Raw genomic sequence first — 141,887 nt, forward strand, 5'->3', positions numbered from 1 at the left:
TGTAATAAAAAACGAATACATTTCGACAATTTTTTATCATTTAGATCTACAATTTTAATAGCAAGATTACAAACCAAATTTCAATGTAGTTGAATTTATGCATCATAGCTTTCACATACACTCAAATATGCATATCAACAGGCAGTCCACCAGTTGAAGAATTTGGCAAAAAATTTGATACAAATCTAAAAATAGGGTATCTAGTTCATTACATTTTTCAGTTATCATGTTCATCTGCACTTAAACAGACACACAACAGTTTCCCCAAAATGGATTTCATTAAAAAATTTGATAGAAATGTGCAAATTAGGCTTCAAGACTACACACCAAATTTTAATTTTTTTAAAACTCAAATCATTTTTGAATGACCTTGTTCACTGATAGACAAAGAGACTGATAAATAGGATTCTAAACATGTGTGCATTAAATTGAGAAATGTATGAAATGCGGAAATTCAGCAAAATCTGGAAGTTTAATTTTTTAACAATTACAATACTTTCCTCTTTGTATATTTCAAACATGGGAAAATTAAAAGGCACACAACTACAACAGCTTTTATTTTTCACAAGAAATTGTTAATTTTCGCCTATTTTTAAGATGACCAGCTGCGAGATTAGAAACGATTATAAAGAAACAAAACTGCAATTATTTTTATTCAATATTCATTTTTTCTAATTTTTCTCTCATATGATTTAAATAAAAATCTTTAACACAGCATTTTATTTATGTGTTAAGAATTTTAAAAAATAATTTAATGAGAATTATATAGTAATAGCAAAGAAATTAAAAAGACAGTTTTAATTTTGATAGAAATGTGCAAATTAGGCTTCAAGACTCTTATATTAAACTCTCTCAGATATTCGCCAAATTGTATGAATATAAAAGCTGGGAAGGTATGAACAATTTTTCATTAAAATTCTTTATTATAATGACTTTTATCATAGTATATATATTTTGAAGAAATTGTTTGTTTCTAAAAAATGTATAAGTTTGACATGAAAACCTTATGGGTGCTATTTTTATACAACAAAGGAACAAATTTAACTCAGTGTGACTCAGTACTTAAAATTTATCTATACTTATATAAAGCTCAATGCGTGTGTGTGTGTTGGCGCTCTACAGGCTAGGCCATTTGACCTACAGCTACCAAATTTGGTACATGTATACCTTAGAAGTCGGGAATGTGCACCTGGGGTCACTTTTTTTGAATTTTTAATTAGAATTTTAATTATTAATTAAAAACTAACTTTCGCGCCAAAAAATCTTTTCATTTTCCCCAACGCCAAATGAGTAAGGCTTCAGTTTTTTTTCCCAACAGTAATGAGGCTAGGGTTAACATTTTTCGGCCTATTATTTCAAACTATTCTGTTTATTTTCTTAATGTTTGATGCATTTAAAATTAAACATTGTTAATGAATCGATCTTTCAGATTCATTCTGAAGTACTTTTGAATTAAAATAACACAGAATAAAGGAAATTTAAAATGTCTAATCTGCATAGCGTTACGCCAACTGGCGTAGAAAAAATCACGTATTTGCGTTACGTAACTGGCGTTGAAAATTCACGCATGCGCATTGTGTTCTGAATTCCGCATTGTGTTGACAATTATTATCAACGGATGAAAAATTATTTTTAGGTTAGTTCCATGCTTTTGTAATTAAATTGCATTTATGTAAGTTATATATTTTTTGTATATGCTTATAGTTTTAAGTATATCGTTTTTTAAGAAGTTTATTTTAACCTGTTTTCGACCTATTATTTTAAACGATTCGTTTTATTTTCTTTGTGTTTGATGCATTTAAAATTAAACATTGTTAATGAATCGATCTGTTCATGATGAATCTGAGAAAATTTTGTTGACAAATTCTTGAGATATTACAAAAATTAAGAAAAATATTCTTTAGTGCCCATAAAGTTTAAACGCTGAGTGACTCTATTTTTAGTAATCAGATTATAAAAAAATGCTTTGTTTTAGTAAAAAATATTATTATATTAATTGAAGATAAATTCTTTCCACTTTAATTTAAAGCATAAATTCTACGGGAGCTAAGAGAAAATTAGAGAGATACATATTACGTTATGACTGAAGGCCTTTATAATATTATGAGTAAATTAGATGACTATCAAAATTTGAAGTTTTAAAATATTTTGATGAAGAATCTATTAAAGTAGGAATTGCGTAAAATATTTAATTATTAAAATTTAAACGAACATTAAGATTGGAGAACCAGCTGTTCGCCAAAGGTGGCTAGTTAGAAATAAATGTAAATTCGAGCTATGTTGTTATGAATATTAATTACAGCAAATTTAATAACACTTAAAACTACGCTCATTTTAACATATTTTTTAAATACTTATTTTAATAAATTAACTTCTTACCTCTCTAATTTTACTACAAAAATTTTCGCCTGCACGCGAGATCTTTTGTTTATAGTACAGAAATAAAACTGGACTGGAAAAGTTAAGTTCAGTGAATTACATTTAATCATGAAAACATCGTCATTCAAGAGATTTTGATGTATTATCCTCTAAAATATGACTTACTACTACTTGCATTATTCAAATACCAATTTGTTTCAAGAATTTTTAAGAACTTGTCATAATATTATGCTGCTAACAGGTACAACAAACTTTTCTTTAAATAAACTGGGAGCTTTCCTTTCTATTTGTCTCTATAAAAATTTTCTATTCCTTAAATTTCATATGCATTAAATATTAAAAAAAAAAGATATGTAAAAAAAAAAAGAAAAATATTCTTATTCTCAGTTTCATTAACATTTGTTTCTTATATGTAAAATGTCAGAATTTCTCTTACAAGATTTTGATAGCTATGATCTGAAACACTGAAATCAAATCATTGAAGTCATTTTTTTTCTATTCTACACAGGAAATATTTCGAATTGGATCTCTTGAAAATTTTGGCATTTTATTATTTTGAATTTGAATTATCTTGCATGAGTAGTTCTTGATGGCTATGAAGCCATATCAAGATTAAATATAAGCACTTATTTTGTAATCACAAAAATTCCCACTGAGTTTTTTTTAAAATTACAATATGGGGATGAGAAGCATTCGGCATAGCGGTTGGTTCTCGCTTGTTTTCTTAGTGAGTACAACAATGTTAGTATTACTTTTGGGGTCCTTCATCGGTAACAAGATATTCTTCTCTATAATCTGGCACATGAGCCAATGATAAGGAAACTACTTTGCGTCGATCACAGAACTGTTCAGCGAACCTAATTATTATCCATGAAATACTAATCACTAAACAATTAAAAAAGGTTAGTATCATAACTCTGGATCAGCACTATAATGCATATATGATTCAAATCATGTTTGTTTCAATTTCTCGATCATAGAAATCTTCCATTCCCAAAACCTAGCTAACAATAGCTGAAAATAATTTTGTTCTATTGAAAAGAGCGCTAATTTTATTTTTGTACTAAAAATGTGTTTTCTCATATTTTTCATGCATGAGTTCCGTTAGAGAAATGTTTCATCCCATACATATTTTATAAAACAAAATACATATAAGAACAATTATAAACAAATACAAAATATATACAATCATAAATAAATAGATTTGATTTTTAGCACTAGAATTTCCTAGCATAACTATTATTTTGTACTAGTTATAAGTATGAAAAATTATCCTCATAGTAATTTAAATGTAACTATATTGGTTTTTTTTCAAGATAATATCATGGTTAAAGATAGCTGTGGGCACTTTCCAAATGGTCCAATGATTTCCAATAGCTTTTAAAGAAATAACTTTAAAAATGACGTGCATATATTCAGTTGTATTTATTTGTAATGAAATTTAACTAAAAAATACAAAAAAAAAAAAAAAAGAATTAAGAATTAAAAAAAATATGTTCAAAAATTTCTTCATATATATATTTTTTATTTATTATTGTATTAAGTTGGAAATAAGATAAAGAGGAAAAGATGAGATTGATTAAAAGTAAGTATAGATTAGTAAATAATTAAACGATATAAAAAAAAGCAAAATTAAAAAAATATGTTCAAAAATTCCTTCACATTTTTTTTTTTTTGTTTTTGCATTTTTATTATTTATTAAATAAGATAAAGAGGAAAAGATGAGATTGATTAAAAGTAATTATAGATTAGTGAATAATTAAGCGATATAAAAAAAAGCAAAGTTAAAGTTGAAATTAAAAAGTTTCATCCAATAAGTAGTTAGGTATAAAATTATAATGCCTGAAACAATATTCTACAATATCAAGAAATTATATTGAACAACGTAACATTTTTTTTTACATTGTTTCAATATTGTAATAAAATATTATACTAATTTATCTTTTAAAAGTTTGCAATATTATAAAATAGTTTGTGCTGCTTGATTGTGAGAGGAAATTCCTAATTTATTATCCAGAAAATTCGAGCTGGCTATTTTTTTTTTTTTTTTTTTTTTCCCCTTCGGGACAGGAGAATCGGGGATTCGAATATAGATATTGAAAAATTTAGTTTCTAGATATTGCCTCTTCATGTCAAATTAATTTATAAAATGTAAGTTAAATTGGAATAGCTTTGTAAATCTGAACATATATGAGAAATGAATAACTTCTCATTTAAAATTATCACTTTTGAAATGTTATTCGTCCTGTTCCTATTTCATCACTCTATTTGATTTTGCAGAATCATGACCTCGTTTATGCTTTTCATCATAGACTTTCAGAGATATGATGTGATTTTGTTAAGTGAGATCAGCTTACTGTTTTGAGGTCATATTTAAAATCATGATCAGATGACGAGAGATGAGAGCAGCACTTAATAATGCCAAGATTATACGAGGCAATAGATTTAACGCTATATATAGAGTGAAAAAAGAAAACTGTAAAACTAGAATTACAAATTGGTATTTTTTGCATTATTTTAATGTAGATACACTAATCTTTTAACACCAAAATTGAAGAGGCATCAATCAAAACTGAATTTTCTCATTGGGTAATGGAAGGTTATTATTTTTAATATAAAAAAAGAGATGATCCATGGAGATCTGAAACGATCTTTTTAGATTCAAATTTTCAAAATGCCATATGTATAGTAAATATAACTTGTTGTTTCTATCTAAAACCGAAATTTTATTAAGATATTATTTATAAGACTTTCTTAGAAGACTTGCATTTCGAGCTGAGGTGTAGAATCTAATAGCCTGGTGGTCAATGACAAAGTTACGGTATTCACCACCAATGATATTATAGAATTGAATCATAGATTTTATAAAGACCAAGCTACTGCACGTGATGTGATATGACGTCGGGGGACTCTTGTTTACCTCTTTTTCCTTTGGTTTCCGAAGTACATCAGTGATAATGTCTCATTCATTTTAAAATTAACAATATGAATATTACTTTACGTTGAAATACGTTGACGAATAAAGCTTAAGAATGCTGAAACTGGTGAAAGGCTCTCCTTTTGAGGAGGATGTTGGTTAGAAACATTTTTATTTATGTTTTTTCTATCCTGTCATTTATAATTGCATTATTGGAATGCATCAGCCTATATTTTGTTACTTCTGATTTTTATTTAATTCCTACTATGTTTGCAAATATTGCTTGTTTTTTTTAAAATTTTTAGAGCATTAATTATTTTTATTTTAGAAAAGGCCACAAATGAAAACAATTTAAATGAAGATTGGTCTTTAATAATGCACATTTGTGACAATGTCATTAATTATCAAGATGGTGCGAAGTTTTGTTTAAAAGCTATTATGAAAAGATTGCATCATAATGTACCGAGGGTTGTGCTACAAACACTGACAGTGAGTATCTGGATTTCATATTTGAAACTATTATAATTATTATATTATGTTGATAATATTAATAATAATAAAACGATTCATAACTTTTGTTATGGATTTTTAAATTTAAAGCAGGATTTTCTAGCTTATATTCCATTATTGAAGAATAGTTAGTAGTATGTATCAAAATAAATCATTTCGGTTTCTACATATTTGATACAACTATTTTTGACATTATGCAAGTTTGATATGCGATTTGTTAAGAAGTTCTAAATCATTCAGAAGTGTAATTCTTTTTAATTGTGTTTTTATTTTATGTAGCACATTCAGACCATTCTCTCTTTTGTTGTATTTAATACACATTATTTTGAATGAAATTTAGATTTATGTTTTTCTCTTTTATATATATATATATATAAAGAGAGAGAGAGAGAGATAACTGTCATTGATGTTCAGCTAATTCATCATGCACATTAGTTGTGTTTAATTTCATTTAAATATCTAATGCATAACTTGATATTCAGGATTCTCTTAATACTCTATTTAAATTAAATTAAATTGTGATCAACATTTAAATTGCTCTTTTTTATTATCTTTGCTCAAGTTTTGTTTATAGTGTGCATGAACTTCCCTACTAAATAAAGCCAAATATTAGTTTAGATGTAAATATAATTACCTGCATATTGCAATATCTAATTACATAGTGTTTAAAATGGTGATTACTGCTTTATTTTCTTCAAAAAAAAAGTAACCGTAAATTTTAAGTTTTCAGGATGTATTCCAGAATATATTTAATATCTTTGGGGGTTTTATATTTATAAATTCCACAGATAATTTGATGAAATATAAAGAAGTAAAATTTATGCTTATTCTGCCGAATAATATGAAGAAAAAAAAAATTATTCCTTATCTTTAAACAATTGAAGACAAGCATGTAATTAAATATTTATTTTAATAATGAAAATGATTTGAATTTTATTACAGTAATAAAAAGTATCACTGAATGAAATATAAAATATTTTTAAAAATTTGTTAAAACTGTAGGGAAAAAAATTGAACTATAGATAAATTGGCATTAATATATGTAAAGTGTAAAAATGACTTGTATTAGATATATTTTTTAAAGTTTATGGTACATAGTTCAAAATTATGAGGTTCATCCTTAAATATTCCCTTTGATGTTTAACAACAAGGAAAAAATCTTAGCTAAATTTATCTTTTACAGATCTGAAGTTCTAAATAAATGACAGTCCTACTGCTATTATATATAAACATTGTCAACTGATCCAATAAAAACATATTTTTACTAAGTTGAGCCATTTGTCTTTAAATATTGTTTTAAAATTCTGTAGCTTAAATTTTCAGTCCTCAATTTAGCTGAAATATTAGTTTTATTTTGTATCTTTTGTTTTCTATCATTTATCACTTCTTTAATGCAATTGCAATACATTATAATGTCTACTTATCACTCATGTCTGTTTATCACCTGTCACTGTTATAAAATATTTACAATGCATTAAAATATCACTCTTTTGCAGTTTGAAGTATATTGTTCTTTGTTTTTTGCATTTAATAAAACAGATCTCCAGTAATTATTTTCTCATCTAAAAGAATTAAATCTATTTGCATATAAAATTGTACAATTTCTGAAAGTGAAAATGCTCTATATTGATTACTTCATAAAAAAATCAGTACCATTTTGCTATTATTAATAACAAAATAAATTAAAAGACTTTTAAATACTTAAACATCGTCTATAATTTATTGTATTGTTAATTCATATATTATATATAATATTCATATTTTTATTATACTTTTTCTATACTACAAGCATCATTTATAGGGAAATTATCTGCTTTTTATTTATTTTCTTTTAGCAGATGCTTTTATTTTCTTGTTATCTTTTGGATTTTTTAAAAATTCCTTTTCCAATTTATGAATGTGTGAACAGTTAGTAATGTCAGTGCATTCTAATGATAAACTTATCAGCTCTAAAACTGTTTTTGTTTTTGATTACAATTTAAACTTTATATTTCAAACAAAATACTTTTAAATTTAAGGAGAATTTTTTTACCTTTTCCATTATGTTTGACACTTTAGCATCAGCTTTTGATTCTAAAACATTTAAATTCTTGTGACTCAAGTTATGCCTTTTATTATATTTTTATTTTAGAGAAAATGGATGAAAAAATTTGAAGCATTTAATATTGCAGTTATTATTAAAATTTCTCCTTACTATTATAGAAAACGTTCAATACAGTTACTTTATTTGAAATTGCTCTATTTCAGCTTTTGGATGCATGTGTAAAAAACTGTGACCGGAGATTTCTATTACAAGTTGCATCCAGTGAATTCACAAATGAAGTACGGAAATTATTAGGAAAGGTAATTGATTTTTTTTTAAAGAAATAAACGTATGTTATCCTTATTTTGTGTTTTCAAAATTTTGTTTTATATATTTTGATATCTGTGGGAAACTAGAATCTAAAATTTAGCTGTGTGGAATATAGAGCTTGATATATATATTTTCCAAAAAAGATTTCTTAAGAACTAAAATGGCATTAATTTGTGAATATTGCAATTTCAGTAATAGGTAACTAACACAGCATTGATGCATATTAAGTACATTTAATCCCTACAGAGAAGAATCTTATTAAAGTATTAAAAATAAAATAACTGTCTTTTTTTTGGGGTGGGGGATTGATTATATTCTCTTATGCAATGAATATAAGTAATGACATAGGAAGCATCATATTGAACGCAGCATTCATAAAATGAGAACAAGGGGAATTGATAAAAACTGCTTCACGTTATTTCTTAGTACAAAATATTAATAAAAGTGTGCTAAAAAGCATATTTTATGGTTTATTACCATGCCAGTAAGTCTCTGTAGCTAGGGAATGCATTTGCATATTTTGTTGAATAGGCACAAGACCAGAATTTAAAAAGTTGCAACAAAAATAGATGATTCATTAATACCTGCTGATTGACCTTGAAGAACTTCCTGTAACTGAAGTGTTTGAGCAATAAAGAATTAAAAAAAAAAATCAGCTGACAAAGTTTTTAGTATAGAATTACTTATAAGAAAAACTGTGGGAAGGCTAGAAAAAAGTGAAAAGGGAGAAACATATTTTCTTTCTTGCAGTTATTGAGTTTCTAATATGCATATTATATAATATGCAACAAACTTTGCCGAGCATCGGAATTATATTATTAATAATATATGTGTACAGCAAAAACACTTCCGCTAAGTTAATATTCCATGGAAGATAAGAAATGAATTAAGTATAATTTAAATTAGGAAAGTAGAATTTAAACAAACCAATCGTATTATTTTAGATATTATTGCTGCTTAGTAAGTAGATACTCAATATAATTATTTTTAAAAAGCTGATGATTTTTTGCTCTTGGCAATAATTGAAGCATCTCTTAAAAAATTCTGAGGATCTCGATTCTTTCATCGACCCTTATTTTTTCCCTTTATTTAAATCTACCTTCATTGCAAAATCAGACTGTGAACTTTTTTAACGGTTTGATTGATTTCTTTGTAAATTAAAGGCATTTTGTCTTCTGTTTTATCACTGTGTTAGTTACAAAATCATCCAGTTCTTCATTCATTAATTCATTGACTTCACCTTCTATATGGCAATATAACTGATGTTTTGTAGTGCATTATTTATTAATGCTAAACGAATTAAATGGATGCAAAATATTTTGTGGGCAAAATTCTTTTCTAAAAATCCACATCTGGAAAGGATTAGTGCTTTGAAGGTTTTACTTTTTAATATGTAATTAAGTCTCAATATTTCTTATGTGTTTATACTTAATGATTATCAATTTTTATAATTAATATTAAATTATATTATTAAATTATATCTGACTATAAAATTATATCTGACTATATATTCTCCCAGTCTGTTTCAGACTTTCTTCTGCAGGTATAACTGATTTTGTAGATATTTTTTTGTAATGATGTAAATTCATTCCCATCTTTTGTTTTTATTTATTTTTTATTTTATTGTCTTCCCATTCAGAATTCTTACCATTATTGTAGTGTAATTTTTGTCCAATTCTTTCTGCATTCCTTATTTATCTTGTAACTACACTTTTTTGGTATTTTCCCTTTTAACATTATAACATTCAAGTTCAAAAATTTTGCTTACCCTCCAGCAAATCAACTTATCAAGTTAAAATATGCAAATAAAAAAACAATGTAAAAATTTTTTAATTTGGTTTTAAATTTTAATATTCTTGGGTTTTTTTTTTTTTTTTTTTTTTTTTTTCAATATATAATGTTAAATATCTCATTTTTAAATCACTATTACTAATAATAGTTGGCCTTCATGAAAAATTATGACTCATTAAAATAGTTTCTCAAACTTTTCTATCCATGATCCCTCTTTCATAAAAGAATTTTTTGACCCTGTGTTTGCAAAGTTAGAAATTAAAATAGGACGATTCACTAATGATAAATTAGCGGAAAATTAAATGTGCTTATTTAAAAAAGTTTAATGAGTTATTTCAAATCAAAATGATTTTCAGTTTTTTTTAAATTATTATTATTATTGAAAATTAAGTAGTTCTACTTTTCAGTGTTTCTTAGTTCCACATTCTATGTGGAGAACTAATAATTTTAGAAATTTTATCATTAAGACATAAATGTGATATTTTAAACTTGTTGTGATCTCAAAATTTATACCTTCAGTTGTACTTGATAGTTTCCACTCATTGGTGGTGTCATTTAGAGTGCCAAAATTTCAGTTATGTAAATTATTATTTTAAAACACAAAATTCTGATTGAATGTGAATGATTTTTGATGTGCATCTAAAGTTTCTTATAACTTTTATTTCTGAAAGCATCAGATTTAAATTCTGTTCTTTCATATTCTGATGATATTCAGCTTTTATCATAGAAATTGAATTATATTTTATAAAGTTATGAAAGACTATATTATGGTTTTCCAGAATTTAAACACATTTCAAATGCTATCTCTTTAAAGGAGTTAAATTGTAAAATTTATTTTTTACTAAATAATTTATATTTTAAGTCTGTTTAAATTAATTACAAATTTTCTAAATCAACGTTATTTTAATAAAGTGTTATATATTTGAATATCGTGTCTTTCAATAATTTTGATGTGAATTTATGGACATTTATTTCTTTTTTAATAACCTTTTCTCTTCCTATTGATATGCAGATGCATCCTGAAGCTGAGAAAAAATTAAAACTTCTTCTTCAAAGATGGGCTAACGAGGAATTCAAAGATGATCCAGAACTTGGGTAAATATGTTTCTTGTCATATTGAATGAATAAATTATGAAATTAAATCTAAGTTTCATGGTATTATTTACAAAGAATCAAAAAAGTATAATATAAATAAGAAATCTAAAGAAATGCCAATAAATGTAAATATTGTTTATATAATGCTAATTAAAATATTCCCTGCTATATAATTTTCATTATAATCTAATTTTTTACTTTTATTTATATACATTCTAAGTTTGATTTTCAAAATTTTTTAATTGGATTGTTTTTGTGTATTATTAGTAGTCATCTAATTTGAAGTGCTTAGTACTGATATTTTGAAATATTGTGGTTTACGTCATGTGATTTTAATAAACTTGAAATATGATATAATCAGTATTTAGCTGGTATATATATAACTAAGTATATAACTGTAACTAATAATTTATATAAATTAGATTTTTTTTAAAAATACAGTAGAACCTCATTTAATGATCATTTTCCATTCTCAAATCTTAATATAAAACATTAAATAAAACAATTTTTTTTTATAAAAATCCATTTAAAATAGGGCAATGCATTCCATTCCTAAAAAATATTCAAATTTATAAACTTTAACTTATAGTGCTGTTTTTTTTTTGTGCAGGAGTTGTCTAAATATATTTATTTTTGACTGTTTCAAAATTTCCGAAAAATGAAACATAAATGAATCTGTAGTGTACATAATTACTGTCTGTTTAGTGTGATGTATCTCAATATGTAATACAAAAATTCCCATGCTTTCAGTATCTTCTTCATTTTACTGGAAAACTGTAATTTTGCTGAGGCAATTATTTTTTTCTGTTGTGGCTGAATGTAATTCAAAATTTTTGCTCAAATGCAGAATGCCGTTCCATAAATTCTTTGATGGTTCTTTCACCACTTTATCATTGTCATTGCTATGGCCCTATAATTTTGGAAAGGGACACAATCTCATTGATTTAAGCTTTGTAGGCATTTACTCAAATCTTTGAAGTGACTGTTGACAACACTATCAGCTAAAATTTCTTCCATCCAGAATCAAGGATTCTCTTTGAAAGCAAGTGCTCAATACAAACTAATACCCGAGATAAATACCAATACTGCAAGTGATGTAATGATGTCTCATCTTCATCATTCCTTCTGAGAAACATCGCTCTTTAAACCAACAACAGTAGTCTACTGAAAACTTCCTTCCATACTTTCTAATAAAGTTTGCATAACAGAAAACACATTGCATGGCATTATTGTTCAATAGTTATGAAAAATTTGCTTTTTTCATTAATTTAGCATTTTTAATGAATCTATCGTACTTTTTTCGAAATTAATTCCTTGTTTATAGTATAGAAAATGTTTAAACACGTTTTTCTCAACTGATTGAAACAAAGATTTAATACAAAACTACACTTGTAGTTAAAAAGTCTTTTACCAAATTTGAAATATTTGTCATTTTTTTTTTGAATTATCACATTTACAAGTTTTTAAAAGTACAGGCTGACAGAGAATCGAGCAATTATTGGATTTGGATCAAAATTTGATAGGTGTCTACACTATAGATGTAAAATCTGTGTGCTGAATTTTATCTATCTAACTCTCTTCATTTTGTGATAATTGTGTTAACTTATATTTGAGCAACCAGATAAGCAGACTTTCCCAACACAGGTTTTACTCAAAATTTGCTAGAAATCCACAAATTCGGTGTAAAGAATGTATATTGAATTTCATCCATCTAGCTCAAATTGTTTTTCAGTTATTTTTGTCAGAGATAGACGTACAGACATTTCCCCAAAATGCGAGTTCAGAGAGGTCTGAAATGTGGGGAATCTCGAGTTCAAATTTTTTGACAATTACTATACTTTCTCTATACTACGCATACAAGAAAGTAAAAAGTAATTAATTTATATTTGTTTTGTTCTTTATCTGAGTCACTCATTATGGGAGGTGCTCATTAAATGAGGTATGTTTATAATAGTTTTGTTTCTAATTGCTAGCCTAATTTTTTTTTTTTTTTTTTTCCTAATTGCTTCTGAATTACTTAGTATAGAAATGTGAATTTGACGTTTTGATTTCGAAATTGTAACTTTTATGTGATCTTTTGCTTTATAATTTTGTCTACTTGAGCAGAGTTCCCAAAGTATGTTCCATATCCTCCCAGAAAAGTCCTGACCTCCTTACTAGGGAGCTATGTGATGCTTTATGTAATTTTCATAAATATGAAGGCTCAAATAATTTTAATCAATTTGTTGCTTTTTAGAGAGTATATGGTTACTTCATATTTTCAAAGTCTGTTGAATTCCATTGATTTATTGCAGTGGGTATACAGTGCAACATTCCAACATACTCAATAACAAAGATTGATGCTATGCAGATAAAAACACACAGGCAACAAAATAGTCAAAATGTCGCATGAACAGCACTTACAGAAAACAATAACACACATGAAGCAAATTAGTACTATACAACTATAACAGAAAAATTCACTCAAAGAATTCCATAGTAAAAGAGATTTCACTCAATTAATCATGTCCGTTGAACGTCTGTTATTCTCCATTATCTACCCACTTTAGCTGAACTTGACTGCCGACCTACTACTAACTTGACTATAAGACCGGCTTACTTGATACTGCCTCAAAACTTCATTATGAGACTCAGTGTATGACTTGTAACTAATTGCTTGAGCTCAGCTCAACTGATTTTTAGCTCTGTTTCTTGACTTTTTATAGCTCCCTCAACAGTTCAGATGGTTTTAGAAAGATCACAATAAGTCATGTCTTAACAGATCTGTCACCAGAGTTTCTAGAGATTCAGAATCTTCTATTTTGTTGTCAAATTCATTGTCCCAGAGGTCATTAATCCGGCATCCATTGAAGCTATCTGTAAAACTGCCTTCTTTACATTGGAGTTGATTGTACTGGGAAGCTACATTGTGAATCTGTAATATCAGTGTGTAAAGGGAAATGAAGGCAGCTATGTTTAGTTTTTATTCCACATTTAAAAAAAATATATAGTGCTTAATATGATCTTCATCGTACTTGTCTGCTTAATAAATTAAGTGGTCTAATTTTTTTTTTAACCCTAACTTACATAAAAAAAAGTACTAGTAGGATCAGTAGCAGATCTGGATATTTTATGTAACGCTAGGCTATACATATTATTAGACTTCTCGTTTATTAATTGTTGTTAAAAAAACTAAAGATCAATTTAGTTTCCCATTTCAAAGCATTTTTAACTTAAAAGTATTTTATTTAAATTATTGCTTTACTAACTTTCTGAAAATGCATAGATTAGTATTCATTAATTATGATTCATGGCTACATGGCAACTACATTTTTATACAATATTATTTAAGGTATTTATGAATACTATTATAATTAACCACATAATAACTTGCTGCTAATGGACATAATGAAACAGATAGGAAACTGACTATTTATGCTTATTAAAGCTTTAATAAGATTATTGCACTATTTTATAATTCATAGATTTGCATCTTTTATAAATTTGGCTATTAGGCAAATAATATCTTTTTAATCAACCTAAAAAAATGTGCAATACCCCCTTCAGTCATAAAGCTGTCCTTGGTGGGATTTGCATGGGAAAATTCTGCATTTTAACTAGAACACCATAAATAATAATAAATAGTTTGGGAACTATTGTGTTTAATTTAGTAAATGATTATGAAAAGTTAACTATTATTGTTATTTTGCAGTATCATACCTTCTTTGTATTACAAGCTTAAAAGTGAAGGTGTGGAATTCCCTTCTCCTGTAAGCATACCTTTTCATTTGCTTTTTCTATTTGTTAACTGTTATGTAATTAGAAATATTTTGGGAGAAAATATTAACTTTATGAAAAATATTTATTATTGTTACTGTGTATTTCCTAATTCCTTACTAGACTAATCTGAGCAATATAAAAATATAATAAATTGGTATCTTATGGTCGAAATTTCTGTCAATGCCCTGCAAGACAACTTTACACAAGATTCTGCTTTTGTTTAGATGGTCTTGCTTTCACACTTAAATATTTCTGATTAGGAACTGTTTACACCATAAAAAAAAATTTAGTGCTATATCATAATTATTGAAAATAAAAATGTTTTTCCCAGCTTGAAAAAGGAATTTGCAGCATAGAAGTTAAGAATATTATGTAACTAACTGGCTTTTTCTTTTATAGTCACTTCTATTTATCTGAACATTTCTATTGCTTTAAGAATTGGTGAAAGTTTTATCTTATTTAAACTCTTTCTTTTAAGAATAAAAATTCAAAAATTAATGCAAAAAATTTTGATTGCAATAGGTACATGTAATTTCTTGTGCAAATGATTTTGAATAGAATTATAGAATAATATATATATATATATAATATAAACAATTTACAGAACTTTTCCTTTCTATTGAAAATCCAAGGTTTTCATAAAAAAATTCTTTTATAAAAAGATTTTGAATATATTAAAGGCGATATATAAGTATTTCTCTTTAGTTAAAGAAAGGGGGGGGGATCAGAAATGGAAGAATCCATTCTGAAAAGTTGTGTTATTGGATAATGTTTCAACAATACCATAAAAAATGTTTCTGATCTGTGTGTTCTGTCAGGAACCAATATGAGATTCATATTTTTTTCTTGACTTTTCTTCAAAAGTTTGTAATTTATTTCAGGAAGCTGAGAAAAAGCCTGCTGCTCCAATTTGCACCGATCCTAATGTTGTAACTAGTCAAGAAGAAGAAAATGATATTATTAAAGGTAATTTTTCAATTTCAATTTTTTTATGTATATAAATTTATTTAACATGTAAAGCAATGCTGAACAAACATTTAAAAATCTAAATCTTGTTTAAAGGAAAAATGCAATGTTTTGTATGATTAATATAATATAAAGAATGTCTATGAACTCATTTGAATTTATATGTGTAGTTTAAATGTTCACAAATAAATTTATGTAGCTAAAAAGTTGCATGCATAAATTGTGCATTTACAATTTTTTTTTTATAATCATGTTCTATAAATTTTTATATAAACAAATTAAACATCTACTTGCTTGAAAACACAGCATGGTTTTATCGACTTATATACAATTTTATAAACAATATCCTTTTAAATTGCATTTTTCTTCTTAGAAAATAGATTAGTCGTTGGAAATCTGGCTTATTAATGAATTAGAATATATTTATTTTGTATATTTGGGGTTGTAGTGTGTATGCGAGTTTATATATGTATAGTTACCTATTATAATCTAAATTTAGAATTGAATAAACAGTGTTGAACAAATGAGAACTTTTTAATTGGCATAGCAGAAGCGTGAATTTAGTAAAGATCAAACTCGTAAAATGTTTATTTCAGCTTTTTTCCTTCTTTTCACAGCTATAGAAATATCTCTAAAGGATACTGGTAGATATGATGTCCCTTCAGAACATGGAACTTCTAATTATGGACCAGATTTTTCATCAAAACCTTTACCAGAACCTATTAAAGTTCGAGCTATGTATGATTTTGATGCTGCTGAGGACAATGAATTAACCATTAAGGCTGGGGAAATTGTCATGGTGTTAGATAATAGGTATATATATATATGTGTGTGTGTTCTTTAAATGTGTTAAGGATTTTTTTAATACTTGAAGCTTATTCTTTCTTTACAGATGGGACCCTTTGATGGGTTCCATCTCGAAGTAATTGGCTGACAATTCGATAAATTCTTCTACTACTATTTTAAACTGTCTTGTCCTTGTAAATGATATAAATCAATCTCCACTCAAAGTGGAAAGTGAATAAGTTTCACAAGGACAGAATTCATTTCATCAATAATATGTTTAATTCATTAATTAAACATATTGATTGTTGGTCCAGTTTATCTAACAGAAAGTGGGATATAACTGTTACTCGATTAAGATTAGATCAAACTCAACTTGTGCATAGCTATTTGCTCTTCAGTGTTCAATCTGCTAATGCACAATGTCAGTTCAACATATTCTAATTGATCAGTTGCAATTTATTTCTCAACACATTCATTGCTTTCAGTCTTTGTTTCTTCAGACATTTTTCACAAATTTAACTATGCACATCTTTTTACTTTCTTAATAGTGATTGGTTTTTACTGTTTGATCTAATTAAAAATCTGTTTTGAAGTTTTCTTATAACTTTTTATTGCATATCATAAAAGTTGACAAATCATGACAGTTGACAAGGTTTTATATAAATTTTAATTCATTCTATACATTTGATGTAACATAATCAAGAATGGTTTTTGAACCACTGAATCCAATCAATTCTTAATAGATACAAATATAAATGTCAATCATTTTGTACTCTATAACCACTTTGCTTGATTGGTTTTGTTTAATATTTATTGTATTGATTTATATTTCTTGATTTGTATTTTAACTGAGAGAAACTGTCTTGTTTTTGTTATTATCATTACTGTGAGACATTCTATTAGCTTTCGTTATTGTTCTTTTAAAATGATTTGATTTTACTTAACTTTCTGTGAATGATGCAATGTCATGTTTGATTTAAATGTTCTTTAAAAAAAATATTTGAATATTTTATTATTTTTATGCTGTAGCACATTTTTCTTTTTCATTCCTATAACTTCTCTGTTTTGATTTTTTTTTTCTATTGAAATATTTTAGAATAATTAAATGCTTATATTTTGAAAATACTATTCTTCAATGGAATTATACAGTTATCTCAATTTGTTTTTGATGTTTTGAAAATTTATTTCAAGTATTTATTTAATTTACCTTTGCTATATCAAACTGCCAAATTACTGTAAAAGAAAATCTTCTTAAATGTCATATTCAGTTATCATACCATTCCATTTTCTGTTACCTTTTTTTTTTTTTTTTTTTTTTTTTTTTGCAGAACTAATGTGAAAAAGAAATTTGATTCTGATTAGGAAAAACTTCAATGAAATGTTATATTCAATACATGAAATTGTCATTATATTGTTTGTATGATATCCAAGGAAATTATTGTGATTAAATGGACTGCATTATCTTTTTTCCAAAGAGATATCATTTACACGATTTAATTTCTTGAAAAGTTATATTAGATATAACATGAAAAACATTTTGATTACTTAAAAAAAACTTTATTGAATTACTAGAAAACACATGCAAATATAAATCAATATTAACTAAATTGTTTTTATCATGTAAATAGTTTGATTTGAAGATAATCTTATTGCCGAAAAATCTGAAATAGCCGCAAATCAACTTTCAATTGCCTACATGTTGAACAAATAAAAGTGATCTATTATATATAAAAAATTTTAATGTAAAGTTTGTGTTTTATTCGCTTTTTGATTGGTAGATAGCAAGTCATCTGACTGATGACATTTGAGATTTGTTTTGAAAGTATTTTTTGAAATATTTAATAGAAATTTTTATTACATCATAGTAAGTATTTATATTGCATTTTGATAACAATATGGTGTCAAATAAGGAAAAGTGAAACTTTAATTCTCATCAAATTAACAGCAAATGATTTTTAAAGCAATATTATTTGTTAATGCTACTTTTAGACACACCATTTGTGGCAACACTAATGAGTAGTTTTCTGATTTCTTTATGGTTTTTAAGGAACAGAAATTTTTTGTCTTGGCTATTAATCATCTGAATATCTAAGGAATATACGTTTTAAGACAATGCCCCCCCCCATCCCCTCAATATTAATGGGACTTCCAGTGATAAAAAATGCAAAGAAAGACTTGATGAATTTTAAAAAGTTTTTATTTGTGATTTTTTTAATTCTTTATTTTTGTCATAAAAGTTAAAATTATGGAGCAATTTCTTCTAATTTTTAACTAATGCAATTTTTTTTTTTTTTTTTTTTTTTAATTATTTGGAATTCGGCCTTTTTGTTTGTAACATTTTAAAAACATTTTGTTTACTTTTGATGTCCGGAGGGCAGGAATCAGTCGCTCAGGAAACATACTAATCTGCAGACATCTATGATTCCAGGACAACATTAGGGTTAGCTAGAGGAAGCGGGCAGGATGCAAAGTCCCTTAGTCTTTTATAATACAGTTCTTCTAGTTTTGTAACTATTATTTTTGCTAATTCATTTTCCATTTATATTAAATTTTTGTATTACAAATTTGGAAAGGATTGAAAAAAGGATTAATTTATTAATTCAGATAAATTACTTCTTTAAAAGTTATATTTTGAAATAAAATATTTAAAAAACATTCAATTTCTATTAGAAAAAAATATTATCTTTAAGACGTTTTAATAAATAAAAATTATAGAATTCTATACTATTTAAAAAAATATTCTGTACTATTTAAAAAAATTTTATAGATATAAATTTACTTTTTTACTGTGCTAGTTATTAATTCAGGTATTCATTTTTTAAATAGAAACTAAGTTTATTTTATTTTTATTTTATTTAGTAATAGCAGCTGGTGGAAAGGTTCTAATCACAGAGGAGAAGGTTTATTTCCAGCTAATTTTGTCACAGAAGACTTGGATTATAAACCAGAAGATACTCCCTGTAATTATTTAATATTTTGAAAATTTTTTGTTTTTATCCTGAACATTGTTATTTGCTCATAAGTTTGGTTTGAAATTTTGGAATCTTTAGCTAGGAAGAAAAGCTATTTTATTATTTTTGACAATATATATATATTATATACATATATATATGTGTGTGTGTGTGTGTGTGTGTTTTGTTCTAAATCTTGTTACTAGTTTATGTCCTAATCATGTTTTTCAATAATTACAAAATTCTCTTCTGAACTGTTGAACATGTTTTTCAATAATAATAATTTTTAAAAAAAGCTTTGCTTGTTTTGTTTTTTATGCGAGATTTAAAGTTAATATTTAAAATTTTTGTTTCATTTAATTACTACTTTTTGCAAAATGATGATTTTTTTTTAATGTTCATAATTTGTATCTCTTTATAATTTTCATAGTGAAATTATTAGTAAAATTCAATTGACAATTTTGATTAATAACTATTAATTTTTATTATAGCTGTAACAACAGAATTTGTTACTGACACAGCATTAGATGCTACTTTTGTTGGAGAAGTAAAAATAGATGAGGTATGCTATTTTTATTTTTGTAGATGTGAAATTATAGTTATGACTCGTAATTTTGTATTAAAAGTGTTTGTTGCACCATTAATTTGAATTATTATTTTATCTATTGTATGCATGCACTTTACATTTGTGGTTTTATTTTTTCTAAAACTTGTTTGATTTATCTTACAAATAGCTTATTGTCTTTAGATAAGATTCTAAGATTTTTAGATGAAAGCTAAGCATATAATTTAAATGTGCTTATTCTTAAATAATAAATTAAATTTATGCAAGAAGAAACTTAGTGAAGCTTGTCGGGCTTTTTGTAGAAAATTCTAGAATTTAAATTTTATGACTCAATCATTTAATGAAAATATTTTTCGAAATATTATATAATTGTCTTGAGTAATAATAAATTCAGGTAAACTTTACTTTTGGCAAAACCATATTTGATAAAATTGTAAAAGCACATTTAAGAAATCCTTAATTGTTTAGGAGCATAAGCTTTTTAATTCTGACATGATTCTGATTTTATGAATAGTATGGAATTTGCTTCATTTGGTGACATTTTCAGTTTTCATATTTTCATTTCATTGGAAATATCAAGAAAGCAAAAAGCAATTGAAATAGATGTAAGGACCTTACAATTTCATTTTTTTATGTTTAATTAACATTTTTATATTTTGAGGTATAAAAAATGAATAATATATTTTTAAAGATTTAATTTATTTCATTTTCTTATTGCATAAAAGCTTAGTTCTTATGTGAAATTTTCTTTCTTTCAGGCTAAAATAGAAACTTTAATAAATTGGCTGAATGAGACTGATCCAGCCAGTGAGGCTCCAGATTCTACAGAAATGCTGAAGCTGGAAGGTAATATTTTTTTAATGCTGTTTGTGATCAGAAAATCAAACATTTCTAATCTTTATAACAGTTATATGATTTTGTTTGTCAAATTAAATAATTTTTATATAATTTGTTAAAGTTGAATGAGTAATATATTCTTCAGAATTCAAAGTTTTAATTGTGTATCAAAATGTAATATATTTTTAAAAAATTATTTCTATTTAAAAAGATTAAAAGTAATTTAGACTATTTGAGGCTTATTGTTGATTGTAACTTCAAAATGTGAGCAATTTCAGAGATGTCAAAATTTTTACATTTTTTTTAAAAACTTATTAAGTTTGAGAAGCAAAAATTAAGAAAATATCATAAAGACTCATTGAATAATTTTGTGCTGTTTTGTTTATCATTGATTTTAATACTTCATTTTGCCAATTGCTTCCCATTTCTAAAGATAAAAAATATGCAACTTATAAATTTATATATTTTTTTTTTCCGTCTTTCCCAAAGATGTTTACAAATAGAAAAATTATTTGCCAATTCTGTGTTAGATATTCTATAGATGAAAGCAAGATTTTAATTGAACTCTTTTACAACATCTTCAGTTGTTTCATAACATTGCCTTCAGTTAAAATATTGTGTCATGGTTTTGTATTTTTTATAAGCATCCATTTATAAAACTCCATATCATAATTTAAAAAAAAAAAGAAACTGGATAATATCACCAAGCAAAGTAACATTTCATCATTTAACATAAACATTGACAAGATAAAAAATTTACCTTTTTTTTTTTTTTTTTTTTGTCAAGGTTTGTTTTTAATAATGTATGGCTATCATTAATAGTTTGAATTCTCATTGAAATGGTTCATATATTAAAATTAAAAACATTGAATGAATAACAGTTTCTCAATTTTATTTATTTTTTGTGTTTATAGAAATTTCAATTAACTTATTAACATAAAATGAACTTCTGTTTTGTATGTCATTTTACTAAATTATATTTGATACTAATGTTTTGAATGTTAATTTTTGTATGAAAATTTGTTTTATGATGTATGAGTATGTGCAATCTTACTTAAATTGTTTAATGTTTGGAGAAATTTTTGTTGCATGAGTTTCAAAATTTTCTTCTAGATTATAATAATGTAATTTAAACTCTCTTGCATGGTCATGTGTAAAAAACATTTTTATAGAAAAATGTTTGTATGAGAATATTTATTAGGTTTAAAATAAAAAGAATTTAAATGTAACATTTTTATGGTGGTCTGTTTTAAGTGACTCATTTGTATGAAAAGATTTTTAAAATGTACTTCTAATGATTTTTTTTTATTTGTGCCACTTGCAATCTAATAGCTGTAACTTTAACTACCTTAGATTGAATTTTCTCTACTGACCAATAAATAACACTTCTTTAGTGTTCATTTCAAAGTAGGGTACCTCTGTTCTAAGCTGATAAAACTTGTGGATGCATTTGTCATGCTCTATTTCTGCTTTGAAAGCTTCACCAGTTAATACTTGCAATGCATTATTCAAATTGATTTTGAGTTGGATAATTTATTATCTAAGAATTTCAAATTACTTGTTTGTCATTTCATATATTTGCTCCAATAAACAGATAAAATAAATTCCTTTTTATCGCAAGTGCATATAACACAGAATTTCCCAATCACTTTTCTGGATTAGTGCGAATAAGAATAAAATACTAATTACTATAAAAGCAAGTTACCATTTTTCAAAACAAAATATTTCCACTATAAAATGTAAGGATAAAGATGTTATAATGTTTTCAACAATACATAACTTGGAGTTTGCTGATACCAGAAACAAAACTACAAAACTGAAAAAATAAGGTAATAAATAAATAAAGCCTATAATTGTGTTGGAATACAGTAAAAATATGTGTAAAGTCATTGGAGGCAATCAAATTCTTAGCAGATTCAATGTTATTGGACAATTTCAGTGGATTTAAATACAAAAAAAAACATTTTTATTACCTTGACATGATCTCTTTTGAGCAGTTATGTTATTTTTAAAATTATTCACAAGGATAAATATTTCAGATCTTCAAGTAAAAATTAATAGAAGAAATAACTGAACAAAATAAAATAGAAATAAAGGAATCAACAACAGTAGAAATTAATACTATGGCCATCATAACCACTAGGATTTACTGACCATCATTTTCTAATGCTCTTTAAAACAGCTTCACCACAGTAAGCTTATAAGCATTGTATAGTTTGTTTATCACACACACACAAAAAAAGATTCATTTTGTCAGTGTAATAATTGCTTTATGTCTATTTATTCTGACCATTTCAAGTACAATCATTCTGTGTCAAAACAAAGTATAATTTCATTGAACTAAATAAATTTTTTTAGAAATTGTATGTGCCATTTTGTTTTCCATTTTTTAATATATATTTTGAAATCTTTCCATCTTTATATAATAAAAAAAATGATGATAGGGCTAATATTCCATTTTTTTTAATAATGTAAAAGGCAAATCAGTTAAAGTTATCATTTGAGTTAACAAACCATTTTTATTTTTAGATGAAGTTCATAAAATGGCACCTCTAATTGAAGATAATTTACAATCAGTTGATAAACGTATAGCTATGTTAAGTCTTGTAAATGAAAAAATTATGGCTGCTTTCGACTTGTTTCACAGTTTATCAGACAATTGGTCCACTTTACCTCCCAATATGAAATATGCTACTATGCCTGGTTCTCAACCACAGGTATGTTTGCTATTCTTTAAAATATATTATTAAATATTTAGAATTTAAGCATAATTGTCTAAATATTGAATGATCTTGGGTTTTTTTATTCTTTCAATCCAAATAGCTATTATTTTCTTACTTTAATATCTTATTTTAATGTGCATAATTGAATCATAATAATTTTAAATTGTTTCCATGAATCATTTTTTAAAGTATTTTTTCATTTAATATTCCAGTGAAAGTAGGGTTTATTTATTGAATTAAAAAATCCTGTTTTATTTAACTTAGCTTTTAAAAAAAGTGTGTCAATAAAATCTCTTCAAATTACAAGATTTTATTGAGAAACTAAATAAATAATTAAATCTTTAAAAATTATTAAAGAAAAGGAAATGCATACTGAATTTTTTTCTTTTTATTTAATATACCTCTTTATGGTCATATTTTAGTTGCATGAAGCACATCAAGATATTATTCAATTTTTTTGCCATAATTTCTGTGGCGCAGCTTTATTAATCATGGCAATGGTATCACCACACATTGTTTCAAGTTTTTAATAATCTACATCTTTGTTTGATACATGATACTTATGACATAAACCTATGAAAAAAATCTGGGAACATAATATTAGTGAATAAAATAGTTTGATTTTTCCATGTTAGCAAATTTGCAAATTCTGTACAGTGGCATGATGAATATTTCCAAAATAAAAAGTATAAAATACATAAAGCTATAAAAAAAATAAAAAAAAATATTGATTTACTTGCTCATTTTTTTGTGATAATGCTATCATTTAGTGAATTATCAATGATAAAATTTGAAATAAAATTGAATTAATAAGTAAAAATAAAGGTGCTCTAAAAAGACAATGAAGTTTTTAAAAAATTCATGAAATCCCCTTATTCATACATACCTGCTCACACTATGCCTCAAAAATTGAATTTTTATTTTTTTAAATTTTAATATTTATCATGAATATTTTAATTCCAACTTTTAGTGTACTTTAAAATTACTGTTTACTTATGTATTTCAATTAACATATAATAAATTGGAAATTATTATATAAGGTTTTTTGAATTAATACAATACTCTATTTCTGTTGATGTCTCAAATTGTTGTTTTAGTTCTGTCTGTCAATATAAATCAATCTGATTATCTGAATAAATATTTTTAATTTGTAAAATTTTGGAATACTTATTCAATAAAGGCTCTAATCCCTTCTGTCAACATAAATTCAAAATATTTTCTGAAAATTACTAATTTATTTTTTTATAAATTTATAATATATCAGAATAAGTGAGATAAATAATAATTTTCTTAAGTAGAATTCGTATTTCTAAGTCAGTCACAAATTAATATTTTGATCCTTTATGTCCTTGTAAATGCATCTTTTCTCAGAATCAGTCTTGGAGTAATGCCAGTGTTTTATAAATATAAGGGTATGTGTGTAACCTATCGCAGATACACTCAATCATTATTATTGAATTTATGAATTTTCTTTTTTATGGTAACTGCTGATGGGTTGATTTTAATTACTTAATTCATCCCCTCTCTCTACTGAAATGAAAGTGTACAACATTAAAGAAAATTTATATAATAAAAAATACTTTAAATGCTTAAAGCTGTCTGTAAAGCAGGAATTATTCATAGAAGAGTAAGAATTGTAGGATAACAACTTTAATTTGAGATTTCTGTAAGCTATTTCATTTTGTTTCGAGGATCCAGAAGACTGTTAATTTTATCAAACTTTTTTTTAAATTGATTTTTTTTTTTTTTGACTTGGTTAAAAAAGGCTTGGATAATCAAGATTCTGCTGAATATGAATGAATGTTACACATTTAAATAAAAATAAGATTATCTTGAATCTCGTATCTTGAAAGTCTCGTAGCATGTTATGTTGATGATCATAAAAAATAATGAAGCCTGTGATAAAATAAATCCTTTATTCACTTCTTTTCTGTTTGCAATTTTTTAAAAACTTAGGTTTCCATGACAACAATGCCATCAACAGCCTATCAAACTATGCAACCCTTCCCGAATCAGCCTATGATGTATGTTCCAGCACCATCTTCTGGTCCTCAATATGTCATGGCTGGTGATCAAACAGCAGCAAAGTCAGTTTCTGCTACTCATACCCTGCCTCATCCTCAACCTCCTCTTCCTTCTCAAGTGCAAGCACCTATGACAAATGCACCTCAACCTGTAGCAGCAGATAATTCTGGAGCTGAAAAAAGTGCAAATGGTACGAACTCTGTTCCAACTTCAGCAAGTCAAGTTGGCTACCCACCAGTGATGATGAATCCATATCATCCAAATCCAATGGGTGGCTTTTTTGTGCCACCAGGAATGCCAGTGCCATTTCAATATCCACCAAATCAACCTAATATGCAACCACAGGGTATGAAATCTTTTTTTTAAATTCATTTTGTTAAGTGAATAAAGGTGAATTATTATAAATTTTATGAATGTATTTGGTCTTAATTATTTAATATTTCTTATTGTTATAAAATTTTATGATTATTGTTATTTGAAGTGAGATATTAAAATGAGTCCCGTTAAAAATCAAGTTAAGCAGGATTTTGGAAATGAATTAGGTACAAATTTATTATTAAAAAAGTGTATATTTGAAGGATTTGGCATAAGAACCATTAGAAAAATCGTTCTTTTATCGATTTGCTTAATGAATCAATTAAGCAAATAAAAAAATTAAAATGTGATGAAATCCTGATGTGATTCACACATATAAATATTCTTTTAAATGTGTAAATCTTTTTTTTTCTTTTTTCTAATGATAATCTCCCTTTACAAATATTAAACTCTCTTCTAACTTTAAGTCAGTATTACTATCCTCCAGTGATTGTGAATTCATACTATTTTAATGCCATTCTTACTAAAATTATTTTGGCATCTAAGTACAATTTACTGAACATAGGAAATTTTATAACCTTTTGCCTTTAGGATTTTTAGCAGGACTTGCCATAATTTCTTTATCGGTATGTAAACAAAAAAAAAAAAAAAAAAAAAGCTTGTTATTTGTATTATGACCTAATCACAAACTGCAAGTTCAATGTTAATGTGTCTCAACTATTGTACATGGTGATTTGGTGCACACAAGTCAAACAGCCATGTTGTTGTGTTGTGATAATGTAAAGATCAGCATTCTAGACTTATCTAACCAGAGTTCTGGATTAAGTTTACTTCCCATCCCCTTTCAAATCTGCAATTTAATTCAGAATAGAATATTAAACTAATTTGATATAAGTCATTATCTAGTCTGTATTGACAATTGTGATAATTATATAAAATTAATTTATGATTTTTGATACATTCAAAAAGATTTTTTTAATGTATCAAAATTCACCTTTATCTTCCAAAAATTGATCATAACTAATTTTCATTTCAGTTTAAGGCTATTGTGATAAATTTAGTAGTAATTAATAATATTAAATAACATTTAATTAATGATTAATAATTTAATGATAATTTTAAATAAAGTTTAATAATGATTAAAATTATTGATGCCTCTTCATATTTTATAGCCTTGTATTTTTACTAAATATTATTTTTACTTAACACATTTTTTTTTTTTTTTTTGCTTTGTTTTAAGTAGATGAATGTAAAAATGATTTTAATTTTTGAAAATTATTAAATTTCCATAAGAAAGCTACAATGCAGAAGTTACTGTCATGACTCTGTAGGCTTTTTAATCAGGATTAACAGTTTTAAATCAGTAATTGAAGTTAACAAGTGTACATTAGATCTCTTAAAATATTGTCTTGAAATTTGATATTTATTTTATTACTATTATTGTTAATTACTATTTTTTGCTGTAAATGTGTATTCTCAAATATTTGGAAATACATATGCTTTGTATATGTATCAGTAATACACATGCAGGCATACATTTGATAATACAATATGCTTTCTCTCCTTATTTTGAAATGACTGATTCCTTTTAGAAAAATTGCATTGTTTGCATTTTTCTTTTCCATACCTTTTGTAAAACATAGAATGAATTTTTAGTAGCAGCATGTTTTCTTTCATGAAATTTGCCTTTTCACTTTACCATTAATCTTCATTCACTTCTTACCTCATTAGTCTTATTAATTAAATTTTTAGCATGTGCTTTTACCCATTCTTATATTAGCTGTATTAATTTTTCATAAAAAAATACATTATATGCAATTTTATTCTTTTATGATAAGCATATGACCCAAACATGGATTTTATGTCATTAAAATCTACCGATCTTGAAGAAAAACATGTTAATTTGTGCCCTTGATAATAATCTTAATAATGTATGTATGAACTTTTTTAATGTAGTATACAGTTATTTCATAAAATTTCTTTAAATTTCATGGAATGTTATCAAAATTAAAAGCATTTAAAAGGCTTAGAAAATTATTATTTCTATATTCTGACTGCTTTAATTTTTAAATTGATTTTAAATAGACATCTTTAAAATAAACAAATAAAAAAATATATTCTTTGTGAAAAGAACTATACTTTCATGTCATCCTTATTTAGCAAAATGTCGAACTATTCTTCCCCTCATTTTTCTTCATCTAGCTTTGTTCAGAGTAACTTAATATTTTAAATAGTTTATAATCTTGGAAGTGCTATTTTAATTGACTTATTTTATAATCCATTCTTTAAAATAAAATTCAAATAATATTTCTGAAATAATTATTTTTCAGATTTTTTTTAAATGATTTACTGAATTGTTATAAAAATATTTTAAAGTAGAAATTGATTTCTGTATTTTTTTTTTTTTTTTTTTCTGTTGCATGTTTAGATTTTTGAAAAGTGGAACATGGGGCAATTTTTTGCTTCAGCTGTGGAAGATTCCTCCTATTAGTTAATTAATGTTTAGTAAATTATTCTGATGTATCTCATAAACTTGTATTAAACAAAAAGTCTCAGTTTCACATTAAAGGTTTACTCTACTATTTTCTGTCTTTTCTACATTCAACACTCTTATTCATTCATTCTTCCTTTATTCAATGCCCTCTTAATTAATTAATCTAGTTTTCTATTTTAATCAACTCTGTGCACATTAATTAAAAAATTACATTATACATATATCTAGTAGAAAAATCATATCTTAAGTTTTGATCAATTATAGTATATGGGGAGGGGGGGGGCATACTGTGTTTTCAAAAAGTTTGCCTAAGTTGCTCATCATAAAATATAATTTTAAAAACTATTTTAAAATTTTTTAAAGCAAAACTGAAAGTTGAGTTTTCTGTTAATTTTATTATATATATAAATCATAAATGATTATAAATATAAAATAGAATAAAAATTGTATATACCATTAATATAAGAAAATCTTTTAAAATGTGAATGTTGTTGTTATGAATAGTTAAAGTTAAAAATGGGGTAGAACGAAGGAGTTTTTCAAACATATAATGTCTTTACTTTATGAAAGTAATAATCAATTTAAGAAAATCTCGTGGAAAATAATGCAATACAGTTTAATATTATTTATAAGCATTGCATAATTTTTATTAAAAAAATATTGAACTAAAATATAAGCATAAGCTAATATTATATAGGTTGTTTACTGAAGTAATTGAAACAAAAATTATAACCTCATTTTCAGAAACATATTAATACATTGCATTTATAATAAAAATTATACGATGATTACTGAATTCTTTCAGTTGCAAGAACTTAACTTTTGTTCTCTTATTTGTCTTAAAGCACAAATCTTGTTTTAACATTAAAATTAAACAAATTTCTTGCATAAAAGATATTTGTGTTTAAAAATATTAAATCTTATAAATGCTTAGATTTATGCATTTATAAACAATTTTGAAACTGTAATAAACATAATTTAAAACCGGGAATGATTTCCTTATTAGATGTAACAGAGAATTGCATGCTTTGTCATGTAAAATATCATGTGAATCATGTAAAAAATGATTAAATTTTATTTAAATAATAGTCTTTCTGATTTTGTGCTAAATATGTTTTAAAAAAAGTTTCATACCTTGGATTATAACAATTTCTTTTCTCTTTTTATTTCTTGCTTCTTATTTTTGAATGAGAAAATAACCCTCGTAGAATGATTCTTTTAAGTAATTCATGGCTAAAAGATTTTCTAATTGAAAGTATTTCAGATTCAAACTGAACAAACCTTGAATCTGTCTTACTTTCAAATCATTCAAACATAAAAGTGTATGTGGTAATTTAATAGCTGATCTTTTGGTCATTTCTGACATTAAATTAAATGTTTGTTGGTCAAGTTAAATATTATGCGCTTTTTCATTACTAACAATTTAAATACATTTTTATTTTACTAATAAATTTTATATTAAAAATGGAGTATTTCAAATAATAATTTATTATCACTGTCACGTTCAGCAAACTATAAATATTCTTAGGCTATTGATCAATATGTTCATTTTTTTTTCAGTCGTCTTAATAGAACTTCAATAATTTATTATTATGTAAATCTTGCAGAGATGTATATTGTCATGATATATTTATATTTTAAATCTGCAATTAGAATTATGTACTTGTTACTATACACATTACTTGATTATTTATGTAAGGAATAAAGAAACATATCTTGTATAAATATGAGTTTCAATAATTTTTTAAAATTTGCTCAAAAATAATTACTAGATACATTTTACTTGGAAAATATTTCATTGAACAAATTCCTTTATCAATATGTAGGTTTTATGCCTGCACCAGGTGTCACTCCTAGTGTTATGAATATTCCATACCCTGTGCAATCTATGGGGCCTTATATCCCTTTTCCGTATTATTATGTAAACAGGTATTTATATGATTTTATGTTAGTTCCTTTAAAAGCAATTTGTATTTTATAGTGATGTATTTCTTTTAAGCTAGGGATGTTAGAACACATATGCTGGGGTTTATATAGTTACACAGAAAGTAATCACTAATAGTAGACCAGTAGGAATGGTCAAAACTTTCCCTTTTTAATAAAAGTATTATTTTAGAAAATGCCATGCTTGGAATTAGCATTCAACAGTTACAAAATAACATTAATGTGAATTTAGCATTTTTCTAAATCTATCATGTGATCCTTAGCGAGTTTTTGGACGATTAATCACAGGCATGTGGTTAACAGTATCCGAAAATCAAATTTGTGTTTTAGATGCTTTTTCCTGAAACACAAATTGAAAAAAATTATTGAAACAAATTTGACAAAAAATTACACCTGTAGTTAGAAAAAACAAAAATTTAATGTATATTAAATTTTAATTAAAATATTTAATATAACACAAAATTTAATATATTTAAGTCATTACATTTACATGTTACTGAAAGTACAGACGAACAGACGGTCAAGCCCCCATTTGATTTGGCTTAAAATATGATAGGTGTCTACATTATACATATTAATTATATGTACCAAATTTTATCCATAGGTCTCTTTGTTTTGCTATCATTTAACTTATATTCGAATAGCTAAACAGAAAAAAAAGATTTTGCACAAAATTTGATAGAAATCTATAATTTTGGTGTGGAGACTTTATATTAAATTTTATCCATATAGCTCAAAGCAATTTTGAGTAATCTTTGTCACAAAACATACATTTTTCAAAAATGTTTCTCGAACTCTTTAAGGTCTAAAACATGCAGATTTGTCAAAATCTCTAGTTCAATTTTTTTAGACAATATACTTTCTCTGTATTATATACACGAGAAAGATACAATACTGTACTACATATACAAAAAAGTAAAAATGGTGAATATTTCACTTCCACTTTGCTGGAAAAGATTCAAATACCCATCTTTTATGAAAATATATATATATATATATATATCAAATCTGCAGTTTATACCCTGAATGTAATGCATCAAGTTTTAAAACAAATGATGAAATAGTGGTAAAATATGACTTATTTTTCATTAAATCATTTGAAGAGATTTTGAATGAATCATGAAGATCCAGAATATAACTGAGTGAAAGCTTTAATGGAGCATCTTGGCATTAACTTGGTAAGCTGACAAAGCCATTGCGTGTTTCTAGTCACACTGACATTGAGTCATTGCTAAAAACAAGTGTATTTTGATAAAATAATCAGAAGAAAAATATCTTGAATAAGCAAATAGCTTAGGAATCATGTTCCTCTATAAAATATACTTTTGTTTTGAAATTATATAGAAAATTTTAGTTTTCCTTTGTAAATTGCCACTCATTTTATATTGTGAGATGGAACATTTTAGTTATTAAAAAAATTATGAGTTTTCTTATTTATTTTTAAAGTATTTTGTGCAACTCAGATAAGAAGAAAATAATGTTTCTCTTTAATGAAATATAATCATTCTGCTTGAAAACTTCTTTGTAAGAAAATTTGTTTAGTTAAAATTTCCACTTATCCTAAATTACCCAGAAGTTTGTAATCTGATTTTATACATATTAAAAAAAAAAAAAAAAATTGCACTTTTATAAAAGTTAAAAACGTCTGTAAAATTTCTAGAAAACCTGTTTCTTATTTTATTAAATGTTGTTGTCTTTACTTCGTGTAAAGATTTTTTAGTAACTGTTATCTTCATCAGTTGTTGTAGTATCTTTGTTACTATTCATGAAACTTTGATTTTTCAGTATCTCCATACTGACTATTTCACTGAACATGACATATTTTTAAATAAATGTCTTCATAAATATGGAGAAAATTATGACTCAAAAAAAGTTATATAGAAATTTTTTTAATAATATGGAGAGTGAATAACATGTTATTCATTCTCAAAATCAACATTTCTGTACTAATTATTTTTGCTATAAAGTTTTTCTGTTTTATAGCAACCCAGCTGTAACTCAAAACAACATTCCTACTTCTGTGTCTCAAACTCCTGATCAAGAAAGTGTTAAAATACCTTCAACTACAATAGCATCTACAGATTCAAGTGTAGCTACATCAGCTTCTTCCTTTCCCAGTTATTCTAGTGATTTACAAACTATGAATTTTACTACTGTCCCTAGTAGTAAAGAACAAAATGGAATACTGACAGACTCGAGTGCTCTTTCATCCATTGATTCAAATGCTCATCCTGAGCCTATCCAAGGTTCAAAATAGATAGTTGCAATTTATTTTGTTATATGTAATCAAATTTCATTATAAAATTGGTTTTAATGAGGGAAAAAATTCAGGTATAACATTTTTTTTTAGTATTAGTATGAGTGTATGCCTTGTACTGATTTTTTTTTCCCTGTGCCTATTTATCTATTAACATCCAAATTAATATTAAACATAGATTACAGGAAATTTCATTTAAATTAAGTTTAAAAATACCACTTTAACAGTTGTAAAGTAAAATTTTAAAAAAATGATAGAAAATAGTTTTAAAAAATTTTTTTGAAGTACATAATAGAATTTTAAAATATAGTAAAATGTCAAAAAAAAAAAAGGGATTAATTTCGAATTCATCACAATACCTAAAATAAAATCAAAGAAGAAAAGTAAAAATTTCAAGGTTATAACATTTAAATTCCAAGATCTGACTAATGATTGACTACATGCCAGTTGAAAAAAATATTATGTATTATAATTGATATATTGGTTTATAAATTTTTGTTAGGGAAATATATATTGATATGTTAGAACAAAGTTAAGAAAAAATAATGGAATGTATTCATTTCAGCCATGAATGTAAAATATGACTATCTTATAAATGTCGTCAGAGCATTAATAAATTAAATAAAAAAATTTTAAAAAACCCTCAGTAATGTTTTTTTAAAGTAAGTTTTTTCAGTAATATTTCTTACTGGATTTTCATTTTAGAATAATTTTTTTTAAATAGTTAAACCTTTTTGATATAGTAGAATTTTTATGTAGTTGTAAAATTTCTGTATGTAATTGTGATTTAACAATCTTTTGTTCAGAATTATTTGTTTCTGTTCTTGACTTATTGAAATACTTCATGCTAACAATTTTTTTAATTGTGAAAGATTGAAATTTCAGAATGTTTTACCAACAAAATTTCCATTGACTTGAATATTTAAGTTTGTAATTTGATGTTTTTTTGCAAATATTAAATTTTTATATTTCAAATGTTTCACATTATTCTTGTGCAGCTATGAAAATGACATTCATGTTTATTTTTTTAAGAGAAATATACTATATGTTTACTTTTCAAATTGTGATATTAAAAAAAGTTGGTGTGTCTTAAGTATAAAAGTATGCAAGACTTACAATAAGAGATTTTTATTTAAGTATTCCATCAGGGAACTGCTTATTTTTCAACTTTATATGACATCTGTTATTTTTTCATTGCAATTTCTATGAATCACTTTATAAAAATTGCTATGTTCAGACACTTCTGTGCAATTGTATGTTATTTATTATATAATTCTAAAACATATTATTTTATAAATGCAAAATTAATAGTGTATAAACATTTTTTTTTTAAATCCTTATAGTATTTACTTAGACGTCATTTTTTTTTTTAAAAAAAAAGAGGGAATAGGCTTATTGAAAGAATAATATTTACAAGAATATTTAGATTTTTTATTAAGGACTTTCAAATTATCATATTTTACAATATAAGTGTGTAATGAGTTTTGTTTATACCTTTAAATTCATTGTTAATCCCATAAATTGATTGTGCCTAACTTTTATATTGACTTTAATTTGTACAGATTTGTAAATATTGTATAAAAATGTTATTATGTAATTTTCATAACAGTACTAAATGTTTTAAATTTAAATAATAGTACTAAATGTTCAAATTTTACATATGTTATCAATTGTTAGAATACATCTTTAAATTAAAAAAAATTGTTAAATTATTGTCACACATTTTCTTCAAACTGATGTACAATTTGATCTTATCTTTTTTTAAGGGCATAGTTTGATTGTTATTTTTAAAAACATCTTTCCGAAAAATGGTGGCCGGTTTCTTGTTAAGCCTTAGGTTTTATTTAAATTTTGAATGCTTGTTTTCAAAATGCACACTGTTAATATTAAATAATTAAGAATTTTATGAAAAATTGTTCAATTATATTTTTTTTTCAGTTTTCTGTTAACTTTTGGTCACATAGTATTATCATTGTTGAAAATTGTATTAATAAAATAAAATTTAATATGTTTGTATTTCCTTTTTTAATTGTTATTATTTTAAATTATCTTAAATTTAATTACATTTAAAAGTTAATTCAGTGACTTATTGATAAAAAAATGAATTGAAACAGTGGAATGGAATGTACAAAAATATCAAATATTGTCAAGTGCTCTTGTATAAATATTTTTAGAAAATTGCTCAAGGTATTGTTTCATTTTGTTCAGAATATTATTTATTAAAATTTCATTTTATCATAATATGTTTTTGTTATTGAAAGTAAAACCACTTAGAATTTTTTCCCCCACCCTTACTAAAGTTCTATTTAAAATTTATGTTGAATGCTCACATGGTATTCAAAAATTTTCACTATCTTTTAATGAGATGTTGATTTCATATATATATTATGAAAGCCAATATTCATAAATATTTAAAAGTCATAATTTAATAGCTAAAATGCCAGTTCATTTAAAAGAATATCATTTTATGTAGTGCATTTTTCTTATATCTATAATTATGAAACTTAATATAATAATTTAATACCTCTAAATGATAAGATTTTTTGTTTGAATAAGAAAAATGATTAAAATAATAAATGCAAAATTTTGAAATTCAATATTATAAATTCAAGAAATGATATAAAATTATTTTACTTTGTTCACACAGTTATTATATGCAAAGAATTTTTTATATTTATAATTTTTTTCATGTGTTTTTAAAGCATACAAACTGCTTTAAAAAATGGGAAAGATGAAAAACTTATAACATGGTACATAATTCATTTTTTTATAATCATTATTATTTACTGATATACAAGAATAGTATATACAAGTCATGAAGCGATTTAATGCTTCTTTTTTTACTGTTTATTACTTTCAAGCTTGATCAATTTTCATTGTATATTTTTCATGAAATAACCCTCCTCCCCCCTCCCACACACACCTGAAAGATTTGTTCTTCATGCTTTGTAATTGTATAATACCATAATGTGTATTGTTACTTTTGCATGAATTAATACTCTAAATATGTCTGATAATTCAAATATGTGTTCAGTCATCAAATGAGAGTTAATAGTGTTGCATATAAGTTGGTATCAAAAATTTATTTATTCATTTTTTAATTACTCATAAAAATCAGAAATTGAAAAGATCAGCTCGGATTAAAATAATTTAGCCTCTTCCTTCTGTAATAAGAATAGTTTTTAAACCGTATTAGAAAATGTTTATGTGAATACCACTTGCATATCAGGGACAAGTGGCACTGTGGGCCTAATATAATTATTTCACATCTCATAAATTTTGAAAGGTTAAATGGCAGCAAAAACATTTATTTTCTTACTTGATTAGGTTGGGTTTAAAAAATTGACATAAAAGCACTAATGTATTGCTTCCATAAAACTCAGGAGAATGCATACCCTTACCTCCCAGTTAAGTAATTTCAAATTTAGATATTTTTGATATATATAAATTTATTACAAAACAAATGTAGACGTAAAAGTAAATTCATGTACTTTATGCAATTGAAGATTTTTATGATTTTATAGTATAATTTCTGAATATATCCTTAATATATAATTTCAAGTGTCTGACTTAAAATATTCATTTTTTTTTTTTATCCATCTATATTTCTTCTAATAAAGATAAATGTGTGTGTATGTTGGCATTCTATAGGCCAGACTGTTTAAGCTACAGCTACCAAATTTGGCATATGTATACCTTAAAAAAAAAAATATGACCTTTTTTTTTTTTTTTTTTTTTTTTTGGTTAATTGAAAATTTAGCTGAATTTTGACATTTTTCACGATAACTTCCAAAAATATTATTGCTCAAAAATGAATGTTACTTCACTTTAAAATTTAAAAAATTCTCTTTAGTGATGCCTATTTAATATCACTGAAATTTTTGCTGAATTTGGCAACTTTTAAAAAATATTTTTTGCTTGATTTCTAACAATAGATGCAAGTTGCTCTGAGACTCAAACTGTTTTCATTGTTTCATCAAATATTTAACGACATGGTTTTCTACTATTATGGAAAGCTAAGGAAGAAGGATTCTGTTTAAAATCTATGTAATTTATGAGACAGATAAAAGTGAAGTTACAATATATGGAAAATTAACTTGTTATCCGGGTATGACGAAATATTTCAATGCGAAATGAGTTGATTTTAAGTTAATTCCCCAGTAAAAATTAGGTTAACTCGATATTTAAGTTTTTAATATTGCTATAATATTATGAGATTATCTCAATTGGAAAGGTTGGTGTACACAATAGACAGAACTTATGACAATCTAAATAACACGATTTTAACTTCAAACTATTTGGCAAATCATGAGCATGAAGTTATAAAAAGACAATTTATATGAAATCAAATATGACTAGTATTCCCAATGAACCAACTAATCGCCCTAGGCGATTAGTTAAAAATGCATTGTCTTTTGAAAATAAGCAATCAGAAATATCAACTGTAGAAAATGATATCCTAAGCAAATAATTTCGTGAAAAGTCGTTAACATTGTGTGGCAAAACAACTAATCTGTTATAAAAGACTGTCTTTAAGTTTAGTTTTTTAAAGCAAAAATACATATTTCTATGCTGACAAATTGCCTTTCCTTATATTCTGTAATTCAAATTTTAAAAAATATCCATATCTAAAAAGCATGCACTACCGAGGGTATTCCAAATTTGGAAGTAAGATTCCACTTCTCTCATCTTTTGGGGTATAGTAATGATGTGGAGTCGAGTTCACTCCTATGCTCGATTTCCAGTGATGGAATGTACTTCCTAAGGGAACCGGCATCCTGGCATAGGGGTAGCGCGTCTTCCCCGTGATCTGGGCGTCCCGGTTTGGGCATGGTTGTTCTTCCGTTGTTCTATCTGTGAGATGTGTGAATGTGCTCTCCTATAAAGCTGTGCAAGCGAATGAGTGATGCGTGAGTAGCAAAGTCGTACTCTTGGCGCTACTAAACAAACGAGACGCTCCCCCACCGGCTTAAATCGCTGTCTTCGTAACAGTGGGCTTGTCCATGGCAAGTGCCATAAGAAACAACAACTTCCTAAGGGAGAAATTATGCCATTAGATGGTAACCATGGTTAGTACCATTTCATTGCTGTCGAGAAGATGGTCATTCAGTTTAGCCCTGATTGTCTTCGAGTAAGAGTAATTCCAATGCGGTTGTATTATAAGTATCCCTCAATGGAGACAACCTAGAAATGTGGAGGAGTAGCTTTCGGTTCAGTTGTTTGTTCTCACTTTCCTGATATGCAGGACATATAAATATTAAAAGGTTGAGCTACCCTTTTTCTAATGACGGGAAATAGTGTCATTATTAGCACAAGGTATTATGCGATATCTCCGCTATTTTCTTTATTTCGGGTGGCGTAGCAATATTTTTGCCCATTTTGCACTAAAAGGATTGGCCGGTGATATTCTTTAGTACTCAACTTTAGTTCCTGCTTTCAGGTTACCGTGACTACAGTCCTTCAATTACAGATACTTAGGCAGGATGGGGTGGAGCTCAGCTCAGTGATTATTTGTTATATATGGTTATCTCAAATATTTCTTATTTTTTTCACAAGTTTATTTTGGAAATATAAATCAAGATTCAAGACATTTTCATTTTAATCACCAACAAAAACATTATTTTAATCTGAATTTTTACGTCATTTTGAAAATGTTGGTAAAATCTTAAAAAGGACAAATAATAGTTGTCAGGAACAATGCGGAGATTCAAGCTTTAAGTCAGTCGTGTGAATTTTATATCTATGCTGATCCTAACGTGCTTATTATTTGTCTGTGTTAAAATTTTACATTCATTTCTAAACGAAGAAATCTTAAAGTGGAATTTACAGTGGTATCTTAACAGTTCAGGGGCGATTCCGTGATCACAATATGGTATAATTGCCCCGGCCAGACAATTATTTGTCCCATTAGGATGACGTGATCTTTCTGAGGTAGGCATGATCATCTATTGCGACCAATAATTAACCCGGGACTGGGGACACGAATTTCCTCCCGGGGCCAAAGACATGGAGTCAAAAAGACTCCATTGTTATTTTTCTTTCTTGTCGTTTGTGAACAGCATTGGAATTTATTTTGGAAACAGAATACACTCTAGAAATCGCATAATTACCAAAAATATTAATATTAAAGATGCTAAATATTATAATATTAAATGTTAGAAAGATGTTAAAAGAAAAACCCAAACAATCTTTTAATAAGTATTTACCTTGTTTAGATATTACGGAATTACGATAATGTTAATAACTATTAGAATTTAACAACAAAAATAAAGAGTACAATATTTTAAAACATTATTATAATAATTTTTCTTTATTCTTTTTGCATTATTCAAATTTAAAAGCAGCAATGTAAAACAGTGGACCCATAAAAATGTGTCATTCTACTATATCCTAATCATGCAAATCTGTCTTCTCATCTTCTATATTTTTGCCTATTTGCAGTAAATTTAAGATTTGTATATTTTACAATCATAAGCAACATGTTGGGCGAGAAAGTGTAAGTCCAGGCTTCATTTTCAGTCAGATAGCCTTGAAAATTAGGACGAATTTGATTGCTGATGATGTATAAAATTCATTGATCTATATCTAATGCCAACATTTACATTTTACGTTTAAAAAAATATTCACATTTGGATGAATTTCTATTTCTATAGGTATCTATGATGGGAAATTTATTAGTGGCAATTTATTTAAAATATCACTTTTATTTTTAAAAGGATTTAAAAATAAATGATACATCTGTTTAAAAAATTGGACATTCTTTGGCGGCAAGGGAATTCTCAGATTAACTGTGCACAGACAATTTAATAATGCGAATATCAAATCATTTGTCATGGAAAAATATTAAATATATGACAGTAATTATGGCTTTGTATCCGTTTAAGGGATATCGCATATGGATACATCACATACTTGCAGCATTGAATGTCTGCAGAAACCTCTTAAATAAATAAATATTTCATCTGGAAGTCTGACTGCGAAAGAAATCTGATTTATACTCAATAAGCAACTCATTTCTGCCAGCAATAGACATTATCAGGCATGGTTAAAGAGAGTTTCCGTTCCTTCACTTATATAGTCGTAAATCTGCCATCTCACCCATTATAAGATCATTCTCACCTGGGGACGTCGATTTAGATCTTTCCATATGTTGTCGGTAAAATGAACAGACATCAAAGACGCCCGGACAGACATAAGTGAGGGGAAAGAGGGCTCCAGAATGAAGGTGCGCACGTTACTCTTTGTGTAATGAGAAACTCTCTGCTTGTGACCAGTAAGTCCCGCAACAGCTGGAGGGGGCGGGGGCCCTTTTCCTGGAACTTGCATTAGTGTGTAAAAGACTTTGCCTATGCATGTCTGAATTCTCATTCCTTAGCATTAATTGGGCAAATCGTATCCATTCTTACTTTCTAACCTGATCCAGGACCTGTAATCAAAATATCTCCAGTAAAATCATATCGGGATTTGAATTAAACCTCTCTTGTATTTGTGACTAACCGTTTGTAAAATATACGTCATTCCTAATTCCAGATCGTATTTGTATATCAATAACAGTTATCTGAAATAATTATGAGTGACTCGACTATTAAGGCCTTGTCAAGAAACAAGCGGTGAATGAACTCTTAACTGTAACTGCTTTGCTACGAAAACCGAATCTGCAAATTCATTTCTGAAAACTAATAAAAGCTCCATTGGTATTGTCAGTCATTGTTTTCTTAGTGTATTCAAAGTACGTTGTTGATTTCTTATTTATTTTGGAAATTAATATTTCTATATTGTCTTAGTTAGTGTTTTTCGTATCAGCCTTTTAGATATTGCGAATTAATTGCTGACATAGAAATAATATTGTTATGAAACTGTTTTTGTTATAGTTATGGATCGCCTCTTAAGACTTGGTGGTGGTTTGGCCAGCCTTGGACAGGTATGTTTATATTTCATTAACAAAAATTGACATTTTGTTTAATAGAATTTTGTTTGTGCATATGAAAATCTTGTTTTATAAATATATATCTGTGTAAAGAGTGCAATGTTTGTCGTTAAAAAAGATAGTTCCTAAATTTATTTCATGAATATTTATAATAGAATAATTGTGATATATTCAATGTTTGTGGCCATAACTTGAATCTCTAATGTATAGTTCCAAAATTTATTTCTTGAATATTTATAATAGAATAATTGTGATGTATTTAATGTTTGTGGCCTTAACTTGAATCTCTAATGTATCTTGTATTCCATGTTTTGAGCATTTGTATTAGTGTATGCTCACTAATTTTTAAATTAGTTTTCAAGCTGTGTACTAATCAAATGTATAGAAAAAGTTGCATATTCCATTTGTTTTCATTTAATAAGTCTTTACTGTACTGGCAGACATTTAAATGCAAAGTAAACAGTAATTTAAAATATTTCAATGAAAAAAATCTTTTGTATTCTAAAGAATTGAATTTTAATTAGAAAGTAGTCAGTTTATATAAATTGAATGGTATCTTTACAGAAGTGACCATGTTGTTTCTTTTTTGCATTTTTTAAATTATAAATGTACAGCCAAAATACACAGGATATACCAAAATTTAATATTAAAATTCAAAATAAAATCATTAAAAAAATTAATGTAGATTGCTCAAAAATCCAGTAAAAGTAAAGAACATTGCACAGATTTTTTGTCAAATCATGGCAAACAGTACAAAACATCTTAAATAATGACTGAAAAATTCTGTTATTTTATCATATTTTGGTAAGTTATTACCTTTAAATAAATACAGTTTGATTATTGTGTCATATTCTTTAATTTAGTTAAAAAAAATTTTTAGTATAATTTTTTTAACAAACAGAAATAAGTAACTTGAAAATGTTTTACATATTGCATAGTGTGTTGTTCTTTAAAATCAGTATAAAAATTCAAATTAATTGGTTACAGAGAATACACTTTTCAATATATGTGTCTTGCAGCACAAAACTCACCCAACTGATTCTCAAAATTTCACATATTTGGTATAATTCATTGAGAAAGACTTGATGGCATGAAAAAGTCATGTTTAATCTGAAAAATCCTGAAAACTTTATAAATAAATCATGCAAACAAACAATGATATCCAAGATGATTTTTTTTTTTATTTCTCTTATTAAAGGTACAGCATGATTTATAGTTAGAATCAATAACCATATGCTTTTGCTCATATAAAAAAACAAGAATTTTGATGCAGACTTTGCAATATTAATATATTGTTAATGCAATATTGTTAAATGAATTTGTAGAATGCATAACTATTACTTTTATCATGCTAATGCTTCTCAACATACGATGCAATAATTCTCCCTAATTTCAGCATCTTCCTTATTTCACTGGAAGATTGTGGTTCTGTTGCATCTATTACTTCTTCTCCTAGCTAAATCTTCTGCTGTTTTTGCTACAGTACAGATTACAACTCTATTAGCTTGTTGGTAGTTCTGGCTATGTTCTTCCACTCGCTCATCAATGTTATTGCTAAGCACCTCTTGTCCCATAATCGTAGAGTCAAAATCTCGTCAATTAAGGCTCCACAGAACTTACTCTTAACTCAAATTCCTTGTAATCATGTTTTTTAAAAATGGCACTGGCCGGAACTTTTTCCATTTAGATATACGAGTTTTCTTCAAACATGCACTTAATGCAGATTGATACAAGCCAATCCAGCATATGTCTCAATATCTTCTTGCTTGTGCCATAAAACCTTGCTTGTTACTCAAGATGCTCATGAAATGAAGTTTGTTTGATTTGAAACTTTACTGAGAAGTTAAACTTTCTTTTATATATAATGTATCAAAAATAAGTTATGCATGAAACAGACATTTGCTTCTATTTTTATCTAGGCTCCTCCTCCGACAGATGGAGCTGTTGTGGATACTGCTGAACAAGTTTATATTTCATCTTTGGCTTTGTTGAAGGTAACTCCATCTTCTTTATAAAAATTTTTTTATCAGCAATTGTAGAAAATCTATAACGATAACTTGAATTTTAAATTTGTTAATATTTTTTAAACATTCTTATTATTGAATTATGATTTGAATTAATCATTTAGGGCTAACTGTTTTTAAATAAAATTTAAAAGGAAATGCATAGTGTATATAGGTTTAAAATTTATTGTAATGACATTTATTATAAATTTCATTTTGAATTGTTAATTTCTTAATGTTGAAGAATGATGTTTATTTAATATTTAATGGGTAGAATTTGCCAAACATCTTTGTGCCTGAAGATTTCATTTCAACCTTTTGATAAACAGTTGTAAGGTTTTTATCTTTAATATATATATATAATTAAATGTCTTATATACATTTTGAAAACCCAATATCAAATGCAGTATCTATTTAAGTAGGGTTTTTTTTGGGGGGGGGCATTTCATAATTTAAGCTTTCAATTTTTCAGACACTTCTTGGGGCTCAGTTAAATTATAAATCAGTGATTTGTTGGACTTTTATGTATCAAAAAAGTGTTCTTCAGTAAATTTATTTTTTGTAATGGCAATTATAAAGCTTCTGTAATGCTGTGTAACTGTTCCTTAAGTTGGGAGCTTTGATCCTTGTGGAAATCCTTCCTTCAAGTGGTAAAGTATTTTATGGCTCAATTTTCACTTGTGCTTTGTTGTAACTCTAAAATAAGCCGAAACAAATTATAGAATGGTGTAAAATAATTATAAATAAATAAAACATTAAACTTCATATGTTTTTTTTTTTTAAATTTTATACCATCGCTTGGAAAAATCATTGCTTTCCTGATCAGGTTTGTTGATGTGTATATTTAAGAATGTAAACAAAACAGGAATGGCAAGTTATCCTGATAATCAGTACCTTAAAATACATCTCACCGTAACTCACAATTCATTATTTAAGAAGCACTACTTTAAATGCTGTATTGTTACAGCATATTTTAGTTTTTTGTTGTTTATTCTGTAAAATATTGATTTATTTTGCATGTAAAACTCTTGCTAAATTTCTGAGTGAAATCTGCTGTATAAAAATCATTATAAAGTTAGCTAAATATTTCATTTCTTGGAAATAAGTGAAAATATGTATTTCTAACTTCCTGTATTTTTATCATTGATAAGAGTTTTAAATAATGTGTATTTTTCACAGTTATGAAAAATATACAGCATTTAGTACAAGATACAAGAATAGTATTATATATTACAATTTGTTTAAAATTTCTAAAAGTTTATGATAAGTATATGAATATTTTTAATCTATAATGCTTTTATCTTCTAGATTAGAACATGAAGCTTTACAATATTAAATATGCAATATAAATCTTTTTTACTTCTTAGATGTTGAAACATGGTAGAGCTGGTGTTCCAATGGAAGTCATGGGTCTTATGCTGGGTGAATTCGTTGATGACTATACTGTCCGAGTTATTGATGTATTTGCTATGCCTCAATCAGGAACTGTAAGTAATAATTTAGGAAATAATAATATCAAGAAAATTAAGATACCCTTCAAAAAATTTTAGAAAGACTTGCATCATACATAAAAAGATTAGTGTACATATTATTTTACAAAATATATTACTAATCTGATGCTGAAATAAAGAGCAAAATGTGTTTTTATGCCCATGATAATTTCATATAAAAGATAGAAAAATAAAGAGAACTTTATTGATAAGGAATACGTAATTTATAATATTTGAGTAAATTATATGTTGCTATGGTTTTATAGTTGAAAGCCTTTACCAAGAAATTAAAATTTAGTATCTTTTTAGGGTGTAAGTGTTGAAGCTGTAGATCCTGTCTTTCAAGCAAAAATGTTAGACATGTTAAAACAAACTGGCAGGTAAATAAATTCTAATTTATATTAATTCTAATAATTTTTTATTTTTATATATTACATTTTTTTTTTTTAATTTCCAGCTTTTAAGTTGTAAAAATACATAATTTCACTTATTAATTTCTGAATCATTTGCAAATTTGTTGATGAATATTTCATGATGCTGATTATACAATTAGATATCTAGAAAAATATGTACATGTTTGTGACAATGTTTTTAAGAAAATATTTCTGTTAGTGAATTAAAGTTTTTTTAATTCTTATTTTATTTATTTATTTTCCTTTTAATTAAACATCTTATTTCCTAAATGAAAATGTACAGTAAAATTGTCTTCACCAAGTTTAGTAGCTTGAAACCTGTTCTAAATGGTGAAATGATTACTTATATTCTTTTGATGAAATAGGCTAATAATTTTTCATGTATAATTTTTGGTAATGAAAAATGTCAGATATATTCACTTATGTCACAAAAGCAAAGATAACTTTGGGGCCAAAGTATTCAAGCTGAAAGTAGAAAATCTAAATACCCCAAAACTAATTAAATTTGTTTAAAAATTATTTTTAAACAAATGTTTTGTTAAATAGACTAACTATTTGTAATAAATAGTTGGCAAAACTAATTATAATTTTTAATATCGATAATACTAATTTTGATGTGCTAATGCTGGAAGAGTTAAATAAAAACTCATTTTGTGTACCAAGATGTCTAGCTCATCAAAAAGGTCTTTCTGTTTTAGCAATGAAAAATGCAATTCTTGCAATACTACAGATTTTACTTTTCATAATATAAAGTTGAAAAAAAATGTTTTATGTTATATATGCTAATATCATTTTATTAATGTGACTCAATTTATCAACATTTTAGTCTTTATTAAGAGTTCTCATATTTCCTAGGGTCCCTCCCCCCATTTGTATTCATGATTTTCTTCTGGTTGATTTCAAAACAGCTAGATCAGTTAATGCATTGAGATGAATCAAGTATTTTACACACATACATACACAAAAAGACAAGCTTTTATTAAATGAATAACTATATTTAAGGAAATTTTAGAAAAGACTATTGTTTATTCAGATGAAGGGAAAGAAACAATTCTATAAAAACAAGAAGAAAATGATATTTTATAAGAACTCACATTTATTTTTGTTTAAGCATAGAGATTTTGTCTTCATTAGATATGTGCAAGAATTTATAGAAATGTTAGGCTTCTGTATTAAATAAATGATTTAATTAATAAATGCTTCTGCTTATTGGGAGAGAAAAGATAGATATCTTATTAAGCAGAATTTTATGTAGAATAATTTTGTGTAATTTAATATTATGCTATTTACGTATCTAATTGGAATTCTTTTGTTTCACTGTGGTAGGATTGATGTAGATAGTTTTCATAGGACACCAATATGTTACTAGATGTCACTAACTTTCTTTAAAAATATAATCATCTTTTTTTTGGGGGAGGGGGGATTTTTATATTTTTTAGAAAGGGAAGGGTAGAGCATATAAAGTATTTCCTCTAATCTTCAAAATAAACTTTTTTTAGGCCAGAGATGGTAGTTGGCTGGTATCACTCCCATCCTGGATTTGGCTGTTGGTTATCTGGAGTAGATATTAATACACAGCAGAGTTTTGAAGCACTTTCTGAAAGAGCTGTTGCTGTAGTAGTGGATCCTATACAGAGTGTGAAAGGAAAGGTATGCTTTAAAATGGTTTCCATTTTTTCTGAAAATATGTTTTAATTTGATGGAATTTGGCATTTTAAAATTTCAAAATATAACTCAATTTTAAATTTATCTATGTCTAGGTTGTAATCGATGCTTTCCGATTAATCAATCCAAATATGGTGGTTCTTGGCCAAGAACCTAGGCAGACAACTTCTAATCTTGGACATCTATCTAAGCCATCAATTCAGGTGAATATAAGTATTGGAATATCTTTTAAATGGTGTGGTTACGCCTTCATACTCTCCATAGTTACAGAATTTCTGTCGTTACTATGGAAATCAGGTGAAAAGTAGAGTTGCAGATATATAGTGAAAAACTACAAAAAAATTCCTAAAATGCCCTCTTTCCGAATCGGTGTCGCTCACAACAATGTTGGTGATTAGTGAATTTTTTTTTTTTTTTAAGCATGGATTTAAAAAAAAAAAAGTTGGAATCTTGTTTTAGTATAAATATAAAATCACTAGAATTGCTTCTCATTACAAAATATGTATGTGTATTTTTATGATGTTAAATTGAGTAAAGATAGTTGTTAAAAAGTACAAGTACTTGCTATTTAATAAAAAAATTTGTAAATGACAGAAAAATTGTCTTAATTCGTTTGATCAACATAATCACATTATGCGATTTTTTTTAAAAAGATAACATTATTTCACTTATTTACATAGTCAATAATTTTGAGTAATGTTTTTAATTAATTCAAATTATTTGGAAATAACAATTTTTCAATAATTTGTAGATATTCACTATATTTAATATATCTGTAAGAAGTACTATAGATGGCTAGGTAACCTATGTTAGAAGGTATGCATTTTGATTAGTTTCTCATATGTTTTTTTTAATATCCTGTTTCTTTTATAGGCCTTGATCCATGGTTTAAATCGGCATTACTATTCTATATCCATAAATTACAGAAAGAATGAGTTAGAACAGAAAGTAAGTAGTCTGTTAATGCTTTTCTTTTTAATTAAATTTATGTGTTACTTTTTGTCACCATTTCATTTGCATTTGATATTATTTACAAAAGTTAGTATCCTTGTCCAAATGTATTGACATTTTTGTGATGTTAATTTCTTATCAAAGAATCATATCTGTATTGAAATTTGTCATCAAATAGTGAAAAACCTAGAGCTTGTGCACTATGGTAATTATGCTAATTATATACAAGAACTTTTGTGAATGTGCCACACAATGAAATTAAGTTAGGCTTATTCACTATTTGGTACATGGTTGGGATAGTACTTGATACCTAAAATATTAATAAGCTTTTTTTTATTTCATGTGAATTGAAATCTTTTAATTTTTCACTACATGCATTGTATTTTTGTTATTAAAACATGTATTAATTTTTTTTTTTTTTAATGATTGGAATTGCTTAGTTGAAAATGGTGCATAATAAAAATATACTAATTTTTTTTTTTTTTCCTTTACAAAACCCATAAAAAAATTTTGGACTTTCTCATACACTGCAATATGTCTTAGCTTTGAAGAGCAGTTTTTATCTCTTTTTTTTTTTTAGTATTTTAATTTTAATATTTCTTCTCGATTTTATTTAGTATATTTTGTTTTTAGATAATCTAAAATATTAGCTTAATATTTGTTTGGCAAGAATAAATATATGGTAAGCAAGAATAATGAATTCGTAAGACTAATCGTGTATTCTTTCCAATTTTTTTTTTTCCCAGTTAAATAGAAATGACCACATTTGTATTAACTTAGTCAGATTTGTACTGCTGTTTATTTTTAAAGGGTTGATTTTTATTTGGTTATTCTGGGTATTTTTTACTCAATATGGAAAAGATAATCTATTATTCTGGGTTATATTTGCCCTTTTAATAAAATGACTCATTTTGGTAACATGAATATTTTAGAATGCATATTAGATCACTTTCTTTAACTTTGTATTTTCTTATTTATCCTGCGTATGTTTATACATTTTGCAATTTTGTTATTACAGTAGCTACCACTTAATATGATCACTTCGGAATTTAAGAATTTAGATAACATTGACTAATAATAAGTGAATTGGGTAAATGCATTATTTGCATCAAATGAAGGGAAAAGAGACACAAAGAATGTTTGTCTCTGGGCTATCTGTAATTTATTTTAAAAATAGCAACAAAAAAGTACCTTAACTATTGCTTATTTGCAATTATTTTTTAACTGTTCATTTATATATTATTTGTAATCTTATTGTTGTTATTTTTTAAATTTATTGAAGGATGCTGTAAACTCAACTTTAAATTAATCAATGCTTGACTTATTTTGATGTTTCTTGTTGCATTTTCTTCAGCATTGTGCTGCTTTTGGAATCAGCAATGTTTATACCAGCTCAAAAATAGTTCATCATTTTTATAAAGAATCTGCTTTGAAATTTTGAACTTTGCATTGACTTATTTTAGGTAAACAGTCAAATCAGTTCAGAATTTCAGTTGTGTATCTGATACTCGAATCAGTTCTTGTCAATTAATTTTGCTTTTATAATTAATTCTTAAATAGTGGTTTATAGTTGCTTGACATATTTTAAATCTGTTGGAGAAGCCTAGCTGTTTCTTGAAACCAATCTAAACTACTCTTATCCAGATAAGACTTTTAACGCATGCCCTAGAAAAATAATTTGCAGATATTTTTATACATCAAGAAATTTCATGAAAGTCAAGTCATTAATGCTAGGTAAAAATGAACCACCAGCCAAATCTAAATTCAACTTTGATAACATTAGACAATGTAGTGATACATTAATTGAATATTTTTGAGTAGATCTTGAATATATTTGTTTGGCTGAAAAGATATTGATAATATAAAGGATATATAAAGGAAACGATAACTTAAACTGTGGTCACATTAAGCATCATTAAGTATATAAGGCTATTATTTTACAAGTTGTTTATTTCTTCTTGTTTCTTTTAAATCAATTGAGTATTCATTTTAATGCAATTAAAATTTTTTAGATGTTGCTCAATCTCCATAAAAAGAGTTGGATGGATGGTTTAATGCTACAAGATTATAACGAGCATTCACAGATCAATGAAAAAACGGTTTCTGAAATGTTGGAATTGGCAAAAGCTTATAATAAGGTAACTTCATCTTATTTTATGTGAATAAAGAAAATAAATTTCAGTTTTGTGTGAAACAAATTTCATTTTGCAGTAATATTTAACTTATTTTAATACTGTTTTACGTTTCAATTCATTTTATTTATTCACTTAATTTTATTGGTTGTTTGGTTAATTTATTGGTTGTTTGCAATATATATATATAATATATATATTAGGAACATTTAAATATATTTGTGATAATGCAATTATCTTATTCTAATTTTGTAATTATTTATAACAGATATATCTCAGTATTAAAATTCACTTGTATGGTTTCTAAAGACATATGATTGAAGAATAATTGCCATTTAACACAGGAGTACATTGATTCTTTCTTGAAATTATTTTACAAAGAAGAAAGGAAAAAATAAAATTTCAACAATGATGTTTAATTATATAACTATTATTTATCATTAAAATTTATTAATGCTTATAAAAAGTCATCATTAATTCTTCATGTATTGAAAAGTCTTATTGACAAGATAAAATTACCAAAATGTTTAAACTGTTTTCTTTTTAATAAATTTTTTTAATGCATATTAATGATGCCACAGAAAATCATCTATTCTGTAATTAGTTTGATATAATATTCAAGTGATATAATTATATTCAAATATTTAATAAACTTATACATTTTTTTTAGTCACTAGAAGAAGAGGATAAGATGACTCCAGAGCAATTAGCGATTAAGAATGTTGGCAAACAGGTAAAAAGTCTATTAACGAATGAAAAATAAAGAAAAATATTTTTCTTTTTATCCCACCATTAAATCTTAATTAATCTGTTTCAGGATCCCAAGCGACATTTGGAAGAGCATGTTGATTCTTTGATGAACTCTAACATTGTGCAGTGCTTAGGAGCTATGTTGGATACTGTTGTATTTCAGTGATATATTCTTACATTCATCATATTATTTTAATAAATTCATTACTCTTAAATCTAATAAATGCTTGTTTTTTTTATGAAGTATATTTAGAAAATTACTGTTTTGTGTTCTGAGCCCTTTACATTTTTACATTCATTTGCTTTTATCATTACATTATTATTTAAATTTTTATGCATTTTTCTTTCCTAGATTTTTAACATTTCAGATATAATTTTAATCCTTAAAGGATTAATGTTGGACAAATTTTCAAATGAATGAATTTAAACTGCAAAAATACAAAGATATTGAAATTATTTTGTTTATTGTGCAAGATATGGAGTTTTATTAATTTTTTCTGTGCAAACTATTGATATATCATTTCTCTATTTATAAAATTTTAATGTTAATGAAAAGAATCAAGATAAAATATTTCTATATACATTTCAGCCTTCTTAGATATTGAGAGATGATAGATGACTTTTTGCAAAAAAGTATAATATTTATGAGAGTGGATTGTATTAAACATAAAGTCAATGTTTTTACCATATTGAGATAATATTAAAACATTGGTAATAGAAAATACTAATTGCATCACTGCAATGATATACAATTGCTTGCATTTGAAAATCTTTACATGCTGAAATTTAGTTATTTGCATCGTGAGCAAAGGTATTGGCATATATTATCAATATATTCTAATAGTTTATTGTAATAATAAATGTTATATTAATATTTAGTGTTTTCAACAATGGTTAATTTTGTAACAAATACATATTGTAACTTAGAAGGATAAGACGATATGCAAAAAAATTGATTGGTTAAATCTGTTTTACATTATGACAATTTGACATCATTAAACTGGAAATTATTCCAATAGTATCTTACGGGTAAAGGAACACTGAAATAATATTCTTCAGATTTCTATTACGCCTTAAAGTTATAAGATGATTATTTTATACACACACAATTTTCAAGAATTGGTGGAAAATTCAAGAAAAATCTGACCATGTGGAATCAGTTTGTAATTTGAAATTGCTTGAGAAAATTTGCAAATTTAAGACCTATATTTTAAAATACCTTTTTACCCTCACACACACAAAAAAAGCTAATCACATCCATTTCTTTGTTAAAGAAATATGAAAGAATTTTAAGATATGAACAGTTGTCTTTTTTTGTTATATGATAACTAAAATGTTTATTAAATTAGTCTGTATCATCATATACAAAATTCTTTCTTTTTATAACTTTTGTATAAATGAAACATTTGAAAAAAATATTGGTTTTATTACTTTGAAAAAAAATTCTGAGAATTGGAAAGAAAATTATTGAAGTAGATTTCTGCACATTTCTTTTATTTTATATCTGTTTCACTGCATCAGGGGTGTTTGTGCTCCGGGGAAACCCCGGAATTCCGGGGATTTTGAACTTCGATACCCGGAAATTCCGGGGATCGTCGTTCAAAAGGAAGTAGGAATAATAATGAATTATTTATTTTGATCTGGGTAATTTTGTTTGCTTTGAAAGCAGAAAACGCAAGGTCAGTGTGTGTGGTGAAAACTTTTCCTTTCTTTCTCCAAAGGCAGTGATAATGCGTGAAAAGGGGGAAAAAACTTCTTTTTTGTTCTTTCCTTATTGCGAGTTATGACTCATTCCCCCGGTTCTCGGACATTCTCTTCTGGATTCTTTTCGGCAAGTAGGCGCGGTAGAAAAAAAAGGGAGAGACTTCGTTCGACCAGATGTGCGATCACGTGACCTGGGTTCAAAGGTCTTAATTTTGCAAAATTAATGGTTATTAATTTTGCAAAAAAAGTAATTGAACTTTTATAATTAGGCCATTCAATACTTCATAATCGTAATTTTTCATTTCTCCCCCCCCCCTTCTCGAAACTCCAAAATGTCGGTAGTAAGTCCGTAAAAGTTTCAGGGGATTTTTTGGGGTCCCACAAACACCCCTGCTGCATGGAAGTATCATATATTAAACAGAAGAGTATCGGTTAAGAAAGTGTCATGGTATGAAAGTTTGGAAAGGGAGGTTCATAGAAAGGGGGTTTTCATAGATGGGATCCTTGCCATCAATCTGGGGTTCAGAATTTTGAGGTCCTTTCCAAATAGTTCCTAATGCTATTTTTAAATAGGAAGTTAATATAATTTAACTAAACTAAATTATAGACTTGCAGTTTTATGTATGTTTTATAGTTATTGAGGTCTGACATATGCTGAATATATTATGGAAGGTTAATGTACTGGGTTTAGTGTAGAATGGATATTTAGAGATTGTATTGCATTTTCAGATATCCTTTTCTGGTAATAATTTAAAATTTATAACTTGAATTATATCTTCAGTAGTTTTTGTTCTATTAAAAAAAGTTTTGATTACAAATTAATGATTCATTTGTATCATTGAAAAGTTTTATGTACTCGCATTTCATTTCATATTTTGTTTTAAAAAACAAATATATTTACTGAAATGTACAGTTTTATAACTGCTTGAAATAATTTTTCAAATTAAAAAAGAATTCATTTTATAAATTAGTAACTTTTTAATTGAGTTTTTTTATTATGGTTATTTGATGAACACATTATTTCACACTTATAAAATATTGTTAATTATAATTTGGGTAAGACAAGACAATCTTAATTGAATGTGGTCCAACCATGGCCTTGTCTGTTTAAAAAGATTTGAACTTGCACTTGCCAACTTTTGCAAATTTTAAGATATTAGAACAGCACTATGCTACATACCCATAGGGTGTCTTCTCACAACCTCATTGCATTTCAAGAAACCTGTATCATACCTCATACAAGAGCTGTATTCAATAACCTCCTCAGGCAAAGAATTTGTAAAATAAAAATTCATTCTTTAAATTTTTTAATTTTTTTTTTTTAAATTAGCTAGTAGTGAATTTATTAACCCCTTTTTAGGACCATGGGGATCAATGTTTCTCTCAAAATTTATCAATCTGTGTATGAAGTTATGTAGATATGCATAAGTTTTGACATATATTTCAGTAAGATAGAAACTTAGATACTTCAGTTCCTTATCTTGCACAAAATGGTGTCTTCTTTATTTAATTATTAACAAATTAAATTTTTCTAATAAGCTAAATGAATTTCTCTTAAGCCAATTTCAATCCTAAAAATATTTTAATATACCATGACTAGAAAAAAAAATCGCTTTTTATAGAATTAACAGAATCAGTCTTCTCTCATCTAAATAAAAACTTCATTGAATACTTTCAGAATTGAGCAGATTTGCACAATGTTGTGCTTTATAACCCACTTGGATTTTAGAAATGCGATAAAGAATTGAACAGATTTTATTAATTTTGAATGACTAATCTTTAAATGCAGTATGAATAATGCTTTAAGTTTATATATTTTACTCATTTTCTTTTCATATGAATAATTTTGACTATTTTTCTTAGTCTCTTGATCAAATATTTTTCTAGTTATATATTAGTATTATTATTGGCATTTCCCCGCCCTTCCTTTTCTTTCTTTCAAATTTTAAATTATGTCCTTTTCTTATTTTTAAAAGTATTGTTATATTTTCTTTGTTATTGTCATAAAAGAGTTCCATGTTTTTCTTTTGGCATTATCCACATTTTCTTATTTCCATTTTCTTAAGTTTTTAAAATGTAGCCTATATAATTAATTACTGTCGTCATCATAACCAGTCAAATGCTTTTTTTTTTATTATTATTTGTATTGTTTAGGAAATACAGATGAAAAAAAAAAAAAGAAAAGAAAACATTTAACTAACAAGCAGATTCATAACATTTTTTTGTGATGTTTAATAAAAATAACATTTTCATATCTGTTCAACTATCTATTGTTTGACAGTGTATTCTGAAACCCTCCATGCTTTTGTGTATGCGTTAGAATGGGTTTAATTCGTCAAAATAGGGGTGAGAGGAAAGATGAAAGGAGAGAATGTTTGCATTTAACAATAAAATAAATTCGAATTAACTCCCAGACTGAATAAAAATAATACAGTCAGAAACAAAACAAAAATTAAATAGAGCTCAAATTAAGGTCAAAGAATGACGAAAAATTCCTTAAAAGCACTTATCCTTCTGCGTCTCTCCCCTTAATAAGATAGAATCGTCGAAAAGTGGTTGTCGTTCAGAATACTGAAACGAATAGTAGTAGTTAAAATGGTCACAACACTGGTTATAGTTGGTTCTATAATATGTTCTGTGATAAATTAGTTTTTAGAATTCTGACAATTTATAAAGTTTAGAATATTTAATAATTAATTGAAACAGTTTCTAAAAATGATAAATAAATGGCTTTAAATTGTACTTTTGATTATCAAATAAAAAAAGACAAAATATTTTTTCTTCAAAGATTTATTAAAAGAAAGTTAAAATACGAAATCTCTTCGAGAATACAAATTACGAGTCAGCCTAAAAAGTCTACATATAACATCTTATCACCTAAATTATTGTAATCATAGTAAACATACAACAAAATAATCATAAGCCCTTATACAGTTTTTCGCACAATACACACCTGCATACCTGGAGCTTGAACACCATAAGAAAATGTTAAAATGCAATACACTTTGACTATAAATAAGCTCTTTATTTAAGCACACATACACTTCAAACTAGCAATGCAAAATAAAATGCTGGAATAGTAGTAGGATTCCAGGTGTTTCCGTAACTGCTCACCGTGGTTTAGTGAGCTGTACGGAATTCCCACAGGTTCCTAAAAAATAATTGTATAAAATATTAAAATATGGCTTTATTTAAAATAAATATATTGCATTCAAAAATCTTCCTCTAGCCCTATTTTTATATGATTCGATTATTAAATTGTTCATTTATAAAATCTTTTGAAAAGGTATTCTGTAAAAGGAGCACTTTATTTTATTGCATTAATTATTAAAGAAAATATCATTAATTTAATTAAAAAACAGTTTTACTATTAAATTAATATTTTCAAAGTTAAGAATTTGATAATTTAGTTTACAATATAAATCTACAGTAATATTTTAAACTGAGAGAATTTGCTTATTTTTATCAAGTTTCTAGAAACTAATATATTTTAATGAAATTTTCTATAAAGATCCAACTATGAAAAAGCAGTTGTATTCTACTAATATCATGATACACAGTTTGGCTCATTTGTTCAAGAATATTCTTAATTGCATATCAAAATGGAACATAAAACCATTCTAACAAATCCCTCTCATAGCCATTTTCATGCTATATATTTGTATCGGAAAAAAAATAAATTGTGAATAGTTTTTGTGGTTGCCAATTTTCCTACAATCATGCAATTTTCAGCTACTGCATGATTCTTAGCGCTGTCAGCCGCATTTGCAATCCCAAGATCATCCCAAGCATGCTCAATAAAGCATAGGGATAAGGATCACTTTGGCAAGCATTCATGACATCTAGAAATGATCCTCACGTATCTATTTACAACTTTTAAGGCACTGTATATCATTATATATGCCTGTTGTCCGTAAAAATAAATTGAAACACCACCTCTAAAAAGCTACATAGTTAATAAGCTGACCTAATGAAAAAAACATTCGAAACATACATTGTTTTTACAGCTAACGTTTCAACATGCAGTTACTTTTTATGTAGTAGATGCTCACTAAGAAACTATTTATCAAAATTTTGAATAAATGTTCAATTAAAATTTAATCAAAATGTTAATATTTTTCCTATATGACATAGGAGCATATTAGTGCACATCAATTTTATACCACTTTAAAATAATAATAATAAACTTTTAGTGATAAAAATTTTCTGTACCATTTTTTTCCTAAAATTTTAATAAATTAAAAATATTGATGTGTAATTAACAATAATATTCATTGTTTTAATAACTGCATTTATATTAAGCATTTTGTGATGATATTAAATATGTTTTTTTTTATTTGAATGTTATCGCTGCTCTCTAAATGAAAAATAAATTTTTAAAAATGAAATAAAGATAGAAAAAGCAACTTTATCACGCTACCATTTTTCGGATTAAAGGTTCGAATTTCCTTTAAATATTTTCTAAGAAGTTAGGACTTTATCTTAGAGTAAGCAATGACTTCAATTGTTTTTTTTCAGTGCTGACACAGTGAGGATTAAATATTTAAGCAAAAAATGCTCAGTTATACAAGGAAGCATTGCAAGAAAAGTATTTTTGCTTTTACGAAAAGAAAGTGTTACAATCGTCAAAAAATTCGAATTCGAGACATCGACAAATCTTTATTTTTCAGAATTTTCTGAATATGTAAAACACATTTCTGAAATTATGTCTGTCTGTGAACACGATAACTCGGAAACGCTTTGAGCTAGAAGAATGAAATTTGGTATGAATCTTTCCACCAAATTTGTAGATTTGTATCAAATTTTGAACAGAGTATGTTTTGTCATGCTTTTTGTCTAAGTGCAAATGAACACGATGACTACAAAATATAAAGAGGTTGTTGCGAATTGAGATGCGCGAGGATAGAACCTGGGACCTTGTAGTTCGCAGTTCAGTAACATGACCATGATACAAAAGCAATTGCTCGGGTAGCGTAACTGTTAACTGGCTTATAAGCTATTCACCACAGACTCTCCCTCCAGTGAGTCGGAGGTGAGACGAACGATATGACTGCTGAGTGGTGATGCAATAGCTGTTGAGTCAAATGTGCCTGTACCCATTTGAGTAGCGCCAAGCGTTATGTGGGTGAGTAGTTGCTGTTGCTGCGTCGAGTGAGTCTGACGACTTTATGTTTGCTGTGGGTAGATGGCGCCACAACAGCTGTACGAAGATTCATCGTCCGAGGTCACCAATGTGGCGGATTAGTATGAGCGAGGATAGAACCTGGGACCTTGTGGTTCGCAGTCCAGTAACATGACCATGATACAAAAGCACTTACTCGTGCAGCGTAGCTGTTAACTGGCTTATAAGCTATTCACCACAAGATAGATAGATAATATTTGATACACAGATTTATCATCTAAAGTGTATGACGACACCAAATTTCGAACCGAATCTGTCAAAGAATTGACCCCCTGTCGGTCTGTGCTTTCGCATGTATGTAAACTGATAATTCGTATACGCAAAGTTTTAAGGGGCTATAAGACTTTTAACTTTTCAATTTTTTAATAATTTTATTTGATAGCCGAAACCCTTCTGAACATTTTTTGGTACTGTACATGTGTGTACGTTAATTAGTTTAATAGATGTAGTCAAAAACGTGAAGGTCACTGTTGACTTATCACTCAGGAATTTTTACTTTAGTCATTTTTCTCAGTACAACATTTTCAGAGTTTGCGCACAGAATTAAACAAAAATGGTTCACCGTATCAATGTGAAATTTTCCAGCTATGCTCATGCACACATAAAAAAGAAAATCATGCAAAAATCAAAGCATTATTATGTATATTTTCTTTTTCAGCGCTTGTTAATATACTAAAAATATTTTTTTTAAAAGCATTATCATGTTTTAACAACATAAAAAGTAAAATAATTCCAGTAAATCTATTAAAATATTTATCACTTTGCGTCATTATCAGATTATGATATTTGGGAGTAAATTGGTAGAAAACTTTACTCGCAAGCAAATTCTGTCTTCGACAATTGATATGGAACGTTTTTTTTTTTTTTTTTTTTTTTTTTCCCACATATATTCTAATTGATGAAAATTATTATAAGGTTATTCATAATTATAAGGTTAAATGTCTTATAAAACAGTGGTAAAAATCTATTAAGATTTAAGCTAGGGAGAGTCGCATTTGACCAACCTTCAAGGTCTGTTTTAGTTGTTAAAGGTTCTGTACCCCCTTAAATAAATGAAATCCGGTTTTACTAAGATTGTAGTTCTGTGATTGATTTTGGTTTCAATCGGTTGAAAAAGGTCTAAAATGCATATTCAATTGTCTTCTATATTACGAAGCACAAAACGCTCACGTACCGGATTCTAAATTGAGTAATAACAGTGATCTTGATCAAGGTCTCCAATTTTTATACGGCTGGGAGAGATATTAATAACTTGATTAGATCATAAAGCTGGAATTTAATGCTTCGCGATGCTAACGTACGTGTTGCAGAAATTGCTCGTATTATTTTATTGAGAATGGCAACAGTCAAATGTAAACAAACCATTATATACATTTCAATCTACTAGGCTGTTTCAGTAAACGCAACATGTACGTTTGAAGCAATGTTTAATTCAATAGCAGTCACTGCATAGCTAATAAATGAATCTGAGTGATTGAAGAATGACAAATAAAATTATATTTAAAATCTAATGAGCTACAGTCACAAAACAATTAGATACAACACAATTAGGACATAAAACAATTTAGACAAATCCTAACCACGCTCCACACCCAACTGCTAGCGATTGACTTTGTTTCTCTCTATCGCCGCTAGAGGGCTATGTTTCTTTTGTTACATCTGTAAAATAGTATTAAGCAGCAGTCACATGAGGCCAACTATTGTTAGCAATAGAAGGCAATGCCTACTTCAAGAAGATCATGTGACTGCAATGGGACAATGGCAAATAGTTGTACCGATGAAATAACCGCTTGTCATTGTCCCGTCGGGGTCACGTGATGTTCCTGAGGTAGGCGTGGCCTTTCACTGCTCGCAATAATTGGCCTCGTGTGAACGCTGCTTTAGAAATGTTCTGAAGATGGCCCGCCGTGTTATCAAAAAGTACATTCAGTCAGAAGAAAGTATATATATATATATATATATATATATATATATATATATATATATATATATATATATAAGTAACCAATCTTAAGTAAGAAAAAGTTTAAAAACGAAACTAAAATGAAAACGAAACAAGAACAGTTTCGAAATCGCAACTAAAATTTATAACCTATGAAAATTACGTGTTTAATGGTATTAATTTTTATAAACAAGTCAAGGGCATTCCAATGGGAACAGCTTTCTCAAGTGCTTTAGCTAATATTTTCCTGCATTACTATGAGAAAAAAATAATTAAATATAATTTAATAAACGGGTGGAGATATATTGATGACCTACTTTTGATTAACTTCGACAATACTAATATTGTTACTAATTGCTATCCAAAAGATTTAATTCTAACAGAAACAAATAAAAATCAACTTGAGGCTACCTTTCTGGATTTAAAAATCGAAATTGCTAATGATAAAACAATAGTTGGTATATACGATAAAAGGGATGATTTCAACTTTAAAATAACAAAACTATGTAACTACCATTCCAATCTAAACTCTAAAATTTTCAAAAATCTAATTTTCTCACAAGTTAACAGGATCAAAAGGGTTTGCAATAATAAAAATTCTTATATTGAAGCATCAAACAACCTCCTTAAAAATTTAATTAAAAATGAATTTCCTAGAAATTACTGTAATGTCAATTTTTTATTTTAAACAAGGTATGGATTGGGATTAATCCTTTGGCTTAAGTTAAAATAGAACTTTCCTTGCATATTGGATTACTCAATAGATGGCGCTGGGAGCCTACATCTGTTTACATATTTTACCGCTAGTTTTTTAAAAACAGGGAATCACAATCAATAGTTTAAAGTTTTCTTGACTGTTAATGGTATGTACTGGCCTTTTCGTTTTTAATTTTTAATTTTAGTGCTATTGTTTGTTTTTATTGTTATTTTTGTTATTGTATTTTTACTTTGTTGTGGTAATTTCTTCTTATTTGTTGTTTTATATTTCCTTTCTGTTAAAATGGTATATCTCTTGAGCATAATTTCAGGGGATTTTCGGGTCACGAGGAATCATTTTTAGACAATGTCTGTTTTTCCTCACAGAAAAAATCCCTTTCTTTGAATCCCTGCCTGAGGGTGACCCTTGAAAAAGTCTTCAGGCCGGATTCTTTTTTTATATTTTTTATAATTTTTTTGGTTTAATTTTTTTTTTTTTTTTTTTTTTGATTTTTTGTTTTTCCTATTAACTTGATTCTAATACTTTTGTGTATATATATATATATCGAGCGCAAAAATAAACTAAACCGTCGCTAGATGGGTAATAGTTATGATTTATCGCTTGATCTTGCCAATTATTAGCTATGTAGTAAAATTCCGCTTTTGTTTCGCAATATATACACTTTTTAATTTGCAGCAAACTGGTTCAATTGAATTTGTTTTTTCCAGTCGTGTGAAATAACATAACATAACACCATCCTGTGCTCCCGATGCATATAACACTAAGTTATTTAACCAGTTGGATGAGCACAAGATGGAAGGGAAAAAAGAAGACAGAAAAAAAAAAAAGGATAAAAGAAAGAAAGAGACGACAACAAATCCAGGGATCTCCAGAGAGAATCCCATCGGTGCCAAATCCTACAAAACTGTATTTAATGATTTGGCGACATAATAACTAAATAATGGGTATAAGAATAGCTAAAAACGAATGGTGACAATGTGTTGAGACTACAGAGAAATGAGAATACTAATTAAAAAGGAAAAATATTGACAAATTACATTGTGAACATCTATGTATAAACAAACATTGTAGAGTCAGAAATCTGTAGCGTCCTTCTAGGTCCTATGGTTTTGATTTCCTTTGCGAGGACTTGGTTCTGCACTTTTAAGGGAATAATTTCGGTTGATTTTGGCAAGTGGTATTTTTGTCTTAGCTATTGTGCGGTCCTGAAGGTTTCTTATGGCATTTGCCATGGACAAGCCCGCCGTTACGAAGACGGCGATTTTAAGCTGGTGGGAGAGCGTCTCTTGTTTTTATAGTAGCGCCATCTAGGGCCAAGAGAACGACTTAGATACACGCACGTCACAACTCTTTTTACGGGGCGGACTTCATTCACGCATCTACAGATCGTAATTTAGACCTGGATCAGAGAACGATTACCCCTGATCCAGTACCCCAGTGATATTACACTCGACATTGAGGACTTTGTGACCACGACAGATTTATACAGTCGTCAGTCGCCAACACGCTGGGAATCTTCGGCTTACGGGGTTCGAACTCGCAACCTAAGAGACGCGAATGCAACGCTCTACCAATCAGGCTACCCCGGCCCCTTGATATTTATGAATATGATTTACTATGGAGTGAATCTTGCCGCGTGAAAGAGTATTCGATGCAACTCTCCTGCACCATTTTTCCTCCAGACTTGTTTATGCCTTCTCATGTGCCATGAGAGAGTCAGTAAGCGCTCGGTGGCACATTGACGTGTAAAAAACCAAGGAGAATTTAAAAAAAATACATTTTATATTCATGGTATAACAACCTAAAACGTCAATAATATGGACTAACAAATTGATCGCTAAAAGCGCCTAGTATAAAAATAAAGTAAAACAAAGAGATTGAATTAGAGATGAGAATTCTTGGAAAATGCAATCTTTAGTTCTAAGCAATTACGGAATTTCCGGGATTGTTTCAAGCACTTTTAAAGGCAGGCCAGTTATCTTAATTTCACGGTTTTCTTTTTAAAAAAATTTCAAGAAAAAAATGATTAAGTATGGCGATGGCAAAACGATAACAAGCAAAGGAAAAAAACATTATCTATATAAATCAGTCTAAAAAATAAGGTTAAAGAATGGACGAGTGTGTTTAACTACTAGTTAAAACCTGCCGTAAGTGAACTATGGATTATTTCGTAAATCTGTAATCGTATTGAATGCGCTTATGTTTACAGATGAGAAGAGTGGTCAGATGCAATCATCTCTGGACCAGCGTCTGACCTCTTCGCTATCAAGATGAACAGATACCGTATCTGTATCACGCCAGTTTCGACCGTTAACGTATTTAATACAGCATCCTTTTACGAAATGAGTGGTCTCTCTAAAACTTTCTTGCATACTCTCTAGCAAACTTGTCATACCAGTGAACATCTTATATGGCATTGTTTGTGTTTTCGACAAGTTTTTTTCGCAACCGATTGAAACAAAAACTTTACAGAAAACTGCACTTGTAGTCATAAAATCCTGTGCCAAATTCGATATATTTAACTCTTTGCGATTTTGAATTATCGCGTTTTGCATGTTTCTGGAAGTACAGACCGACGGACGATCAACCTTTTTTGGGATTTTGTCAAAACTTCGACAGGTGCGTATATTATTGATGATAAGTTCCGTGCACCGAATTTTATCCATCTACCTCACTTCGATTTGTAATTAGCGCGCTAACATATATTCTAACAGCCGGACTTCCTCTGAACAAATTTTACTCAAAATCTGATAGAAATCTGCAAATGTGTAAAGACCGTATACCAAATATTAAACTTGTAATGTCTTGATCTAGACTAATCAAATGACGAAGCAGAATTTTCAGACAATTCTTTATTTTACAGCCCTATATATACAAAAGAACAACTTGTTCTAATCTTGGTTAAATAAATAGTTATTTACACCTGTAGTAGGAGACACAACGGTCGAAGTCGAAGGTTTATCTTGAAAATCAGTTGGTTCTTGGACTCCGAACTCGTGGGCGTAGTCCAACAGTCTGCCTGCAATTCGTTTCATCTCTTCTAAAAAAATCTCCGCACTTTATTTCGGCGACAATCTCCGCCTTCTTAATTTACATTGGTCATTTGAGCTCTTTTTCGGCCAATCGGGGTTCAGCAATATGCTCTCTCAACGGTGCCAGTCGGTCTGGGGGAGGTCCTTTGTGTGATGCACCTTTCATAACTGACTATTCTGGAACACGGAGTTATCATAGTCCTTGCACAATGAGAAACATTTAGTATCCAGATGTTTGGACACCCCTTTCTCTTTGAAGGTACTCTCAATATCTCTTGAACGAGGAATTCCCACAAGTGGTCTTTCACTGTAGTCGCTAATGAACAGATGCGAGACCACCCAGGTGAAAAAATCCACCATCTGGCTATCTCGAGGAGTTTAGTAAGTAACAGCGACGACACAGCTGACTGTAACTGTCTTATCAGTACTGGGAAACGGGGAATGTTACAACCCTTTAGCTCAACACGTTTTTGAGTTATCTTTGTCACAGACAGACATTTTCTAAAAATGTGTTTTTCGAACTCAGGGAGTTCTAAAACGTGGAGATTCGTCAAAATCTCGAGTACGAATATTTTGTCAATTACTGTACTTTCTGTATACTACGTATACGTGAAAGTAAAAATTAGATGCTAAAATGAAACTTTCCTAATGGTGTCAAATTACCTTTAAAATAGGTTCTCGCTTCCTGGAAGAGCATTGAAACATTTAGCATATCGGTTAACAGCCACATTGCCTATGATGACTGACACCTCTAGCTGGAGGGTCGGCGTATACCCTGCTCATAATGTAACAGCCACATTGCCTATGATGGCTGACACCTCTAGCTGGAGGGTCGGCGTATACCCTGCTCATAATGTAACAGCCACATTGCCTATGATGGCTGACACCTCTAGCTGGAGGGTCGGCGTATACCCTGCTCATAATGTAACAGCCACATTGCCTATGATGGCTGACACCTCTAGCTGGAGGGTCGGCGTATACCCTGCTCATAATGTAACAGCCACATTGCCTATGATGGCTGACACCTCTAGCTGGAGGGTCGGCGTATACCCTGCTCATAATGTAACAGCCACATTGCCTATGATGGCTGACACCTCTAGCTGGAGGGTCGGCGTATACCCCTACTCATAATGTAGAAAGCCATGGTAATAGATACCATTAGTAATAGAGTTAAAATTTACAGTTTTTGGCAGATGAGTTATGCAGTTCACTTTGGATGCTTAGGCAGAGTGGGGATAATGGTTATGTAAAAATTGCAGAGAAGGTGAGAACGGTGGGGGTGGGGGGATCTTGGAGGAGCTGCGTTTAGTAATTTTAATCTATTTTATTATTAAAAACTAGCATGGAGCACAATTTTTTATATATAATTTTGAGCTATATATTTAAAAACCGTTTTTCCCTTTTATATATATTGCACTAAAATTTGTTCTCCACAAAATACTGTTGCCTTCATGCCTTTTCAATCAGTATGGATAATTCTGAAACGAAAAGAGGCTTCTCACACATCTTCTTTGTTGTTTGTTTAATTTTAGTTCTAAATACTTCAACTCACAACAGCGGGAGTGCCCCCCCCCCCGAAACTGTATTTAATATTCCTTGATAAAGGCGTTATTTTCTCCCTTTATATAAAATTACGAGTTCTGGGAGGCGTGAGAGGCGTGAAGCTACAGGCGTCTCAGATTTTTATTTTCATGAGCATTTTGTACTCGGTAACGAAAGTCGAGTATGCATTTCGGATGATTTTTCTTTTCTATTAATTGAAAATGAAAATGTGACGAAAAGCCACAATTTTAGTAATATGATCACATACCAATTTTTTTTTTATTGAAGGCATTAAATTTTTGAGATATTACGTTTATATAAATACGAAAGCGCTGACCGACACATAGTCAACCCTTTGATAGAGTTAGTTCAAAATTTGATACGCATCTATTATAGATGTTAAATCTGTGTACCAAATTTTATTTACATAGATTTCCGTCTTATTGGTATCGTATTCACACGAACTCAGATAGCTGAACAGATAAACTCTCCTCTAAAAAATGTAACACAAAGTGTTATATATAATATACTTTTTTTCTCACTTACTTGACCTGTGGGATGTTGAAGATGTCAATTATTGGGTGCGCGCCCTCATTGTTTTTCTGGAAGGCATGGGCAGCATACAAGTTGTACTGTCCCCAAATGCTGTTCATCAATTTGTTGTTGTAGTTTTGCAGCATTTTCTCAACCCCTGCATTTTCAAATGAAACATGTTAAAATAACATTTAATACAAATTTAATCTCAAAAATAATTAAAATCTGAGCCCGTTTTATTTATAGTAAAAAGAATTTGAATTTATTGCACCTATAATTTTATTAAAAAGCTAATTTTGATGAAAATAAAAAGAACTTAAGTCAAGGATAAAAAATATACATTTAATCAAAATTGTCGTCTGGTTTATAAATTGAGTAACAGTTCATAAAGAAAAAAAGGAAATGATAAGCATTAAAAAAACATTATAAAAAAATCATACATATTCTGCATGCGATTATTACTTTTTTACAAATTTTATAGGGACAGACGATAAATAAATGCTAATAAATAAAACTGCCTTTAATATATTTTCATACGAAGTAAATGGCAATGAGAAAGTTTCATCTTTGGTTCTTGTTCATTATGGTTCTTGTTTGTGTAATTCTCAAAAGCGCATAAACAAGAACCAAATGTAAGATTATGTCCCAAATTTTATGTATCTTGCTTATGATATTTCTGAATTTTATTTTCATTTATAAGCAAACAGACATAAAAACACAATTCCAAAAACTTTATTTTTTTTTTTTTCATATTTTAGAAGATCTAAAGCATTGGCGCTAACCAAAAATCTCTTGATCGAATATTTTTAGCATAAATTTAATAATATTATTTCTTTATTTATGTTCAGTGGGGATGCAAGAATATAAAAATAAATATCTGCTAATAATAAAGAAGAACATTCTTATGTGTCTGTATGTGTGTTAGTTTCTATAAGATAGACCGTTTGAATTAGACCTATCAAATCTGACGCAGAGTTAGATTTAATATTCTTTTTTGATAATTTCCGTATTGTACAAAACTAAATTTTACACCATTTCAAAATTTAAAAAAAAATTTGTCTTTTTAATAATAACAAATTACAATCGGGATAATTCTTCATGAATTTTGGAAATTCTTTAAACATATTCTTTTATATAATTTTTACCATTATATTGAAATTCAAACCATTTTCATTGTTCTGTCAAATAATCGATTGTGTGACTTTTTTCCATTTTTAAAAGCTAGTGATTCTATTTAATTTTGTTTAAAATGAGAGGATAAAATGAAGTTGGGAAAAGTTAGAAGATAGGTTATCCAGACAATTATATTTTTAACAGCACTGTGATGTCATGGGACTTGTGTCTATTAGGATGGTTCATACACGCAATGGACAGAACGAGTGTAAGGCTATTGAAAATACACGGCTTTAATGTCTTAAAAATATTTCCTAAAGGCAACAATGCGCATTATATTATGCATAGGAAGTTTTATTGTAAAAAACAAGAAGAAAAAAAAACTCAATATTCATGGCGATCTAGCTGATCGTCAAAGGCGATCAGAGAATAAAATAAAGTATGAATATTTCTTTTACCAAAGGCGTTGTGATGGAACATTTTAGTAGCTGATTCTCCATGTTGCGATTCATCAAATTTCTGCCTCGCTTTCACGTGATCGTGAATTTTGGAAGCACTGTACGAGGCAAAGGGAATGGAAGCCATTGGAATAACTAAAATTCAAAATACAACAGAATCAATTCAGTTCACTGCCAGACATTTGTATAGTTAATACATAAAATGTTTTATATTTCAAAATAGACAAAAATTATAACTATCTCTTACGAACACAGAAAAACCTCGTTTGCATGAATAGTATTATGAAAGAGCGAAATTAAAGAGTTTAAGTTTTTTTTGGTGAATGCCGTCACATGCCAAATAGATTGGAGAAATGAAACCCCCACATCAGAGGGGGCCCGCAAAATCAAATAGTAAGTTTATTTTACGTTTTCCTCTTTAATGAACTTTTTTTAAACAAAATATTTTGTCAGATTGCATTTTAAATTCAATTATTAAATGCGGAACTTCGAGTTAAGACTAAGAGGGTTTTTAGTTTTAACTTTAAATAGCATTTTGAATTAATTAACGAAAAATACCATAGACAAGTTCTATACATGGTTTTCATTACTAAAGTAATGAAGCAGAGGGGGGTCCCCCAAATAAGTTTTTGCTCCGGGTTCCAATTACGCTACGTCGGGCCCTGTACGTAACTCATGTTATTTACAGAGTCAAATTATTCAATTAGCCAAGATGGCAATTACCTACGGGTCCTTCTATTCGGATTGTCTGAAGGCCTTGGGTTTTTTTTTTTTTTTTGCGGTATTTTTAGAGTGATTTAATTTTGTATTTGCATTGAAATTACAAAGATGGTGCACACGAACTTTTTCAGTTTATGTTTTCGAACATTATTACAACAACATTCCTAATTAATTACTTTTTGTAAGTTTTAAATTACCTTGCTTTAAAAAAAATCTATTTTTTAAATTTAAAATCTTCTGGTCATATAATTAATAGTATTTAGATTGTATTAAAATAGTTTTTATCTTACTGTTCAAGATAAAATTACTTTTCAGGTTTTTTTATACGCGGCAGACTGAAATTGGCTTTTTTAAAAGTGATCCGTAATTCAAAGCTTTCAGCTAATCAAACTTTTCTTCTTAAAACTTCTTATACAGTGATTAAATTAAAACCAATAAAAATATTTATTTATTTGGTTTAGGAATTTGGAGAGGGAAAAAAAATAGGCATCTGAGACACACTACCAAAATCCTTAGAGGTTCCTGCTCTGGTTATTGGAATAGTTTTCATTTTTTTAAAATCAGAATTTGTAGTGATTTAATCAAATTTTATATTCTTAAGTGAAATAAGCTTTTCTTTTTCATTTACTCTTATACAAATTTAACGAAAAATGTCTCCTCCTTGTTCTAGTTACTTGCAACAATTCTCCAATATCTAGAACAAACACTTTTTTTTAAAAAAAATGCATTAAAAATAAAGAATACAGAAAAATCGTTTGCTTCCGTTTTAAAAAAATCGTTTGTTGTAGAATATGAAAATCCTTGTTGAAGTTGAATATCTTACATAATTCAAGTGATTTTCATAACGAAGTGTTTCAAATCCAACGGGGATATCGATGCTTTAATCACTACTATATATAAAGGTAGTACTTGAGAAAAAAGTACTGTGTGCCAGACATCCTTACAACACCACTTTTTTTCTAGCGCAGAATTGAACTCATGAGTTCCTTATGTTTTTATTTATTCTGAAGCTTGAAATGACTATTTAAGTGGCTTCGTATTGAGGCGATATAATTTTATTTTGCTTGTTCAGTAAGGGCAAACTTATCAAAAGGATGATAGCAAATATTACTTATCGCTTCATCTTTGCTTTATCACATAAATAATTTAACAGATTTCAGATCTAATGAAAATACGTCCCGACAAAACTTAAAACAAGAAGAAAAAAAAAAAATGCTCAGAATGGCAACAAATATCTCGGAAGATTTCCTGCTTAAGAGCAGTTTCAGAAAGCTGATTGGCGCCATTTTGGATCATTTGTACGAAAATCTAATTAAGGGAAGAGCAGTCGACTTATACTTCTCTAGCGTACCGAAGTATCTGGCTTTTTCTTAAAATATTTTCCGTTCAATTTAATTTAAAATGCGCTATTTTAGGCAAGATACAATTATGTTTCAAAAAATATGATTAAAACTTTTTTCTCCTTATCGTATTTCAAACCATGTCCACATTTTTACTTCTCTAGCGCACTGATGTTTTGTGTTTTTCTTATACTTTTCCCTTTCAATTTAATTTAAAATTCACTTTTTTATGCGTAATACAGTTGTGCTTCAGAAAATGTGATTAACACTTTTTCCTCTAACCATATTTCAAACTACATTCCCAAAGTTTTTAGTTTAACAATACGAATAATTTTCCATCTATTTAAGTTAAAATGAGTCCAAATTCAATTGTTCAAAATTTTACTTTTACATCTTTCTACTCGCACAGTATTTTCCAAGTAATTTAGATTGCCTAAAATATTTTTATAAAGTGATATTTCTCCTCATCAATAATTACTTTCTCGTTGCAAAATATTCAAAGAGAAAATATGATAATCATTAAAAAAAAATCGAACGAGAGATTTTGATGAATTCGAGTTCGAATTACCACGTTTCAGATCTCTCAGAGTCCCCCCTCCCTAAAAAATATTTTTGGAATTATGTCTGAGTGTCTGTTAACACAATAAGTCAAAAACGCTCCGAGCTAAATAAATGAAACCTGGTATATGATCTTTATCCCAAATTTGTAGATTTCTATCATATTTTGAAAAAAAAATGCAATTTGAAGAAGTCTGTCCTGCTATTCTAATACAGGCTAACTACAAAATATATAGAGCTAGACAAATAAAATTTGGAACACGGGCTTAGCATCAAAATCCGTATCAAATTGGAATTAAATCAAACGAAGAACTGACTGTCTATCGGTCTGTTACTTTCGATGCACGTAATGCGTTATTCAAAACGATAATTTAAAAACGCATACACGGTAATTCAAAAAACGCAATGACAAACAAATTAAATTTGTTATGTTATCTTCTGATTACAATTCTAATAATGATCGAATTTTGATTTCAATTAGATTTTCTGGTACTTTTATATTAACCGTATGTCAGATATTAGTTGCAACTTTTCAGCTATATTAGAACTCTGTACTCGGGAAACCGATTTTTTTTTCGCTCCACCTATTGCTGATGTATTTATGAAATTAAAACATTCGAGTGTAGCTAAAATACAACCAATCTGTTTTGTCTACGTATGAGAAATAATGAGCTCATTTCATTTCAAAAGCAGATGTTTTAAAACACAAATAACATTTTCTCTTACCGGCTTCGAATGTGATTTTCCTCTGAGTGGAAATCAGCTTTGCAGGTAGGATGGGTATCTCGAGAGTAAAATAAATGATGAGAAAGTGCTTCGAAATCTTGTGCGTTAAAATCTGTGCAGCTGAATCTAAAAAAAAAGAATAAAAGAATAAAAGAATGACAGTTAAATAAAAACAGTTTAATGATTTTTTAGTGAAATGACTAAATCAAGGTTATTTGGTCAATTTCCTCTGTTTGAAGGCCATGACTACACACAGACGACGCATTCAAAGCAAATATTTACGTTTATCAAATAATTTTTATGACTTCATATTCTGATAAAATAAAAAGAAATGCTTCAATATATCCCTAAAATTCTAACATTTACTTGAATATATACATTGGCTCAAAAAATTGAGAGTACACCTTACTTTTATTTGATAAATCCAACTTTCAATATAAATAACACATTACCGAGAAGAGCAAACATGTTTTTATTTTTACCCATAACAAATGGTTTAATTTAGAGTAAAAATAAAGAAAAATCAACGAAAAACTTCTAAATTGAAGAATTTTAGAAGCATTTTAAATAAACATACTCATATTTTTGCCTCAAAAAATTGATAGTATGACAATGAAATTTTTGCAATATCTCGCATAGGAACAAAGTGTCACTGTAAAGTTGCATGTCTTTTAGCTCCTATAATGGCCACTAAACGTCATGGTACCGATTCGACCCATTTCTGGCGGTATCTGAAGATATTTTATCCCCTTTTTCTTGCAACACTTGTTTTAAATAGGTTTTAATTTTAATTTTGTGTTTTTGAGCCACTTTTTCGAGTACGGTCCACGAATATTTGATGGTATTTATGTTGGGGTACTGTGGTAGTGTGTGTAACTATTGTTTACAATGAAAAAAGACGCCATGTTTCGACTTTACGAGCATTCTGTTTGGGGTTGTTGTCCTATTGGAAAATGAAATTCACATCTAAACCCAAGTTTTTAGCACTTTCCTTTATATTGCTGCGAAGTGTATCCAAGTAAACCATATGATTATTTATAATGCCATCTATAAGAATTAAATTTCCTATCCCGGTTGCATGCAACCTGAATTCATGACTTAGTCACCACCATGTTTACCTGTAGAACGTAAATTTTTTCGATCCAAAGCAGTAGTAAGCTTTCTCGATGCAGTACAATGGCTGTAACTGCCAAAAATGTTGAGTTTTCATCCATTACTAAATATAACTTTTTTTCAAAAGCAGTTGGTCTTCAATTAATGAATTTTTGCAAACTTTAAATGCTTTATCTGAATTTGCAAGCTGATGAACGGTTTCTCTCTAACAATGCGACTTTTATATCCAGCTTGTCTAATGGCATTTCGCAGTTTCAGCACTTCCACTTTTGCCTATGATTCGAGAAGTTTCTGCAGCAAGTTGGAAGAACCATATGGTCGCAGCAATTTAAAGGTAAGTGTTATAAATTTGGGTTTAGACGGAAATTCCCTTTTCCAGCAGGACAACGACCCCAAACAGAATGCATGTAATGTCAAAATATAGTGTCTTTTTCATCGTAAACAGCAGTTACACACACTACCACAGTACCCCGATATCAATGCCATAAAATATTCGTGGGCTATACTCGAAAAAGTGGCACAAAAAACGCAAAATTAAAAGCAAAACCTATTTAAAACAAGTGTTGCAAGAACAATAGGATAAAATATCTTCAGATACCGCCAGAAATTGGTCGAATTGGTACCATGACGTTTAGTGGCCATTATAGGAGCCAAACTTTACAGTGACACTTTGTTTCTATGCGAGATATTGCAAAAATTTCATTGGTGTACTCTCAATTTTTTGAGGCAAAAATATGAGTATGTTTATTTAAAATGCTTCTGAAATTCTTCAGTTTTGAAGCGTTTCGTTGATTTTTCTTTATTTTTACTCTAAATTAAACCATTTGTTGTGGGTAAAAATAAAAACATGTTTGCTCTTCTTGGTAATGTATATTGAAAGTCAGATTTATCAAACAAAAGTAAGGTGTACTCTCAATTTTTTGAGCCACTGATACATAAAGAGCTAAAGAGAGTAAATAATGATCATCATTTGAAATACTAAAATTAATTTGCAAAATTATATTCGAAAAAAAATAGAGAAAAACAGGAGTTGAAATAAGTAGAAAAGAAGAAATAAAGTTGTAAAAACAAAAACAGGAAGTATTTTGCCTGCTTTTCAGCAAACAAAGGTAAGTGGGGAAATAACATTGTTAAACGATCTATAAATTCCAGAAGCCGTAGCACGAGTCACAAGAAATTAAAATCGAAATTATAAAGTTTTCTCTCTTTAACTTTGAAGCTTATTATCTCCTAAAAACGATTTTTTACGCAACTTTGAAATTCAAAATATGAATATTTTTAGAAATGTAAATGTTTTATATCCGTATGATTTCTACATGAATTTTCCAAAATCAATTTTCATATTATTTGTAACATTGATTTTTTATAAATGTAGTGAAATTCGACTCAATTGCGTTATTCCATCAAATCCTTCAATTATGTGCTTTTTATTTTTTATTACTAGTAACAACTAACAAAATGAAAGATTTTTCTTTAATATTCTTTAAAATATGCTTATATATTTTAATTGAATATAATTATTTGAATAGTAAGAATAAAATCGAATAAAGTTAACAATGAAAATTGCTGTATTTGAATGGACAATGTCCAAGTTTCAATCAATTTCCGATTTGTCAATTCAACTTCAGTAACGTGAAAGACCAAGTTTCGCTCCACAGATTTTTTTTTTTTGAGGAAATATTTAGATACAAATATTTGATTACATTTGAATACTTTTCAATCTTGGCTACATATGAACAGGCCATTTAAATAAAAAAAAAATCATGAATGCACTTAGTTCAATATGTTATTCGAAACAATTTGCTGTATTACATTTACAGTTTATTCATTTTACAGTTTATCTATCATTACTTATGATTTTGAACATACACTCAGTTTTACCATGGCGAAATTGGATCTTAACACAATACAAGTACCACAAAAATTTACAAAATGGCGCTATATGACATTGTCAACATAAGAGTAGATAGAAAAAGGCTCTAATAGTTATTTATAAAAATAAAAGTGTTTTTTTTTTGTGTAAAATTGCATTTTTTAGAAAAGAAACCTATATAGATAAACTTAAAAAGCAAAACCTTATCTAAATATAAAAGTTGACCCAAATCGCTTGAGCCATTTCCGAGATACACGAAATAAACTTTTTTTATATACAAGAATTGCTCATTTAAAGTTATAAGATAAAAAAGTTTTTCTTTTTTAAACATTTCTGAAATGAAACGCTAAAATATGATAGCCATCAAAGTTGATAGTATATGTATTCAGAGAAGTAAACATAAGAATACATCTCATTTTTTTTCTCGAATCTTTTTCTGAGACGGTAGGAGGTTTGTTGGCATATGCCCTGTTTGGCTATTTTTGGACTCCTTTGATTAGATTAGATTGACTCTTTTGGAAGTTTCGTTGCTTTGATGACAAGATAAACGTAGAGTGTTTCAACACACATAAGCTAATTTTTCATCTTCCTTTGAATTATCTCCTATAGAGCCTTAAACAAAATGTTTTCGTGTGACTTTCAAATATTAAAATTAGTTCGTAAATTTCGAATAACTTCTGTATCATCTTTTCACTATTTCTACATTATTTATTCCTATTTCATCTATAATCAATATCTTTTTACTTTCTCGTATACATAGTATAGGGAAAGTATAATAATCATAAAAAAAATTCGAACTTGAGATTTTGATGAAACCACGTTTTAGACGTTTATTTTTGGAAAATGTCCGCCTGTCAGTCTTTCTGTGACAAAGATAATTCAAAAACGCTTTGAGCTAGAAGACTGACATTTGGTATACGGTCTTTACACCAGATTTGCAGATTTCTATCAAATTTTGAACAAAATCTGTTCAGTAGAAATCTGTATGTCCGGTTGTTCGAATAACACGATAATTACGAATAACACGATTATAACACGATAATTACAAAACGAAGAGAGCTAGATAGATAAAATTCGGTACACAGAAATAACATCTATAGAACACACACCTTTCAAAGTTTGAGCCAAATCCATCTAGGGGATGAATGTCTGTCAGTCTGAATTTTCAAAAACATGTAAATGCGATAATTCAAAAACGAACGAATTAAATATATTAAATTAGGTCAAGGGTTTTGTAACTACAAGTGCAGTTTTATGACATATTTTTGTTTCAATCGGGTGAGAGTAACATGTCTTAAACACAAATTTGACTTTTTGGATACCATTAACCATATGGTAGGATTAATCGCCAAATAACTCGCCAAGGGAGACACGATAGATTCAGTAAAAATGCCAAATTCACGCCAAAAAATATTTCGTAATTATTGTACGCCAGTGCCATGTAAAGAGTTCTCTGACATGACAAATTTATTAGAGAGTATGCGAGAAAATTTTTGGGAGAGCACTCCCGCTGGTTTACTTTCACTGGTTCACACTCATGCTCCGTGATCTGGGTGTCCCGGGTTCGAGTCCTGGTTTGGGCATGGTTGTTCTCCTACTTCTATGTTCTATCTGTGAGGTGTGTGAATGTGCCCTCATGTAAAAAGGGGTTGTGCAAGCGAATAAGTGATGCGTGAGTAGTCAAGTCGTACTCTTGGCCCTAGTTGGCTCTACGATAAAAACAAGAGGCGCTCCCCCTTAGGCTTAAATCGGCTGTCTTCGAACAGCGGGCTTGTCCGTGGCAAGTGCCATAAGAAACAACAACAACACTCACGCTGTTTGCTTATAATCCTTGAATTGAACTCCACTTCAAACCAATTCCAAGAAATCGGGAAAGAGGAGTGCAGTAGCTTCTGAAGGTAAAGACCCCTGAGCACGCGAGGGCAGAAGTCTTCAGCTCATATGAAGAAGGCATTCACACACTCGCTTGCACAACTCCTTTTTACAGGGGGACTCTTTCACACATCTCACAGATAGAACACAGGGTGAAGAGCAACCATGCCCGAACCAGGACTCGAATCCGGGACGCACAGATCACATGGGAGACACGCTACCCCTAGACCAAGACGCCGGCTCCGTGGAAGTTATCTCTTCAAAACTTTCTCACATATTCTGTAATAAATGTATTATTTCTTTCCCTCTTTCTACATAAAATTGTGGACTTTGGACAAAGCCATGAATTAAAGGAGTGCTCAGATTTTTATTTTCAGAGTCCCACATTTGAGAGAAGTATGCTTGGCAGTGGTATGAAGAAACCCGGTAGGTGTATAAAAATAAATGGTATTGGCAAACAATAGTTACGAAATATTGATCATTGGTTAGAATCTAGCGTGTAATCTTTGACGTTTAATCGCTGGCATGCGATTTATTGTCAAAGATGGCACCTACCAGAAAATCGAATATATACTTATAGCGCTTTTTTTGTCCAACTTATTGTAACAAAAATTAGACATGAAACTATAACTTTAAGGTCTCATACCAGATTTCACTTATTTAAGTAGCTGCGTTTTTCGGCATGCGAAAGTACAGACAGACAGATAGACTTCTAGATCTAGACCTATTAGATTCTAAATTTGATATAAATCTACATTTTAGATGCTAGAACTGGAAACTAAATTTTATCTATCTATCTCTTAGCATTCTTTAGTTATCGTCGATTTGCCTAATTGTTGGGGGTGGGGGGGATTTCTTAAACTAAGTTCTTCACCTCAAGGCACTGTAGTTGTATGAGATAATAACATTGCAATTCAATTACTTAACAAGTGGTTTTACATAAACTATTTTGAACTGTGTATAATAATTATAAAGTTTACAAATGAAATTAAAAAAAAGAGGAAAAGAAGAAAAGAGCGAGTTCACGTAAGTGTTTTATCGGCAAAATTTAGTTCAGAGTCAATATGGTGTGGTAAAGGTGTTGGACATGTCTTAATCACTAAAAGAGGATGAGGTCTTGTGGAGTTCTCTCGACAAGGTTGTGGAAGCTTAGAGTCATAAAATTCTATTGATGGCGATGTTGTCGCTTTTCTCTAATTTTCAAAGAATTTAATGGATAATTCCTAATGATAGTCATCACATGTTAAAAGATAAGTTGTTTTTTTCTAATATCATTGTTCAAAACCAAGGGATTTTACTGATTAGCCAAACCCACAAATTTTGCAATCTTGCCAATGCTATAATGTATGTTTGCAACAATCGCCCATATGGGGGATGCGTATGAGGTATGCCATATGGGGCTGCAGCTTTGTTTCATAGAAAAGTTTTGTTTTTACTTGAAAATTTTGGATTTTTGTATAGTTTTACATTTTATCTTTTATAATTGTTTATAGTTTTTATTTTATCGAATGTGAAGTATAGAGAAAATTTGATAATCATCAAATTGACAAATCTTTACAATTTAGACATTCCTCAGTTCGAAAAACAAACTCAAAATAACTAAAAAACGCTTTAAAATGGACGGATGAGATTTGGTATACGGTATTTATAATACCACATTTGTAGAATTCTGTCAAATTTTGAGCGAAATCCATTCAGAGTAAAGTCTGTCTGTCCGGCTGCCGATTGTAAGTTAGCGCGATAACTATAAAATGAAGAAAGTTAGATAGGTAAAATTTGGCACACAGATTTAATATCTATATGGTTAATATATTGTTACGAAATTTTTCTTCTACAAATACGGCTAATCAATCGCAACACATTTAATCGCTAGTTCAGCAGCTTGCTTGCTTGCTGTCTAATCCTCTCCAAAAAATCCCTCTTTGTTGAGAGGGATTACGGCTCATTGGGCCCGCAGGCCCCACCATCCGTAAATCTAAAAATGGTTAACTTTGGAGTGATATGAAACTGACCTTAGTAATTACAGTGCATCATACATGGTTTATTTTAGTTTGGAAGTATTGTTTTCTTGTGTGTGGGAAAAAAAAAAGGGTTATGTATTATTTGTCTGCAATTTAAATTGCAAGGGCACAGCGAGGTCTGCGTTTGTTGCAGGTGTCGTTTATATCATATGTCGGTAGATTACTTAGGGTGGGGTTGTCTATATTTATGATGTTTCCATAGAAGTTTTGGGCTTGTTTGAGGATGAATTGTTTGATTGGGGGGATGTTCAGAGCTTTAATGATTTCCGCATTTCTGATGAACCATCTGGCCCTGACTATCATCCTTAATGTTTTGTTTTCCAGTGCGACTATTTTTTGTAGGTTAATTTTCGCCGTAGCAGCCCAGATCGGACATGCATGCATAAGTATTGGTCTTAGATATGCTAGGTAAATGAGGACTTTATTGTTTATTGAGAGACCTGAATTTCTGCAAATTAGCGGGTATTGGATTCTGAAAGCCAAATTAAATTTTTCTCTTGTTTTATTTATGTGCGTTTTGTAATTTAAGTTTTTATCTAGTGTTATTCTAAGATATTTGACCTCGTTTTGCCAGCTGATTTCAGTGTTGTATATTTGGATTTTGGGCCAGTTATTATTTTTCTTGAAGAATAAGATTGCCTCTGTTTTGTCCACGTTGAGTTTTATTTTCCAGCGGGTTAGCTAATTTTCGAGATTATTAATGCAATTTTGTAGGGGGATGATTGCTTGTTGAGGGTTTTTGCCTTGGGAGAGAATTGCAGTATCGTCTGCATAGAGACTTATCATGATGTCTTTTTGTTGGGGTATGTCATTCAGATAGAGTAGGAATATGACGGGTGCCAGAATTCCGCCTTGAGGTACCCCGGCTCTGAGTTTTCTTTTTGTTGAGTCCGTCTGGTTAACTTGCACTGTGAAATATCGGTCCGTGAGGTAAGATTTAATTATGTCAACTATTGTTTTGGGGAAACTGTAAGCAATTAATTTATGTATTAGGCCTGGGATCCAAACTTTATCGAATGCTTTTGCTATGTCCAAAAATATGGCTGCTGTTGGTTTTTTGTTTTTCCTGCCTTCATGAAGGAATTCTATCATGCGGAGTAATTGATGAGTGGTGGAGAGTTTCTCCGTGAAGCCAAATTGCTGTGGGATTGAGATGCCAAAAAATCCCTCGGTCTCGATTGCTTGCTTTTTTTATAGTCTTCCCACAGGAAGTGATGTCATTTACAGGAAGTGGCGTAATCTTGGGAAAGTCCCAGAACTTTCTCCAAGTTTCAAGGAAAAACTGGTCTCGGTGATATAATGTTGGGACCATCTGGAGTCTTCTAGAAAATTCCTTTCGTCACCAAGGTCGCCAACATTTGTCGCCAAGGTCGGCATGTCAGGGATACGTTTTTATCACTTCGTAATAATATAGATCTAGATTTAATATCTATATTAATATCTATCAAATTTGGAATGAAATTCGTGAGCAGAGCAACTTTTTGTCCACATGTAATTTTACAAGCATTTAAATACGATAACTCGAGAAAAGCAGGGACTTAAATATATTAAGTTTGGTATGTAATTTTATCACTACAATTTTAATTCTGTGTAAAATTTTGGTTTCAATCAGTTGAAAGAAACTCACCTAAAACGGAAATGTGATTTTCTGGCACTTTTAACCACATACCAGAGATTTATCGCCAGACATATCGCCAAGGCTCATAGATTAGATTCAGTAAAAATGTTAAATCATGTAAAAATGTTAGATCGCGTTAAAGATCAATATTTCGTAATGATTGCTCGCCAATGCCATGTAAGGCATTCGTGGCTTTACGCAAGGTCCAGAATTTTAAGCAGAGAAAAGAATATCTTAAAAGAGAATATGCGAGAAAATCTTAGGGTTAATCTCCCACTTTTTAGGATATGTCTTTGAAAATAAACTGAATCTCCAAGATAGATGGTATCGTCAATCCAAGGCGTATTTTTCCAGTAAAGTTTAGGTGGAGTAGGAAAGTTCTTTTTCCAAGAAAAGAATACAGTTGACATTTATGAATAACAATTTAGATCTTTCATTGGATAACATCAGATTTTTTTCTATTAATTTAGTTGCTCTGCGAGCTTCTCAGTGATGAAATTGTAATCCTTAGCGGTATAAAGTAAAGCAGTATCGTCGACAAAGAGGCTCATTTTAAAACCTTATAGTCCTAGGTTATTATTGATATAAATATTGAAGCAAGTAGGACCGAGTTTGGACTCTTCAACAATTCTTGTGTGGAGATTCCTTGAGGTTTTGACTCACACCATGAATTGTTTGGTGGTATTCTAGTAATCGTATTCACTTGCGCACAGACTTCCTCAGAATGGATTTCGTTCAGAATTTGATAGGAATCTACAAATTTGGTGTAAAGATCGTATACTAAATCTTATCCGTCTACTTCAGAGCGTTTTTGAACTATTATCTTCATAGACAGACAGACATAATTCTAAAAATGTGTTTTTTTAAAGAGGTTTGAAATGTGGAGGCTCTCAAATTCTCGAGTTCGAACTTTTTGACAATTGCAGTTCTTTCTCTGCACGTTTCAAAATAAAAAAAAAATAAAAGGATAAATGAAGATTAATAGTTGTTAATGCCAAATGAGAAAATGCAAAACATTTTTAACAAAGCCTTACAAACGTTCGCCCTAGCGACTTTTATGTGCTGTTCTGAATTACTTAAAGACAGACAAATTTTAGATTTACTACATTATAAAGCATTGCTTATTCTGAATTTTAAACTTTAAAACGGTTCTTGCATTTCATTGTCATTGACATTGTTTACCATTTCAAATCTTATTATTTTTTTTATTTTTTTTCAACACGACCATATTTATTTTTAATACATCATAAATTGCCTTATTCAACGGACTCAGTGCACAATTTTAGGGGCTGCTTCTAGCGCATGTAGCGTATAAAGAATATATGATCAAACAATTTTTTTTCTCGAAGTATATTGTTTCCGCTTATCATGAAGCACTACCCAAAAATAGACCCGAGTTAACATCGGCACCCAGATTTACGGAAACATATCCAAAATTTAGCTCGTGTTAGAAGTTTTATGGCACAAAGGCAAACATCGGCCATGCGACACCAAATAATAACATAATATAAATATAAATATAATAAAACATAAATATATCTTCTATAGAATTCAATAAAAGGATAAAAATGGAATTAATTAATACAATTTAATTAGTTACTTAATTAAATTAATTTAATTAAATTTCCTTGAACATAAGAGATGAAAAAAAGCTTCAGAGACGATTATGTAGAATTTTGAAACATAATAAAATCTCAAAATCATGACTCATTTTTAGCAAAATATCAATGAAAGGAATTAAGAAATGAGACTTGTTTCATTACATGTAATAATTTTAAAATAAATTGCCACAAAAATTGTATAGTTAAATTAATAATAACCATTTATTTATAGTTTGTTTAAAAATTATTCTTCGGTAAATTAAAAATATAAATCGAAAAAAGAAATCATTTCTGCGTTTAAGTATTAATTAATGCGAGAACACATTAATAAAATTAGCCCGAAATTTAGAAGAAAAAAATACGAAAGAGAGAATGGTTTTAAAAAAAACTTCTATATCGATGTTTTCTGTTGAACCATTTAATGTCCTTGGACTACTATTTTATGATAACCTTCGAAATGTGCGTATGTATGAAAAATATTAGAAAAATTTAACCTCGGACGCAGAAGATTTTGATAACTTTCCTGACGATCGTTTGGTAGTCTAACACAATGATGCAATACCTAATGCAATCTCAAACTTTGGATTAAAAAAAAGATAAATATGAGACTAAATTTTATAAATGGAGCAGACGATATATATATTTTTTTATTCTCTATATTCTTTTTCATTTTTACATTTTTTAAAAGATATATAGCATGTTAATTTACGAATAACGTACTGTGTCATGTTGTTAAGAATATTCTTTAAAAAATTGTTCAGAAAATTTGTGAAAAATTACTTTTTAAAATTGGAATAACAATGTTATGATACATCTTAGATGTATCATAATCTTTTGTTAATCTTTTGCTTCTCCATAATGTATGATAAAATATTTACCACATCATCAGAACAATGTGATAGTAACAAATGATGCTGAAAAGCATTTCATATTTTAAGAACTATCTCATTTGCTTATATTCGTGATATGTAAGAAATATCTATATTCTAAAAAGATATTGTTTCTCAGAAAAGAAAAGAAAATGAAACAATCTCCACCAAAAGTATCAATTAAATATATTCAAGAAATATTTTCCTTTTTGGAAAGAAACAAAGAGTTTTTAAAAAAACAAATTTGGTGCATTGATGAAATTAATTGCTCGCGTCGTAATCCATTTATTACGTTCACCCACCAACAGGTTTTTAATCATATCTTCAAAGAGAAATGGAGGGAAGGGGCCAACGATACCTGCCTGTAAAACATAGGCAGTGACTCCTAAAAATGATCGAGACACATTAGAAATTTGTTAAGAGAAAAAGCCTGTTATGTTCGTAAAAAATATTCCTTCTAATTTTTCTTAATCTTTTTCTAATATTCCTTCTAATAATCTTTTCAATTTAATTAAAAATAATTAAATATAAATTTAATTAAAAATTTACTTTATATTTTAATTAAAAAATTTAAAATAATAAAAAAAAATAATTGCATAAAATCTAATATGTATTTTTTAAAAATTGAAATATGATTTTTTTTTCTGAAAATGGAAATAGAATATGCTAGGAAAAAAATCACAAGAATGATTGGACAGAAACACATTTTTGGAGAAATATCCATGAAGATTCTATAAAAAATTATATGCAGTCGCTTTTTTTAAAAATTTATATTGGACGACATTTTAAATATCGTTTGGCTTTTATTTTTGCTGCCATATTTCTCAAAAAATAATCTATTTATTCAAAAATGACTTGCAAGCATGAATAAATAACGAATAATGTTCGAAATCTGTTTTTTTTTCACCATAAAACTGGTAATTATTTCAAAATACTAAATTGGTAAATTTATCACAGATATTGAACTAGGGATAAAAATTACCAAAATGTCATTATATTTTCTGATTTGCAACATTTTTTTTGAAATGCTTAATGATTTTTGTAGGGTAACTTTTTGACTACATACTGATTTTTTTATTTTCTAAAAAATACTTTTATTTTGTTTACACAGTACTGAATACATATACATGTATTGAGAATAGAATAAATACATTCTTTAAAAAATTCCTATTGTGAAACACAAAATTTTATTAGAAGATAAAACACCATTTTAATGAACTTTTGATGACACTAGCTATTGAATTTGTATGACATTCCAGAAGAAATTTGCAAATATGACGTAAACTTCAGGTATGAACATCACTGAACTTTTCGAGATTCATTGGAAATAAAATATTGCCGCATAAGGAAGTCAATCGATATTTAAGACATCTGAGATTAATAAGAAAAGAGCCGATTTTGATTTCATTACGTCAAACTAAAAGAAAAAAAAGGATAATAAATATTTATTACATCTGGGAAAAAAAGCATTTTTAACCTATGAAATAAATTCTTCTTTTAAAAATAATAAAGCAAAATAATAACAATTTTTGTGCAAAATAAAATACAAATTAAAAAAAAAGATGCTGATCAGTCTGAGTTTAATAACAAAAGAATCGATTTCATTCCCATTGCGTCACACTTGAGGGAAAAAAAAGAACCATAAAAAATTATAACGCCAGCATAAAAAAAGATATTTGTAACTTAGGGAATAATAGAAATGCTTCATTTAAAAATAGTTATGGATAGTTTTTGCACAAAAATAAAATATGGATGTTTATGAAACAAACACATGTAAGGTATAAATCGTTTGGCCAACAAAAATACAGTGGCTCAAAAAATTGAGAGTACACCTTACGTTTACTTGATAAATGCGACTTTCAATATAAATAACACATTAACGGGAAGTGTAAACATGATTTTATTTTTACGCATAACAAATGGTTTAATTTAGAGTAAAAATAAAGAAAAATCAACGAAAAATTTCTAAATTGAAAATTTTCAGAAGCATTTTAAATAAACATACGCAGAATTTTGCCTCAAAAAATTGAGAATACACCAATGAAATTTTTGCAATATCACGCATAGAAATAAAATGTCACTATTAAATTGCATGTCTTTCGGCTATTATAATGGTCTCTAAACGTCATGGTACCGATTCGACCCATTTTTGGTGGTATCTGAAGATATTTTACTCCATTCTTCTTGCACCATTTGTTTTAAATGGGTTTTGTTTCTAATTTTGTGTTTCTGAACCCCTTTTTCGGGTATGGCCCACGAATATTCAATGGAATTGATGTCAGGGTACTGTGGTGGTGTGTGTAACTGTTGTTTACTATGAAAAAGACATCATATTTTGACGTTACGTGCATTCTGTTTGGGGTCGTTGTCCTGCTGGAAAATGGAATTTCCATCTAAACCCAAATTTTTAACACTTTTCTTTAGATTGCTGCTACCATATGGTTCATCCAACTTGTTGCAGAAACTTTTCAAATCATAGGCAAAAGTGAAAATGCTGAAATTGTGCTAAATGCCATTAAACAAGCTGGATATAAAAGTAGCATTGTTAGAGAGAAACCGTTCATCAGCTTGCAAATTCAGTAAAAGCATTTGAAGTTTGCAAAAACTCATCAATTGAAGACCAATAACTTTTGGAAGAAATCTATATTTAGTAATGAAAGAAACCTCAACATTTTTGGCAGTGACAACCATCTTACTGTATGGAGAAAGCCTAATACTGCTTTGCATCCAAAAAATTTACGTCCTAAAGTTAAACATGATGATGACTCCGTGATGATTTGAGGTTACATGGCTTCATCCGGGGTAGGAGATTTAATTTTTATAGATGGCATTATAAATGATACGGTTTACTTGGATATACTTCGCAGCAATCTAAAGGAATGTGCTAAAAATTTGGGTTTAGATGGAAATTTCATTTTCCAGTAAGACAACGACCCCAAACAGAATACACGTAACTTTAAAATATGGTGTCTTTTTCATTGTAAATAGCAGTTACACATACCACCACAGTACCCCGACATCAATGCCATTGAATACTCGTGGGTCATACCCGAAAAAGGGGTTCAAAAACACAAAATTAGAAACAAACCCCATTTAAAACAAGTGGTGTAAGAAGAATGGGGTAAAATATCTTCAAATACCACCAGAAATTAGTGAAATCGGTACCATGACGTTTAGAGGCCATTATAAGAGCCAAAAGACATGCAATTTAATAGTGACACTTTATTTCTATGCGTGATATTGCAAAAATTTCATTGGTGTATTCTCAATTTTTTGAGGCAAAATTCTGCGTAAGTTTATTTAAAATGCTTCTAAAAATTTTCAATTTAGAAATTTTTCGTTGATTTTTCTTTATTTTTACTTTAAATTAAACCACTTGTTATGTGTAAAAATAAAATCATGTTTACACTTCCAGGTAATGTGTTATTTATATTGAAAGTCGGATTTATGAAGTAAAAGTAAGGTGTACTCTGAATTTTTTGAGCCACTGTAAGTGTTTGAACTAAATATCTAGTGAGTGTTAGTTTCTAATGAAACGAAGAAATGTTCGTTACAGTATATTCTATTCCTATCACTTTCGGACGATTTTAACATAACAGACGGAAAGAAATAAGAGCACTTTTCTGGTGTTCTTGGTTAAAAGTTTCTCTTATTTTTTTCTGCTGTTGATTTCTATTTTAATTGTCATTTTATTTTTGAATTGTATTATTTTGATGTTTTGCTAAGTAAAAAAATAAATATCTCCATCCGTTATTGCATTCCTATTTTGGTCAAATCAAAACAGATTGGCACAGACACGGAAGTGAAGAGAATTCTTGTATCAGAAAACAAACGACCTAGCAATTATACAGAATGAAAATAAATTGTTAAGACAATCTAGAAGGTTTCAAAAACAAAATGAAAATGATAAAAATTACTATAAATAATATTATTTTTTAATCAAATAATCGCCTGAATGTTTGAAATCAACCAAAATTAGATTTGTTTGTTTATTTAAACGGTAAATGACTTTAAAAATGATGAAAAAAAGCTAATTAAAGGCACAAAAGTATTTCAATTGATATAAATAATTTCAAATCTTTCCAATCGATGAAAAATACAATAGTTAAAAGTTAGGTTTATATTTTACCTTATAGTTAGTTTATATTTTTAGTAATAAATTATGATAGTTAAGAACAATGGACAATATTGTTTCAAAAAGTTAATTAACTGGATTCAAGGTCATAGATTTGACAGTAGCATCTCTATTAGTAAAAGATATCGTTCGATATCTCCTAGATATTTTTCGATATTTTGAATGCCAGACAATAACGTGAAGATATCGTAACAATGTTAATGGGCATTTTGTACTAATAAGATGTATTTAAAAAGGGAATTACCAACCATTAGAGAGAAATATCAAGCATCCAAATATTTTACAATGCAATTTTTTAAAGCTAACACATTTGGCGTCAACAAATGATTGGATAACGTCATGAGTTGTAGTTATAAATCTATTCGGTAGTAAAAAGCGATTCTAAAACTTCAAATAAAATGTCAACCACTTGCTGGCATTTCGACACAAAATATATTTAATGACCGACATAAACATATTTAATTATTAAACAACCAATATTTAATTTTTAATGACCGACACATTTGACGCCAACAAACGATTGAAAGCATATACAATAACGTCATGAGTTGTAGTTATGTGTCTATTCGGAACTGAATAACGATTTTAAAACTTCAAAGAAAATTTCAGCCATGTGCTCACAATTTGTCACAAAACATATTTAAGATAGGAACTTAAAAGGAAAGTTGAAAATATATACAGGGTGTCCACTCTTATCTGGGCCCAGTATCTAATTTCTAAACCGTTAGACATAGCCATAGTTTCCAATTGAAAAAAAATGCTTTAAATGATGGGACAAATTAAATTTTATGTTATTTGTCAGTAAATATATTTCTCAAAAAGTTACGAAATCTAATTTTGTATAATGTCCTCCTTTTCTATCAATCATATTTAGCAAAAAAATTTTCACATTATCACATTGTAAGCAAAAAAGATTCCATTATTCTGTGACTAAAATTGTTAATATCATTTATCTTTCATTTTAATTAGATCACTTATGAATAACTTGTTATTAAAAACTCCCTAAACAAAATATTTTTCAGCATCAAATTATGTTAGACATTAAAATCGTATTATTTTAATAGCTTTACATTAATTTTCTGTTCATTGTACAGATGAAATTCGGTACACAAATTTAGCATATGATCAAACTCAAATTTTAAACTAGATTTGACAAAAGGTTGCCAACCTGTACTTTCGATTACATATAAAAGCGCAATGATTAAAATTAATGAAATTAGGTATGCGATCTTGTTATTAGAAATGTAATTCTATGTCAAACTTTGGCTTCAGTTAACTGATAAATAAATAAAAGCGCTCAAACTGCACATATATTTTCTGCACTATATTGCAAAGCACAGAGTACTCCAATACGGACTCTGAAAATAGAAGTTTGAGCACTTGTGGCATTCCCAGCCTATTTCAAGGTCAACAATTTTATGTGATGAGAGGGCGATAACAACTTAATTAAAGAGTATGTGAAAAATTTCAAGGTCAACAATTTTATACAAGATTGAGGATAACACTTTAATTAAAGAATATACTGTGCGATACCCCGAGCTAGCCAGATGCCATGCGCGAAACTTGATGGGGCTGCCGAAGAGCAACCTCAACTAGCACGAAGGAACAAACTACACTTGATGACATTGGACCCTTGCAAGCGATAAAGAACCCTTTAGAGAAAACGCATATTGGTACAGAAAAGAATAGGAAAAAAATTACATGTTACATTACATATTAAGTTGTGAAACGTTAAAATTGCATAAAATACATAAAATGAGTGTTAACTTTTTACATTAGGAGAGAGCTAAATACAAAAGATTTGACAAAATGTCCCTAATAGAAGATTTAATTACTGGAATTTTTATGAGTTCTTCGACTTCAAAAGACATCCAATTTCTTGGCCATCTGAATCTGTGTTACACAGGCTTTGATCACGTGATTTATAGATCCTTCACACGATATATAAATATATTTCCTTCTTCATTGCCACGCTGACAAGTCGAACTTAGGTCAAAGAAACGACTTTGATGCGCAGAAATTACACCATGGCCAGTGTATACTAGGTTAAGATAAAAATCAGCCTCAATTCGGTTAACCTAAACGTTTTTAAAATGTTGATAGGTTATTCACCTCTTGATGGTATTATTCCATCTCTCCTGAAAATCCTTCATTATTAGTTTTTTAGTCTCATTTCTGAGTTGGATTTAATGGAAAGATATCTCTTGGGTTTCTAAGTTTAAAGCTTTCTTGGCTAGTGTATCTGCTTTTTCATTTCCAAAATTAAATTAAATTAAGGATCAAAATAATGAAAAAGTATGTGAAAAATTTTCAAGGTCAACAATTTTATGAAAAAGTGAGGATAATACCTCAATTAAAGAGTGTGTGAAAAAATTTCAAGGTCAACCATTTTATGCAAAAAGACCTTAATAATAAGGATAACACCTTAATTAAAGAATATGTTCCGTCCTAGAGACGCCTTTCCCCTATTCCAGCTGTAGTGATCAGAAAACCGGCGCATGCGCAGTTTCTGTTGAACTTTGATACGCTTCTTTTTTATTACTTTGTGATTCAGAATTTTGTAATGCCTAATTAGAGATGTAACGTAGAACGATGTAGCTTTGTGTTTGTGTTCGTGTTCGTCAATAAATGTTATTCTGTGTTTTATGATATCTTCGATTCATTGAAAGCTAGAAATAGATTTTAGATGTAGATTATAAAATAACTGAACCACATAATAGAGTTAGAATGGCGCGATTACATTTAGATTTATTTGATGAAAGTTCTGGCGCCATATACATCAATCAGAATATGTAAAAAAATTTTGGAAGATCACTCCCGCTGGTTTTACAGTGTGGACAAAAAGATTGTTCCTAAGAATTTTATAACGCCTTTTTGAAAATGCGTAACATTATTAAAAACAACAACAACAAAAAAAAACACGAAATTACCTTTTCCAACAATGGTTCATTGCTTATTTAATTTTAATTTTGCTGTTTTCATTCATCAGCAAATAAAATTTCAATTCATGGATGAAAATGCATCATTAAAATCATCATGATTTTTCTAGAATCCAATAACTTTTATAATTCATTGATTAAAAAGTTTTACATTTTTATTTTCTAATCAAATTCTATGTTTTTTTTTTAATAATTTGTATACATACTTCTTTCGTTTTTCTTTATTCTTTAAAATAAAAGTCCAAGAAGACGTATGGGTAAATGAATTAAAGTAATAAATTCGAAGGACGAAGTTGTGACACAAAATGTCCTTCGATGCTGTTAAAGGTCACTGAAATATCCTCTGGATACATTGTATAACTCTTTGCGATAGTAATCTATATTGCGTCATGTATTCTTAGAAATCAGTTGCAATGGCCAGAAAAAAAGGAATTTCAAATCTGGTTTTTAAAATTCATTTATTTATTTTTTTATGGTTGATGCATTTCAAAGATAGAGGATTACACAAAAATTTGAAAGCGAAAAAAAAAAAATGGAAGCAAGCATATTTCCATAAATATCATAGTTATTAATTAATTATTTTTCTGCAGAATTAAATTCTAGATTAATAAGAAAAAACTTGATTATTTCATTTGCTCTCTTTTTATTTAGTATCATAATTTTTCATATGTAGGTTAAATCCAAAATGTATATAGCTTCTCATCAAACGATTTTTTTTAAACAAGAACTGTTACCATAACAACAGGACAATACCCAATATTTAGATTTGGAAAAATAATTAGATTACAATTAGAATATGCTCCGTTTTTTGCTTTTTTTTTTCAAACATCTGTTCTTTTTTATGCATTGATTCACAATCAATTCTACTGTGATAAATAGAAGATTCTCAGATAATGAAAAAAAAAATTACGTTTGAAAAGGGAAAAAAATTATCTTTTAATTCGGGCATCATTGATTTTTTTATTTTATAGTAATTTTTTTAAGTAATTTAATAATTCGTATATCACCAAAAAGAATTCGTTCACAGTTTGAAAAGTAATCTTATATGTTTAAACTTCAATTTATAATTTTATAATGAGCTGAATTTCTACTAAAGGAAACGGAATTATAGGAAAATTACCTATAGCAATGGTTCGCATGACAATACTTCGGGAAAATTTCTTCAGTATAATAGTGCTGAAGAATATTTTTTTTTAAAAATTGATGATAAATTTCCTTTTATTCCAATTAATAATTATAATTGAAATTAAATTCACAACAATAAGATCTCGATTCCATTATTAATTAAGGAAAGCAGACGATATTTTTTTCTTCAATATAAATGAAAAATCAAACAGTGAATTCATTCTTTCTACCATAAAAAATAATTGCTTGCATTTAATTGAATTTGCAAACGCTAGTTAATTTCTTGAAATATGTTTAAAATGCAGTTTTCAGTTCTTGTCAACTAATACAAACTTTTGGCACTTGTTAAAAACTACAAAGTTTTTCAATAATGTAAATTTTGTAACAAACCTAGATTTGCATATTATTTTAATAATATACGTGCTTTGATATTGTTTATTTTTCATAAATACTAAATTATTCGATAACAATATAAACATTACCTATGGTTGCTTCAATATGTAATATTTCATTTATATTTTATCGTAAACGAAGTGTAGAGAAGGTGTTGTAAGCGGCAAAAAGTTCAAATTCGTGATTTTGATGATTCTTCGTTTTGGACCAGCCCTTGTCCGCAAATAATATTTTTGGCATTATTAGATTTTGGCTTCTAATGAAATTACTACAGAATTTCTAGACATTCTAAAGAAATACAAGAATGTCTTTTATTAGAATTTCTGGATATAGACATTTACTAGATTGTGGATTAGAACTATGAATTATTTACTACAGAATTACTAGAGAAACTTTAGGGGTTTCTAGATGTCTTTGACAAAACTTCTGCATAGATGTTTTTAATAGTTACTTTTACTGAAATCAGTAAAAGTAACTATTACGTCGCATCAATCTAATTTTTGAATAAAAGGAAAACAAGGCGTCAGAAGTAACATGCACATATTAAGTTATTATTAATCGATGACGTCACGTAACTTCATTCTTTTGTATGTTTCGAACTTTCTTTGAAACTTTCTCGCATGCATCTAATAAAGATATAATTTCCCACTTCCCTTAATAAAATTCTGGTAATTAGCCATGACCATGAGCATCACATGTGTTTAGATTTTTATTTTCTAAATCCTGCTGTGATTTTTTTTTCGGGGGGGGGGGGGGATTTGAAGAAAGGAAAACCGAATATACATTTTGGATACATTCTTACTATTCGATTGAAACCAAGATTATCTAAACTACAATTTTAGTTTGAAGTTCACATACAAAAGTTCATTTATTTAAATCATGACGTTTTTTCATGCATACAAAAGTAACAGAACGATACATGGTCAATACATCAACGTATTTGGTAGAAAATTCAATAGGATTCTATTCTACCTTTAAACACTTAATCTGTGTATCAAATGTTTTTGTCAACCCTTTATGGTTTTTAGTTATTCTGTTCACCTGTACTGTAGACAAACTTCCACTAAATGGATTTCGTTCAAAATTTGATAGAAGTCTACAAATTTGGTGTAGACACTAAATTTCATTCTTCTAGCTCAAAGCGTTCTTCAGTTATTGTGTTTATAGAAAGACATATATAATTCTATTTAATCCCAAAAATGTTTTTATATTCAAGCTCAGGGAAGTTTGAAACATGCAGATTCATCAAAATATAAAGTTCTAATTTTTGACAATAAAATATTTTGTTAACTTTATATACGTGAAAATAAAAGTAATTAAAATAATACAATGGACAAAAATGATTCAAAGTGAATGACATTAGTTAGTGGTTGCAGATATTAATTTAAAATAATGAAGTAGAAAGAAAAATTATAAATTCGTTTTAATCAACACTTTCAAAAAGTATAAAAAATGTTTTTACAATCTCTTTCACGCAAACGCATTCCTTTCAATGATATTCATATGCTATAATTTTCTAAAACACTGGCGTCTGAAATGCCATGAATCCTGGCATACGATATGATTAATAATAAAATTTTTGTTTGGTATAAAATAAAAGCTGACAATTTTATTTAATTTTATGCATTTTTTTAATGAAAAATATAGTAGTAGTATTCAAGCTCGAATTCAGCTATATATTTTTCATTTAAATCTTTTCTTGAAGGAAAAAAATAATACTGATTTTTATAATTTTGTTTTATTATCCAAAATATGAGTGCTTGTTTTAGAAAAAATTATTATAGCAATTGTCACAGTTGCAATCTAAATATGCATAAATATAAATTGTTTCTAAGTCTTTTTTTTATACAAATATGCAATTTTGTGCCCAATATCTTAATGAAATTCGATGCATTGCTCTTTAAGAAAAAGAAGAAAGTTGCCAACTTTTCAAAGTTAAAACGCTAGTTGAGATATAAATTATTTAAAAATTATGTTTTTTGTGCTTTTCAACTATATATTCCGAAAATACTATAGCACAAAAATGATTATCTATTTTAAAACTCGAAAACATGTTTTCTTTATAATACCAATTTTATTTTCGTACACATTTTGTCTCATAATTATAAATTTAAAATAAATTTTGACGCAAAATCTGTAAATATTTTTTTAAAGTACTAACTGGAATTTTTAGCAACTAAAGCCTTGCTTCCAAAAAGTCACAATTAATCAGTAATTAAAAAAAATCTTTTGAAAATAGCGCTTAGAAACAGTTTTTTTAGAGCAAAACTTTGAAATCTTTTAACGATTAAGATTAAGATTATTCCATGATTTTAGAGCAAAACTTTGAAATCGTTTAACGATTAAGATTAAGATTATTCCATAGGTTTGCTCTCTGAATCGAGTATTTCAAATAGCGCAAGAGAACATATTCAGTGTCATTTTTTGGAAACAGATGTGATAATAAGGATTGTCATAGACTTATTCAGTTGAAACGAAATAATAAGGTCAGATATGGAATTATATCTTTTCTTCCCATTTTAATCTGTGGCATAATGGATAGAACAGAAAGATTCTATAAAGATGTTTTTACTGTTATGGTAAAGTTCAAATTAATTTCGTTTTTCCATCAAATCATCTATTCACACATTTTTGCCAATATTTAAATTAACACAAAAATTGCTTTCTCTAGACATTAACTTTGGACTTTTGAGGTAGATTTTTTCACTTCTACTTTTATTTCGTAGTATATACATCTTTGTAATTTGAACTTATAATAATTTGTTGAAGACTGATTAAATTAAATTCCTATAAAATAACAGATGAAATTTCAAGAAATATTCCATATTCCATTTTATATTAATAATTTAACAGCCAGAAAAACCATATTATGGAAAAACAAACTGGTCTAGTCGCTATAGGCAACTAGTATATTATATTACTAATTTTGTTTATTTGCTCTAACTGCCTTCCCCTAAGAGTCACAATCATACGACTTGTCATGAAAAGAAAGCTTATTACTTCCAAGATAACAAAAGAAAACTAAGCAACTCTTATTTCTGAACATAAACAAAGCAGTTCTTTTATATCGTTTGCAGTTCTTTTATATCGTTTGCGGTTCTTTTATATCGTTTTAGATATAAAAAATTTCAAAAACGAAATTGTATTTTAAAACAAAGAAATTATAATAAAAGGAAAATTATATCTTTCATTAGATACGTTTTGTAGTTTCGATGAAATTAGTTCTATCAACAAATATGCATAAATAGTATTGACAAAATATTGTAGAGCAAATTTTTTTTAGAAATACAAATTTGTTTAAAGAACATCAATTACTCTACATGTATTGAGAAGAAACATTAAAGCAGTCTTTGAAAATGAATTATATCATACAAAAGTCAATTACTCGAAATCTGCCTTTCATTCCAAAGAATATTTGATATATTTTACATTTTTAAAGACGATATAATGAATTCTAATTAGCGAAACAATACACATCTTCAAAATTCTAATATACAGTAGTTTTGATTTTTTATTAAGAATTTAATTCGCGTTATGGCAACAAAATGATTATAAGAGTATGGCTTTTTAATAAAATTATACTGAATCAAAATACATTTTTAAAATTATATAATTTAGATGAAACAAATCTTAATTTAACCATTGATAAGAGAGAGTTTTTACTTTTAAAGGTAATTATTTTTAAAAGTCTTACGACATACTATATGAGATTGAATAAACAGTAAAAATAGTAAACAATATATCGTATACATAATGGAAGATACTGAATAAATTGCAGAATTCGAATGATTTGTCAAGCAACGAAATTTCATTATTTATTCCCAGAAATATTATAAAAATGAAAATAATTATAATTAACTTATAAAACACTTCAATACACTAACATAAATAAACTAATACACTAAAAAAGTAGGTACCTGTAATAATTATTCCTGAGATTCTAACACAGGAAAAGGCTGAAAATCCAAACCAATTGACAACAAGCGAAATAGACTGACTCTGCAACACAGGCAAAAGCAATGAGCGTTAAAGCAAAAGAGCAGAGATAAAATATGATGCGATTACTCACTGCGGAGTCCACACCAAGGACAGATCAGAGTTCGCGTAAAACCAGTGATAAGACGTGCACGTACACTAGCTGTAGTATCACCTGCTATCTTGAGGGAGAAAATATAAAGAAAAATTGGCGCGGTTATCTTTTGGCGATTAATAAAGCGTTTATATTTCAAGAAATGTGCTCCACCCCGACTACGCCAGACATATGGATAAACACAGTTCAGACGAGCGGGAATCGGGAGTTATGCATTGATATATCATACAGGAACGTTTTCAAAATGGCTGGAAAAAAAGAACAGAAACCTGCCAAATGGTGTAGTTATGAGACATCAATTACGCAGAAAACAAAAATGTATATCAGAAATTGAAATAGCAGATATTAATACTTTGTGAATTATTTTTTTAAATGAGCGCGGGGGGGGGGAGTCCATTCAAAACTTACTTGCATACTCTCTAATAAAGATTTAAATTCAGAGAACGCCTTGCATAGCTTTGGCGCACAGTATTTACGAAATTGTAACCTTAAGTTAATTTTTTCAGCCGATTAAAAAGAAATCTAACATAGAACTATTCTGCATTTTTCAAAATACAGATTGACAGACTGTTAACCCCTAGTTAGATTAAGCTCAAAATAAGATGGTACACAAATTTAATATTATAGATGTTAAATTTGTGTACCAAGTTTTATCTATCTAGCTCTCTTCATTTTGTAGTTATTGTGTTAATTTATATTCGACAGATTTCTTCTGAATGAAGTTTGTTGAAAATAAAACTTGAAAGAAATCTACAAATTTGGTAATAAGATCTTATACCAAATTTCATCTATCTAGTTCAAAGCGTTTTTGAATAAGCATTGTCATAGAGAGACAGCCAAAATGGTCTTCGAACTTAGGAGATCTAAAATGTGAAGATTCATCAAGATCTGAAGTTCTGATTTTTTTTTGACGAATACAATGTTTTCTCGTACTTCGTAGACGAGAAAGTAAAAATTCCGTTTTCAGTGTTCTTAATGTGATGGATTTATTCTTTGATAATTCGAAAAGAATGGTTTCAAAATGATTGCAAAAACAAACATGTGATTTTTATTTTCTCGTATACATAGAAAGTTAAATAATCGTCAAAAAATTCGAACTCGAGATTTTGATGAATATTCAAATTTTAGATCTCTCTGAAAGCATATTATTGGAAAAATATCCATCTGTCTGTCATTGACAAACATAACTCAAAAACGATTTTAGCTAGATGATTGAAATTTGGTATGCTTTTTTTATACCAAATTTTCAGATTTCCATCAAAGTTAGAGTAAATTCCAAACAGAGGAAGTCTGTCTCTCCGGCTGATCGAATGTAAAGTAACACACTAACTACAAAACGAAGAGAGCTAGATAGATAGAATTCAATATACAGAAATGACATCTATAGCGTAGACACATTTGAAATTTTGAGCCAGTCTGTCTGTCTGTATTTTTAGAAACATGTAAATGCGATAATTCAAAGATGCAATGACTTAAATATTTTAAATTTGGTTTTGGATTTTGTGATTACAAGTGCAGTTTTGCGTGGAAGCTTTATTCCAATCGGTTGAGAAAAACGTGTCTTCGTATACTATTAACGACATTTCAGGAATTAATCGCCAAATAACTCGCCAAAATGCTAAAGTCACTCCAAAAGTTAATATTTAATAACTATTGTACTCCAGTTGCATGCAGGACGTTTTTCTGGCATGTCAAATTGCCAGAAAGTTTTGCGATAATGTTTGCGATGCGAGAAAGTTTTGGAGAGACTACTCCCTCCAATTCATAAAAGAATAGAATCACACATCACTTACACAGAAATAGAAGCATATATTAGAAGCTAAATAACATGCAATATTAATTTTTAAAATTTTTTTTAAATTTCGTTTTTAATAATTTTAAATATTAAGGCATTGTCCATTGATGTTTCAGAGAGAATTTTTTTATAATAGTTTGAAAAACGAGTATGAACTCCATGCATGATGGTTATAATTATGAAGCCCTTTTTACACAGCTTATAAAAGCTTATTTAAAAAATAGAATAACAGCATTAATGTTTTGTGACTTCTTTTTTAAATCGTTTTCAATTATCTTAATGAATAAGGAATTGCTTGTTGATATTTAAGAAAGAATTTTTTTAAAAATTAATTTGAAAAACGAGCGTGAACTTCGTGCATGATGGTTATAGTTAAAAGATATCGTTTATACTCTTCAAAGGCATATATTAGAAACGAAATACGAGACATTAATGTTTTTAATTTTTTTTACAATTTTAAATTTGCTTTTATTCATTTTAATGATATTACTTTCGGTTAGAATTGAGAATAATAAATGGCCAAAGAAAAAAATGTTTGGCTTTTAAAAGAATTTTGGAATTACAAGATAATAAAATTACTAACAAATTATTTCGTAAATTCTTGATGCCATTTGGCAATATCGAATGAATGTGCTTTTCAACGCATATCTGCATTTAATTTCGTTGGAGAAGGCCTAATTGGCTGTATGATCTGGGATAAAAATAAAAACCTAGATAATGATTTTAATAAATAAATCAATTAATCAAGAGATTGACTGTACAGTTCTTTAAAAATCAGAAATAGAGCTACCACTGAGCTATAAAAAAATTCTAATCTCAACATCGAATTGATTAACAAAGATAAATTGGTGTTGCCATCAAGCTTAAAGAATTGGACTTTTCACCAAACCAAATTACAACTCTTCCTAATCTTTCCCGACAGTAGGAATAAATTTTGCAAGACATACATTTTCAAATTCAGCTTCCTAATCAGAGCAGAAAAGGCTACTTGTATCAGGAAAATATGTTTTCGTGAATCTCTCAACAAAGAATTTTTAAGACTATTTTGCGATCACATCAGATATAACTAATCGCAATTTGTATTCTTATCGCAGGCCTATCGCTCATTATCGAAATCATTTTATTAATTCCATCTGTATAGTCGAAGCTTTAGTGATTTGATGACTTCTCTATTCCAAAAGAAAAATAATTTTTGTTGACAGATAATTTTTTTGTCTTTAAAGACTCGAAAAGCTTGTCTATAACATTTCCGAAAGTTTTTTTATAGAATAGCTTAGGAAATTCTAATTAGAGCTAAACCAAAATATCGTATTGGTTTGGACTCCAAGACATTGAATAGGTATGAAAAGGCTGATTCTTTCGTAAAAACGGCTACAGAGTAAAACAGTACTTTTTATAGATTGTCGTTGAAGATATTATTACATATTACCAGAAAATCTCGTTTCAAAATATTGTTACGAATTTGTAATGTTGCTACTCAGTACAGTTTGTTCCATCGTAGGAAAGACCGTTTTACGATCAGTTCTACTGTATGCTGATCGGATGTCGGATCAATGACCCCTGTACTTGACGAAAAACCTGGCGACCAACTATTGACTTGGCGACGAATTTGGGAACAAAATAGATGATTTTGGAATCTTCAGGAATTTTGACAAGAGGACCAATAGGAGGCGAATTATACCGATTTTTCGAGAACCTTCTCTGCTCTGCTCCGGAAGCTATAAAAGGCCGACTATTGAAGCCGAAGTCTGTCGTATAGAGTCGTATAGTGAGTCAACGGCGAATTAGTTGGACCAGTCCAGCGAAGTACAAGTGTTGAATGAAGCTCAAGCGATCAAGTAATTGGAAAATTGAGCTGTGAGCCGAATCTTGGAGTTTATTATTAAGACAGCATTAAGTCGTGTGTGGAATAGCCAGTCGTATAGTAGTGAGTCGGCAACTGAGTATAGCTAAAGTGAGGATATAGTGGAGAATAGCAGACGTTTGGAGAGACCTTAGAAAATAGCTACGTGGATTACTTCCCCCCGCTGAGTTCTATCTGGCTGCTTTGTGCGCTGTTGTAGTTGTTTACTACCGCTTACTATTTTTGGGCTGCTCTTTGTACTGTGTGCTGCTGTATATTTCTTGTGTACGTCTCGGCTGTACATTTTTCGTCTGTGTATTTGTGTCAATAAATGTCGTTATTTGTTATTGAGCCTGTTGACTGTGTTATACCATACACCCACTACAGGCGAACCCATTCGAATTTTGGCGAATATAATTTCCTGTCCGTAACAATATGTATAAAACCTATCAAAATAGCAAATACCAAGAAATTCTAGAGGATATTTCACCAGTTTTATCCCTTACTTCATGGCTTAAATATAGAAGAGATGGCATAATAACACCACGCCTAGCTACACAGATGATTATTACTCTTGCAGTGTCTAATGAATAAATTTAGACATTATGACAATTCTTACTGCCATTCATTTAACCAAGAAAATGAGATTGAACATATTCTCTTGTTTATTAAAAATATTCATCTTATAGAATAAAATTTTACATCATGCTCAATCTTAATTATCAATCAATATCGCCTCTTAAAGTTCTGCTCCAAAAAATTGTTTTTAATGAGTGCTATCTAAACATTTTTCTTCGGTCACTAAATTTTTGTATATATATTTAACAGTGCTTTCCTGGCATTAGAAGACAACAGCTTTTATGATTAAAGATCCCAAATAATTCATTGAAAATTGATAACTCTGTTATGCAATCTATCACAAGTGCTGCGATCTCTGAGAGAGGAGTACGAAAGTTAAATGCTGAAACATTACCATATTTTTGAAGGTGAATATACGGTCCATTTAACATATACGATATAGATTCGTATTGAATTTTGAATCAATTTAATCTATGAGTTGACTGTCTGTCTGTCTGTATTTTCTCACGCAATAACTTACAAATGAAATGACTTAAATCAATGAAATTCGGGACGTTATCTAATGACAGCTGCAGTTCAGGGTCGACTTTTGGTTTCATTCGATCGGCAAAAAGGCATTCGAAATATATATTAGCACGAAAGTAAAAATGATCGATTAAAAGTTAATTACTTTTTAAGTAAAAGTTTATATTTCGTAGGTACTGTTCGCCAATGCCATGCAAGGCATTTGCGTCTTTACCCAAGGTTCATAATATTGTGCTTGAGGAGGGGGAAGGGGGTCAGATTTTACCTGTACAGAATGCGAGAAAATTTCGGGGTGATCACTTCCGTATGTTTTTCTTTTAGAATCCACGTAAAAACTTGAACTTGCAAGCTTTTAAAATTAAGTCGATGCGATATTGCTCGAATTGCTGAGAGTGCGGTCTTTGTAATTTGCAGTGCTCTCGAAACTGGTGGGTGGTGGTGAAAGAAAGAAGACGGTTCCTTGTTGTTATGTCTAGGGATCAAGATCTTCTATATGAAATAAAAAGTGGAGAAATGGGTACTTTGATTGAGACTAAGGAACTGGTTTTTCACTAAAAAGAATATATATTAAATTAACATTCTTAAAATTTCTCTCAAATGTGGGAGACGCGGAGTGCAGACCACTAATGACATAACAATGTTTTGATACGAAATAAAAGTTGACGAAACCAGTTCAGTATTGAGGCTGGGGGACCAGTTCTTTGGTTTTACTATTTATTTTAAATATTGTTAAGAATTCGTAATATTGCTTCCCTGCTCAGTATGTCTATTGGCAAGACAGATAGTTTTGCAGACATAGTAATGCTTGTTGAACGATGACAAGACAATGGTCTCCGGCTTTGGCGACAAAAGTGAAATTGATAATTATTTTTCATCTTAAAAATGCTTCTTAAATTGATTGTCAATAAGAAACAAGATGACGTTGTAAGATTTATTTAAAAAAAATTTCTTAGGGCAGTACATTTCATGGAAGGAAATTTTATCTTCCAGTTAATGGAAATTAAGTGGAAAAAAATTGTCTGCCAATTTTCATTTTTATTTCTATTTTTCATTAAAGAGTTTGCCTTTAGCTCTTGCTACAAGGGAATTGTCCTACCAACAACTTTGTCCAACATTTGGAAATCCTAGAATCTTTTTTTTCTATTCACTTTCTATCCTTCTCTGAGACCTCTGAACCTACAGAAGGGTTGGATTAGTATATAGGGATGAAGACGGCAAACCCTCGAACGTAATCCGCAAGGGTGAATACCCTTTTTGTTTTTTGTTTTTAGAATAATCTATACATTTTCATTGATAGTTTTTAATCCTTATTTACCGATTTATTTTACAATCGATGTTTAATATTTGTATCTTTATAAAAGTTTTGATGCAGAACAATACCAGGAAAGATGAGGAAGACTTCTCAAATCAATTAAAATAATTGAATTTAATTAATAAAGAAAGATTTTTAATTTCTACATTTAGCGGATATTTACTGCTTGCTACTGAAGCGTTGCTCTTATTCTTCTATTGAATATTGTCAGAAAAAATATAACCATATTATGAACATATCAACGTGATTTATATTGTTGATTGATCAACGTTGAAATATAAAGAGTTAATATAAATTTTATAAAAAAATATTTATATTAAAATTATATCAAAATTTTGCCAGATGGAATACAAAGGTTTATTTTTGACAAATGCTATTTTAAAATACTCATGGTAATACACTTTTAATAGGAAACTCAGTTTATACAGACCACAGAGAAGAAGAAGGTTTCTCTCCTTCTCGGTGATAGACTTAAAAAAAAGACAAAAATTAAAATTAAACTTTGAACTTTTTCAGAATGGCTACGTGCTAGAAGATGCAAACGTCACGCAATTCCTCATTTTATCTACGTCACTAGAGAAATAAAACAGAAAAAAAAGCATTTGCATTTCTTTTATTTTATCGTTTGGAATTTAACAGATTCGCTTACGTCATTTCGTTCAAAGAAATCTATATCGATATAAACAGATAAAAATGTTAATTATTTGAGCAATATTATATTATCCCTAGATTTAATATAAAAAAAATTTATGCAATGATTATAAGCGAGGTATAGGAAATTTGTGTAAACAAATAAAAAATTAGATTAAAAATTCCAAGGTTTAAACCAAAGGAAATTGAAAAAAATCATCGATCTTTTTGCAATGTTGGTTGAAAGCGATTTGAACTGGTTGATCATAAACAGAAATGGGTGAAACGATAAAAGTTGTTTGTTCATCTTTATTAGCAATACTTTTGGAATACATTCATCTAAACAAATATCAGTAAAAATAAACAAATTTACTCTCTCAAAATATTTGTCAAAGCATATCAAACAGAAAAGCCTTCAAAGGAGATCAGTTATATATATTTTTAAAAAGTATATAATATTTATTTTGTTCTTTATTCAGTCGGTAAAAACAATACATTTATAAGGATTCTCGTATTGCCATTAAACATTTTATAAAAGCTATAAATACGTTTCTTCAAGAAAATCACTTTTAAATGTTCTTACGGTATCCGAACACGTTTGGAGCACTTTTTTAGAAAAAAATGGTGTAGACCTATTTTAACCATATTTCTGGGTTTAAAGACTATTAAACTTTAGCAATAGAATATCAATATTTAAAACGAACATTCATAATTTTTGAAAATTGTCTTTTAATAGCATAAATTTAAACAAATTCTTAAAAAACTTCAAATTAGCTACACCAAAAACTATTAGTCTCATCCGAACAAAACTTATACCAAAATAAACTACATAATTTTATCTAGGGAATGAACTATAATCATATGGTTCTAATAGTAAATAAAAATTTTACAACCAGTCGAAAATTTATCATGAGATTTTTAGTAAATTTTTGACATTATTATTCAAACAATAGGCTGTAAATTAAAAAAATATTCACTTGATCTAAATTCTTTTAGTTAATTCCCTAGAAAATAATATAAAGACAAAGTCCATCAAATTTCATAGTAATATGACAATTATATTTTGAGTTATTTGATTTGAAGTGAGCAAGAAATGAGTAAAAATCAGTTTCGAGAAAAATGCATTTAAAGTATGCAATAACTGGTTTTAATAATAAATTATGTGTGTACATACTTAACCACATTTATATGTTATGCCTTCTTCCTCTTCATCTTTTTATAATTTTCTGTTTTTAATCATTTTTTTTTCTGGCAATTTTTGCATTTGGCAGTAAATGCTGCTTAGATTCATTTATTCTGTCTTTGTCGAGCTCAGCAAATGCTGTAACTGAATTTGCACTAGGATACACTCCAAAAACCTTAAGGATATTCAGTAATCCTATAAAAACTTCGTTAAAATGTATTACAGACATAAATACCCTTAATTTGAGGATTCAGAGCTCAACAAAGATATCTTTAGGTACACATTTCCACAAAACACCGTTGAAATTTTCATTGGCATTTTGTGTTTTTCTGTGCAAAACATTTTCCGTATTTAAAACTAAATTTGTGTTTATACAAATTTATAACGACATTTTGGCCTTTTAAATTGGTACTTCCGGTTATTTAAATGTCCACTTCCGGTTTTCTGATAACTACTAAAATATTAATATCTTGACTTCTAATTAACGTAGAGACAAAAGTAAGTCTGTTTTGAATAGCTCAAATACTGGTATATCCTATAAAACAATTTTTGAAAAATACCATTTTTTAGCGAAAATCGACCTTTTCAACGTGTTTCTTATACGAAATTAATCAAAATTTCAGTCAATTAAAAATTAAGTAAAATCTTGACGTTTTTTAGCAATATTATATTTTGAAAACGTTATCTCACAAAACCTAATATCTTATAAACCTAATATTAATATTTTGCAATATCTTAAAATTGAAAAAAAAAAAAAAAGATTAATGATACAAATTTAACCAGACTATAGTTTTCCCTATTTAAAAAATTTTTTAATTAATTTTTATTTTCCCGTATACGAAGTATGGAGGAAGTATTGTAGTTGTCAACAAATTCGGATTCGAGATGTTGACAAATTTCCAAAGCGTTAGAAAAATACATTTTTGGAAAATGGCTTTCGGTCTATGACAAAGATAACTCAAAAACGCTTTGAACTCGATAAATGAAATTTGGTATATAGTCTTAGGAAGAAATTTGTATATTTCTATCAACATTTGAGCAAAATCCATACAGACGAACTGTCTGTTCAAATAAAGTTAATATAGTAACTACAAAACAGAGAGAGCTAGATAGATAAAATTCGGTACACAGATTTAAAAACTACAGTGTAGACAGCTATCAAATTTTGAGCTCAATCCAACAAGGGGTTGACCGTCTATCGGTCTATAGTTTCAGAAACATGTAAACGTGATAATGATGCAATGACTTTAATATATCAAATTTAGTATGTACTTTTATGGCAACAAGTGTAGCTTTGTGTGAAATTTTTATTTCAATCAGTTGGGGAAAAAAAAGCGTCAAAAGCACCAATTTGATTTTCGGGTGCTATTAACCGCATGACAGGGATTAATCGCCAAGATGACGCGATAGATTCAGTAAAAATGCTAAATTCATACCGAAAGTTAATATTTCGTAACTTTTGTTCGCCAATACCATGCAAAGCATTCTCTGGGATAACACCTTCATTAGAGATTACGCAGGAAAGTTTTTGAAGGGACCGCTCCTGCTAGTCATGCTTTATAATAGTTTTTACCTGCAATAATAAAAACTTTAAATTTAAATTAAATTAAAAAATTTCTAGTATGTACCTGCGAAATTTTATTTTTCTGATTATTTATGTCTCGCAATATCAGTTTTATATTTGTTAATGATTATTTTTCCACGAAATAACACATTATTCCTTCAAATCTGGCAAAGTTTTTGTTTGTTCTAAAAATTGCAATGAGATTAACAAAATAAAGTTCGCTTTCTTTGTTACATTCATTACAATAATTCTGAAATAGAACTTTAGTTGATACTAAGCATCCTTTAAAAATTGGTTTCGATAAAGTGATATTTATTTCAGGAAGTAAAATATTCTCTCGTCTCTGCTACAAGTGATATTTTTTATGACACAATAATGGACAGTAATTTTTCAGATTGCTTTTCAATAACAGAATTTTAGCTTCATTATTATTTAACGATTAATAAAATTCGAACTTCTATATTTAAAAAAAAAACAAAAAAAAACTTAGACCTAGAAAATTAAATTTTTATTTTTAAAAAATTCATTGTTTGGAAAAATTATGTTAACTCATTTCAGATGGTATTTTGGTAGATTTAAAAACATTGTATGGCAGGCAAATTTGAATCTTTTCAAGCAATAATTCGTCGAATTGGCATTAGTTTAACACTGTTTAGATCTAACGGTTATTTCGACGTTGTATGCTTTATTTCGAAAGTAAGCATTGAAAATGGTATATTCTTCATGATTTCAATGAAATTCATATTTTCCAGTAATATCAATCAACAAAGGTGCAATTTTAATTACTCAGTTCGTTTCAGTATTCTGCGACTACTACTTTTCGACGATTCTATCTCGTTAAGAGGACAGACGCAGAAGGATAAGCGCATTTCCAGAATTCTTTGACCTTGATTTTCGCTCTATTAGATAGTGTTTTTTTTTTTTTTTTCAATTTTTTTTTACGTGTTTGTGAAAATCGTGTCGTTTCTGACCGTATTCTTTTAATTCAGTCTGCGAATAATCCGAGTTTATTTTATTGTTAAATGTAAACATCCCCTCCTTACATCTTTCCTCTCACCCCTATTTTGACGAATTAAACCCATCCTAACGCATGTGCAAAAGCGCGGAAGGTTTTAGAATCCATTGTCAAACAATAGTTATTATTTCCGTACTAAAAGTTTAACTGCAAAAAAAAGCAATATTCCAGCCATTGAAGCCATTCCATTGGTCACCAAAGACGGCTATAATCATCATAATAGTCGAATTCCACAATAAAGATTTAATAACAATTTTACTGATGATTATGATGTAGAATTTTTAAAAATATTAAAACAATTCCATCCAACTATTTTTGATAGCCTATACATAATTACCCCCTTTAAGTTTGGATATAGTGAACATAAACTTTTCTTCAAATGGACTCAAATGTTTAATGGGCGTGAATTTCCATAATTTTATTTTTAAATAGACGCTGATGGCATCGGAACAGAGAAAAAAAATTCTGCGTTTATAGAAATGTTAAAATAACAATTTCAGATAACAAAAATAAATAATGGCACGTAATGGCATCAAATTTAAAATTCTAGAAAAAAAGAGTAATAATTTTAATTAATTCTACAATGATTCCCGAAGTAATTTAGGCATTGTTTACCAACGGATGCTAAAACCCTCCGCGGTTTTGCATATGCGTTAGGATGGATTCAATTCTTCAAAATAGGGGTGAGAGGAAAGATGAAAGTAGGAGATATTTACATTTAACAAAAAAAGTAAACTCGGATTACTCGCGAATTGAATTAAAATAAAATAACACGGTCAGAATCGGTATGATACTCACATACACGTGAAAAAAAATTGAGGTAAAAAGTATCTAATTGGGCGGAAATCAAAGATAAAGAATTCCGGAAATGCGCTCATCCTTCCGCGTCTCACCCCTTAATGAGATAGAATCGTCGAAAACTAGTCGTCTCAAGAACAGCAAAAACTCTTTAAGTTATTTGCTTTTTTAACTTAATAATCTGCCATTTAGCTAAGAAATTTCATTTTTTTCCCCTTATTCAAAAGGGGTGGGAATTAAATTTTCACTTCCCCATATCTTCTTTACGATAGAAGATAAGAAAATAAATTCGGCGAATTAACGTCTCATCATGACGAACAATTTTGTACTAGAAATAATTTGGACCGCTGCAACCGCTTAGAAGATAGGAGCTGAAAAATGATCTTCAACTATTTTTAAGATGTTCTGCCTTGCCAAAATTAAATAAATTTTTAAAAAATTTTCTTCGCTTAATTCTCTTTTTTCTTTAATTTGAGATTATTTAAATCCACGTGGATATTAAAGTTTAAGTATGTGACTAAGTTCGGGATGAATTTTTTGAAAAACATTCGAAAATTGTTACACTTTTGAATATTTGCATAAAAAAAATTGAAAAAATTTCTATGAAAATAAATTATATCAATTAAGTGCCAACAGTTTTTTGAATATTGAAAAAAAAAAAGCCCCCCCCCCCTTTTTTTTTCTTTGGCTAAAAAGAAGTATGCAGCAAAAAAAATCTTCTGTTTAAGAGGTTTATCAAATGATTTGCTTAAAATTTTGTAAATAGCTTAAGGAATATATTATCTAGTTCCTGAACTAAAATCAAGTTGTATTTCTATCCATTCTTTAAATATTGGCGTTCGACTGATAGATAACAAAATTTTCATTTTTTTTTTTTTTTTTTTTTTTTTTTTTTTTTTTTTTTTTACATTGTCAAGCACTAAAACAACTATAAAATATTTCTAAATGAACAGATTACTTATTCTCTAATTCAGGAACTGCAGAACACATTAAGAAATTACTATATCAAATTGGAATAAAAAATATGCATTAGATTTTAATTTATGAAGTTTTTCATAAGAAAATTCTATCATATTCTATATTTTAGAAAATAACATTTAAATATGTAAAATAACATTAAAACGTATGTAGAAGCAAATATAAAAATCGGTGCAACTTCTCTAAAAACAGAATTGGAAACAAATTTTATGGGTTTATAAAGAAACCTGTTCAAACATTAAGAATATTAAATTTAAAAAAAAATTATAGTTTCGCAAAAAATCGACTTTTCCACATAGTCACTTTTCTTAATAGCTTGAAGAAAACTGATTAAATCAGAAATACTCATTGACAACATTGTGTAAAAGTAGCCAGCTTTAGAAAATTTCATAAGATCCGTATGTTTTTAGTTATTTTGAATGTATTTGATTATAATTATTTATTTAGCAATACAGCTCAATTAGTTGGCAATACAGCTCATACTAGATATTTATTTTAAAATCAATGTTGAATTATGAGTTTTCAGGTATTAGATGATGACAACTATTGCTGCTAATAATCCCAGCTCAGCTATTAATAATAATATGCGATATTAATAAAGCCATTATCTATGATCCTTAAATATTTCATTATTTCTTTTTACATATTGAAGTGAATTTGAAAATATTAACTTACAAAATAATCTCTGCTATCCAGCTTGCCGTGAGGATTTTTTTTTTTTTTTTGAAATTTATAAAGTGGCACTGAAAATAAGTAACGATATTTTTATGAAGAATTGTGGAAGATTTTTAAATCAGTATGGTACAGTTACAAATTAATAATTGCAAGTTGATGTCGTTACAGTGAGTTAATTCTAAAAAAAGAATATTATTGAAATTTATTTTTAAAAATTTAAGATAAAACAAAGACACATAATTTTATTTAATACAAAGTATATACTATTTACAGTTTTTTCCCCTGCACATAGAAAGTTCAAGCAAATATTAAACAAATATGAAATCGGGGAAAACTCTGCTGTAAACTATTATTTCTATACTAATAATAATTGAGAATTCATGTGTGATTCTATTGGCTCTCGTCGGTCTTCTATATATTTGACTTACAGCTACCATGGAGGGAAAATATGCAACTCGGGGTGATTTTTTTAAAAAAAATTAATTAAAATTTAAGTGAGATTTTAAAGACTTTCATCATTGCACAAACATTATTTTAATAACGCTTTAAAAGTTTTTAATGATACCAATTTAAATGTGCAATTTTTTTGCTGATTCCTGACATTAAAAAAATATTTTTTTTGGATAATTTTCAATAATGCATTCTATTTTTGAAATGTAATTTAAACCATATTCATTGTTTTATCAAATAGTTAATTGCATTATTTCTTCAATTGCTGAAAGCTACAGAAAAAGATTTTCTTATTATCTGAAGAATTTACAAGAAGAATAAGAAAATAAAATTATAATATCATAGAAGTTAAACGCGCAATTAGAAAAGCAATTTCCTGATTATTTTGCACTTTTAATAACATTATATTGTAATGGGACTTTAGAAAGGTTCATACATATATACATTAAAACAGATCAGGTGTAAGGCTTTAAAAATAAGCAGGTTTAATGTCTATCACATTTTTATGCTTTGATGAAGAAATCAGGAGCATCACAATAAGACTTGAGATTGAATTGAAACTGAGCACAAACATTATTTCTATTGAAACAGCTGGTCGCCAAAGGCTGCTAATATATATAATAAAAGAAACACAGAAATACTAATTTATAATAAAGCAATTTTGTTTGCTTTTCCTCTTTTACAAGTCAGAAAATCTTAATAATAAAATTCCATGTAATATCCTCTTCAATATATATATATATATATATATATATATAGTTGCATGCTTTTTCAACCATCGGTTACGATTCTTATTACCAAAATAATCCAGATCAAAAATTTTTTTATTGTTATATTAGATTTTCAACTGCTGTGAAACAAAGATACCATTTATTTAATAAATGTTAAAGCACCCATTTCTATACATTTTAAAAATAAATGTGCTGACATCAATTAAATAATTTTAAAAATTCTAAAAATCAATTTAAAAAGTTATAATTAAAAAAAAATGTTAGCTTTATCTTTAAAATTATATTTTACATTTATTAATATATATAATTAAATTTTAAAATATATTTGATTAAAACATTCACTTGATACTAGCTGATAAGAATTAAACTACTAATATCAATTAATGAGAGTATAAAATAAATTAATTTCTTTCTGTCAAAACATTAATAAATATAATTGCCCCTTTTTAACACAAACTTTTTTATAAAGTTTTCATTAAAAATTTTTTTAGAATCCTACTGATGCATTCTAATTTAAAACATCATAGCATGATAATGTTTTAGATTTCATTAATACACTTTGTCTTGATTGCATTAGCCATTCCATTCTATGCAAAATCCATTCATTCAATTGTTGTAATAAACAAACCTTTACAGTGCCAGTTTGATTCCACTTTTTTTAAAAAGTCATTTTCACATCACCCAATTTATGCCAGCCTAAAACCATTTTTATGTTAATTTAAAAAATACCAACATTGTAAGCAGTTTCAGCAAAATTTGTATTTCAGAATCAGATCCTACTGACACAACTTGAGGTCAAGCATAAGAATATATTATCAAAAGACATTCATCATAAATTCATAAAAAAGTATAAAAAAATAAAAGAAAAAAATAGATGCAATAGATGGTAACAATAAGAATGACATCATAAAAAATATCAGAACATTTCCATAATAAATTGTAATATGTAATCCAATAATTTTAATGATATACAGCAAATGTATTCTCATTTTTGAGCAAATAGTGGATTAAATAAAGTAAAAATTTATCTTTTTTGGAGGTCAGTTTTAGGTAACATTTCTAATTAAGATTTATTTCCTGAGTATCATATAAAGTATTTTATAAAAGAAAAAAATTTAATTTGGAACACCTTTTCTTTACAGTACTTTTAAAAAGAATGAAAATCATATTCTTATATAAATAGCCATCCTATTAGTTTCTTTTGTAAAAATAATTTTCACAAATTATAAAATTATTATAAAATTTCCTTTCTATGATGCATCAGTCTAATTATAAAATCAGATTTCATCATAAAAAAATGTAAATGCTATAAAATATCACAAATACTCATTAGAGCCAACAAATATCAGTTTTAAAATTGTAACTAGTAAATAACAATTAGTAGCAACAATTTTTAATGACTACACATTAGTATAATTTGTGGTCAAATCAAAATGGAATATATAGATAATGATACTTATGGATATATTTTGCAAAAAATATATGTAAATAAATAAACAGAGTAATATAAAAAGATTATATTAAAGTACATATAAATTTGCTGAGATATATATTTCAATAATATAATAAATGAATGAAAATAAGACAAAAAAACATCACACATAAAAAATATGATACATAAATTATTGTATGTATTTTTATGTTTGCATATATAATAGACACATACAAAAGACACACATCAGAAAAAAAAATGATTTAAAAAAAAAAATTCTTAAAATTACGATTAAAACACAAATAATTTTTTAAAAATCAAAAATTAATTAATACATAATTTTCAAAATTGTGTATTTCATCTTAATATTATTTATCTCTTATTAGTAATTTCTCCACTTTATTTTCCAATTTTCAAACTGGAGCAAAACATATCTTCCCAAATTAGGGCCATGTTTTTGTTTAAAGGAAAGAGAGGTAAGTTATTAAAATTTCAGAAGTCCGAGTCTAAAATTGTCTGATACAATTTCAACTGTTTTTTATAGTTTTTACCAATAAATCGTAGGTGCCACATGGGTATATAATTTCCAGTGCATCATTCAAATAAATACAGTGCGCGAAAAAAGTATAAGGACAACATGTAATTGCATGAAAATATGCTTTATTTCTATTTCACCTAAATGAACTTTTTATATTTCTTACTTCTGCTGCATAATTTTGTGAGAACACTTATACCACATAAAAAACATAATTTAGCTTCAAAATATTGATTTTACAAAATTTAACATTAAAGGAAATACGGAAAAAATTATAAGGACATGTTGTAAAATACTTAAAAAATGTTTCAATAATCAAGAAAACTACCTTTTTTTTCAATCACTTGAATAAGCCGAGAGGTCATAGATCCTGAAAGATCTTTTAAAATGTCCACAGATATTTTTTCCCAAGCGTCTTTGATAGCGACGACAAGATCTTGTGTACATTGATACTGTGTGCCGTTTTTATAAACTTCTCGGGATAGAAGTCCCCATAAGTTTTCGATTGGATTAAGATCGGGACTTCTCGCCGGCCAATCAAGTAAATTTACAGAATTAGCTTCAAAACAGAGTTTTGCACTCGTAGAAACGTGTATCGAAGCATTATCCTGCTGAAAAATATAGTCCCATGAAGTAATTAGTGGCGCTTCAGGTAACAAACTTTCTCCTAACATATCAACATACCTGTCCGAATTCATTTTACGGTTGATAAATACAAATGGAGTGGTTCCATTTGCCGCAAAAGCGCCCCATACATAACCGAGCCACCACCATATTTACGCCTGGAAAACACTTCCTTGATCTTTCGCAGATCATACCAAAAATAACGAAAACCATCAGGTCCATCAAGATTGAACTTTTTTTCGTCCGAAAAAATTACATCAGCCCACTTTTGACCAAGAGAAATGTATTTTTTGGCAAAGTAAACTCTTCTCTTCTTATGATGATTTGTAAGAGGGGGGGGGGCGTGACACTAATTTCCCATAAGAAACTTGAGGATATTTACTCAAAACATTTTGAACAGTCCATGTTGAGCATGGTAAACTCAAATTTTGTCTAACTTCATTTGCGGTTTCTCTTTTCCTCGCAAGCTCTCCTTACAATCATTCTTTTTTGTCGACGAGTTAGAATTTCTGGTCTCCCAGTTCGCTTTTTTATACCATACATCCCAGGAGTTTTTAGAAAATTATAAACCACCGTTTTAGATCTCTTGATTCTTTTTGAAATTTCCCATCCACTTAATCCACATTCTCGAAAAGCAACAATTTTTCCTTTTTCAGAGTCAGAAAGTTGAGTTCCTTTGGGCATCGTTTAAAAATTCACACTGAAAGTCGCCGAGTGGGAAATTCTTTTTGCAAATGAATCTTTTAACTCCGAATTGTCATTTTATGCTTTCAAATATGCAAATTTTTAAATAATTACTGAAGAAAAAGCAATGTCCTTATACTTTTTTTCTGTTTTCATTTAGGTTTAAAAATCAAAATTTAAATTTTAGCAGATTTAAAATTGAAAATTTTAGATACTTTACGCATAAAATATTTTAGTTTTACTTCTATTTTTGCTGCAAAAATTTGCATATGATTCTGTACACAAGGCTTCTAAATTTGGCGATTTTCCGCGTGTCCTTATAATTTTTTCGGGCACTGTACATCATCATCATTCCTTTTGAATTTTTAAGTGTGGTATATATTATTTAGATGTTCTTTTTTTTACCCCATGACAAATTAGATCAAAATCTTATGATAACTTAAATCACGATTTTGATTTAAGTGATCATCAACAAATAACTGGCAAGCATTCACTGGTTAATTAATTTGGTTCGTCAACTCTTACAATGGAAAATAGGTGTTTAAAATCAAAGTTTCACATCACAAATAATAAGTACATCACAATAACAATAACAACAACAAAAAAAAACACAATAAATACTTGAAAACAATATAAAGCTGTTCTTTGGTATAACAATTAATGAACTTTAAAAAAAAAAAAAACTCTGCATCCATAAATTATGCCTTTAAAGTCTTTTTCAATTAAGCAAAAAAAAAAAAAAAAAAAAAAAAAATCTTCTTGTAGAAAAGTATTTTAAGTTTCTTTTTCTAGATCTAGAATATATAAAAATGGCAGACAATTCTAGGTTAATAAAAAAAAGAGAAAGGCTTTAAATAATGTCTGATTTTTATAGATAGCAAACAAACTGAGAAATTTTTTTAAAATTATCTGGTTATTATATTCAGCTAATTCATTTAATTTATACAGAATTTAACAACTGCTTGTGGACCCTTATCCTGTGGACTATAATAATAATGTCTGATTTTTAATTCATTTTCAAAAATGAGTATAGTATACACTGATTAATGTGATCACAGTTAATGTTAGCAAATTTATATTATCAAAATCCTTCAAATGTACAAAAAAATATATTCTTAGAGTGATCACTACATTGTTTAATGGTAAATGGTTTGAAATAGAGAAATGATCAATTTTTCAAGACCATTTGGAAATGACTTGTCCAAAGATATAATATTTACATTCTTTTTTCTGGATTAGAGCACTCTAGATTGTTTAAAGGGACAGTTACGATGCAAGGCCTGGCATGAAATCCGTCAAACAGCCATAAACCACTATTAATTATAAATGAATTATGAAAGAAAAATGAATTTAAAATATTGGTTTTGAATGTCAAATACAAAATTAAAATACTTAACAGTTATGAAAATTTACTTAAAATGCATCAACGCTGTGCTGTGGTGTAGATAAAAATTTTACGACTCTCTAATTGTAAATTTTTTTTTTTAAATTGCGATTTCGTATATGTATAATCAGTACCAAGTAATAAATGATGATGATTCTGAAGTGGGTATATGTTTTGAAGAAAACCCACCACGAACAATGAAGAAAATTAAGTACTTTCCATTTTAAAACCGAAGTGCAGCATGATTCAACAAAGTTTCAAAATAATATATGTACAAACAATATATGAATGAATTGTTAAGTAATATTTAAAAATTCAGTTATTTTAATAATTGATTAATGTTATAAACTGTCTTACATCCTGTAGTAACCACATTAAGCACAGCTACTGTATTATATCTATACAAAAATTAATTTTATTTATGGTTTTAGAATGCTTAGTATCTTGGGCTCACATATAATAATACTACACTGTTTTGTTTAGAAATAAAGAGGAAATACGCTATCAATATCACGAAGAAAGTATTTCAGAAAAACAAACTAAAAATATCATAGAAAAAAAATGCGCAAACAAGATATTAGAAACAAATATCACACATTGTTTACACAGGAGTATCTTCTTGCATAGAGGCAGTATAATTCACTATGACTTCACGAGATGTATCAAGGTCATCAGGTTTCTTTCCTCTACATGAAGAAAAGAAAGCAAGCATTTATAAATTTAATAAAATATATTCATTAACAATTGATTAACATGCAAACATTATTTTATAGTTATAAAAGATTCACCCAAAAGGCAAGGAAATAGAAAAAAAAAATTAATACAGCAATTTTAAAATAATTTTTTAAATTAATATGTATAGATGGTATAGTTAAATATTATTAATATATATTAAAAATATTATAGATTTCACTAAATTTTAATAAGTGTTTGAATTTCAGTTGTTTTTGACTGAACCAAAAAGTTTCAAATAATATTTTACTAATATTTTTTAGTAACAAGTATAAAAATAATATGTTAAAAAAAATAGAAAACAGCGTTATAAAAAAAAAATTATTTGAGGCCGTTATTAATCATTTTTCAACTCTAAGTATAAAATTTATCATCAACAGTGTTAACTAATATAGATATGGTGAAAGGAATTATTCCATTCATTTATGCAATAAATTCTGAAGTACTCAACCAAATCAAATTTACAGTATTACTAAAGAAAATAAAAAAGTTATGAAACATTAATGGAAGAATAATGGAAATTAATGTATTCTAGTTAAGAGAATGACTATATCAATGAAAATAAATATCCAGAAGAGATTAAGAAATAATTGACAAGAATAAAATTTTAAAATTATTAATCTGTAAATAAAAAGAGATTCAGTAGCTTGTTAAGAAACTAAAACAAGAAAAGAAATGAATGTTTACCAATTGCTGAACCTTATCTAATCAATCCTTATATTCAGAAACATTTATCCATTTTATTTTGTCTTCTATTATTCCCAATTTATGCCTTTTTTTTTTCTATTTTATTTAGAATTATTTTAATCCACACTTTTTAAATGATACTGTAATAACTATGAGATACTAATCAACATTGCATTTTCTGAAACTACTAGAACTTTTATGCAAAATTTTTGCCTTACTCCATCCAACAAAAGACTTTAGTGTTGAATAAAATCACAAGCAATTTTCAGAGAATGGCAGATATGGTACAACATTAATGAATACAATTTAACATAATAAATGTGAACACAAAAAAAAAGTGTCAAAAGAAACAAAGATGACTTTTGAGGATGTTTTTTAATATATTCATAACTGTTACCAAAATAACGTTTAATAAAGATTTCTAACTTTCTTATTTTTATTAATTTATTTTATAATAATTGCTGTTCAAAGTTCATAATACTTAAAAGTGTTTTATCATATTATTTTATTGCCGATATAAAAATCAAAGAAATTTATCACAAAGCAATAAAATCTGAATGGTTTCCAATCTATACCACAATAAATTTAACTTTCCCAAGCTATCCATAGTTACTGCTACTGTAAGCAAGCCATTTTTCATTCTTTTCTTTTTTTAAAAGTTTTGTTGCATTAAAGAGTAAATAAAATGAAATATATGGCAGTTACCTGCAACATAAAGTTGTAATGAAATCAGCTAAATACTTTATTGATTATATTTTACTAAATGTATAAAGTAAAACTTTTTAACATTCATAAATAAATTATTCTTTAAAATTATCTAAATGTCATACTTTTAGATTTAATTAAAAAGTCACACATGATAAAAAAAATCAGAAAATAATTTATATTAATGCATCTTAAATTTATAAAATCCAAATTTAGTTGACCTTATGTTCATTTTTCACTGAATACTCTTCTGATAATTTTGAATTATGATTAATTATGAACAACATTTTATTTTGGTTTCCTTTTTATCCACTTTTCACCACAGCAATGCGAAAGCATTTGAATGTCAACGGTTGTAATGCACATATTAACAATTTGAGTGAAGTTAAATCATCATTTTCCAATTATACAAATATGGGAAAATGAGTCTAGATTATTTTTCCTTTCTATAGCAATGTTAGAAATTATATTTTGGAAGTTTTCCCTAATATCAATCCAGAAGTCTAAAAATAATATATTAACCTACTTGAATTTAATAATAATTATTATCAATTAAATATATCTGAAATTTAAATTGTCTCTCAAGATAACAAAATAAAAGACAGAAACAAGCAGCACTTTATATTAGCTGTTGAATTTCAAAAACAAAGTACTTGATTAATAGCATTAATCTTGTTGCATTGTCAATGAGAAATATAAGATATCATCATAAAAAAACAACATACAATTTGTCAACTACACTACAGTGTTTGATTCAAAATTAAATACAGAAAATAAAAGACATACCCATAAAGAAGAATATTTCCATATGCAGAAGAAATGCAAGGCAAGATCCATCACCCCAGACTTAAGTTACAGCTAACAATTTCTCATGCAAAAGAATTAAGAGAAGAAGAAAGCAAGGCAATAAAAGTTATTTCGATTCCAATCAGAGATTTAAATAACTACCAAAATGTTAAATAAAAAAAGCTTAAGATAATTTATAGTAATAAATCATAAATCCATGGGGAGGGACTCTTCTTTTTTATAAAAAAAATTCATACAAATACTTCAAAAATATTTATCATGAATAAAATTGTAAAATAATATTTTTTATCAATTAATTTTTTTAACTATGCAGAAATATAAATGATATGTATGAAAAGCAAAAGTTTTAATAGAAAACTAATTAAATATGTATAGTGTTATAATGTTTAAAGTAATGAAATTTTGATAATATTATTTGATAAAGTATCACTTCAATATAAAAATTATAATCTCATATTTAGAACAAATACTTCAATATAAAAAGAATCCACTGTGTTTCAATTATAAAATCTTAATAATATGATAATTAAATATTTCCCAATTTCTGTAATTTTGAAAAATATATGTAAATATGACTGTAGAGTTTTAATAGAATATTAAACAATAGATTGTAAAATTCAATAAAGTCATTTTATTCTTTCCATAATTTCTTAAAATACAAATAACATATATAGCATTTAAAACAACAAACTAAAAGAAAAAAAATATGGCTAGCTACACTTGTACAAACTCCAGATTGTTTCAAGAACATATAATAAAAACAAAAAAATATTTCATTTAAAAAATGAATTGGAATGTTTCTAAACTAACAAGAACAACTTAATCAAAATTAGATTATAATCAATATCACAATATATAAAAAAATAATACAAAAAATAACTAATACTATATTTTCCTATTTTCTTCAAATACACAAAAGATTCTTACAAAATTGCAATTCATTAACATTGATTCTGGCACAAACTGCTTGCTAATACAATTTGTTTCACCATATTTTTCTAATACAATTAAGAAATAATATAAATAAGTTTTAAGTACAATTAATTAGAAATGAACACTTATGTAAACAATATAAATATTAATTATAACAGAAATATATATTCAAAAGGCACACTTTTATAAATTAAATTGTGCAAGAGCAGGTTTAAATATTTATTTATCATCATATTTAAAAATGGACGGCATTGTTGTTTAATTAAAAATACATGATTGTACATTTTGATATAAATTTAAATACAAGAACTCTAAATGATGATATGTTTAATAAAATACTCATTTTATCAAAAAAAAATTTCACTAAATTAAAATTTCTTAGAAATATGTAACTTACATTTTTTAGATATAGAGATAAAAAAAAATTAATTTTGGAATTACTAGTACATTAAAAGGATAGTATTCAAACAAACTATTCATTAAAAATAATTAAATTAACAGATACACATAAATAAGAATAAATATAGCTGCTTTTTAGAAATATAATATTAAGAAAAGAAAGAAAAATAATCATAAGAAAAATTTAATAAATATGATGTCTCATAATGTTAAAGGCACATATTTTTAAGAGCAAAACTACTTATAATTTAGCTTTTGATATATAAAATATGCTTTGAAATGGCATTTAGGCATTGAAATACATTTCTTGTTTCTTCAATAGTTTTTGCATTAATAAGAAAAAAGGAATGACTTTTCATAAAGCCATTACAAAAAAAAAAAATTAATTATTACAAAATCAACAATTGCATTATTTGCAATGGATTTGAATTGTTTCACTCTTGCAAAGTGAATTTCACAACTTTGGTACAAATTGTAACAATGAATGTGAAATCCACAAAGTAATAGTGGGTTTTTCAATGTAAATTGCAAAAACTGTGTCCAATTTGATACTTATAATATTTTAAAATACTGGTAAAATGAAATATAGCTCAAATTTTACATGACAAATAATAAATAATATTCTACATAACTAAAAAGAAAATTTAGTGAAAAATACAAGAAAGAAAAACCAATAAAATTACTTTAAAAATATATGAACAAATGTATCATTAAAACAGAATGCATCAGGTAAATACTTTTAATTTAAATAAAAATTACAATAAAATAAGCAGTTATTGTACAATTAAATAAGCAACATATAATATTCAATATTTATCTAAGCGGAAGAATACAAAGCAACTACACAATCAAATGCTAAAAGTGTGCTAATATTTCACAGCATTTGGAAATTCAGTAAAATTTAAAATCACTAATGTATTTGTGCAACTCTCATACTCTTTTAAATATACATTCTTTTTTAAATGCTATTTATTTTTCATTACAGTTCAACAGTCTATAACAAGATATATCACAAAATTATTCAATTTACAGAATTGAAATTCCATGACAAAATAAAATACATACTATATGTGAAATATTATTTAATCAACAAAATAACTGTTTTCTTTTGAATTGTTTGGAAAAAAAATGTCAGTTAAATTTTCATATTCTTTGTTATAGATTGAAACAAAATATAATTATGCATATACAATAAATTAATGCATAATTTATAAAAATTAAACATTAAATTAATACACTTCTAAAACTTAATTGAAAAATAAAAAGTCTGATTTAAAAAAATATGATTTTGTAAGTTAAAAAAATATTAATAATACACATCTTGTACATGAAGGTATAAAAATATGAGGAACTGTTAGATGAAAGTATACAGAATTGTGCAATATTCAAAACATGAAAAGTGGCAGTTTTAGAAATAAGAAACAACAACCTTTGATATGCTATAGTTTATCTCTGACAAGTTGATAACTACAGATAGACATTAGCATTTACTGAAAGGAAAAAAAAGTAAGGAATGGAATGTTTATCATAGTGAAATAATGCAGCTGCAATAAATACAATTGTGTTGAACTAGGCACATTTCCTTCCTTTCACATTATTCATATATCTTCAATCATTTATTATAAAGGGGGGGGGGAACACACAAACATTTAACATACTTTGATTGAAGTTCTATCCCTTAACTTTTCAAAATAGACTTGTTTAATATGATGGATTTTTTTTTTTTTTTTTGCATTATTTCCATCAACTTGTCAGAGGCAATCTATATTATATCCACGATGCATTATATGAATGCAATGATTCAACAAAAGTAGAAAAATAAACTTAGTATGAATCGTACCTTCGTATTTTGCAATACAAAATGCAGAAGACTAGAGTAATTGTTATTATCAAGGCAGCAAGTGCAACACTTCCCCATAAGGCACTTGTTACAACTCTTAATTCTGCAACACCTGGTTCCAGAGTTGGAGGCAAAGTCGGAGGTTCTCGATCGATGAAGAAAGGTAACAAAAAGTTCCAAAATCGGCTCTCTCGTTCTCTGTAGTCAGTGATCATTGTGCTAGTTGTATTAGTGGCATTTATATTTAGATATGTGTAATTTTTTTCATTGATAGGTTTCCATAAAATATTATTGAAGAGACGATAAGGTGTAGGATTTCTGAAATTAAGAAATGATTTAATATTAATAATTTGATGATAAAATGTAAAAATTACTAATAATGCTCTTTTCTAGAAATATTTAAAATTGATTATTAGCTAATTTAAGGCCAATGATAAAATTCGAATTTAAAATATAAAAATTTAACAGCAGTTATATACCAGTATATTATACACACAAGATAAACATTTTTTAAAAATCTAAATGACTTTATTTCAAATTGAATGCCACTTTTATACATTGTTACACTTTGGCAGTTTGCAGCTATTATTATGAAACTGCATTCCAAGAAAACAAGGCCGTGTTTTTCAAAAAATTTTACAAATTAAAGGAAATGCTATAAGATGATAAGTAAAGAGAAAGGAGAAGAGAATGATGACCCACAAAATAACTGCATTTAGAATTCCCCTGCATTAGTTCTACAAAGAATAAAAATTAGGAGCTTTAAGTACCTTATATTAGCACAAAAGAAATCATAAAAATTTTAACAAGAAGAATGCTGTTTTTCTGCCAAATATTAGCTCAATATATACAGGATGATCACAAAATATTTCCAGACTACAAAATAAATCTACAAAAGAACCACTGAATATAATAAAGCAAACTTTTTACCAAGAAATAATCATGTTGTTAAATTTTCTTTAATATAACAGATAGTGCATCTAATGTAGAAATAAAAATTTTACATTTGATTGCTATCAAAATGGCGTCAATGAAGTAAAAAACGCAAAGAGTTCTTTGATTCTTGAATTTAAGCCAACTATTATTACTCAATATTAATTCTGGAGTTATATAAAGGACAAAGTATTTCAATGCCCGTTGTAGATAATGATATAAGATTGTAGATATGGGTTTAGTGTGACTTCTAAAATGTTGGACAATCCATGACAAGAATTGGAATAAAGAATTAATATTCTCTGAGCAATTAAAGGTGTTCCCAGAGAAATTTAATACACAAGTAGCTTTACTAAAAACTTTATAAAAGTCATTACACCAAAATAACCATATGTCAAATTATAATAATTTGCTTATAATAATTTTTTCTCTCTCTCTCTCTTTTTTTTTTTTTTTTTTTTTTTGAAATCTGGAAAAGATTTTATGTTTATCTTATGTTAGGTATATATATATATATATATATATATATATATATATATATATATATATATATATATATATATATATATATATATATATATATATTGGGAGGATTTTTTAAATGAAATATATAAAATGTTTGATTGCATATAAATTAACAGCAACTCAAAAAATTACTGCAATCAAGCCAAAAAACAAAGACAGATTCTATTTGTCTGGAAATGAGAGGAGTATTTTTGACATTATGAAATTAGAGAAGAAAATGTATATCTATGAATTAGAGAATTTTTTTGGAGTAAAAGGCAGAATTTTTGATATTTATAAGAACAGGATTTCAAACAAAAATTACCCCTCTTTAGCAAAGTTTGCCCATGCTTCCATCATAAATTGGCTCATATTTCGATCAGCCTCAGTCCATCTTGCTTGATTTAGATTTAAATAAGAAGGATAGAATTTTGGGTTCATAAAAGGAGCGCCACTCAAAAGTAGATAATCAATCTCTGGCGAAACTACATCTGAAAAACAATCATGGAAGAAAATCGTTTACATTATTTATTAAATAGATTTAATACAATATTTAGAAAATCGAAAATTTTCAGTTGACATTTTTAATTAAGGAGAAATAATTTTTAAACAGTACCTTTGATAGGTAAAGAATAACCTTGCAGAGTGTAATTCAAAACATATGCATAAGTTGGAACTTTATTTTTTAGCATGAGTTCTAAAGTCTTGTCAATAGGTGCAACATAATAGCGATCAGTAAGTAACTGCAAATAGAAAACAATTAAATCAAACAATTTCCATCTCTACTTTTACAATAAGAAACAATATTTTTAGTCAGAATAATACTGAATTTGAATATATATATATTGTTATGGATCACCGGATTCACCTGTAGTGGCTGTATGGTGTGAGAACAATCAGCAGACCTCAATAAAAAAAAAAAAAAAAAAAAAAAAAAAAAACGTTTATTTAACACGAAGATACTAACACAAAGACAACAAGTATTTACAGCTGAGATGAACATAGGAGAGCACGCTACAGCAAACTGTAACCCACAAGTAGTAATCGACCACAGCACACAAAGCGGCCAGACAGAATTCAGAAGGAGAGGAGATCCTCGGAGTTTCACTCTACGGTCTTTCCAAATGGTTGAACTTCTCCACTATCTCCTCCCTTTAGCTGTAACTAATTGCCAACTCACTACTATACGACTGGCTACTCCACACAGGACTCAATGCTGCTTCCACAATAGACAACAGGACTCGGCACACAGCTCAGGTTAGCACTAGCTTCAGCTCCACAAATGCTGGCATTCTGCCGTTGCTTTGCTATCCTCTCGAAGACTCATTACTTGTCTATGACTCTGACATCTTGCAGCTTGATAGTTCCCGGGAGGTAGATCGAGAGCCTTCTAGGTAAAACAGGCATACCCTGGTTCCTAATAGACGGATCGTTAAAATTCTCGAGGTTTCCAGCATTATCTATTTTGTTGCCAAACTCTGGGATCACTGGCTCAACACCCGAGCAGCATCCAATACAGATTATTGTAAATCAGTCTTTACGGTGATAGAACCAAACGTGCTGAGAAGCAATTTTACAGGCATGTAACAATTATATATATATATATCATTTCCAGATTAAAAAATTTTGATAACATTAAGAACCTGTTAACAATAATTGAATAGAGCAAAATCAATTATATTTTAATGACAATAAGGGAAAGAAGAATAAAAATACTATGCATCATTTATTTAAAAAATAACAGTCAAAAGCATCTATTAATTGCTGTTTATTAACAATTAATCCATTTTTCACTTTTATAATCTTCACAATTGTACTGCTTTCTTAAAAATTTGCTGGATGCTGCTGCATACTGGATTTCAAAATATCAAATGTCCTGATTCATTTTGACATTTTTTGGAGAATTTCATTCATTCACACTGGAATTATCAACAATGCTCATGTCTTTGTAATGCTCATAATTTTTCAAAATTTTACGAAGAAAAGTCAATGAAATATTAAATTGTGTCACAGAATTCATTGCATCTACTCTTTTATGCCTATGCATTTCAATTTTCTCCTTGAAACTCAAATCAATTCTTCCTTATCCATTTCATCTATGCAATCCAATCATAGGCAATAGCCATTTATGAGTACCCAACAGGCTCTAAGTCAGATATGGCAACTAAGTTATTTATTTAAACCGATTTAGATCACCTTAGCCCAGACAAAAGAATGCGAACCTTATCCTATGGGAAGATTGAATTACAAATCCACCATTAACTATTTTGCTACAAGTGAAGCAAAACAATTAATGGTGGATGAAAATAAAAAGTGATCAATTCTCTATTTCAAACTAGATAACATCAAACAAATAATTTAGTGTGCATATGAATACATCAGTTCAAAGTCAGAAGATCTGAATAGAATAAATTGAATTATATCATTAATCATCATCATATTACTGTGAACACCTTAAGCACCACTCACTGTATATGATTTTATAAATTTTTGAACTAAAAAAAAACAACTATAGAATTAGAAGAAAAGATATATTTTACTTACATGTATATAAGCTTGAGTTAGCAACATTTTATTTGTGGGATCAACTGGGGGGCTGTACATAAAATGAATAGCATCAAAAATTCCATTGGCATTAATAGTATAATTGTACATTTTCATGAATTCTCTGATTTTCTTATTGAACTTTTCTTCTGTAAGTTCTAAATCCTTTGTAAAAACATAATCTTCCCCTATATATATATATATATATAAAAAATGTAAATACCTTACAAAAATAAAGTAACCAAAAATACTATCTATTTTTTTTTACAAATTATTCTTAATTAATATCACACAATTAAAGAAAAAATTATTTGAGCATGCATAAGAGCTATAAAAAACAATTTACAAATGTGTGAATTACTATGAATAGTTATTATGATTTAAAGTTGAATAAAATAAAATTGATTTTAACTCATCAACATTTTTTACAGAACATATAATTTTATTCAAATGTATAAATATACTCAATTAAGTATTGTGTAGAATTTCACTGTTGTTTATAGCTTGATAATTTGATTACATCCTCTTCATAAATTGATAAAGAAACACAAAAATTATTAAAAAAATGACTCACAAAATATAGGAGCTCCAGCATCTCTGCTAACACCAGTCATGAAAGCAAATTCATTGTTAAAAAGAACTCCTCTTTCAAGCAAATCAGTAGGTGACAATGGTAGAAACTGTTCAACACTACGTCTTGTAAAATTATCAAGCGCAGGGCCCCATGGCAACCACCCAATGCGAGGCTATTAATAAATAAATTTAGATTTGATTAATTTATTTGCAATAAAGAAATGATAAGGAAAGAAAGTCCATACATACTCATTTGCAATAATTTTGTTATATGAAAAAATATTAGTTCATTTTTTTCATGCTTTAAGATTATATTTTATTTTAAAGATTAAAGAGTTGTACATTTTATATAAATTCAAATAAATTCAGCCAAATGATACTAAATGAAAATTACTAGATAATGCACATCACAATAAAGATTCTTTATATATATATATATATATATATATATATAAATATAAACACATCATTTAGAGTAAATATCATGCATGATTAAAAGAGAAAGAGCATTATTTTAAAGCATAATGTTGCATTCATTCCATTTTTGAAGACAGAAAATATCTTACACAAAGATGAAGAAAATAAAATTATTAAGTATTTAAAAAATACATTATATCGGGAAAAGTTGGAGAGTGAGACAGATTTCACAAAATATTTTTTTAATTCACTATTTAATGAATTAAAATGTGCATTTTATAAAAATCTAACAGCATGTTCTTTATTTTATTTTTAAAAAATACAACAGCAACAAAATACATACAATTAGCTTTTATTTGCATACTTTAAAAATTGTGACATTTTTGTACCACATCTCTTTAAGTGAGGAAAATATGGGCATATATAAGGGAGGAATAAGACAAGGTCTGAAAAAATTAAAATTAGTAAATATTGTATTTTTATATCTTTTACATTCAATGAATTATGGTTTGTGACATGCCAAACAAGATCTGATTTTGAAATCTTTATTGGTACTTCAACATCTCAAAAACTGTTTTTTTTTTTTTTTTTTTTTTTTTTACAACTATTTCCAGTGGTTGCAATATGCTACTATTTAATATATTTTTGTCCTTCTGTATGCTTTTTCTTCCATATTTGTGATATTTTTTATATAAAAAATATAAAATTAGTAATTTTTTTTAAATTTAAATTGACAAAAGCTTTAATAAATAACTTTCACAATTTAGCTTCATTTTTTTTCATTGCTTAATATTTATTATATTGTATATTACTTTATTATATATATAATAGAATTTCTCTTAACTGAAATTGAATGGTAAACATGATTTTAGATAGAAAATATTTCCTTTTTAATGTGAAATGATACAGAATGACATACAATATGTATTCATACTTTATATGATACCATTATTAACAAAAATAAAGAATAATAAAACAGATATACTGATGCTCTTAAGTACATTTTAAAAAAAGAGTGGAATCTTATTTTATGCTTTCTATTTTGATTAATGGAAACTCGGCTTCTTTTATTGTTATATGTCATTGCTTTATATTATTTAATATGTATTACATAAAATAATATTGTATATACTAACTTATATATTTTAATAAATTTAAAATCATGAATTTACTGTTGTATTATAATGGCGCATTGAAGAAAGACAGTCGAATCTCCATGGTCAAATGGTCATGGCACTGGTCTCATGATCAAGAGACCTGGGTTCGAATCCTGCTGGAGACGATGTGATTAATAGTATATGTAAATACTTAATTCCTTGCTTTTATGTTTTCCTTTATTTCATGTTCCAGAAGTTACTGGACATTTCTTTAGTTTACCAGACAAGTGTTCTGGACTTTTCGTACTGTCTCCAGAATGGTATTCTGGAACTTTCTCTGCTTGTATAAAAGCAGATTTGTCAGTTACTGTATTCTCAGTTCTGAGTCCAGTTAATAAATTGATTTAGCTCTACTTCTTCTGTGTGTGTCATTGAGATCTATATTAAAGCAGCTACGTGACAATAACATCCTAACAATTACAGAGATTGAAGAAAAGTATGGAAAAACCTAAAAAAAAGTTTCCTTGCCTAATATGGAATAGGAAAAATGTTAGCGTTCAAAACAGCTTGCAGTCCTTTAGGAATTGATAAATACAGTTTCTGTATTGTTGCCAAGGGTATTTTGTACCATTCTTCAAGCAAAAAGGTGGCAAGTTCAAGTAATGATGATGGTGGATAACGACTATGCACGTTCCTCTCCAATTTAGACCATAATAGTTCAATAATATTAAGGTCAGGTTACTGTTGTGGCCAGGGCAGATGTGATAAATCATCCTCCTGATGAGAAAACCAGTCCTGGACAATGCAAGGTGTGTGAACAAGTGGAAAACACCATCACCTTCGGGGAACAATATTTGTATCATGGGATAGACTTGATCAGCCAAAACATTTACATAGTCCTTTGGCAGTAATTCTCTTTAGCAAAGTTATCATGGGGCTCACAGAAAATCATGATATGGTTACCCAAACCATCACAAAATCTCCACAACATTTCACTTTTGGTAACAAGAGTCCATATTATAGGCTTGGGATGGTATTCGCCAGATGCAAACTCGACCACAAGTGGAAAACAGTGGAAAACAAGACTCATTTAAGCTCAGCTACCTTCCATATGGAAGCACTCGATTTATGCAATCCAACAATTTGCCCATGTTCATAGCCTGTTAGCTCTGACATGAAACAATTGCAACTTCATAGAACAACGAATGACCTTTGCATTGTATTCAAGTCATTGTATAGGTGGGGCCAGCAGCCGAGAACACCAGCACCACCAACACATTTCATTAGAATGAGCATTTCTTTTATTGCATTTCACGAGATGTTTTCATATTTTGTCTACTCCCTGTAATTTTATTAAGTAATATTAAAGACTTTAATTATTAGCATATTTAGTATTTAGAAAATGTACTTGAGCATATCTCGTTCCTCCCTAATTAATCTTCTCCCATTCCAGAATTTCTTTTTCAAATACATATCACATAAAGCACGCTACATATAAGTTTAATTTGATTGTAGCTTGTAAAATCTATATCTTTGAGTTTATTATTTATTTAAAATATTTTTATTTGAAAAATAATAAGATCGAAAAAAAAAACATTGAAAAAATTAGAATTTGTATTTACTTCTGAGCATAAAAATCAGATTTTCTGTTTTAAACACAAATAAAATTATAGTTGGTGTAACAATTATGATCAAGAAAGGGGCTATAATTGCTCTTTTTAATAAAAAAAATTAGAAATTTTTATTTAGACATAAATGCAGCTGTTCCATTCCTCCCCAAACCCCCTTATATATACAAAAATATTAAAAAATTAAAATATAGAATAAATTTTACAAAATTGACACAGACACTGACAGCTATATATTTCATTTTGCTTTTCCTTTAATGTACTAACAATCATCCTGCTATAATTGGTAGACTAAAAGTGAAGGAATGGGGATTTGAAATGTATCAACTTACCAAAAGTCTACTTAATGTCTCTCTCTCGCATGCTTTTTTTTTTTTTTTTTTTTTGCAATGCTATATAATTAGAATGGATGACAAATTTTATTTCTTGCCATTATGAAATTAATGGTAATATTACTCTTGTTAATCTAAAAACATAAAATAAACTAATATTTCAAGCATTTGTTACAGAAGAAGTAAATAAAACATGTACCTTCATTTTCAGGATTTTTATTTCATTATTACTTCTTTTACTAACACAATCAACCAAACGATTGAAATCTTGATTATCACAACCTAATTCGTTACCGAGAATCTGACTCGTATTGACCATAAAAATGCGATCTGATATAGCAGCCCAATCAGCTGTAGGAGCACCATTCTGAGCTATTGCTCTTTTGACCATATCTAAAAAAAAATTTCAGATTAGGAAGAACTGAAACTGAATTTTAAAAATGTTGACTTGTAGTAAATACTCATAATTTTCACTATAGTTCAAAATAAGAAATAAATTAAGCAGAAAGAGTGTTTGATTGGATCATGATGAACAACTGTTTGAAGCATTCTAACAATTTTTCATACACCAAAATTCAGAAGCAACATCAAATTATTCAGAATACTTTTTATTTAATTATGTCAGTTTGATCACCGTTCTTTTTTTCTCTTCTCTAATTTTTACAATTTATTTTTTTAAAAAATCATTTTTATTATTGGTCATAAAAATGTGTATTCAAAGTAATTCCATTTAATTTTATTAGGCAGAGAAAAAAAAAGTGCATGGAAATTAATGAAATGAATACATTTTTCTTTAAAATAAAAGGTAACAAAAAAAATCTTGATAAATAAGATGTTCTTCTGTTTCATTTCAAATTCATTGAAGAAAATGAAACTTACACCATGGAAAAATAACACTTTCCATCAATAGATTTGATATGAAATTCAATGCATTTAGAATTAAGATAGAAAAATTGTATGCCAATTCCATTTACTAGATAGTATACATCTTAAGATATTGCATTTACATGAACACAGATAACATTTCAAAAATGATTTACTTAGATATAGAGTTCTAAAATGCCAAGATATTGAGACTGGATCTTTTAACAATGACAACATTTTTCCTATAAATTGCTTTGTATATGTGGGAAAAAAAAAAAAAAAAGACACTATCAAACATTTTAATAAACAGAATCTAATTGTACTCCCATTGCCTTTTCTTTTTGATATTTTATTAAGCTTAAATTAGCTTGGAGATGTACACTGAATCTGTCAATCTGAATAATAAAATTGTAATTGAAATTGAATAGGAATGCAAGTAATAATACTTGCTCGTTTGTTATTATAGGAATTACATTTTACAGAAGTATGTTCTAGGCTTCATTTATTTATAAAATACTTACGCCGGGAGAGGGGAGAAATGGCAAGAAGAGCTGCAGATACACCCCCAGCACCAGAGCCAAAAAGCGTTATCTTGTTAGGATCTCCATCAAATACGTCAATGTTTTTCTTTACCCAATCCAAAGCTGCTACTTGATCTAGCATTCCATAATTACCAGGAGAATTAGCATCACCAGTGGCTAAAAATCCTAAAAAGATATTTTTATAATTGAATGGGCTTATCAGTTACAAAATCAGTATGAAGGTTTAATATAAAAATAAAATTCATAGATGCTCCAATTTTTTTTCGTGAAATTAAAAACAAACAGAAATATATTAAATGTTTTTACAGCTATTTTTTTCATTGCTTCAATAAGGTCGAATATTCCCTCAGAACTCATCTTAAAGATTTAATAGATATTGTTTCAAATATTTAAAAGAACATGGATAAACATTTCTAGAATTAATATCAAAGGTACAAATAGCAAAGAAAATGAATTATTCTTTTTCTTATATATCCAGGAAATAAGAGGAATCTATCATTGCATTCCAACGAGAATTTTTATTCAAAATATATTTAAGCTTTGTTGTTTTAATGCTAATGTTTTCTACTTTGAATGTTTTACATCAAAATAGCATCATTTCAAAATTTAAGAAATCAAAGTGACAATGACAACCAATATTTATAAGAAAATACAGGATAAGAGATTAAAAAAATGTATTATTATTATGAGAACAACCACTTACCTAAGTAACCTAAACGATAATTGAATGTAACAACCACAACTCGTTGGGAAGCTGCTAACATATGACCAGGAAAAAGTGCACCACTTCCATGGTCAAAGTTTCCATCATGAATGTAAAACATCACAGGATATTTCTCAAGGACAGGTTTGTCAATGTCAATTTGACCCTGTAATAATATTTACATAAAAAACTTCAAATAGTAATAATCAGTAATGCAATATAGAAAGAACAAGGGGGGGGGATATAAATTCTCAGGAAACTAACTTCTTAGGGAAAGAGGAATATATATTTATATATATCAGAAGGGAAAGAAGCAAATAATAAACATAATGCACCAAGTGTCGATTACTCTTGCTATGATGATAATAATTATCCAACAAATTAGCTGTACTTGTGATTGAACTACATGCCATTGGCAAACTTTAAACCTAACCAATGAATAAAATCAATAGACAAACTTACCATATATGGTGATTAACTATTAGTCACAATAATCATGACTTTGAGATAGTTTTATGGTAATTAATTGTTAGTTAATACACAAATATCCCTTCAGATTAATGGATTTTAGAAATATGAAATTTATATAAAAATTAACTTAAATGCACTTGTATATCATGCTTCTTCTTCCCTAAAGAAATGTTACTGTTTTCTAATAGAAAAATTTATTTTTTATTTATATATAACAAAAAAAAAGTTTTAAAAATCATATATATATATATTAAATTTCATATTATCATACAGAATTTATATACTTCAGAATAGATAAACTATTAATATTTAAAAAAAAACACAATATTGATTATGGAAGCTCATTTCAAATTTTAAGTGCTCCCATCTATGATATGTCCTCCCCTTCCAAAATTTTAATTAATTAACATTATAACCATATACTCGTGGAGAGATAATTCAAAAACATGAAACTTACAGGAGTAAAAATATTCAGATACAAACAATCTTCATCAGTAGTATTGATACCTTGGCCTTTTTTAATGTACTTTTCATTCTGTGGACATGATTTGCTGTAACCAAAGGCATCACGGTCACGAAATTCATCTCTTTCTTTAGGAGGCTAAATTTAAATACAATTAAAATTAAGAATCATTCCTTTTCTAAACACAAATTATAATAAAATTTATAATCAATATCACTGCTCTGTAATAAACCTGCTTGAACAAAAATTAGTTATTTCTCAATTACTTACACAATATTTTAAAATGAATAGAATTGAATTGCAGTGCATTTCATTTAAAAAACTGTAATTTATTTATTACTTTACATCATCAATTTTAAGAAAAATCTGTCAACAAATTCATGCTATAGCAGAAAGTAATTTTATAAGTAAAAAAAAAAAATTAGTTTTGAAAAAAAATTTGAATTTTGATACATTTCCATTAACAGGATCCAAAACAAAAACCTCCCAAAAAACAAAATTTTATTATCGTTGAAAGTTAGCAATAATAGAAAACATGCAAGTTTAGCAGCAGTTGGGACTCAAAAAACAAAACAGTATTTATATTTTTTTACACTGACATGTTTGGATATATTTTGCTGCAATAAATAAAATTATTGCTATAATTTAAATGTAATTAAATTCATTGTTCCAATATTTAATTATATTGGTACCTTTTGAATGATACATACTATAAGGATACTTGTGTATTGTATCAACAGCATACTATTGGCAGACATTTGGCTAAATGCATTCCTTTCGTTAACTTTAAATTTAATCATATCTGATTGATAAACATAGTTTGATTTTAACTATGACTATTATGACATCTCTGGTGAATTTTTGGGGGCATTTAATAACAATCAAGAACATATAAGTTTAAAATAACTATGAATAAATTGATATTTAATTTAGTTTTTAAAAACTTTTATTTAATGGACTATAGGAAAAAAGAATTGGTAGATTGTCTTAATAATATGTAACAAGTTGCATATACAAATATAAACTCAAGCCTCATAGAAGTATTTTATTCAGTTTAAGTGTTTCTTTTCTTTCTTTTTTTTTTATTCTATAAGAAATGCAAATGTTTATTGTAAATTGATTTCTTATTTTTTTTTATTAGTGTCAATTAACATTCACAAGTGAATTAAGTACAGTATTCTGATGTTATGTATTCTTATGTTCAAAAACTTTTCAACGTAATGTATCGATATTTGGTTAACTTTGTTAATGGAAAAGTAGAACATTTCATAATTATCAGTTTTAAAAAATTAATGGAAGATCCTTTCATATCAACTTTCCCACATGGCTGAAAGATTTAGCGATTTCTTTCATTGTAGAGCAAAAATTATTATTAGCATTATTTTTTAAATAAAAGAAAAGACTATTATGTGAAGTATGTAGAGAAGTAAACAAATTAGTTGCACCTTTAGTTGATATGATCCATCCTTTTTTCTTATGGGAGGTTCAGCATATGGGATTCCTAGAAATACTCTAACAGTATTTTTTGGTCCGTAAGCGGTTGGTTGACCAGGCCGTTCCCTTAAAGGTACTCCAGGAGAATCACACAAGCTTATTTGTCTACCCTTGTAATTTCCATACCTAGTATTTTTAACAATTTCTAACGCCTCGATTGGCTTTCGACACCTATCGTCATCAATTGCATGCTCAAATTCAGTATTGCTGTACGGAAAGTCCCGTCTTCCATCATGGTCTGGATAATATCCATACAGCTTGCTAAAACGATTATTTTCAGGGTGGGGAACAACAATTGAAAATTTGCAGAAAATAACAAATATTAATAATAGAAACCAAAATACTTTCATTTCGAAGCATATTTTTACCGCACAAGATCATAATAGAAAGTCATTGCAAACTTAAAGAATTAAGAATAATTAGAAGAAAACTAACAATTTCCGTCAATTATTTGTTTACATATCGCTTCAATGAACACAATATGACTCAGTTACAGTGAAACCTTAGCTCTTGAAAATCGAATTATCAACATCAACATGATACATTCTTTCCATAATATTTATGAGATTCTTTTCCATAATATTTATTAATGGCTGGTCAATTTTTTTATAGATTGAAATTATATTATAAAAAGAGATATATTTAAAACAAAAAATAAATACGAGAAAAAGGCTTTTTTTAAAATTACAGTAGTTAATCTGTGTTTTGATACGTTCGATATTCTACGGAGTCATGTTTAAATAGATATTTTTGTATTTAAAACGCTCTTCTTAAACAATTTAATTCTGTATTTTTAACTACATTTGAAGAAACTGCAATATCAAGATATGCATTTAATATTTAATATAGACTATACACTCATTTAATATAAACACCAGACTTCATACACTCATAAGAAACTGTATTACCAACTTTATCATTTAAAGTGCATTTCAACTAATGTACGAATAAAATGTGTGCTTTAAAATTGCAGCCATTTTCTGAAGCAGTAGATAAGCTCTGTAAGCCAGATGTAAAAAGATCATGTTCAAAGAAGCTGCAACATGTGTGCGAAGTATGTGGAACACCATTTTCTTCAAAATACGATTTAAAAAGGCATTTATTTGTACATACAAAGGAAAAACCCCATGTATGCGAAGTGTGTGGTAAAGGCTTTTCTATAAGTAATAATTTAAAGAAGCATTTACTTACACACACAAAAGAAAGGCCGTATGTGTGTGAAGTGTGTGGTAGGCGATTTTCTCGAAATTCCACTATGAAGGATCACTTACGTACTCATACAACAGAAAGGCCCCATACATGTGAAACGTGTGGTAGGAAGTTTTCATTAAAATTTAATTTAAAAAGGCATTTACTTTCACATACAAAGGAAAAACCGTATGAATGTGATATTTGTGGCAGAAGATTTTCTCTGAAAGGTAATTTGAATGCACATTTATTTACTCATACAAATGAAAAGCCCCATGGATGTGAACTTTGTGGTAAAGAATTTTCTAAACATGATCACTTAAAAAGACATTTACTTATACATACAAATGAACGTCCGCATGTATGTGAAATATGTGGTAAAGGTTTTTCCCTAACTCATCATTTAAAAAATCATTTACTTACACATGCAAAAAATGAAGCCCCATAAATATAAGTATCTAGTGAAGGATTTACTGAAAATAATAATTTGATACCGAATTTACTTATTACAAAAGAAAAATACCTTTGAATATGAAGTTCCCTATAAAAACTTCCCTCAAGTGCCTTTGTAAACTTGATTTGTCTGTGGTAAGGGTTTTGCAAAGTTGTAATTTAATACAACATCTGATATGTTAAAAGGATTCCATGAATATAAAGTGTAGCAAAGACCTAAATTAATTATTAAAATATCATTTATTTATTAAAACGTAGAAATTAACTTTTCTTTCATAAAATTTTTACTCATATATATATATATATATATATATATATATATATTTAATTATTAAAGAAAAAAAATCAAGTTTTGTTTATTGAATTAGAACTTCCAGTTTAAAAAGCTTCGTGTGGATTTATATGACAAATCTAAATTTTCCTTGCACCACATGTTTTTAGAAAATAAGGCTAATGGAAAAAATATAAAATATCGAATCTTCTGAAAAGTATAATTTAGGTAAACATTCATATAATCCTCCATATAGATGATTGCTAGATTCTTTGAAATTTCAAACTCTCATATAATAGGAAAATAATTTGTGTTATATTAAAAATGTAACAAATATATTGTTACTTATATAATAGATTTAATTGTGCAAATAGCAACATTTTTTTTAATGTGAATAGTATTTTTTTTAAACACACACATATATATATATTGTATGATCTCATTTTTGTCAGTTGTATCAGACTTATACAACTGAATCAAAATATAAAGAAATCAGAAAGGTTGTTTCTTAAATAAATAATAGTTGCAAATTATTTACTATTGACAATTTTTTTTAATCATTAACAATATTTATAGTTATTGCCTCCCTAATTCCTATTAGGAGATTCCCTTATGTTAATTTCTTCTTCCTTTATTGCATTCAAGGAAGAATTTCAAACTAGGATTTTTAAAAAAATTCTTCCACATGTAATCTTTTTGGGGGTGTCAAAAAATTTTACTCACTAAAGTTCACATAGTAAAGTTGTAAATTAAAATAATAATGAATTAAAAGATAATACTTAAGAGATTTTAGTAGTATCATTAAATTGATGTGAAATGATTCTCTAAATTATTTGTACTTATATATGTTGAGAAAAATAAAGGAGTTGATTTCTCTGGACAAATTTCTACAACTCTTAAAATTTTTTTAAGTAACACTGCTTAAAAGTTGTGACACATAGTTAAGGAACTTAATTATGAACTTATGCAATAGTTAAGAAACTTAAATTTTAAAATGTCAAAGTTTTTGAATCGAGCAGTATTTATGCAGTTAATATGTTTTAAAGAGAAATTAGAACGAAAATTGTACAGGTACGAGACAAAAGAGGTTCCATGCTGCTTTTTTCTGATTTTGACTGTATATGAAAATTTAAGATACCATTTTAAAGCTAGACTAAAAAGATCTTTAATATTAAATCTACCTGTTAAAAGTGATTACTATTTTGTCTATGGAAAATATTTACAATAAAAATTCCTTGGAGAAGTGTGATTCTTTTCTGCTAAACAATATTTAACAGCATTGAAAGTTTTGTTTAAATTACATCTGAGCCTGAACCATCATTAGGCTGAAACTATTAAAATTGAAAGTTTTGTCGTAAGAGTTGAAGAAATAAAATAAATATATTTTTTTATTGAAAAAAATGTTAATTCTATGTTAAAATTACTATCTTACTGATAGAGAAAAAAAATTATTATTCTTTTTGATGAGTGCATAAAAAAAAAAAAAAGAATGAATTTCATTCACTGATAAATATAAATAAGTTTTCTTCCATACTTTTTTGGCAACTTTGTGCAAAATTATTTTTATGCAAATGCTTTTTGATTGTGCAAGATTTTATTATATGAAGACGCAGATATTGCACATATAGTCGCTCCAAGTCAAACTAGGACATCAAAGAAACGTTACTAATACAGTCAAAATTTGTAAACTATAAATAATAAGAAACTTAGTTAAATGAATTTTCAAAAGCATATTTATTGCAATTATAAAAACAAATAACAAAAATTATAAATTAATTCATTTTAATCAGAAATTATGGCAAAAAGCAAAGGGAAAGAAAAAATAATGCACAAATCAAACTCAGATGGATGAGAAGATTTTAAAAACTAGTTAATATTTCAAATGAATTATTGTTTTTTATGTTCCTTATTTTTTATTACCATTTTAAAACACTTAGGTATAGATTGCACAAATTTTTCACAAAAATTAATTTTAATATTTTTTTATTCCTGCTGTAATACTTTTTTTAATTCATCTTTGCAGGAAATGGGGTGTTCCCAGACTTTTTTCTTAAGGTATTCGAATAACGTTTCAATGGAATTTATATAGGGGCTTTGGGTTGGAGAGTCCATGATATGAGGACAATTATATAGAAGCCAGGAACACACTCGATAAGCTTTATGTTTTGGATCATTATCCTGATAAAATTGCCGGTTGTTGCGAAGAGAATGTTTCAATACACATTGTTGCAATTTTTTCTTTAAAATGTTGAGGTATACATTCTGATCCATTGTCCCTTCAATAAAATGCAGGGTTCCTGTACCAGTAGCTGAGGAGACAAGCCCCTGGCCATTACTGATCCACCACCATGCTTCACAGCTGCTTTTTAAATTTTTTTGTGCGAAATTCCTTCTTTGATTTTCTCCAAACATAAGCCTTGCTATCTGATCCAAAAATGTCGAATTTGCTCTCACCAGTAAATAAGACATTTTTCCAATCAGAAAAATCCTTGTTTTCACATTCCGTGTGAATTTAAGTCTTAATATAATTTCGCTTACTTATGAAAAGCTTTTATTGGATTTTTCTCTCATTGATATCTGCTTTATGGTGCACATTTTTTTATTTTTCATGGGCTAAATTTTTTTCCTAATTCCTTTTTAGCAATAATAGATAGGTTTGGTGTACTAAGGAACGGATTTGCTTTTATTTTTCTGATTAAATATTGATCACCTACTTCTTTGAAAATCTTATTTGGGTTGTCTTTGACATATTTTCTTCCTGATTATTGGTGTTAAATGTTGAATGACTTCTATGGGCTATCTCTGATATTTCAGCATACTTAATAATCAATTTTCTTAACTCAATGCTCGTTTGGCCTCTTTTCCTTGATATTTTAATTAAATTATTATTTAATTCCACAATAAATGAAAGTAACACAATTGGGAAATTCCCCTGAAGAATTATAACATTAACTGTAAAAGTGGAAGTAATTTTTACCCAGGGTTGCAATTATTTGGTGCTTAATTGTAAGATGTCCAAGTTTAGCCTATGGAGTCTTTTTTGTAAATTTTAATTTTATAGATAAATTTTTTAATTATAATTTATTAATTGGCACTCTTTGACTTTGTTTTCAACTGTGCAATAAATTCATCAAAAAAAAAAAACTTTTTGCATTTTTTTCTATTTTATTTTAGTTAAAATATTTTGGAAGAGCAAGTTTTTTCCTGTGGTATCCAAGATTTGCTTGTAGCAACTGTATGCTTATTACAGATATGAAACACAAATTACAGAACATCATTTATTTATTCTGTATACTTTCAGTTTCCATTATTATTGCACTTTCTTAAGCTATTATTTATGACATATTTTTCTGCTTTTAATAGAAATAGAAATTTGGAACCAGTTATAATTATTGAAATAATAACCATAAGATATCATTATGTAGTACCCAGTTTAATAAACAAAAATGAATATTAAAACTTTTTTGATTAAGAATAATATATTAATTCAATTAATTTGGTATAGAGATGATATACTTATCATCAATCTATAATCAACTAAATGTATTAAATAGAGTAATAAAATCAATATAAAAAGTTACAAATTGTAATGATACATCTAAATGCAATTTATCAAAACAGCAAAATTCTACTTAAAAGTTTGACAATAGATATATGTTTAGTTTTTTATTCTTTCTTAAGGGTTTGAAATTCTGTTTATAAGGATATAATGCACTTAAATATAATTATTTGTAAATCACATGTACTTATATAATTGAGGTCAAATAAAAATGACTACAATTATTTTATAAAAAAGTTACTTATAATCTCTTGCCTTCTGTTTATCACATTTTTTTTTTTTTTATCTAAATTTAGTCAAATGAATTTTTAAAAAAATTCTTTTGAAATTTTGTGTTTTTTCATCAGAAGCTCATATATAACTTTATTTTATGAGAAGTTTAATAATTTCAACAATCAAGTAAATTGAAATTGTTTTGAAATTTTATTTGATATGTTTTTGCCAGTTTATCAATGGACAGAAAAATGGGTGTTGCCATTGAAAATTTTGAAGTTTGTTCTTATTTCAATGGATAACTCCTTATGAAATTTTTAATTCAAAATCTTTAAGAATGCATTAATTCTGTTTGAAAGATTTTTTATTTTAATGATTGTATAATAAATGATGCCAGTATAAAGCTGAATACAACCTTTTTTTTTTTTTTTTTTTTCCGGCAACAGTATATTGAAAATGCAATAGACGTCATTCAGTTTCAGGCATCAAAAATGTTGAACATACTAGATAATTACAAATATCTGTTATATTGATTTATGAAGAATCCCAAGGTATTATAAAGACTTTTAAAGTAATATAACTAGACAGAAATAATTTAGACTTCTAATTGTTTTCACTTTTATTTTGGAACAACAAAAAAATGCTCCTTTTGCGTCTGAAAATCAAATTATTCACCAACAAAATAAAATGAGCATTCACTGGTTTGTGGATACATTTTCTCCTCTTCTTTATGTAGATTTTCACTTGAAGCAATATCTAAGCATTGTGGCGTGGATTATAATTTAGTTATAAAAAAAATAAGAATTTGTCATAAGAAACGCAGATATATTTGCAGTGTATTTTGTTCTTTGATGTGCACTGCATATAATCACTTCTATGTTCTGAGATTTTCGTCAAACTAAATGGACTATAAATACCTAAAAATCTTTTAATTCAAGATTTTAATGAGGCATATATTTTGATTAATTAAAAAATTTTAAGAATATAATTTTAAATATATTCTTAAGTAATTATATATATATATATATTTTAAAAATAATCTAATGAAAGTAGCGGTAACTCATCAGCTTAAAAATTAGTAATGCTGCTAAAATATCTATCAAGTTACTGCAATTTAAAAAAGATAGTTTCTAATAAGTAACCTAAAGTTTTTAATATGAAATATGATCCATTTCAAACATATTAAATAACCAATATGTGATATAAATTTCCAACAGTTTGTCAACAGAAAATCATTCAAAATGTGTGAATGTTGTACTTGATTATTCAACTGATAAAGATACCAGACACCTTACCTATCCTATAGACTTTATTCTCTTAACTCAGTCTGCTGGATAATGCTCATTCATAAGTGAGTATCAAACAGGATATGCAATAAATGTTTTTAATTTTATGATGTAATAAAAATTACAAATATTTGTTTAGAAGTACATCCTGTAATGATCAAAGAAATTTTCTAACTATGTATAATATTCAATTTGACGAGCCAATAGTTGCAACATCAAGTGAGAACTAAAATTTGAGAAATTGAGACTTTTAAGATAGAGAAGGAGTAGAATACCGAAGAAGAAAATAAGATTCTTTGCTCACGTAACATGTATAATATTAAGCTTTCCAAAAGATTAACATATTTCAGTAATGGTAAACAATTTGGAATCCTTTATGTAATCGATTGCAAGTTTAATTGTAAAAGAAACTGAAGAGTATTTCTTAAATTCCCGCATTCTTCTAGGAAGTGTACTTGCAGAAAGGTTTAGTCACAGTAAATTACAGGATTCTTACTTTCCCAGGAAGGAATGGGGAAGATGAAGTGTTATATAAACGAACTTGATATTTTTGACTTATTTTTTAAATTACCCTCCAGCTGGAGTATGAAAAGTAAGTTCAGAGCTTAACATTTCAAAGGAGTGTAAATGATATTTCAACTTAAATAAGTGGAATCCATACATTCATGGAGTCCATGGATTGTTACAACAGTTATATGGGCAACTGCACAATCGATATCTGGAATTTTACTACTGGTTCCTGCTTCAGTTATAATTACATCCTTTTTTTTTTTTTTTTTTTTTTGTTATGAGAAATCTTTGGAGAGATGAATCTCACTTTAACCAAAAAAGAAATATTTGAAGAGGTAAAAATTCTTTCTTCGCAGGACAACAACAATGCAACATACGCATTTTTAAAAGCTGTTTTGTTAGTTCCATTTTTTATAGTAGTACTCTGAATAGTGACATATATATTCAAATAGTTTTGATGAGCCTTATGTCTGATTAAAGCTTGAATTGCTTTTGTCTGTACAAATTCTGTAGATTTTTACCGACAAATTCCATAAGCCTTCTTTTATATCACGAATAATGAATTAGATCGCATATACGCAAGTGAAATTCTGGAAATTGAAATCGATCTAATTTTTTTCTAACTTTCTGAATTAACGTTGGATAAACTAAAGTGTATTCAATTCTTTTACAAAGAATTTCATAACAGATGGAATATGCATCATTGAAATTAGAAAAATTCTTTAGAGAAAATAAAATTGATTGAAAGTTTCATATAATGGCATAAGTTGCATAGGGCAAGTCGGATAGGTGCTTATCATGGGCTGAAAAATTGAGGAATCGGTTTGTTGCATTTAGGAGGGGGGAGGGAAGGATAAAAAATGGAACCCTTATGTAACTTCTAAAACGATAGACATTGTTAACCATGACAGTATTCTATCATAATTTCTTTTGATAAACAGTTTCATAAGAAACTGTCTATCTTATTTTGTAGTCTAGAAATTTGTTATTCAGAAATGTGATATTATTTGATTCAATTTTTAATCACCAAAGAAATGCAATTATTGTTATGATCATTTAACTCATATGACATTATAATGTTTTTTTTTTTTTTTTTTTTTTTTTTTTTTACAAAATTAGGTAATTTGTCCCAGCAAAATATAATGTTTTTAGATATTTTACACTTTATGAATGTTAATTTTTTTCCCTGTCTTTATCACTGAAAGCATATGATCTTTAATATTTCAAAGTCATATTTCGCATGTGACGTATTTTTTTATGTAAATGAATAATTTAAATGGTACTGTTCGTTTCAGTATTCTGAGACGACCACTTTTCGGCGGTTCTCACTTAAGGGGTGACACACGAAAGGATGTGCTATTTTCCGACAAATGTCTCTAGTGACTAGGACCCTTAGGTGAGATAGTGTACACTCACACTACCACTATGTACAGAAATAGTATGAGGTTCGAACTTGCAGCGTTAGGGTTCATAGCCGAGTAACAAAGCCACTAGACAAAAGGGTTCACTCTTTTCCGGAGGTTGTTATCTGGCTTATGAAGTTACCACCACACTAGTATGTGTGTCAAATTGCATTATAGTGGTCTTGTCACTATAATGCATAGTATTTAACTTTTCACTTATGTATTTTCAATTGGAAGGAATGCACACTTCAGGACGATTTTTTAAAAATATTTTGATTAGAATTAAATTTAATTAAAAAGCGAAATTTTAGCATTTTTTAGCTATAACTTCTAAAAATATTTTGATATAAAAGATAATTTTTACATCATCTTAATTAAAATTCAAAACATTATCTTTTTAATGAAAGGAATTTTGCTTGCTATATAATTTTTTTTTCTATTCTAAACTAATTTTAAAAAGTATCAGAAGTATGTTTTACTGCAATAAATTTCAGTGAAATTCAACATTTTCATTGTTGCTACTAATATTTCAACCTGGCCTTTTTCTCATTGTGTCTGAACAAGATATGAAAATTTGGCTTCTTTTTCCATCTGGAGTAGTTTTCAATATGAAATATGGTTTTAATAAAATTTTGTTTTCCTTTAATTAAAGTTTTAATTTCAGAATCAAGTGATGACGACTGCTGTCTTTCCCTATAATATAATGAATGTTTAAATTCAGCGGTAGAAAATTAAGGAAATAACAGCATAATGAACCGGTCGATGTAAAGCTTCTAAAATAGTATGAGTTAAATATGAGTCAATGGTTGAAGATTTTGCTGAAGAAAATATTAAGACATAGTTACACATAAAAAATATTCATGTGAAATTTTTAACAACCATTAATCCTTGCGAACCAATTGATTGATGAAGACAACTAGTATTTCTTAAAAAAAAAAAAAAAATGGAGGGGGGTGGGATTGCTGGTTATTTCATTCTCATATAGTTTCGTTTGTAATTTAAATATAAACAGAGGAACCTTTAATAATTACCTAAATAGCAAGTTATTGAATTAACACTCATAATTTTTTTAATTCTCTAGAGAGTTTTTACATTCAAAAATAGCGAACACTTAAGTAAAAATTTATCTTAAGTAATAAATGAAAATTAAACAGTTTAAATATATTAAATTAAAGCTTTTCTAGTTTTAACGGAACTTAATTTATCTGATCTGTTAAAAGGAATTAATTCAAATAATAATTTAATATATACGTTTTTTTTAATCAAATCTATTTCCGATTTTTCCCCCCTTTTTTAAAAATCCAAGGTTAGAAAATGAACTGGAAATTCAACATTGAATTTGATAATTCTTATTCACTCTCTCAAATTAGACAGTGAAGGTGTGTACAAGGAGCCTTTTTTCACGAGAGGCTTGATAGAGCTTTACCTTACACGCCCAAAATGTTATTAGCCAATCCGTATTCAAAATCAAACTGGCATTAGTAGAATTTGGAAAGATTTCTCATTGCGACTTGGATTTTCGGCACAATTTGTCAAAATTTTACGCTTGTACCTATCTTCTCGTAATTTTAGGGTACGAGTAAACCATGTAATTTCATCCCCCAGACCAATCCTGAGCGGTTGTGCGCAAGGAAGTTTACTTTCTCCAACTTTTATTTTATATTTCTCAACTCTATATTTCGAATACAAGTTCTGGATCACGATAGAAAGTAAAAAGTCGATACGATATGTTCAATTAAAGCTAAGGAACAAGAGTTCAGTCATGCATATGGAAAGTTTTTTTAGACATTGACGCTCGTCCTAGGAAGTGACCCACCCCTATTGCTGTTCTAGGACTTACTGGTAACAAACAGAGAGTTTCTCATTTCACAAAGAACCCCTTGCGTGTCTTCAGTCCGGAACATTTCGCCCTCTTTCCCCTCACATGTGGTTTTCCGGGGTTCTTTGATGTGTGTTTATTTTACCGTGTGTGTGTTTACCGTTTGATGTGTATTTATCTACCTCTCTGGTCTCTTTGATTGATTTACCTCTCTGGTCGAGGGTGGTCCTACAATGGGCCAGATGACAGATTTACGACCATATCCGTAAAGGAACGGAAACTTTCCTGAATAATGGATGTTAATGGCTATTTTTTTAAATATTCAGTATCACTTAATTTAAATTAACAATTTAAAAATGGTTTCAATTAATGTGATACTCTTTTTATACGGGAAAATAAACGCATTTTCTTTTAATATATAATTTATAACTTTCTTTTTAAAAAAATAATTACACTCATTTATATGGTTCTTGAATTATAATTTAACTTTTAAGTGTTAAAATAATTATAAATATAATTTTAACTATAAAAATATTTCAAAATGTTACAATGATATTTTTTAAA

At 27.9% G+C, this 141,887-nt stretch overlaps 4 protein-coding genes across 6 annotated transcripts; 2 read left to right on the top strand and 2 right to left on the bottom strand.

The window, feature by feature from the left end:
• Positions 1-5,286: 5,286 nt before the first annotated feature.
• Positions 5,287-34,453, top strand: LOC129975826 (signal transducing adapter molecule 2-like). Of its 3 annotated transcripts, XM_056089055.1 has the most exons (14): positions 5,287-5,454; positions 5,625-5,785; positions 8,054-8,149; positions 10,963-11,045; positions 14,737-14,794; positions 15,686-15,770; positions 16,388-16,583; positions 19,416-19,516; positions 19,999-20,069; positions 20,831-20,918; positions 23,439-23,626; positions 25,589-26,003; positions 30,293-30,395; positions 32,394-34,453. In XM_056089055.1, exons 1-14 carry the CDS (start codon positions 5,412-5,414, stop codon positions 32,665-32,667), a joined length of 1,962 nt encoding a protein of 653 aa, XP_055945030.1. In that variant the 5' UTR covers positions 5,287-5,411; the 3' UTR covers positions 32,668-34,453. The 3 variants fall into 3 exon arrangements, with proteins under 3 accessions (XP_055945030.1, XP_055945031.1, XP_055945032.1); XM_056089056.1 differs by lacking the exon at positions 30,293-30,395 and having other exon boundaries at positions 32,394-32,541; XM_056089057.1 differs by lacking the exons at positions 30,293-30,395; positions 32,394-34,453 and adding an exon at positions 28,401-28,554.
• A 5,839-nt stretch (positions 34,454-40,292) lies between these two features.
• On the top strand, positions 40,293-50,237 carry LOC129975688 (26S proteasome non-ATPase regulatory subunit 14). The gene is made up of 11 exons (XM_056088815.1): positions 40,293-40,396; positions 40,539-40,588; positions 42,514-42,588; positions 43,965-44,084; positions 44,397-44,467; positions 46,000-46,150; positions 46,261-46,368; positions 47,039-47,113; positions 49,129-49,254; positions 49,919-49,981; positions 50,066-50,237. Exons 2-11 carry the CDS (start codon positions 40,541-40,543, stop codon positions 50,162-50,164), a joined length of 936 nt encoding a protein of 311 aa, XP_055944790.1. The 5' UTR covers positions 40,293-40,396; positions 40,539-40,540; the 3' UTR covers positions 50,165-50,237.
• A 4,237-nt stretch (positions 50,238-54,474) lies between these two features.
• On the bottom strand, positions 54,475-93,219 carry LOC129975879 (uncharacterized). The gene is made up of 5 exons (XM_056089142.1): positions 93,044-93,219; positions 69,568-69,693; positions 66,224-66,358; positions 64,665-64,809; positions 54,475-54,853 (listed from the first exon to the last, which is right to left on the bottom strand). Exons 3-5 carry the CDS (start codon positions 66,348-66,350, stop codon positions 54,823-54,825), a joined length of 303 nt encoding a protein of 100 aa, XP_055945117.1. The 5' UTR covers positions 66,351-66,358; positions 69,568-69,693; positions 93,044-93,219; the 3' UTR covers positions 54,475-54,822.
• Positions 93,220-111,393: 18,174 nt separating this feature from the next.
• Positions 111,394-131,087, bottom strand: LOC129976351 (neuroligin-4, Y-linked-like). Its single transcript, XM_056089877.1, has 11 exons — positions 130,573-131,087; positions 129,122-129,265; positions 128,194-128,359; positions 127,470-127,655; positions 126,284-126,477; positions 122,612-122,783; positions 122,038-122,225; positions 120,110-120,236; positions 119,819-119,984; positions 118,057-118,374; positions 111,394-112,639 (listed from the first exon to the last, which is right to left on the bottom strand). The coding sequence occupies exons 1-11, from the start codon at positions 130,969-130,971 to the stop codon at positions 112,555-112,557; spliced, it is 2,145 nt and encodes a 714-aa protein (XP_055945852.1). The 5' UTR covers positions 130,972-131,087; the 3' UTR covers positions 111,394-112,554.
• Between the last annotated feature and the right edge of the window lie 10,800 nt (positions 131,088-141,887).

Source organism: Argiope bruennichi, chromosome 7 (assembly GCF_947563725.1).
Source record: "Argiope bruennichi chromosome 7, qqArgBrue1.1, whole genome shotgun sequence".
NCBI lineage: Eukaryota > Metazoa > Arthropoda > Arachnida > Araneae > Araneidae > Argiope > Argiope bruennichi.

Excerpts from the sequence above, each read along its gene's own strand:
- LOC129975826 (XM_056089055.1), top strand. The coding sequence starts at position 5,412 with ATGCTGAAACTGGTGAAAGGCTCTCCTTTTGAGGAGGATGTTG. Across the intron at positions 5,455-5,624 it reads TCCTTTTGAGGAGGATGTTG|AAAAGGCCACAAATGAAAAC; the intron begins GTTAGAAACATT and ends TTTTTATTTTAG. Across the intron at positions 20,919-23,438 it reads AGAAATGCTGAAGCTGGAAG|ATGAAGTTCATAAAATGGCA; the intron begins GTAATATTTTTT and ends TTTTATTTTTAG.
- LOC129976351 (XM_056089877.1), bottom strand. The coding sequence starts at position 130,971 with ATGAAAGTATTTTGGTTTCTATTATTAATATTTGTTATTTTCTGCAAA. Across the intron at positions 120,237-122,037 it reads TAACTCAAGCTTATATACAT|TTACTTACTGATCGCTATTA; the intron begins GTAAGTAAAATA and ends TTCTATTTGCAG. Across the intron at positions 119,985-120,109 it reads TTATTCTTTACCTATCAAAG|ATGTAGTTTCGCCAGAGATT; the intron begins GTACTGTTTAAA and ends ATTGTTTTTCAG.
- LOC129975879 (XM_056089142.1), bottom strand. The coding sequence starts at position 66,350 with ATGGCTTCCATTCCCTTTGCCTCGTACAGTGCTTCCAAAATTCACGAT. Across the intron at positions 64,810-66,223 it reads GTTCCATCACAACGCCTTTG|GGGTTGAGAAAATGCTGCAA; the intron begins GTAAAAGAAATA and ends TTGAAAATGCAG. Across the intron at positions 54,854-64,664 it reads TTCAACATCCCACAGGTCAA|GAACCTGTGGGAATTCCGTA; the intron begins GTAAGTGAGAAA and ends ATTATTTTTTAG.
- LOC129975688 (XM_056088815.1), top strand. The coding sequence starts at position 40,541 with ATGGATCGCCTCTTAAGACTTGGTGGTGGTTTGGCCAGCCTTGGACAG. Across the intron at positions 42,589-43,964 it reads CATCTTTGGCTTTGTTGAAG|ATGTTGAAACATGGTAGAGC; the intron begins GTAACTCCATCT and ends TTTACTTCTTAG. Across the intron at positions 49,255-49,918 it reads TGGCAAAAGCTTATAATAAG|TCACTAGAAGAAGAGGATAA; the intron begins GTAACTTCATCT and ends CATTTTTTTTAG.